Source organism: Nothoprocta perdicaria, unplaced genomic scaffold, assembly GCF_003342845.1.
Source record: "Nothoprocta perdicaria isolate Ctin4 unplaced genomic scaffold, notPer1 scaffold_353, whole genome shotgun sequence".
Taxonomy (NCBI): domain Eukaryota; kingdom Metazoa; phylum Chordata; class Aves; order Tinamiformes; family Tinamidae; genus Nothoprocta; species Nothoprocta perdicaria.
In genome coordinates this window covers 58,351-200,557 of record NW_020455592.1, presented here as the reverse complement: position 1 = coordinate 200,557, position 142,207 = coordinate 58,351, and the positions used below count along the sequence as shown (strand labels likewise).

The window sequence follows — 142,207 nt, the reverse complement described above, 5'->3', positions numbered from 1 at the left end:
TTGATGTTACATTGTCCCATTTGGTAGCTACATATGAAGGGTGCAATATGGACCCACAGCCTTCTACCCCCTTGCTTGGGATCCCTCAAAGATCTGAAAAAAATCAATGGCAGAATAGATACCTACAACTAAAAATAGATACCTATGACTATACCTTGTAGTTTCTCAAGTCTTGTCCCCTGCTACTACAAGAAAATGTAAATGTATGTTATATTTGTTAATCAAATTTTCACAACTAGTTGAGGAATAGTTCTTATGTCTTATCCTTTAACAAGACCCCATTCTCCTTCCCAGAAAGCCTTTTTGAAATACAGCTCTATAAATTCAGTGCTGCAACAGTTAGAAAGCAGCACTCATCATGAGTTTGTCTTCTACAGTCTTCCGCAATAGCTTATGTAACAGTGTAACAGGCTTTCCCATTATTTACCTCTTTATCTACTCTCCCATGGCAGTAGAAGAAATAGCTTGCTTTCTCCTCTTAAAGAGTTTTAGGGTTTGCTTGCTTATTTGTTTGTTTTAATTCCTCAAGTCATGGGAGAAGTAGATTAAGAGTCTCCACACCAGTGATACCGGTGCCAAACCAAATTGCTGGAGGAATAATCTTCCATATACCAGCTGACAAGTCTTCTCAGAACCAGTATCACGTAATTTGCCCAGCCAAAGAAAAGACAGCAAGGAAGCATGCTGCTGGAATGTATGTCATAATTGTTGAGCAATTTTAGACTGGACAACAGCATCCAGTTACTTGCTGGAGCTTGCTGGTTGGATACCCATGTCTGATAGGAAGTAACAGGCTCTCCCCACCTCACCTTAGAGAAAAGGTTGAAGCAGCCTAGATGGCTGACAATGCAGTATACTTCCGGAAGGCGTTTTCCTTTCCCTTCTGGCTGAAAGGCAACAGAACACTTACACTGAGAACCAGGATGCAATGAAGAACCTAACACCTACAGGTAGCTGGCTTACAGAATTCCTTCTGCTGTAGTTCCCTCTACACCTCTGACTTTAGAGATTCGTGAGAAATTCCAGGAGCTGCCTTTCGTGCCCAGAATCTACTTCGCTTTATTGCTGGGTATCACCATACTCCTGCCCTTATGCATTTAAGGTTGGTAATAGCAGTACTACACAGCCTACACGGGAAATCATTCCCCACTCCCATCCTCACTTGACTGTGAATGTTTCTCTTAATCAATGGATTCTTTACTCTCCCTCTAACAGAGATGCTTACCAGGAGCTTCTTGCAGTACCCAAACCAGCGGCTGCCATCCTCACCCGTCAACACAAAAGAAAATGTTTCACTGAGGGCCAAAGAACAGTCAGGGTCAAATTCACCATGCAGTTTAGATGAAGACAAGAGACTGATGGACAAAGCAAGATTCATGCACCACACAGACTAGAAGCCATTCTCTTTCTGGTCACAGTAGAGATGCCTGCTATGAGTAGCTGGGTTCTTCACCCTCCATTCTGTGGAAGTACAACTATCCTGTTGGTTCTGCCCTGAACCAACAGGGCAGTTGGTGTCCTGCCAGTTCTTCAGGGCACCAACCCTCATCTACCTGTAGCTCTCCTCCTTCCCAACTGCTTCAGCATTTTTCCAAGCAGTAACATAATTCCCAGGGGCTGTCTTGAACAGAAGTTACAGACTTCCTATTCTAAATGAAAAAGCTGTTGCTTGGGCAGAAGCAGCACTTCTGCCTCCACCTTATCCCATCTTCCCCTATCATAGCAGCCTTGGGCTTAGTCTCTTCCATTTTTCCCTGCACTAGCTACAGTTCCTTTTGTCCAGGGAACTGGCACATACCTAAGCCCCCAGCATGGCCCCCACAGCGCACGAGTACTCAAAAATAACTCTACCTTTTAAGGTCTGAGGTAGGAAACCAGTCTTTGGGATCTGGAAAGCAGAATTTGGGAATGACCTTTAGCCTCTCTTCAGTATCCTTTGACTGTCTCATGGGATGTTCAGGCTGGAGGGGTAACATAAGCATTTTAAAATCACTGAAGCATGGTGCCTGGCTGCAGCCATTATTGTTTAAATTATTAAGACAAATTATTGTTTATAGTGGCCAAGGTCCATAACCCATCTGTTGCCCAATTATTTCTGAACAGCAGCTTCATCCCTCCTACTGCCAAGACAGGAAAGGATTCAGTCAGTACTTGGGTAACAAGATCAATTCACACTTGCCTAGGACAGCTTGTCAGCTAAATGATTACTAGCAGGCACGCTGTAAGGAGAAAGGAAAGACTGCAGTACTTTTAACAGCAGGGTCACTCCTGGAAATGCACTGTCTCCTCAAAACACTTCTGACATTTTAAATTCATGTCCCTTAAGCAATGCACCTTTTATTTCTCAGTTACAAGCAAAGAATCAGGCACAGAAGCTTTTATCTGCTCTATCTTTTGATAGAAAAGTGTTTCTCGTGTGAAAAGTTGAGATTAGATATTCTTTCTGCTACAAATCCAATTTCCTTCCTCTGCAAGGACAGTGTTTCTGAAGGCACCAAGTTGTTGGGACTTCCTAAACCTTACAATATGGTTTCCCTATGGTATAAATACCTGTCAAGAAAAGCATCTAACAACTTGTCCAAGACTATGCATTAGATCTGTAACAGAGCAAAATGCTTCAAATTCCAAATCCAGTAGGCCAGTTCTATTAATACAGAGCTCAGGAAGGGAAAAGAAAATGAGCAGTTACTGAATGTGTCGTATGGGGAGGCTTCCATGCAACTCCTACCTTGCTGGGAAACTGCTGTATGATCTGTGGTGTGTATGTCATCTCTGATGCCTTCTTGTGCAGTGACACCACCACAAATAGCTCAAATAGCTGCTGCTCCTGGAGTTCTATCAAATCCCTCTCCAATGTTTGGTAGTGTGCGTTCTTCTTCCAACTTGACTGCACCTGCAGCAGGCACCTGTGTTGACCTGAAGGCAAGGACAAACCTAAAGCCAGATAGCATCTACTATTGCCATACAGCCACAACTCTCAGAAGAGGAACTGTCATTACTTTTGGAAGGAGCAAAAGAGATGGGTGCATTTGCCTAACCTCACAGCACTGTCCCACCTCATGGGAATGAGGCTTCCCAGTCAGCTCCTCAAGCACAGAGCTCTTACAGGCACAAGGGTGCTGCACTGCAGCAGTTCTGCAGCTCCTTTTGCCCGACAGCATTTTGCGGCTCTCCCAACATTCCTTCCATGGACCTCCAGCAATGCAGTGGTAACAACGAGGAAAGGCTAAGAGAAGGCAGCCAGCCTCATCAGCTCAGTAATGCTGCCAGGCTTCAGGCAGCTACTCCATAGTGCAGCATGGGCATTCAAGAGAGGCAGCTTCCTGGTCAGGAACCCTCTGAGTTCAGATGTCTTGACTCACTCACAAGCACAAGCAACACTCTGACTTAAGAAATCCTTGTGGCTCAGGCACCGTGACACATTCTGGAAACTACCATTAAAACCAGACAGTGGCTCAATTCCCTCTATTTTTGAATATTCATCCTTTATTAACACTAACATCCTTTTCTTAACACTTAAAAAATTAACTTAATCACCTCCAAGCTAAGGCATTTTGCATGCATCTTTATAATTATAATTATTATTATAAGAGAATATTATAATAATAAGAGAATATTATAATAATAAGAGAATATTATAATAATAATAAGAGAAGTAGCAGGGGCAGAGGGAATGACATCAAGTGTTAGCAGCAAAGGTAATCCTCGGAGAATTCATTGCAAGATATACTTTGGTAAGCATGACTCTACTAATTCAAAAATGCTTTAAAACATGCTTTAAAACATGCTTTAGCCACTAGCAGGTGAGTAGCATAAAACCTGAAGGGCTCAAAGTAAGTGGCAGAAATAAGTGGCCAGTTTGTCAAGCAACAGCTCCCAGCCCTGGTCTGTCAGGTTTTCCCTTCTTCTGTCACAGCAGAAGCCACAACTATTTAACGTGCTTATTCCAACTGTAGCCAAATAAATAGTGCTGTAAGGACAGGACCAGCCCCTGTGATTCACTCACCTTTTGGCCAATTTTCTGTATTGCTTTCATTCCCACTGGTTTCACCTGAAACGCACATAACGTTCACTTACTAGCCACGCAGAAGAAAGATGGGCAACACCCAAGTTGGGAAAGACAAAGAATGTCAGACTCATCAAGCCAACATCACACAGGGCGGCTGATCTATTCCACTCTTAAGTATCAGCAAAGAACAACTATTACTGGCAAACATGCTACAACATAAATTTCAAAAAGTGGAGTTGATTTGAAGTCACTGTTTGTAGTGATTCATCTTCCCAGTCAGCCAAACCCTGGCCAAGAACAGAAACCAAGTCGTTATTTGATGCTGTTAGGAAAGCCAACAGCATTGCTTAATGTAATATAATAACTATAGTAGAAAACCAGAACACAAAGATATCAGTTTAGAAGCACAGAAGAGATTAGTAGAGCATGCAGAGTGGTTTGCATGGAAATGGTTTTGGTGGGCTTGCTTTGTTTTGTTTTGGAAAAAAAAAAAAAAGGCACTTTTAACAACTACTCTTTTTCTCCAGATTCAGACAACAGTGGGATCTTCCACTTTTAAAAGCATTACGCAGGTATTCCCAATCCTAACAGTGCTGAAAGACTATTCCAGTCATGCAAGACATAAGGTTCAGCACTGCTAAGTCAGATCAGCATGAGGTGGTAGTACCTGGCATATCAGCAATACTCCAAGATACAGGGATATTGTGCTGTTCAACAAGTGGGTAACAGAGAGAATGGTGCAAGAGTCCTCTATACCTTTCATTGGAGGAACTTCTTTCCCACTGGGACTGAGCAACTTCACTCTCTTCTTTCCACACTTAGAATCAAAGATCTCCTGTATTTTCAGTACAAGCTGAAATGCAAACCAGAAGCACAGGTTAAAAGAGGGCCCAAAATGGGCACAAGAACCAACAGAAAAGCACAAACAAAGAGAAAATCCCTACAGCTATCATCCAGTACCACAGCACTTTGCAAAAAGGCAGATGAAGTCCTAGCTCAAAGGCTTCTGGCTGGAGTGCTTTTAGCACAGCTCACTGGATAATGAATAAGCACAGAACTTCTGCTACAAGAGAAACATTACTTTTAGCATAATTCAGAGCTGACACCAAACTACACATACATTCTGGAAGTTTATATATTTCACTTACCAAACAGATAGAAGTAATGGCAAAGTGCCTAGCATCAGATCTCAGTTTTCTGTTATGGAAGCCAAGTACAAGAGGACGTGTAAGAATATAAAATTTCCTCTGCAATGGATTCTGAACTGCACATACCCACAGGCATCTCAGTTCTTTCCAAGCCCAGAGAAATCAGAGTTCTTTCAGCATAGCCTGAAGCTTGTTTTTTCAAACTTGTTGCTGCAGATGGATGTCAGATAGCTACGGTAAGTTCTCCAAAGCACAATGCTAGGCACAGAACAAGGCTGCACTGAGCACAGTCCTTGATTCAAGCTAGTTTGCTAAAATGAACAGATCACACTCTCAGATTGTATGGGTGAGAAATGCCAGTAGGACACAGAAATGTTCCAACACTGCAGGAACGCCACAGAAAAAGCATGCAAAACAACATAGCCCAAAGCAGGCTAAGTTACAGACTTAGGAGAAGTGTCTGCATTTAGATACCTGAGGTGAATGCTGCTAACCCTCCTCCCACGTCCTGAAAGCCAAAGTCACCATTTTCCACTACTCCTGTTCCAGACCTCTCCAGACTCCCACTCTGAGCTGCCAAATATACAGACTGTGGCAGCTTCTTGATTCTACACGTCGAAGAATGCTATCACCTCACTTAGTGGAAGGATTTACTTTAAATGCAGTGAGCAGGTCAAGTTCATTCTTGTCTCAAGAATTCATTAATGATCCCACTGAATGTAGCAGGGTGGGGCCTAGTCATTTGTCACCACAAATAATGCACACAAAGATAGATATCCAACAAGAGAACCTGTTTTTCAGTTCAAGCATTTATCTCAAAGCTCAGCAAACCAGGCATAAGCTCTTCTCGTCACTTCTATTTCTCACAATATTCTGTCCAGACAGAACAGGCCACCACGAAGTTCTTTATTGCAAAACCAGCCATCCTCCTCCTCTGCTATCTACTTTTACCTACAGATTTTCAATTTCTGTTCTGATTTTTTGCACACTTGAGTCACCAGTAAAAGTATCATGTGTGTTCAAGGTAGTAAGATGCTTCTTGTGCGATAATTTTTTTTCTTTTAGGACTCCAAACTTTTTCTGAGTCTCTCTAACAATCTTGGCTCAGTTTATAAGCAGAGAGAATAATGTGTGCTTTCTGCTTGTAAATTGTTACCAGATTTTTGGAATAATTTGTTTTTTGGGGAATGTTTTGTTTTCCCCTCCCCAAAAGCAAGATATTCTGTCACAATATTTTTATAAAGTTGCCGCACCCTTCCTGATTCCTCACCTCTGCCATTTGTTTAAAATTACATATAAAAGATCTTTGTTGTTCTAAAATACTTAACATCTGAACTGTATTTTGCAGCTGTCCCATCCATGGGGCAGCCTGCTACTGGGAGGGGAAATGGTTTGACCAGGGTCATCTGTCTATATATGCAGCAGTGATGAGCAGCAATCACCTGCCAGACACTCAGCTCCAAGACCACTTACAAAGCTCTTGCAGGGTATCAGATAAAATAGCAAGAGTTTGAAATGCTATCAAGAAATAAGTTTTCATGCTTAAATCTCACCCAGGGCAAATTCTTTCTCCTGCTAGCAGCTTCTGCTACTCCAAACAGCTTCCACTCGTTCAGCGTGACAGGCAGTGTTATGTCCTTCAACATCTTCCTTTGTGAACGTGTCTGGGAAGGCTTTAGCTCCAGAGTCTTACGACTGAGAAAGGGAGGCTTGGAGAGCTGCTAAAAGCACAATCAGAATAGCTGGTCAAGCATAGAATTAAGTTTTGATCCCAGTTCACAAGTCAGAGGTGTGAGATTATAAGAGTTTCCTGTTACCTCCTGTTCTACCAAGCCAACCCTCCGACATTCAGACATCTTAGCAACACTTTCTTTTTCCCATCTGTTTGATTCTTAACAGCTTAATCAACTGCCACTGTCCTGGCTGTTCATTACCATTTACATTAATAGTAAATAATTCATATTAAGGAAAGACATGACATTGAGGCAAAAGAAAACACAGAATAACCCCTCTTGTGAGGATGACTTGCTGTGAAAACATGACAATTTAACCCTTCACCCTACCTTGGGAGCCCTAATGGTACTCTGGGAAGGTGGCAACCTCCAGACAGATGGGATCTTCCACAGAGGTAAAGGCAGCACTCTGATATTTTCATAGGGATTTTCTTTCACAGGACCTGGAAAAAAGCATTGGAGAGGGGACTTATGAAAGGAGATAAATCCTTGCATTCTTGCAAGGCATATGAGTATGGAGTGTCTGCATGGTTTGCTGGCAAGCTTGGACAGGTCTGGAGAGAAACCTGTAGTATGATGGATTAAGTTTCCACCAAAGATGCTTCTAAATCACTCTTATCATCTAGGAAAGCTGTACAGGGATTCACCACACCACTTCCAGCACTGCACGGAAAAAGTTCCATTGCAAAGCAGCAGATTTTGTCAGTGTTTCCACACAGCTTTATGCAGCACACCAGCAGAGCATGGAAAAAACAGTTTAATGCATGCCTGTTCTAGTGAGCTAAACCAATGTGTTCACACATACATAGCTGTTAATATTAACAAGTAACCCTAGATAGGAAGACCTTAGAGATGGACGGTCCTCAATGCATTGTCACTCTCACACCTATTTCCCCCAGAAGTTTGCTACCAAATAAAGTGAGTGCGTCCCCGAGAAGCACAGGTACATACAGATAATGTCCTCACAGATGTTGTCTTCTGACTGTGTATAGAAAAGCCTGGATCCTGTGGTGCCTTCTATCTCTTCCTGAAGTTTGTGGGAGCTGGTGGCTACCTTTCGCTTGCAGAATCCCTGGATGTCCTCGAACTCAAAAGATTTCCTGGAGGAAAACCAGCACAATGTCTTCTAAAGGCACCTGTATGTACCAGCGAGTTACTGTCTCTGGTCTGCACAGACTATGGCCCTCCTTGGGGCCACGGATGCACCACTCTGGACTCATTGATTTTCGGTCAGATTTTGCTCCCTTAACCTCGGGGGTCTTTCAATGAAAAAGAAATGGAGTTGGAGACTCAACGACCAAGCACATTTGCACAGGTAAGGCAATCCTCATCCTGTCACAGAGGCAGGAACCCACAATAGGTTTTGGCCTTCAATCCAAAACAATGCCATACAGGTCATAAAACACTTAGATGGAATTTAGCCCATCGTTATTTGTGCTTTTTTGCTGCACCCTTTGCCATCACTGAAGGTGGTGTAAGGATTCAGGAGTCCTAGCTCCACCTATAACATTCACACTCCTCTCCAGCACAGCTGCCCTAAACAGCTCATTTGCTTGTAGGACTAGCATCGAACTAGCTCAGACAGTTATTACTCTGTGACAGTGACCTACAGGCAAGAGGGAGAACAGCTAAACCTACTGCAGCAGTGGCCACCCACTACTGATAGCCCCAAACTATAAGCAACAAGCAAACAACCACAACACAGTCCCCAGAGGTCATTCTGAAATTCACAAGGAGGTGGCAGCCCTCTTCCCGGGGCCAGCAAGTTTCCTACTTAACTCCTTTTAATGTGTGGGACTAAGGCTTGTTTGAAAGACTTTTAACCTTCTTTGAAAGACTTTCAGCAGAAAAAGAAGAGCATTCACGGTGATGTAAAGGGGTCAGTTGCATCCAGAAATATCATCTTCCATCAACAGAGGTATCATCAGTACCAGCACCTCCACAAGGATATCATGGCAAGCAGGTTGTGTGGACTTATCTAGAAACTGATTTAAGGAAACATGTTTCATACCAGAGATCTAAATCAACATACCTCTGGGTTCTTCCTCTGATCCTTCTGCACACTCTTCTCTTCTCAGGACTGTGAGAGGATGGCACCAAGTCTCCTCCACAGATATTTTGCAGGGCAGTTTCCTTTCTACCACTGGCATGGCTGTGGCTGCTAAGGTGCTTTTCTGAAAGATAGCAGAAGGTTCTTCGGGGCTTGGGTGGTGGGACAGCTGCTGGCTCCACCTCTTGTCCCTCAGCCTCCAAGTGAAAGTTTTCCAAGCTCCTCTCTGCCCTGCAGCAAGAGGCCACCCTCGTGGCTTTAAGTGCTTTTTCCATGGAGTCACAGCTCTCTTGCATCCTCTGAAGATCCGAGGGCAGTGCCAGGACTCTGTCAGGTGGAAGGGGATCTACTCTCCTCCACAACTCTTGTGAGGTGCAGAAGTCATCTGGGGGCAGTGTCTCCTCTGACTGCAAGAGGCCTGCTTGACAGTTTCCATTCTCCTTCGCCTGCGAAACCAGGCTGCATGCACAGTGCCGAAGGTCACCACAGTCATCAGTTTGCAAGTGTCTCCTTGTATTTTCCCTGAAGTCCAAGCCCAGGCTTTTTGGATCTTCAGATCCAGTGTTTTTGCCCATCTCTGTATACTTGGGCTTCACTTTAGGTAGAGCATCACAGCCTGGATCATACTTTACCCCAAAGTCCTTCAGCTGTTGCTTCTCCCTGCTGGAGCGCCCTCCCAACCTCCCCTCCCACTGGGAGATCTTCTGCTTGATGTTGCGGCAGTGGCTCCGTGAGAGGGTCTGCACGGCAGAGCGGGAGAAACTGCTGTCCACGGTTCCTGCTGGGAACATGGCAAGTGCCAGTGCGCTTACAAACAGCCCATCTCCAGCTTTGCCCTGCACACATCAGGTTGGCATGAGATCCCAAAGCATCCAATGTTGTCCAAGAGCACTTGGATATCAGCCCAGCCCTGAAAGGACTGCCTCCTAGCACAGCCTGTGGACAGAGAAAACAACCATCAGCTCCACTCCTGAACAAATGCATCACCGAGAGGTCCTGGCTGCACTCAGGCAACTGCTGAAGAGCACTGCTCCCCACATCACACATTTAAGACCAAGTTCCAGAGTTTGCTCCCTACAAAGCCTCCTTCTATAGTACATATCTGGAAACAGAGCTGGCTAAAATACTATAAATAAAAAAATAATTTAAAAAATCAAAGAAAGAAAACACCACATTGGGAAGAAAGCACAAACACAGATTCCCAGGGCGCAAGATTAGGAAAGTCACTTAATGAGACAGGGACACTGCAACCCGGTATCCCAACAGCCCTTCTCCCACTAGTACTCCTCCCTCCAGAAACACTCTCCCTGCTATGGAACACAAGTAAAAACCTGTTTGATGTTATACCTGCCAAAACTTGACCCAAATTTGCCAACAGGAACACCTGAGTGCAGTGGAGCCCAGCCTGTGGTTGTAAGCCAGAAGAAGTATTAAAAGACATACAAGAGAGGCCAGCCAATGGAGGAAACTCTGTTAAGATCATTTGCTCAAGAGGAAAGCAGCCCTGTATCCAGGTCAGCAGGGCAGTAAGAGCTCTAAAGAAATGCTAAGACTTCTCCCACTCCAGGCAGAATGGGACCAAACCGAAGCCGTGTTGTTTGGAACTCCTCCAATGCATCAAGTAGGGGACAGAGCAAATAGTCATCCCAGTAGTCCTGCAGCAAGAAAGGCTTCCCCGCCAGCACAGCACCGCCAGCAGCACCTCTGGAGAAGCGAGGACAAGCTATCCCGCACACGTGACACTGCATCTGCGACACAGAGCCCTGCTCCACAGCAGCCAGGAACAGGATGCAGGTGAGGGACAAGCAAGCAGAACAGCACTGATGACATCCCCTGCGGGAGGCAGGAAGAGACCAAGGGTGAGAATGCGACATCACACACAGAACTGCAGCCCCACACAAAGGCCTCATGGGGCTGCAGTGCTCCTGCCCCACAGCGAGACCCCACTCCACACCACACAAGCACAGGGCCCCCTCCCCTCTGTTATTTATTAATAGCCTTGTTTCCAAACACGCCGGGCCAGGGCAGAGCCATCCTCCCTTAGCCCTTCTGTGCGGCCCTCATTAGCAGATAGGAAAGCAGCTCTCCGCGCTCCCAAAACTGTTGCAGCGGGTGTGCAGCAACAACAGCTGTTCCAGAGGGCCTGAAGCACAAGCTCACAAAGGGCAGCCTCTGCACAGGGAGGCAGCCTCCGTGAGCCGGCCCAAGACCAGGCATCTTCACTCCCTCACAGATCTTTTGAGGCACAAGACCTGCAGAAGTGACACATGGGCAGGCCCCAAAAGGACCTCGCAGCACGGGGTCAGCTAAGGCAGCCCAGGCTGGTCAGCAGCCTGGCATTGAGCCTGTGATAGGGCCACAGGCCAGCGCGGTGCTGCGAGGGAGCCAGGCTCCTGCCACAGCCGCAGTCCTGGCTCCGCCGATGCAGCCAGCGTGGTTCCTGCCCCACAGCCGCCTGCCTGCCAGCGTGGAGCTCTGCGTGCCGCCGGGCCCCTGCAGCACTCGCTGCTTTTCTGGGAGGCCTCCTGCATCCAGGGCTGCGCTGAAGGCCAGGCAGGCGCTCCAGGAGCTGGACCCTGACATCCTGGGCTGCGAGCAGGCCCCGAGAGCCACGCACTTCTCCCCTCCGCCCCCTCCCACGCGCAGGTCACAGTCGTCACCCCCCTCTGCTGCTGCAGTGGACGGGCTGCAGCCTCCTCGAGAGGCGCCGCTCCGGGGACTGCGATTCCTGCTGCCCGTCCCGTCCTGATCCCGCCCCCGTCGAGGCCGGCAGGGGGGCCGCCACCTCAGGCAGCAGCCGCTCTCAGCGCGGGCGGCGGGACGGACGAGAAGAAGAGAGCGGCCCCTCGCAGGCCACATCCGCGCAACCCGGGCACGGCAGCGCGGCCGCCCACGGCGCCGCGGGCTGCGGGGGAGCGCCTGCCGCGAAGGCCGGTGCGCAGCGGGACCCGAGGCCGCGACTCATCGAGGGGTCGGAGCAGCCGAGCGCTTCCTCCGCCTCGGCCCCTGCGGCCGGTCGGTCACAGCGGCCGGTCACAGCGGCAGGTTCCCCCGCCGCACAGCGCCGCTCCCGCCCCCGCAGCACCAAGCCCAGGCTAACGGGGCAGCGCTGGCCAGACGGACCCGCACCCGCCTACCTCACCCGCTGCCACCGCCCGACTCCAGCCCCAACAGCGGCGCCGCTCGTGGCGTCCTGCCCGACCGGAGACACCGCCCATTGGGCGACGCAGCCCTCACTCAGGCCACGGTCCCGCCCTTTCCCGCCGTGCTCGACCCCGCCCCTCCTCGAATCGCGGCCCCGCCCCCAGCAGAAAGTCCCTCCCAGACGCTAGGCCCCTCCCCCCAGCGCAGGGCCCCGCCCCAGTACTCCACCCCGCCCCCGGCACAGGGCCACGCCCCGACGCTCGGCCCCGCCCTCATCGCAGGGCCCCGCTCCAACACAGGGCCACGCCCCAACGCTCGGTCCCACCCCCCAGCACAGCGCCCCGTCCAGGTGCTCGGCGCCACCCCCTTAGCACAGGGCCACGCCCCAGCACAGGGCCACGCCCCAGCACAGGGCCACGCCCCGGCGCGGCAGCAGCAGCGGGCTGCTCAGGGTCAGGCTCAGGCTCAGGCTCAGGCTCAGGGTCCTGGTTTTACTGCGCGGTGGCTGCGGCCCAGGCAGCCCTGTCCGGCGCCGGCTCCCCATTCCCCGCCCCCCCCGGCCCTAGTCGCTCTTCAGGCCCTCGGCGATGAGGTTGAGCTCGTAGCACCAGGTCTCATAGCGATAGGCCATGCGGATCTGGGCCACGTTGGTCTTGCGAATGTCGTTGCCATGTGGTCCTTCCTCTTGGTAGTTCTCGCCCAGGAACCGTGCTTTTTCCTGGTGGAGATGGGAGCATGGCATGCCTTGTGCCGCAGAGCCTGCCCAGCGGCCCTGCCGCCCGAGCTGCCTCCCTACCTGGTGGGAGAGGCCGCACTGCAGGACACTGTTGCGGGCGATCTCGCACATGTCGCAGGTGGTCAGCTTGAAGACCTGGGCCGCAATGGCGTACTCCTCCATGAGTGGCTCCTGGAAGGACGCAGCATGCCGCCCCGCTGCCCGAGAGTTCCTGGCGCGCTGCACCCGCTGCAAATGCTGCCCGCCTACAAAGCCCCAGTGCTCCTGGCCCCCGGCCATGCCCTGAGCCATACCTTGGTGTAGTGGAACTGCATGGGGTCGTCGGTAGAAAGGGACACCATGAGACCTTTCTGGTGGAAGTCCAGCAAGGGGTTCTTTGCATACTCCAGAAAGAGGCTGTTATTGCTGAGCGGGGACATAGCAATGGGAATTTGGGCAAGGAAGTACAGATACTGCAACACCGGGCTCTGAAAGGAGAGCAGAGCTGTCAGGCTAGGCATAAAGCTGCTGTGCCCCCCACCATTCCTGGGGCCGAGACCAGCCCAGATCCCATCACTGGTGCATAGAGCTGCTATCTGGCAAGACTGGCAGGCTACTGGTCCCTCAGGGCCTATGTGGAGCAAAAGAGGCCGAGCAAGTTCAGATCTGTCTGATTCGGGACCTCAGCTGACTCCAGTGATCACAACCTAGCCAAAGGCTGTCAGGCTGAAGCAGTGGAAAATCCCGACACACTTCCTGGCTACAGCCCCAGACATGCCTAGGGAAACCCAGGGAGTTGCGTAACATCTGCCCGTCAAGTGTCAGTCTAAAGCAAGGCCCAAATAACTGTCAGCTCCAGTGGAGGCTGGATGTGGACAGTTCATCACCGCCACTCCTGGGCTGCTCCCTTGCAAGCTACTTCACTCACCTTCTTGAGGTTGAGGCCATGTGAGATATTATCTGCTGTCATGAAGGCTGCGAGCAGATGTGTGACAGCCCCAGCTTCCCCACAGTGTGGTCGGAAGAGGAAGGTGTTCATACCACGTTGCCTAGGCACATGGAAGAGCCGCTCAGAGCAGGCAGGCAACAGCGGTGCATGGCATGCAGTTCAAGACCTCCTGCCTCAAGCCCCAAGGTGTTCACTCCAGTCCAAGCCACCTTCGTGGCAGAGCAAGTAGGGCCTCAGTTCTTCCACACCAATCAAATAGCCAAGGCAACTTGTGAGGCAGCCCCCACTCCTACCAGCTGTAAGAGAGGTCTCTGAGAAAATCTTGGGCCTCACCTGCGTAGATTGTTAAGCACCAGAATGTTGGCATACATATAGTACACATAGTAGGTGTAGGATGGGTTCTTCTCACTGGTCCACTGCTCTGGCTTTGGACTTTTGGTGGAGAACATGTGTCCGCTGTGCTTGGATTCATCATCCACACTGTCAAAGCCAGTAATCTGCTTGGCACAACAACAGAAAAAAAATATAAAAGCTGTCTCCCAAAGTTCCCCACCTCAACATCCTCAGGTAGGGCGGCTCACCCTCACCAACACAGCTTCCATAGTTTGGCCATTGCCTGTGCCCCTGCCTCAGCCACAAGCACAGCAAGGGCCAAGCAGGTAGTCTTTACTCTATGGGAAACTCCAAGCAGGGCAAAAAATAGAGAGCAATAAATTCTGCACCAACTACCTCTCCAGGAGGCAAACGGATAGCATTTCTCACAAACCCACGGCAGCTGAGCTCGCAGAACCTGCCTCCTCTGGGCAGCTTCCTCCTCCCAGCACGTGGCAGCAGGGCCACAAGGCCACCTCTGGCATTTCCCGTGTCACAGCAACACTGTGGTCATGTGCAACAGGAACATCACTGCTCACCACACCCTGACTGCCTCATCAGGCGACACTCACGTGGCGTAGAAAGACACTCAGCTCTTTGTGGGTTTGAGGATTGACAGTTGCCTCAAACACAGGAACGAAGATGTTTTCCAGCATTTTCCCGAAGTGTGGGAGGAACTTTTTAGACCTGAAGACATCACTGTGGACAGAGACAGCAATTAGACCTAGTAGAGGAACAACATGGCCCACTTTCCCCATAACCACCGCAGAAAAAAGAATCAGCCAAAGCATGCTATAAGAGAGAGCGCTTTCCCAGATCCAGAGCACGTACTAAATTCTGGGTATCTGGATCATCCACTTCATGTTAGGGGAATAAACGCGATGTTTGTTGAACCAACTGGCCAGCTTGGACCACTCCTCAGCTGAGCGCCCATAAATTGAGAGTCGAGGCTCTGCGTGCTGGTACTTGGCATCCTCCAGATCAGAGCCAACTTCCTGCAAGATAAAGGAGCGGAGGGGAGCACAGAGACCCTCCAGCCCCTGGGGCACTACAGCTCCATAGCACAGCTGCTCCCCCTCCTCTGTACTTTCACCTTGATGATGGTAGCAAAGTACTCGCCATTGATAGCATTCTCTGTCTTCAGGTAGAGGTCACGCAGCTCACTGGCACCCACAGGGTTGTACTTGGCATTGAACTTGTCGAAGCGCTGAAACGTCTGCCGCCCCTGGAGGGCAGAGGTTCAGGGACAAACACTGCAAACCCACACTGGGTCCAAGGGTAGCAGCAGGGATGCAACACTCCAGAATGGGAAAGACAAGAATCGCTACAGTCTGACACACAAACTCCAACACAGGCAGTGTGCCCAGGAGGGGAAGCACCATGCTTAGACGGGGTGTGGGTAGGTCTCCTACCACTTACAGCATGGACATCCAGGGAATCCACTGTCAGATCATAGGGGTGCAGACTGAGCTGCTGGAAAAGCTGTTTCAGAGTGAGCTGCTTGCCCTTGGTATCATAAACAACCCTGTCAGCATCCACACGATAGGACTTTTTGATGAAGCGCAGAAGGTGCTTCTGGTTCATGCAAGCTGCAGCATGGATGTGCGTGTCTACCTGAAAACAAAAGGAATAATAATTCAGCTTTGAGATGGAATGATTTGGTGCCAAAGATATACCAGCAGCCCCCTGGGTGAGCCTGTGTGAATGGTGTGGGGATCACGTCTGAGTGTGGGCATAGGCCAAAAGCAGCCCAGATAGGCTCTTCCCATAAGCAGGAATGACGAAGGTGCCACGTTCTGCAGGGGGCAGGCGCAAAGACAGCCTGGCTCCAGAGTGTCAGAGCTGTGAGCCCTGACATTTACCTTCCGGCAGTTATAGAAGTCCCGGTGGGGATTGTTCTTCAGCTCTTTAATTTCCTCCATCTCATTCAGCATCTCATGTACCTGGAACTTGGATGAGAGGAACTTCAGGCGCCGGTGAGTGTAGGTCTTACTAGTAAAGGAAAGTATAGAGCTGTCACTAGGCATCTTACAGAGGCACAGGGACAGTCACATGTGGGAATGCAGCTTTCACACGAGTCACAGGTTCTCACTTTGCTGTGGCCTGGATGCCTGCTTCTGTGGGCTCCACCGTAAAGCTGAATAGGAAGACTTTGACCAGGTGGCAGCCTGCATGCATGGAGGGTCTCCAACCCCCCAAACTTCCTTTGCTCAGGCCAGATGGAATGGTTGACAACTGGGCTTCTCCCTCCCCCCAGAAAGAGAAGAGGGCAACCCTGACTTCCCCAGGTCTTCTCTCTGCCAGGTCATGCAGGCCTGTTCACCTGCGTCCAGCAGAACAGAGTTGGGCACTTACACGGGTCCCTGTGCAATCAAGGCCAAGAGAAAGTTCATGTCATCCACAAAGTGCTCGAGGTTAGGGTAGGGAAGGTCCTTTGGCTCATTTCTGTCAGCTGCTGCCTTGTCATTGTAGATATAAACTACTCCATCCTTCATGTGAACATGGTACCCCAGGTCTTCCTCCAGATCTTCAGTTGCAAAGGGATCCTGTCCCTCCTTCACTGGTGGGGTAAACACTGAACCAAAGGGTGAGTACCTTGAAGCACAGGCTGCTCGCTGTCCCACACAAGCTGGCTGTGCTTCTCCAGCCCAGGCAGAGCGCAGGGACAGCCCCACACTGATAGTGAAGAGGACGCCTGGCTAAGCGGCTCCCCTGCACAGCACCTCCACAATCCGTTTCTGACCCCTGCCTGCCCTATGATGAGACTGGAGAAAGACTCTCCAGGTGCCTGGACATACCTGGACCAGCATCACTCGCCTTCCAGACCTCGCCTTCAATAGCGCGCAGGTACTGAGATGGAGTCCTGGGGAATCTCTGCACAGACTTTTCCATGTATTTCTCCCGGATGCACAGGGCACGGTACAGACCCTTGCAGACAAGTTCGAAGTCTTCAACTGTCACCTGCAAGAGAGTTGTTGCTGAATGCAACCACACAAATGTATCCTAGCCACCTAAGAGAGACCTTGGCAGACCAGGATGCAGAGAGATGTAACTCTGCTTACAGGGAGACAGAAACCTCCCTATCACCTCCCTCCCACTGCTTGGACTGAGCAGGGCAAAGAGGGGATAATGAGCTGAGCCTTGGCCAAGGCAGAGGGAAGTTCCTGAAGTCAGAACAAATGGATCCCAGCTGTCATCTCCCCTTGCATTCCCCACCGTAGGCTGTAGTTGGCAGTGAAATGGAAGCCAGGCCAGAAGAGAACATGAGCAACTATTTCTGGAGTGCAGGCTGAAACTGAAGCAGGACCCACAGCATACATAGACCCAGTACATCAAGAATTTTTGATTTATTGCACAGACAGGTGCTGGGAGCTGCCCAGAAAGGTCAAACTGGGGCGGCATGGGAGAGTACCATGCAGCATTGCAGCTAGCTGAAGTCCCAACAGAAGCAAGGTGCCTGTGTATGGAGGGAATGCCAGTTTCTCCTAATTGCTCCTCTGCCATGCAGCGTCTCACAAGCCCATGAGCACTGCAGGCCATGGCGGAAGATGGGAGAGTGGGAGGAGTGGGCACGGCACGTGCAGGTCTCGGACACAAGGCGGTGTGCAGACAGAAGCAGGCGGTGACAGAATGAGCACAGCCCGCTCTGTCCTCTCCTCCTCTGCCCGATCCAGAGAATCCCTGGAAAGCACGCAGCTCCCCAGAGACTCCTACTAAGACATTCAGCTCACAGCCCTCCACGGATGCAACAGGGCACCACTAGGTGCAGCCTGGGCTGGGAGACGGAGCTTTCCCCACTGTGCCTTGTGGCCCACTTGTGCCGCGCTGTGCAGGTGCTGGTAACGCTGGGCCCTGGGGCAAGCAGGAGCTGGAGGAGGTGCATGCTTCCTCAGCGCTGGTAGGCCCACAGCCGCGCCGGGACCTACCCCGGAGGCGTAGTCGCCTGTGATCTGCACCCGCTGGAAGTCAGGCACAGCCTGGTATAGCGGGGAGGTGGAGATGACCTCGTCAATAGTGGACAGTCTGGTCGCTGTCTTGTGAGCCAGAGGGACAGCCAGGGCAATCGTCTTCAGACGGAGCAGGTGCTTCTTCCTGCGAGGCAGGAAAGCCTCAGGCAAACAGCCCTGCCTCCCCTGCCACGCTAAAACCAACCTATTACCCAAGCTACTCAGTGCCAGGCTACACTCAGCACCTACTCCGCTCTGTGCAGCATTGTACTCGCTGTCTGAACACTTCATACTCCTCACCTTGTTGTCCTGCCTCTGCAGGGCTAGACACAACCCCCTTTGTCCACACGGAGTCAGAACTTACCAAGGGAAACAACAAAGGCTAAAGGAACTGAATCCACCAGCACACTGGGCAGCTCTCTTCAACTATGGTTAACAAATGGTTTCAAGAGCTGTGGGGATCGGAACAGCCCAGAGCAGAGGCCACAGCAGAAAAAGTAGCCACAGACTTTCCAACATGGTCTTTGGAAGTCACATCTTTCCAGAGGAAGAGCTCTGTCTTTCTCACCAACAACCCTGCAGCCATTGTGCTGTTGATGCCCAGGTAGGTAAGGGCTATCTTTGCATGTGGGCTGCGGGAACAGCTGGAGAGGAACCCCTGAAGCACCCAGAAGATGTCCTGGGACTGCTGAAGATTTAATCCTTTTTTGTGTGTGTTGGGCTGTTTCCACAGGCCCTGAATTACATTCACTGTGCTTTCTCTAGATATGGCTGAGGAGGAGCATACACCGCTACTCTCTCTTCCCACTGCCGCCCTGGTTGTTGCTCACCGCTTTTCTGCTGTGGTGAGGCTCTCCTGATGCATCATGTGTGCTCTCATTTCCTGGCGTGAGATAGGGCAGACCTCTTCCACATCAAAAGGCGAGATCTCCTGCCTGATCTCCTCATCTTTTACCTCTGAGGCAAAGACTTTCTCTGCGAAAGACCGCATTGCCTCATCCATCTCTGCAAGGAAAGAGTGCAAGGTCACAATGGCACATAGTTTCCAGTCAAAGAGAAACATGTGCCTAATGCCCAGCTTAGAGCTCAGCTGTCTTTTCCTTGTGATATTTCCATCTCCACTCTGCATGAAAGTCCTGAGCACCCTCCAACCTTTGAAACAAGCTTACAGGGCCCGTGCTGCATGCAGCAGGCTGGGAACATGCTTCAATGTTCCAAGTACACCAAAGAAGTCGAGCACAGCCCATAGACCAAGAGAAGCACAGAGACTCACAAAAGGACAGGCACTTAGAAGAACATCAAAGGTACCAACTAAGATGGCTTCACAAAAGCCTCTGGGAACTCAAGGCTGCCTGGAGTTGCAGAGAGTAGAGAAAATGTGTTGTTAAAAGGCCATACAATGCCAGCAAAATACCACAAACCAAAAACCCAAGGGCTCTTTTGGGAACATCTTCTGGAAGCTTCTCTGTGTACAGCAGCTCATGGGCACTAACTGAGCAGGTAGGTAGCAGCTCAGTATGAAGCACAGAATTGATGCTGACAGACGGACACAGGGGACCATGCCATTGACATGTCAGGCAGGACCCGTCAGCAAATAAGGAACCAAGGGGAAACGATTGACGTGCATGACAGCAGCATGTTAGACCTGGAAGGCATTTGCAGCACTGCACACATGCAATTTACATTCCCACAGGGTCTTGCTGGAAAAAAACAACAGTCTGTCCCTGCAGCCTTGGACTTGCAGTTTCCAGGTCCTAGCAGCAAGTTACAGGGGAAGCATAGGGCTTCCTTCTCCCACAGTTGAAGCAAAGGGGATTGTGCTGAGCTGTAAATACATGTTAAAATTCTTGCAGCTCCATTTCTCAGCAGTGCAATGTCCCAAAATTAGAATTTCAGCAACACAAGTTGCCTGTTGTTGGAAAACTGCTGTATCATCAATAGGCTCCAAGCAATTCTTTTTAAAGAAAACACAACTCTCTGCATTATCCCATGATTGACCACTGTTAGGAACTTGGGATGACCGATGTCTGTGTAAAAATGTTTGCTGCTGACAGATAAGGCCTCAGCAAGCATGATAAATAATAAGATGTTAGGGGCATTATATTGGGAGCTCCAGCCTGAAAAAAGGAGATGCAAAATTGTACCTGTCCCTTCCTGGATCGAATCTACTAGGAATGGGATGTATCCAAAAGAAATTACTTTAGGGTGGACCTGAATTATTTAAAAATAAATAAGTGTGAAGGAAATTGCAAATGTTTTTCTCCCATCCTCAAGGGAAAGATCTTTCTAAACAAGGCTTATCCCTTAAACTTGCTCCAGACTGCTAGGACAGTATTTAAGAAATAACAACTTCATATATCAAAAGATCCAAAGGCTGGCACCACTGCATGAAACAGTGAGGGGCACAGATGGCACTGCTGAGAAATGCTCTGAAAATGCTCAGAAACAGTACAATCTTCTACTGGGATATCACCATAATCATGGAACTGTTGTCTGTTTCCAATGATCACGTTCACTCAGTAATGAAGCAGAGCATGTAATAAGTTCAAGTTCAACAATACTTACTTTTCTCTTCTGCTGTTTGAGAAAAAGCAGAAATAAAATAAAAACAGATGTGATCAGTCCTTCAAACTCTAAGTCCTTTTGCATATCATCTCATCATTTTTTTTTTTAAATAAAGGATTAGGAAAGTAAAAATTTAGCTAAAATCGTACATTACAAAAGGAAAAAAAAAAAAGCAATAGTCACTCTGTACAATGTAAAGATGAAAACTCAGTGCTGCCTGTTCTCTGACATCGCCTCAGCCAATCCAACCTGAGGTCTCTAAGGGTGCTCAGATAATCCAGCTTCTGCCGTACGGGAGGCTGGAGGCTCCCCTGCAGCTGCCCAGGAACAGCATTTTGGGGAAACCACATTCATCACCCCAGTCAACACTGCAGGCAACCACTGGCTAAGCAGTTATCTAATCAGACCCATTTGTTTTGGTAAGTTTCTTCCTATACCGATATCCAGTGGTAGGGACACAGGAAAGCCCATCAGAGAGCCCAGGAACAAAATTAAGATGGCAGAACAGCATTGTCCTGCCTGAGGAAAAAAGCAAGTATTTCAGTGACTCAGGGAACCAGGGCCATTCTGCCGTTTTGTCTATGACTTGCCATAATTCGTGTTTTAAGGATGGCCATTTGAAAGATGCCAAGTTTCTCTTTCATCTGCCTGCCAACTATTGGCACACCTCTAGTTATTTACTAATAGGAATGTATAGCTGACACAGTCCACAGCTCTTCACTGATGGTGATACAGGATGGCACCAACATCTGAGGCTGCTGCTCATCCTCTCTCCTCTGCCCCCCCATTCAGAGCAGAGCCATCAGTCCCCATCTGCTGACGTCCCACTGCCGAGCCTGCAGAGCAAGCTCTCCTGGCATTTGAATGCTCTTGTGCTTCAGAAGTGTCTGGTTTGACCTTTCGTTTTTGTAACAGATGAAAATTACGCTCATGAAAGTCAACAAATCCCACCTAACATTGCAGGGCTAGGCTTCAAGCTATCGCAACCCCTAGACATGCTCATATCAGCCCTATTAAGTGTTGATATTCTTCATAGCAGCCACGTGCCCATCTGTGAAGCCTGGCTGGCTTTTTTTTCCTGATGCCCAGCTTGTGTTCCCCATGTCCTGAGTTGCAGCACACTACAGCTTTGAGGAGTCCAGCCAGGTTATTCAGAGATGCCTGAAATCTCTCTCATCTCTTCTACAATCATTGAGTTATATTATCATACTACAAGAGGAACAACATTGTTTTTCAGTACAAGCAGAATATAAGATTTAAACAATACTGCCATTTCTTGCTGCACCCTCTAAAAACATCTATGAGCAGGAAGAGAAACCCTCAATGACCCAGTTAAGTCCCCTAGATTGCAAAGATCCTGCACCATCCAAGTCTCTGGTCAGGCTCGTTAGACTGCAGCCTCTGTGGTTCCTTGCTTCACTTCTGGTTTTTAGACCTACCTGAAATTTTCACTCGTGACATCTTTGCAGCAAGCTTGCAGAGCCACAGGTAACACCCTACCAAAATAGGGGACAAGCAGCCGACTGGCCACACAGCAGCCTACAAGCAGTTTCATTGCTTCCCCTTCCCTGTAACAAGACTCTACTGCTCTAAAAGGAAAAGGGAGCTCAACCGCAGGACTATTTAAAGTGCAGCCACAAGCACTTGCAGTGAAACAGGTGAGGCCAGGGCTCAAGTTTAACTTTTTTTTTCTCCCCAAGTTAGGCTTTCTTTTCATGGTCAAGGAGTTCCAACTGTTGTCTAGACAGATTTCTATGTCCAGAATCAAGTATTCTTCTAAGATGAGACTGTAGAAGTCAGTCTTTTAATAGACCCTAAAACTTATGTTTTGTGTGCCAAACCAATAATTCAAAGAAAATCTTGAGGCACGGGGCTGATGTTTTTATGAGAACAGCAGCTGTGGACCAAAAGGCTAAGCAGAAACAGTGAGTTCCCACCAACCACTGTCCTAATTGGAGAAAGCTTTAACTGAGAGAGAAGGATCTAACTAAAAAAATGGATTTAACTACAAGAGCTGCAGAGATGTCCTTGTATCCTCCTAGCAGAAAGAAACAAGAAAAGCGCAAAACTTGGGAAAGTACAGGGAGTTATAAGGTATGATTTTGTTCCTGAGCTTGTCAGAACTGCTTTCATTCCCCCTTAGTAGCGGCAAAGTGATTTTCAGTTGGCAGGCAAGCCCAGGTGTTGCTTTTACTCTGGTGTGGTAAACCATAAACAGCATCCAGAATTTAACACAGGCTAAGCTGTGGTAGGAAACTCACCTTTAAGTCCCACAAGGTGTCCTGGTTCTGTCAGGGCAGGGTATCACTTTGGAAATACCTCTCAACTCCTGGCATTAAGCAGATTCTCTCTAGCATAAAGGTGAAGAAGACTGTAAAGAGAATCTCTTCAACCCTTGTTCAGATCTCTCACAGAGAGCTGGAAAACCATTTCTGTCTGAAAAAAATAGTGAGCCTAAAGTGGTCAGGAGGACACAGTGGTTTTGATTTGAAAAGAATCTTTTCCTGTTTGTTTACTCCTCATTCCCTGAGAGAGTTAGGGATCAACTGTACCAAGATCAAGGAAAGCATTTGGGGTTATATGTCAGCACAGCCCTAGCTGCTGGTCTAAAAGGTGACTTTGGTCATGGCAGAAGGAAACGTAACATCCAGGACCCCTGAAAGAGGCCATATGGTTTGGGATTATACATGCACGTAAGGCCTTCCTGTGCTGTATTTATAGGAACAGCTAAGAAAAGAACTTGTCCTAGAATAAGACTGGAATAAGCGAAAGAATTAGTTGCCTAAGAGTTAGAAATGCAAATCACTGATTGATTTTCTCTATGGATGCACAGAAAGCCCGTGGCACAACTAAACGGTAAAGTCATGCGGGCTGGAATCTGGACTAGCCTCCTCAGCTGAGTCCATTTCCAAAGCACCCAGAAAGATCACTTTTGAACGTGCACAAGTTCAAGACACACTGGGTTACAACTAGGGCATTATTAAGAATTCAGGGAGTTTTACCTTCCCAGGTATTTACCAATAATATCAACTGGTTCACCAGCCCGGCAAGCAGAGGTGCAGCCTACAGGGCAACATGATGATGCCGCTGCAGTCTTGATCTATCTACAGTACCTAGTATCTCATGCTGGTCATCAGTCTTCAGTTTCTGAATTACTCTTGTTCTTACTCATTTGTTTGCAAGTTTCCAAACCACATTATGGTTCAACTATTTCATTAAATCTAAATCATTAAAATCTATTAAAGCTATTAAAGAACATAAACAAAACAAAATAACAAAAAAAAAAAAAAAAAAAAATCAGTTCACACAGAGATTATATATGCTCTAAACCTTCCGGGACACAGTATTAAGATCTTAAGAGTTACATATGAAACCAAAAATAACCTTTAGGGTACAGAAGACACCTTTTTAAACCAGAGGGTCAAATTTACTGGGTTCATGGTAGAAATATGAGTAAAGGTTGAGTATGCTGTGCTAAAGTTAGAGCTACAGCCTCTTTAAACTGAAGTACTGGATGCAAACATGTCACCTTCCCCGTGTTTTTCATCTGAAAACTGAGTAATTTACACTGAGAGCCTTCAGAGGGGCTCAAACAGTCCTACCTCAAAACTCTGAACCACGTTCATTCTGCATAGGCTAGTGAAAGGGGAAAAAGGAGGGAAAAAAAAAAAAAAAAGTCAAACACGCCAGAAATCTGGGTAGTTCAGAGTATTTAGCAGGATCTTCCTCTAGTCTCCTCAGCCATATTGGGTACTTGTCCAAATGGAAGCCTAGGGCAAGTTTTGCTACAAAGCAATTTCAGTTCTAGAAGAAAAGCATTAGCAGATAGCAGATAACTCGTGAGGGCTCTCCTTCACGTGCTCCAAAACAGCAATCTGCACTAAAGGGAGCCTTTACTGTACATCATCTGGTACATGATACAGCCATTCATGCTGCATTACAGAATTAAAAATTTGAGTAAATCCAAATCCTGTTGAGAAAACAAAGATAGCACTGATGAGCTTTCTGTATGTCAGTTGCAGATCCCTCCCTCAGATCACTACCACAAAAGAAAAAACTAAAGAATTCACAGAATTTATTTTTAAAAAAAGTTATGTAAGAAGCAAAATAATTTATTTAAATTCAAAAAAAAAAAAAAAAGATGCATTATTGAAAGCAAATCATTATACAAAGTAACAGCAACTTAGCCCTTGGATGCAAAGTCCAGATCCCAACAATTCCCCCAAATCCCGGACATTGTACACACACAGCCTTGGGGAGTAAAGAAAAATCAGAGTTAGAATACATTTCAAACTTTCCTTACTCTCCCTTCCCCCATAGACCTGAAATTCCTTGAAATCCAATTCTACGTAATTGAACTATACATAAAAGCAGTGATAGATTGAGCATTCTGGTTGCTCTCTGAAGCCCTACTGATGACCACAGAACAAAATCTGAGCACCATTGTTTAAACAAGATCATGGAGTGAGGACACTAACAGAAACAAGGTACAGTGTTACACTGTCTGATTAAATAGCTGTTCTCAGTCCATAAAAACAGAAACATTTTTCAGTTGCTTGCACAGATCATTTTTAAACAAGTGTTTTAACTTTTTAAATATTTTGCCTCAGTCGGGTTATTTATGCCTATTCTTCTTTAGTCAGAATAGTGAAACTAGCCTGGCACTTGCAAAGTATTGTGTTGATAGTTCTAAATACCAACATTCAGAATAAATATACAAAAACATCCTTTCCAGGAACCTTTCTTGTGCAAAAGTTTTTGTGCTTATGTTCTCCAAAACATAATCTCTCCAAAAACTCTTGGGGTTTGGTGCTCCCAGCGCTCAAGGAATTGCCAACAAAAAACAGGTTAGCATTTGGCCTGTCATCCACAAGCAAATGCAGTGTCAAGTATTTTTGAAGAAGCCAGTTGGATTTTATACCTGAAAATCACAGCTAACAAAGCCCTGATTAAGAAGTGCATCCAACTCACGTTGTTTCCAGTAAACGTGCTGCTTTCCCAAGTTCAACTTAATACCATTAAAAGACACTGAGTGACCTGTAAAACCGTTGTTACAATTCTAAGAGATGTGAAGAGCTCTCATCAGGCAACCTGAGATACAGCGCTCTGCTGCTGTTTTAAAAGAGTATCTTGTGTTGGAGAATCATTCAACAGAGAACAGTGAAGAAAAACACGGTACATGAGAATGCATGTCTTCCATTGCATCTCCTGGTGTCATCACTGACCTGAAGATGACTGAATCTGGAGCACATGCAGGTCAGGAACTCAACCTAATATGTGTATAATGAACCTGACTTACTCTGAAAGATATTAAGTCTTTTTAATGACCCCATTGACTCTGAGGTCAGACTTGATGAAATGGCCAAGAAGTGCCCAGCTGAATGGAATATGGAGGATCAGAGGCAGGAAACAACTACACAAGTTTTCCTCCGTCATCAGGCCCTGCCACAGACTATAGCTGCAAAACCAGATGTAGACTCTGAACACGAGACCATTTCTGTTGGCACTGAAACCTCTCTTCTGGAACAGCAAACTGCTCCATGCTCCTGCTCAAAGATGCTATCCTTTACTAAAACAGCTATATCAGATCCTGGAGAGGGAAAGAACATGGCTGCATAAACGTAGTTCTCTAGTAGCAGGTCGTGCAAATAAGCACCACACGTTTACACCTGACTTAGAACGTCTACCTACTGGGCTTCAATAAACATGAGGGTAGCACTAGTCCCTGTGGCACCACAGAACTTGGTAAAGCATTTGGAATTTTCTGTTGATAAATCCTGACAGCCAAATGCAAGAGAAGATGACTTGTAAGAACTGACTTCTGCCCTGATGTGTCATGCAGTGCATATATATTAAGTGCAGCCAGTGATCTTCGCTGACCATAATTACTCTTAAATTAACTTTCCACAGTGATGATTATGCTATCAAATGTTTAACCGGCAGGCATGGGATCATCTGCAAATGAACTCAGCTCAAGTCACAAGGCTCTCTATAATGTTGCCCACCACTGTGTATGCTACTAGTAAATAACAGTTTAGGTAAAAATATTTTAATTCATATCTGTGTCTTATCACTCAAGACGAAAATAGCTTCTGAAAATATGTAGTAGGAGTATCAAGGGTAAACAGGTGATATAGCTTGATATCCTGCACTCAAAGAAGAGAATTAAGAATGTAAATAGCGAAGGAAGCAATATTAAAAGGTACAAATCTCTCAGTATTTACTGATTTCTAATTTCCATTGGAAACTGGAAACGCCAGATTAAGATGTGTGAATCTGACACCAACAAACTGAAATTAAGCCTTTGGCAATTTCCACCCTCCTGCTGGGTTGGCAGACTGGCCCAGCACCTGCCCCATTGCCTCACAACTCATTACTCCCTCATAGCCAAGCATTGCTCCATCAAACAGTAACTTGCCTTTGCTGCAGCATGTGCTGTCTTGAGGCAACAGGACTGAATCCAGAATCAGTGGCACACAGACTAGGGAAAGACATTATCCAAGAAAGACCACACTGCAACAGTGACCATACTTGAATGTCCCTACTATATGAGGTGACAGTGTTTTGTTCTAGAAAGAACTCACAAGACTTGTGCAATATTTTTCTTATACTTTGAGGCTATTACAACAAGCCCCAAATACCCGTCAGTGTATCACACATCTATGCATTCATCACTGAACTCGCTTCTTCCTCATTTTGGAATGATACAGCAACCAGATCCAGCTCAGTTTTCTGTTACAGCTCATTGTTCATCTCCCCTCAGCCTGAACACACTAAGTCTGTGGTAACAATTACACCAGTTAAAATAAACCTGAAATCCTAGATTCCTTCCCTGACAAGGAGACCTTCCAACTATGTTTTACAGAGAACCATTTCAAAAGGATTATATTCAAGGTCAGTTGATATGACAAAATAATTCAGAAAAAAAAATGTAAGTTAAGGACAGAGTTGAACAACAGTTGTCCAAACGAACTAACCTCCAGTTACTAGATGAGCTATTGAGGAGCTGCCCAGAAACATTAGCAGTCTATGTTACAACGACTAGTTGGCTAATTTGGTCCAACCTGGAGGAGATTCAAATGTTGTAGAAAAACAATACAGAACATATACAATTCCACATACAAAGACAGTCAAAAATGGATGCAGTACATTGTGCTCTTTTGTTTAAGAGTCTTACAAACGGAATTTTCCAGCCTACAAATTCCTGCTGTGTCAGCCTGTTGTGCAAAGAGATCATCCACGTTCTTCTTAAGGCTTGACGACTTAAGACAATGAGCGTCCAAAAATGTCCCAGTCCTCGGAGTTTCCCTTAGCCCAACAAAACAGGGTACAACTCCAGATCTTCTTAGCAAACAGGCACTTAAATAGCAAAGATATTTCATTTTTATAATAGAGAGTTTTTAGGGCCACTTCTCCGACAGCACTGCAAGTCTGAATCCAACACAATGGGGACAAAAATCACGTTTATCTTTCACTCAAGAGGTAAAATGTCATCTTTTTCACAGCATTTAGTCTCTAAAATTCACTTTTCTCATGATTGGTTTTCTTCTTGAACAATCAGAAAAGAATCCCAGTGCGTCAAGAGATGTGACTGCTCTATTAACTGAGCAAAGAGGTATATGCCGGAGATGTTCTCTTCAGATGGAGCACAGAAAAAGACCTTGTATTAATGAACTGGTACCAAAATACTGCAGGGCATCATCCCAAGATGCAATACAGCAGCATCAAGACTCGCCCATCAGCTAGATCTGAACCAGGTGTTCTTGGCATCTGGAATAAAAAAAAGCATCTCTAATTAGCTTTTGTACAACTTTGTGTGTTATGTCTGTTATGACAATGTAGTGCAAGTTCTGGACTGGTCTATCTGTTCCTATAATGATGAGCAACACATTCTAGCTAACTTTTGAAAACCTGACTCAGTTGGGACATTCATAAATTTCACCACCAGCTTTATGTTACTGGGTTAATCTTTCAATACTGAATATACCAGAGTAATATAGTTCAAGATAAGCCGTGCAGAAGTCATTCAGTCATCAACAAATTGTGACTTCAGAATTGTGCACATTCTTTCTACTTCAGATGATGCTTGTGTCACTTCAAAAAGGCCAAAAGGTTGTTGGGAATAGACTTTGTTCTTCTTATGCTTTCCTCTCTACTGATTTAAAAAAGAGTAATTAAATGTAAAATCTAAGCATCTGGGCTATCAATAGGCTGTACAATCAGAAAAATAAAAAAGGTAGAGCAGTCAGTATTTCTAAGATGTGCTTATCAACAACTCAAAAGATATGCAGACAAGAAACCAAACACTTCATCATGGCTCACCTTATCACATCACGACACAAGACAATCCCATACAGCCTTGATTCCCATCTTCACTGCTGTTGAGCTTTTTCATCCGGTACTGCCGAATCTCTCTCACCAGTGTGTAAAAAGCATCTTCCACACCCTGAGTGCAAATGATCCAAGTAAAGTATTTCGTTTTCTGACTTCTTTGAGATCACTGTTCTTTCCATCACAGGATTGCTTGACATATTCGAAATACATACTTTCACAGGAAGAGTAGTAGCCACCTTATCCCACAGTTTATGAGAGCAGGGAGCTGTCACCTATGTCCAAACCTCTTCACTTAAATTGTTAACTCTCCCTCTAAGGTAAATATTCAGAGCAAGAGTCATGAAAAAGAGACAAAGCTAACTGTAACCATAGAGAAATCCTGTGCAGAAACAAACTCTAGTTGCCACATTTCCATTTCAGAATTCAATTTTTGGCTACTTAACAATTGCATCTTTCCTTCTTCATCCCACATTACTATAGGTAGGTAGCACTGGTTGACTGGTCGTGGCCATAGATTCAATATAGCTGAAGGATTTCTTCAGAATTAAGCTACAGAATCACAGAATGGTTGAGGTTGGAAGGGACCCCTAGAGAGCATCTAGTCCAATCCCTGCTCAAGCAGGGACACGCAGAGCACATGGCACAGGGTGGCATCCAGGCGGGTTTGGAAGATCTCCAGAGAAGGAGACTCCACAACCACTCTGGGCAGCCTGTTTCAGGGCTCTGTCACTCTCACAGGAAAGAAGTTCTTCCTCTCATGCAGATGAAACTTCCTGTGTTCCAACTTGTACCCATTACCCTTTGTCCTATCACTGGCCACCACTGAGAAGAGTTTGGTCCCCTCCTCCCTACATTCTCCCCTCAGATCCCCTCCCTCTCAGTCCTTTCTTCTCCAGGCTAAACAGGTCCAGCTCGCTCGGTCTCTCCTCATACAAGAGATGCTCCTGTCCCTTAATCATCTTTGTTGCTCTCTGCTGGACCCTATCTAGGTGCTCCACATCCCTCTTATACTGGGGAACCCAGAACAGCCCCCAGTGCTCCACGCGTGGCCTCCCCAGAGCTGAGCAGAGGGGCAGGATCCCCTCCTTGCTCTGCTGGCAATATCCTCCTCGTGCAGCCAGGATCCCATTGACCTCGTTGGCCACGAGGACCCTGCTGCCTCATGGTTAACTTGGTATCAACCAGAACTCCCAGGTTTCTCTGTGCAGAGCTGCTTTCCAGCAGCTCAACCCCTGATCCATACTGGTGGCTGGGGTTAGTCCTGCCCAGGTATTTTGAGGGTATTTTCTGTAAACAACCTCATAATTGGCCTTCAATAAAAAGCCAAGAAAACTGGATGGGGAAGAGTTAGATGATTCTGCATTTACAGTAGAAACAGACAAAGAATGGAAGCATTTTACCTGTCTTGTTTTAGCAGATGTCTCTATGAAGGGGATTCCATAGCTTTTTGCTAATTCTTGAGCCTGTTTTGTGTCTACTGTTCTTGTGGGTAAATCACACTTATTTCCCACTAGCACCATTGGCACATCATCTGAATCTTTCACTCTCTTTATCTGTTCTCTTTAAAAAGGAAAGGAAAAAAAGGAAAAAAAAAGGTTAGAAGCTAATTTTACATGTAAATGGTGGCTTAATTAAGTATCAAGATAACTGCACTACAGAAGATAGAAACTCCAAGGTCCTGCCCAACCCTGGTACTAACATAAAATAGTACTTTTAAAAGCCACCATAATTCCATCAAAATCAAGAATAAGCCCACTTTGATGTTCCTTCCATTTCCTACCCACTGTCTTATGTCTCCTTTTCCATTTGCTCTAAAGCATAAAAAGCATTTAATTAACACAGCAGCCTGGAAAGTTGTTCCATTCTTCACTAACTAATTATGTATAGACTCAGAATGTTTAAAAGCTTGGATTTTTTTTCCAGAAAGTGGGAGTTTTAACATTTTTCTAGCATTTATTCTTCACTAGATTTCAAAGCTAACATACCTCTTCAGACATTTCTCCCTAGTGGTAAAGAACTAGATCATACCTGTAAAGGTTAATATCAGCAAACGATTTACTGTTGTTAATGGCAAAAACACAGAGGAAACCTTCCCCAGTTCTCATGTACTGGTCACGCATGGCGCTATACTCTTCCTGTCCAGCAGTGTCCAGGATGTCTAACAAACACGTTTCTCCATCAATAACAACCTGCTTTCTATATGAATCCTGCAGAAAATATGAGAATTTTAAATTAAAAAAGGTTTCCACTACTTATTTCAAAATGAGGCAGCATTAAAATAATTAAGGAGATTATAATTCAGAAGAGCTTTTCTACAGTTTCCTACCAAAAAAAAAAAGATAACTAAAAACACTTAAGATTTTAATCTAACAAATGCACAAACTTTCTTGCAAAAAGCAAAGTTATTTTTTAGAAGTAATTTTTCAAGCAACACAGTCAATAATTTCTAAGTTATCTCACTATAACATTATGATCATAAACTAAAGTTTAGACAGTCCTGCAGTAAAGTAACTTTTTTTTTTTTTTTTTTTTTTAAATGTTTCTGCTTTTGGCTGCCTACATTCTGCTCTGGAAACCAAAGTAAATGCTTAGGAAATTTGAATTTTCTACAGTTCCTGGTCCTGCACACACTGATCCCATGTCTTTATTTCTAAGCACAAAGTCTGCTGCAGTATCTACCTTCTTCTTAAGTATTTAATATGCATAACATGGAAACAAGTATAGATTCTGTAACATCTGTTCAGCATTCTCCCACAAGTGTTTTTAAATGCCGTTCCTGAAAGCAATCAGATGCTTTAAAACGATATTGCTAAAATCTGCACGTTAATATATTTACCCCTCAAGGCGAGAAAAAAAGGCCAAAAGAAAAATAAATAAAATCGTTGCTTAAAACAGCAAACGCCCTCCTGCAGTTGGAGCACGCTGCCCAGCGCTCGCGCTAGGCTGCCGCGGCTGCGGCGCCGAGTGAAGATGCTCGGTGCCCGCCGGCCGGGCCGGGCTGGGCCCTCTCGCCGCCTCACCTCGATGGTGGGGTCGTACTCGTCCACGAAGTGGTTCTGGATGAGCTGGATGGTGAGCGCGCTCTTGCCCACGCCGCCGGCGCCCACCACCACCAGCTTGTACTCGGTCATGGCCGCGGGCGCGGCCGCCGCGCGCCTCGGGGCGGCCCCCGCCCCCGCCGCCCGCCAACGCGCTGCACCCCTCCGAGCTGCCGCCTTCCGGCTTCCGGCCGGAGCGTGACGTCACACCGGCTGCCGGAAATGTCGGTGGCGCTGCCGCTTCAGATCCGCGCCCCCTCGTGGCCCGGCGTCAACAACACAGGCGGCGAGAAGGGAGACTTTGTTCAAAATCAGTAAAACTTTATTCTATTTCCATTCTTTGCCATTAACAGAAAAAAAAAACTGGAGAAAGCAATGTTTGTTTTACAAAGATAATGCATCTCCCAGAGAAGAAAACCCTAAACTGAGAATAGAGGTAACATGGAAAAAAAAAAAAAAAAACCAAAAAACACAGTACTGCCCTCTATTCAAAGAAAATAACTCCTGATCTTTTTGGTTAAAGTAATACTTAGACCAATCATTCAGTTTTCTTGCTTGATAAAGTGTGACTGGGGAAATAGGGGGAAAGCAAGGGAGAGTGAAAGGGGTGGGGAAGGGGAAAAAAAAAATAAAGCACACAGACATCAACTATTTCACCTTGATGAAAGTCTCAATACAGCTATGGAAAGCCTAAGTATTTATTCTTTTACAGTACACTGGGTGCTGGCTGCAAAAAAAGAAAAAAAAGTATTCACTTCAGGCACAACTTTTTTTTTTTTTAAATTTAAATCAGTAAAAGAAACTGGGTTTAGAAGCTGCAGTGTTCAAAGCAGCAGCAGATTTGTGCATTTTTTAAATATATTTAAATTACCACACTGATGGCACACCTCAGCCTTATGTAATTCTGCACTGCATGCATTTAAGAATGCTACAAAAATGGGTCTATCCTGGAAAAAGATTTTCTTTGAGCTCTAATAGAAATTTGCTGGCTAAAGAACTCAAATGAACTCTGAAAACAGTGTAACATTTGGCCACCTACTTAGGTTATCTGAACGTTCATACAGATTTTGTATAAAGTTGAACATACTCTGCATTCACGTGGTCCTCAGAATTTGAGCAGAGCGAGCAGAAAGTGACCTTCTACTTGGAAGGCAGGAGATAAAACAACTGAAAACTAAGGCATAGTAAAACCTTGGCCAAAATAACAAAGAAAGCATATATAAGTGTAGTGCAGAATTCCATAAGGTCTACCAGAGTAGAGCATTCTATAATGTTTACTCACATAGGCAATGAAGATTTGCAGTTACCAGTTGCGTTAAATGCACCATTCAAAACAAGCTTCTAAAATGTGATACTATAAGGCGCCACCTTAAGTTCTCCAGGCTGCAACTGTGCATAATTTTAAAATGGTTTCATAAATTTATTTTAAACATAACATGAAAAGGTGTTAAAACTGATGTAATAGCTTCTTAGAATTTGGAAGGGATGAATTCAGTACCCTTCACCAGCCCCCATCACTCAGTCGTACTTCAGGTACGGGTTTTGTGAATCAGTCTATAACACCGGCCTGGCGAATCTTTCTCTCTGCACCAAATCCCTGAAAGTAAAGAAGCGGGAAAAGAAAAAAAAAAATTGAGAGAGAGAGAGAGAGAGGATTTTCAACTCCAGAATCATAATTTTAAGCACACTTTATAACTTGTAATAGCTTTAAGCAACCACAAGGATGCTGCGTTTACTCTTTGTGGTCTTAGATTTGCCACTGCTTACAGGCATAGTAATCTTTCTGCATTTCAAGTGGTGACGTGGTGACAGGACTTCATGTGAAAGACAGGTTTACATACAGTCATTTCTCTTATTTATGAATATGGAGAAGCATCCTTCTATAATTAGAAGGCTTATAGAAGGAAAAACAAAGATACTGGTTATAGGCACAATGCAACTAACTGGCCAATTCTATTAATTGTGCTTTTCTGAAACTGCAGAATATCTTATTATTATATGCTGAGTATATTATTATATACTGAGAGTATAGGTTCCTTGTCTTCTGATTAATCTAGCTTTACACTGCTGGGGATTAGCCCACTAAGAAACTGAATTGAACAAAAGATTTCAGTTTAAGACTTCCAACAGAGGAAGCAAGGCTACATTATCGAAGCAAAAACACAAACTGCAGTTCTGCAAGCTAGCCTTATCTTACACACCTTTGAGTTATCCGGCCCCTTGGGCTGACGAAGAACTGTTAGACGAGGAGCATTGGCATCATCCAGATTAATGCTCTTTAAACGATTGACAAGTCTGTCAGGACGTGGAGCAGCAACAGCCTTAGCGCCTTCACTGTAAGAGAGTCAACCATTCAGACCAGTGATGACTGAGATAATGTAAGCTATTTAATTCATGGTCATATTCTCTAAGACATCATCACAGTTTGGCTTGTTTGAAATTTTTCTGTTTAAAATGAAAGACGCTTTTTAGAAAACAAGTGGCACTATGTATAATGCATAAATTGCCATATGGTCCTGACTATCCACAGTGCTTCATTGAGTTTTCCTAACACTTCTTCATTTCCAAGTAAAAAAAAGTTCAAGTCTCTATTATGTAGAACTTAATAGACGAAAAATAAACAGACAAAACAAAGTCAACATTGTGCAATCAAGAAAAGCTGAGAGCCTTGCTGCTCTGCTCACCGTGCTCTCCTATGAGGTTCAGGTTCTCACTGAAGCCAGCTGAAATTTAGAGTTCCACTTCTAGGAAGAGCTATTTTAGAAACCATAGGCATGCTACACTAACTTCTCCATCAGTGCTATCAGACATTAAAAGTTTAATTCCAAGTCCTCACCAGACACGCCACACATTACAGGCACTGCATTTCCCTGTGCGCTGGTTCAGGATTACTGAGAACTCCACTTCATCCCCAGCCTGTAGTTCCACACCATCCTGAACTTCTTTGACATGGAAGAAGAGTTTTTTGCTGTCACCCACTTCATAGTTAATGAAGCCAAACTGAAAACAATACAACACATGGTTATTTCTTTCACTTTTATCTAAGAAAATATAATGACATACTTATTACTGCTATTAAAGAAATATCCCACCCACACCACTTTGAAAAGTAAATGGAGTTTCTATACTAAAGACATTTTGTCTGGAAATAATACTTTTTAGTGTTTAGCCACCTATTGGATATCTAACATCAAGTCTATAGACAAGTTCTGAAACCCGAGAAGCACTGGCAGCAGTATTAATAAAGACATGCAGCAGTGGTTTTCTCAGTTTTTTTTTTCTTCCCCCATCACTATCTCCAAAGTTAGAGGAAACCACTCTGTTCGGAGAAATTAATTCTAATCCTTTTACACTGCAAGTGACTAGGATAGTGATCACCCTTCATATCCCTTCATATTTTAGATTGACTACAATCACTGACTACTTAATGCTGTGAAGAAGCCTCTTCCAGTAGCACAGCATGCAAGCTTTTTTTTTCTCCCCTTATCTTCTTAAACACACTTTTATTTAAATTATTTTATTAAATACACAGCAGTAACTAGCTAGATGAATTCTTAGAAAAGCACAGAACAGGACAGAGTAGCTCTTCAGAAACAATCACAAAAGGAACCATTGCTCAGTAGCAATTTATCAGCACCAAAGCTGTAGTTCACCTTTTCTGAAATCAATTTACGCAGATTTACAGAAATCACTACGTGGGTTACACAAAGTCTTTCTCTAGAACAAGAGCATAAAATCATCATAGTTTGTGCACAAGCCGAAGCTTTATAGATCAGGCGCTGAACTGGATTCTCGCCTGCTCTATGCCAACTCAAACGGTTATCATATATCTTGTCCTCAGATTGGTATTCACTCACCTGATCTTTAACACACTCCACCGTGGCTCTGCGGAAAGGTGTAATGTTAACAGCCATTGTCTGCCCATTTTGACCAAGAACACAGAGCTGAAATTTTACTGTTTCTCCCTTTTGCAGACAGTCACCTTTGTTTGCCATTCCAACAATTCCAAATGGATAAACCTCTCCTTTCATCTCACCTGGAGGGGAGGAGGTGGAAAAACAAAAGTTTTTTAAACTGAGAACACTTAAAAGGTATTCTTAATACTAGTTGTGACAGTTTCATTGTTAACAATACAGTGTGAATATAACCGTTAGCATTTCCATTTACCACTCATTAAATTATTAATCTTATTCTGCATCTGAAAAGGGAATATGTAGATCTATCTTGAGTTCACAGCTGTATTTACTACCAAATTAAAGCAAGCATCAATTATAGGTGAGAAATCTTACCATCCTCCATAACTTCAATCATGCCCTGGTATTCAGTCTGTGTGGGATCTACACTCCGCAAAGGACGAATTACTTTACCAGAGTAAAGAGTTGGATCAGCTTCTTCAGTGATTCCATTCACTGATAAGGAACGAGAATGAAAGAACAGAATGTTCCAGACATGTTAAAACAGAGTATTCAGTAAATCAGTCTTAGCTAGAAGCCTACAGTTTACACTACAAAACATGTGGTATACTGCACTATCATAGAGTAAACTCGAAAGAGCCCTAATTCAGTAATATTTTGTGAGAGCTTTTCTAGTCAACAAAACACAACTAGGGAGTTGGGGGCCAGGAAATGGTAGCTTCCAATGGAACCAAAGGCACTGGAACATGAAAGGCAAATCAAAGGATTTTCATTCACTACCACTGCATTCCCCATTCCTCCATCATTTTAATGTTCCAGTAATCATTAACCATCATTTAAGCTTATAAATTCTTTCTTAAGGCCCCAATAGCAACAACTTGCCATTCCTCTTGAAGCCTTCCTTCTGTGAAGGAAGCAAAACAACTAGAATTATTAAATTAGGTAGTTTTATCACAACATATCTCCCTTAAATTAAAGGGGGCAAAGTATGACAAAAGCCCAGAGGGTTGCTACTGTCTACAAGATTGTTGTTCTGTCCAGATTTGTTCTTCAATAACACAGGAATCAGCTTTCAGGAAACCCGTTACTGAGATTAATACCCAGTGGGCTTAACTAGTGACCATATCAGGAATCCTCCTTTTGCTCTGAACTCCAACTGTAAGGAGATCACTAACAGACTTTACCATGAGGACCTTCAAAGACTATTTTAAGGAGAAATTGCAAGACACAGTCTTACCTGCATGTGTTTTGTTCACCTTTTCTGCACTAACTTTGTTTCCTTTGCCTTTTGATAAGCTGTATTCAACTGTATCTCCAAGTTCCAGGCTATCAATATCACCACAGTATTCACTACAGCAAACAAACAAGCAAACAAAAATTGTAAGCAACTTTTCTTTAGTTATATGACAACAGTAATATTTTAACAATTAAATAGGGTGATTAGAACCCACCTAACAGGCTCCCTACATTTTCAAGAAATTGTTATCCAAGAAAGGAACAGGCAGTTTTCAAACTGTATTTTTTAGCCTAGAACAAAGCCTTTATCCAGAAGCCCTAAACACTCTAATAGAAAAATATAAGCCATTCCAAAAGAGATAAATAACAGACTTGAGACAATTGATCCTTTAAATGTGTAAATCCTGAAAGGGTTACTACGCCTCTACCTAAGGGGGGAAAAAAAAAATCTCCCAAAAACACACACACAAAACACACACATACAAACACACCAGAAAGCAAGAGAGAAAGTGAGAGACACTGACTCACCTGTAATGAAAGAAGATCTCCTTATCATGATTGGCTGTTTCAATAAATCCAAAGTTATCTTTCAGGGCTGCCACGTATCCCAAAAGCCTCTTAGAGCTATAGTTGCGTCCAAGCATTCTAACAGAAACAGCTGTTTGCAGACCAGTTCTCTTCACTTCACAAACACTGAACTCAACCTGTTAGGAATGTAGATCAATATGAAGGGAGAGAGGAAGAGGAAATAAAAGGCCACCCCCTACACACTGAAACAACTCTCAACTACATCTCCAGGAAAATCTTACTCTAGCCACTAGTCTCCCAGAAACATGTTAGTCTTCACTTTCTTTGACCCATTAAACACAGCCTATACGCAATTAGCTTCTTTGTACATATTTCTCTAACACCATTAGCCCACAGTGAGCATGCACCTACGTTCAGGTCACCTGTTTTTTATTTTTATAACAGTAATCAGTGCTTCGATAGCATGGCTCTCAAACACTTACTTTCTTAGGTTGCCCTTCCAGATCCCTTAGTATCTTTGTCTACATTTGTCTCTCAAGCTGTTTTGCTAACAAGCGTATGTTCTCCATTCTTCAAAAGCTACCTCAAGGCACTACTTTCATACACGTCAACAGGTTTTAGGATATTTTCCATATAGCTAAAAAAATTGAAGCCACTAAACCTTAGGACAGAAGCAATAGGTTGCATTATGCAGATGCTTTATCCTTCATTTCTTATGAAGGAGAAAAAAAATGCAACAACAAAGCAAAAAAAAGCTCACATCTGGCAACACACAGAAATTCTTTTCTCAAAGGTAAACTTAAGTTATATTGCCTTATCTCCTATCTGGGGATTAGCAGATCCTTCCACATCCTTGGCCTGGTAAGGAATGGTCAATTTTACTCCGCAGTCGTCATAAACAATTATTCCATCCTCAGCTTCCTAAAGATAAAGCAACAGAATTCAACAATCGGCACTTTATTTGTCGGTAAATTTACTGCATACAATCCAAGTACAGCTCATTTCAGTCACAGAGGTTTTTCAGCAACAACTCAAAGCAAGCAGAGTAACAAACACGAAGCTTTAAGTGACACTCCTAAACATTTAACTTCTTCCTGGACGGTACTTTTAAAGTAAAAAAGTGTAACTATTTCAAGGGCTTATTAGAAGTTTAAATATTTGCCGAAGGTTAAGAGTACCAAACTTCCTCTAGCCCTCGGAACATCATTTCAGCCAATTAAAGCATGTGTTACAGCAAGACCAGGAAAGAAGCTTTCCATTAAGGTCCTGGAAAAGGAGCAGCATCATTCAAGAGCAGCATCACTGCAAAGAAGCCATAATTTTATAACTCCTGCAAAACAAAGTAAGTTTTAGCCAATCCTGTCACTAGGTATTCAGTCTATTCCACATTTATAATGACAAGCAGTACTTCACAAACAGAATTATATATTTTGAAAAAGCAGACTCAGCTTCCAAAATGAGAAATACACAACATGTACTTCACAAGAGCAGCAACATTACCTTCTCTTTGCCTTTATTTGGGCTACTGGCTTTGGCTGGAATGGCTTCTTTGTCTACAGTACCCACAAAACGGTGATCTGATTGAGTGTGGAAAGAAACTGTGCCCTTTGGAAGCTTTTTAATCCTTATGGCATGATTTCTTTGTGCAGAGAGCATATCCTGAAAAACAAGATTGATCAAGTTTCAAGGCAGATGCCAAGTGCTTGCTTTTGATTTTTGGGCTTTTTTTGTTGGTTTTTTTTTTTTTTTCTTTGTTTTTTAAATTAAAAGTTGAGTTTGCAAATAGATTATTTCACTTACAGGAACCACAGTAAACTCTACTTCATCAGAAATATGGAGTTGGTTTCCATCCATAATTTCACTGAAGTGAAAGAACATGCGGGCATCCCGATCAACACATTTAATGAAGCCAAAGCCATCTCTCATTGCTGCAATCACACCCTGGAAACAGACAGATGGAAACTTCATTAGAATTCAGGATTTGCTACTACTGTAGCACACTGCTTGAGGAAGATACCCGAAGACTTCATTGTATAAAATGTGAAAGATGCTACCATGTTATTTACATTAAATTATTGTTAAAGACAGTCTCAGTCTCCCATGTACCACCCACCTTTGTTTCACCTCAGAAATAACAACAGTAATAAGAAAAATAATAAAATAATAGAATTGTTTTTAAATCTAAAAATAGATACTTGCCATTTCTCTAGTTTCATTTGTAAACTGGAAAGTATTGGGTAGAACCTCAATATTTGTGGCTCGTTCCAATTTGTCACGTCTATCTGTCGAAATATTGAATCGAACGTGGTCACTTTCCAGCAAGGTCACCTTGGATTTTGTATCTTTGTCTCCAAATGGAAGCTCTTTAGGAATCACAAAGTCAACTTTGATGCGGCCAGGTAACGGGTCACTCTAGTAGCCAGGCAGAAACATGTAAAAAACAAACACACAAACACACACCAGTTAGTTCACTTAACAAGGCCCAAAAATTCAAAGCTTTAAACAAGTCTTTAGAAAAACACTTGCTTAGCAGCATGCCCTCACATATACACTCAGGAAAGGAAGGCGAGTTGAACAGATGCTCCTACACTATCATGTCATAGCTGAAAGTCAATTTGGTTTCTATCTATGTATCAAATTCAGAGGTTACCAAGATACCGGTTTCAACATCACCGCAGGCAAAACACTTCGAAAGACTAATGCTGGCCAAAGTAAATACTGAACAACAGCAAACGTCCACTGGACTCAAACCATTGGTTTTTTTTTTTTTTTTTTTTTTGTTGTTGCTGTTTTCTTCTTCTTCCTTCTCTCTTATCACTCCTGGTTTGTTAGTCAAAACAACTTAGTTTCTGTTCAAGGCCAAATGTGAAATATTTTAGCACCAAATGTGTATTTGCAGAGAAAGATAAAGAAATAAAAATCAGTTTCAAGGACTAAGCTTATAACCGTAACACGTCTAAAGGTAGAGTCTGTTTTGTAGTTAAAAAAAGAGACCACCACTTTCAAGTACCTTCTCCCCTTTCGTAATTCTGCATTAAAAAACAAAAAGCTCTAAACTCAAAAAAGTTAAAACAACTGACTGCAGAAGTATCTGAAAGATTAAAAACAAAAACCAATGTACCATTACCCTTCATTACCCTAATTCCTGCCTCTTCAACCTTTAGAAGAATATTGTGACTGCTAGCAATGGTTGTTAAAACTAAATTCAGTTTTATCCTTTGCTGTGAAGTGGTTCTTCCACACAGACTGTTAAAGAGATCGCTTTTACTACTTCTCTGGAATTCCTGTTAGTAAATAACATTATTCCAAGTCTCAGAAAATACTGAAATTCACCTGGTTTTTGCTGGGTACTTTTGGAATTACTTTGGTTACAGTTCCCTCAAAATGTTCAATGCTGATGTCTTCAAAAATGACTGTTCCTTGAGGCAGCAGTCTTACATCTGTTGCAACTTCTTTACCCTAGAAGCATAAACTCAGTCAAATACTCCAAAACAAGAGGCAAGTTAACATATACTTTCCAAAGACCTTCCCCCCTTTTTCACAAGTGACTTTGAAGAAAAAAAAATATATTTATAAAAATAGCTGTCCAGGTGTGCTCTAGAACCTTGTCTTCAGTTTTTACTGGATTTCGTCTTACATTTCTGTCTTTGATTGTAAACTCCACATCATCACCAGGCTGTAAGGCTTCTAGGTCACCTTTAAATTCACTATAGTGAAAGAATATCTCCTTCACGACATCACCCCTCTCAATAAATCCAAAGGCTTCCTAAGAACAGAACAAAGTGGTTAATATATCACCAGATAAGTTATTATACAGAATTACAGAGCTATAATTAAGCACAATAAAAGATACTGCAGCTTAGAGTACATGTGGCTACAATACAAAGACACTATGGAAATACTAAAATCCTGCTTAAAGGCAGCATTATGCATCAAAGATGAGGTCACGTAAACTTTTTCACCCAGTTTACACCCTCAGCACAAAACTCTTAACGGATCTTAACAACCTGAATTCACTGCTTGGAATATTAACTTTCTATAAAGTATTTCATCTTCAAATTAGATATTAAAGCTTAAGAATCACTTACTTTCATAGCACAGACTACTCCTTGACAGCGGGCTTGTTTCTTTTTTAACAGCATAATGTTACGAGCACTTACAGCACCAGTACTAGAGGGGAAAATAGAAGTATGGAAAAATGGATAAGCAGCTGCAAACTGAAGCCAAAAGATTAAAATCGTTTCATATTTCGCTTCTAAATAATTTCTGTTCTTGAACAGCTTCAGAATACTGCCCGATCACTGCCTGAACAAGTATACAGGTATATACAAAGTTAAGACAACAACAACAACTTACTGTTTATTTGTATCGATTACAAAGTTAATTTTATCTCCAGTTTCCAGCTGTACATTTCCTTCAACATCCTCCGGTGTGTATGTCAGGTAAAATACTTCCTGTAAATTAATGTTGACTAATATTACTCTACTTGCAAAATAAGCTCTTTTCAAAGATCAACAACATTTTTTTTAAAAACAGCATCAGCTATTAAAAAAATGATTTTAATCAGAAAATAGAAATTGATAGAACAGTGCATGCAAAAAACATTCTTTCATTGTGCAGTTTTGATGAGTCCCTAATAAGCACCTTAAATTGAAAGTTTTGTACATGGCCATCTTTAAATATCAATTTCTAAAGGTAACATTTTTGTTTTGAACTTTTCACATAACCTAGCTTCATTATTCTTTATAACAGAACAACTGTTTATCTCTGCATTAATTTCTCAATAGATGAGGGCAATTTTTCAAAGTAACATTTGTTTGTAGTAACTACTGCAGTTGGCATTTTTACATAAGAACTGTAACTTCTTTAACTTCTTAGTAAATTGTAATGTCATTTGTCTACATTAAATTGTGCTTTTTTTTTTTGTTTGTTTGTTTTTTGTTTATAGACCACACTGATGGATCAGTCAAGAGTTGAAGTAAAATGCATGAGCTTTACCCCATTACGTTCGTAGCATACACTCCCTGTTGGACTCTGACCCGGGGCAGCTGGAGATTTACTCTCTAAATTGTGAGGAACAGCGCACACAACCTACCAGTCACAAAAAAAAAAAAAAAGAAAAAAAAAGAAAAAAAAATCCATTGCTAGTCATTTCAGGAGCAGCATTGTGCCATACAAAAATTTCAGTATGCCCTACTATAGACTCAGGGATGCACTTTGCACTTCATATGTAACAAAATGGGATGGGATGCCATGCTGCAAAGTTTTTAACAAAGACTAACTCCTGACTCTGAGAACTGCTTAGAGTCAAATAAAAGCTTGAACTGAACCTCTGGATTTTTGCTAGAATGAGAAAGATATAGACTATTCAGTCATACTGAGATATGTATTGAATAGGCATGCTAAATGAATCTGCCTTTTTGTACTGAATATAGAAGTTTCACATAGAAATTAGACATCACAGCCACTAACTTGTCCATTTATCCGTTCTTCAGGTAGTATTTCTGGCTTTATCTTCACCAGTTTAACAGCAATTGGTTTTCCAGTTCGGCGGTCAGAAGACACTTCAAACTCAACATCGTCTACAAGACAATCAAACATGATAATGACATCAGTATAAGCTGCATTTCAAAACTAGTAACTAAAACAAAAAAAAACAACTCCAAACGCTCACATTTATTAATTTGCTGCTTATCTCCCAAAACAAAGAACAACTCAGATGCCTTTGTTAACGAAGAACATTTTGTATTATTTCTCTTGCTATTCTATTTCTTTGTTCCTTCTGCTCTATCACATTTAAGGGCATTTCCCTGTTAAGTTTCCTACCTCTCATCAAATAGTTTAGCACTTTCATCGTCAGATTCCCCTCCTCAGAGGAGGAGGGGGGAAAAAAAAAAAAAACCCACTACCCCCCACAGAGTTATCTCCAAACTATTTCTAAAAAATTAAGAGAAAATGCTGTGTTTGTGAGGTATGTTATGTCTATGAGTTACGTTTGAGCACCCCTATATATCTTAAACTATACAAATTTGATCTAACATTGCTACTTACGGCCATTTCCAAAAAAGTGCATTATGACAAGAGGCACAAAACTAAAGCTTTGGTAAGGCCCGTCATTGGGAGTGCTAGATTGCTAATTCAATCGGGTTTTTAGCCTCTCAGAAGGAAGTGTCTGCATTTGTCAATGCTAAAGGTGCAAGAATTTTCTACAGGTGAAACGATGGTTCTTGACTCAGCCAAGAAGTTCTCCATACCACCCAATTACCTCCTACTTTGAGCTCCTGTAAATTGCCATTATACTGTGAACAGTGGAAGAAGAGTCTAGCTTGTCGTTCTGAACACTGAATAAATCCATAAGAGGTCAGCAGTTTTTCTATAACCCCAGTCTCACGCAGCGCTGCCGAAGTACCATTGGGGTACCCGTTGTGTCCATTGTTGTGGAGAAGGTTTGGATCAAAGCTCATCTGTTAAAAAAGCAACAACAAAGTTCAATAATTGAAAACATTCAATAAAATAAACTTATTTTCATCTGACACACAGCAGGATGAAAGTAACAAATAACAAGACGTGAGGATGTTATTGTAGGAAATAAACTCTAGTGAATTCTGTAAGGAGAACAGCCAGGCTTTTATAAAACTGTGATCCTTTAAATTTAGGCAGACAACATATTTATAAATAGTTGACCACCCCCCCAACTCACAAAGGAAAAAGAACCAAACAAACTAAAAAAAAAAAAACCCACACAAAGACTGAAATAAAGCTTGCTTTGACCAATAAAAATTCTGACTTTGGATCCAACTGTTATGAAACAACAGTACTAAGCCTGCAAAATCTGTCTCCTGGTTTGACTCTTTAGTATTTCAAACATACAAGACAATTTTAAAGGATTTTCTTATTTCTGCACACTTATGGAATAATCAAAATGGAAACCTAAAGCTAATACTTCAGCAGTATAAGGTTCTGTGAGTCATACTACTACTCACTCAAACCCTATGCAATGTAAAGTTGCTAGAGTACCCTCTCTTAGGATAGTCCTATGCCATTGGAGAAACTTGATTGGAAAACAACACTGAACTTAGAAGTTAAAGCTAAAATCAACTGTAGATTAACTTCTATGTATAAAATCTGTTTTTCTTCTCAAGATGCAGAAAAAACATGAAGAGTTTTAGAGTTTCTTTTCAGACATATCAGCTTTTGATATGCAAAAGCATCATTTTTAAAAGCATCTATTTCCATTTACAGATTAGCAACTAAATCACTTGAAATTCATTATTCCACACCAGACACTGCAATGCAAGAAAGACTACTCAAAACAGTACACTGAAACAGCCAGCCTGCATCCTGAAATACACTTTCAGAGTTTTACTTGCTACAGTTTCCAGTGTATTATTGTGGCAGCCTCTTGAGATTATGTTTGCTCTGTTTCGTTGTCACACCAAACAGAAGAGATTCAAAACCAGTCAACAAGACATTTAATAGGGATAAAACGCTCCTGAACAACTTGTAAAAACAGTATGCTTTTTAATGCAACACAGGCATATAGCTCCTCAAATTACTGAAATGTATAATTAAAGCATGCCCTGTTAATGCTGATCAGTTCAACAATGATATCAAAGAGCAGAGCTACACATGTGCTGTCAATTTTTTTTAAAACATAAGAAATTGTAATTTTCCCACTAACAGAAACAATACAACACTCATAATAGAAAAATCTTCTTATATATATATAAGATATATATATATATAAGAAGTAAGGATAAACGGAGTTCTACCTCCATGAGAAACAAATGAGAAAAAGTAAAGCATCAGTTCTCACACCACTGTACACAATTTCAGTTAGCCTACAACCATTAATACCAGGTGGAATGTAGGGGGAAGGAAGAGAAGAGGATGGTTATGGGTAAAATATAGTGGTATTTGTTAGGGGTGAAATCGAACTATAGCACATACTATTTCCTTTTTTTTTTTTTCCCCTGGAACACTTCCACCTTCATGTTATGGCTTACATTTTGTTTCATTTGATTTTCAAGGAAATAGTTGTCTGTACCAAAGTACATTTAGCAACAAGCAGCACTGACATTCATTCCACAGGAGGACGTGATATTTTTAGCTAAGAATTTTAAAAACAGTTTCTGAATGGTTTCAGGGAGGAGGTACTTCAAAATTACTCAGGGAGGACTGAATGCTTCACATTTGTTGAAAAAAAGTGTAGATAATAAGAATGTTCAAGAATCAAATCATTTTTACAAGGTAACCAACTCTATGACTCCCCCATGCTGCTGAAACACGTGACAATGTGCAAATTGCAGCCCTGACTTACAGATCTCTGATACAGGGGAATCCTCTGCTGTTTTTTAGAGCCAGATGAGGTAGATGTAGATGAAGAGAAACGTAAAGGAAGAGAAGGTAGGGGAGCTGCAGGAGGGGGGAGAGGATCTGATGACACAGTAAAATAGTTCTCCATCTCATATAGCTGTGATAACATAGTACAGTGTCATAACTAATCAGTAGTTTCAAAGCACAATTTCAAGAACATCCTGCTAGCCATCCTAAATCTTTTAAGGAATTCAGTGGACTAGCAAATGTTATAATTTTTGCCTTAAGCACCAATGATTTTCTTGTTTTACATCCCATTTTTTTTCCATCTTTAAAATCAGTCACATTAATATAGCTAAGTACTGTACCAAAGTAAGTCTGTAAGACTTACAAAAACTGTAAGTCTTAATTGGAAGATGTAACAGTAGCAAAGATGCGCACCCATACACCTCTGATACAGAAACAGTTGCAGAGACTAAGCATGTTCTATTCATCTAAGCTATAAGAGAAACTACAGAAAGTCTAATTTAGAGTCTTTTTCACTACTATGCTTTCTTCCACATACTGCAAGCTTTTGAAAGAAAGGACTGCCTTACTACCCTTTCCTCCTCATACTTAAGAGGAAAGGCAGAAAAACGTTAAACAGAAACGTTAGTTATCAGCTCAGTAAGATTACATATCAGCACCCTCACAAAACCAACGTAGGTCTTGGATATATCTGCTGAATAAAAATACTTAGTGCATTGATTTGCACATATTATCAGCACCATTACATATGCATTTATCCGAAATTGTAAATCTCAAGTCCAGCAACATCAGTGCCATACAGTAGTCCTTGTATGTGAGTAGGTAAACTGAAAGAGTTATATACAGGATAACCTAACTGTCTATGAAGGCTTGAGGGTTTTGCTTCCTCTCAGATTTCAGTGTTATTTTTCCATGTCTAACAAGTTTTCCTGTGTCAAGAAGGGCAGAGTAAAGGTAAGATCCAACTCCAAAAACTTATTAACACCTGAAGATCCTCACAGAAAGTTATGGGTGATGACAACCTCTTTTCCTTGCATCTCTGTAGCAGCTTCCAGAGGACCTGCAACTTAAAGCCAATTTAATTTGCGATTATCGCAATCTTTAGCCCCTTTGCATAGCAAAGCACACAATAATTTTGTTACCAGCTAAAAAAAAAGCTTATTTTCAGCCACATTTGGCAGTGCTAAAAGCCTCTGCGGGAATGAAAATGTTCTATTTCAGCAGAGAATCATAGCACCAGTACAAAAACAAATGACAACAACAACAAAAAAAACACATGCACCAGCAGTTTACAAATACGTAAAATACGTATTTCCTACATGGACAGCTGCTTCACAGCTGAAGTTAACCTTTTTTTTTTTTTTTTTTTTTTTGTCATGACAGTGAAATTCATAGCCTCCACACTGTCACAGAATGAAAAAATGCACTGCATTACATAAGAACTTAATTTTCTAGAATAAGATAAATCAATAAACAGAAATGTTGTCTGCTTAGAGTGACATGAAAAGCTAAGCATATTCACCCTCTCTCTTACGTATTCCATATTCTTATTCTACAGCTACTAAGAATAAAGTTTTGGGATACCACACAAACCTGTGAAACAGGTATAAATCAATACTCTTATGTGTTATAAAATACTAACAAGTCAAAAAAATAAAGCAAACCATAAAGTCATGAGCTGCTTTAGATCCCTGAAGGACTCTAGCCTATAATTCTGCTCAAAGTAAAACTTTTGTTAATAGATCAACAACCAGAGGTTCCAGAGGTTCTGGGTAGCCTATTCCAGTGTCATGATATGGTCCCCAAAGGGTTTTTCATGATGTCCTGTCTCAACTGTTACAGAGTCAAAGGTCAGACACTGCAATTCTTTTAAGCAGTAGGTTATACTTAAAGGACACAAATATTTTCTTGGAATGTCTCACAAAAGTATCAATGCAAACAACCAGAAAGAGTTATAGATAATTTCTGTAAGCATAACAGTCTAAACATAAAGGGAGAGAAAAAGAAGGAAAAAAAACAGATGAAACGAAAGAAAAACATATGCTTTCAACAAGATAAATCCTACAATATTCCCTGAGACACTCTTGTGAGAAGGATGTCTTTGACTTTATGCCAATACAGAGCTTGCAACTCTCTTCAGAAACAAGGATGCAAACAGGATCTTTGCAAACAGGATTGCTGGGGAAAGGGATCATGATGCCTTACCTATTTCCAGATGAGTAAAAGGGAAAATGTTTAGCCCATTCTGAAAGTGTTTATCAGTGTGGCAAACCCATTCTGAAAGCATTTATCAGTGTGGCAAACCCATTTAGTGAATCACTAACAGCTGCCTCATGCCTCTGAAGCAAGAGAAACACACAAACACATACCTGCCATACTAGCAAAGAAATTAAGTAACAGCTACTAAAAGTACTTCACTTACAGAAAACAAGCAAACAAAAAAAATCCACAAAATAATTAAGTTCAGAACAGCCTATACTAAGGTTAGAAAAACACACTGCTATAATCTCTTGCTGAAATGCAAGAGATGCATTAAAAGCTCTCAGTGCACCACTGCATGTGCAGTCTGGGGCTAAAGAGCTATCATTCCTATACTTGTTCAAATTTAAAATCATAACAGAGCATAAAAAAAATAGTACTATCAATTTGTATGTCTCATTTGTCTCATTAAGAATATTGTACATGACTGTACTTAAAAAAAAAAATTTTCTCATAGAATGTTACAGCATAGCAACATTCACAAACCACAATCATTTGATTGGACCTACAGTGTAACAGCTATATACTGAAACACTATTACTACCTGTGTTGTCTACTGTACAAAGTCGACAAGCTTACAAGAGTAAAAGCAATGAAATCCATGAATGTGTAACAAATGTGAAATGACCAACTGAAATATAATCAGCTTTGGGGAAAAGAAAAAAAAAATACTACTGTTCATTACTAATAGAAACTTCAGTAATGACCACTACTCCAGGGAAACGAAACAATTACAGTTAAAAATGAGAATCATACCACAGTTGCTATTATCACCTTACAAACAAACTAATATAACAGTGGAGAACTTCTGTTAAGAATTTGGTTCCTGATCAGTTTGGGAACACATATAGCACTTTATACATTACACACACTAACCTCGCAGTGATAATCAATTATTGCACTTCCAGCAGTATTAGCCAATTCTCCTGTTTCAGCACACGTTTCAAAGGATGAAGACTGTGGGGTTTTTTTTGTTTGTTTTGTTTTTGTGTTTTTTTTTTTTTTTTTAAGAGGGGAAGAAAAAAAGGTAAAAAATAGCAAGAAAAAGTGATCTATCAAGCTAATAAAGAATACGAGTGCTGCTGCCTTGGGCAGTTTTTTACAGCACTGGAGAAAAAGACTACTAGCAGCGTTGGGACGTGCTCTTTTGAAGCTGTTGAGTAGGCACAAACTTCTTGTTTCAGATCAAGCGTTGTGTCTTCAGTGTAAGTTTCCTCTTCTTTGGTCTTCTGTTGTTGTTATGATATGGTATGTTCCTTTCCTGATCTGAACTTGAAGTAGCAGTTTCAGGTGGTAAATTCTGTTTTGTTACACTTCATACTGGAAGGAGAAAAAGTACACAAAATATAACTTTAAAAGAAAGTTTATTATATTTCTACCACCAGATATACTGCCTCCACCTTAGCATTTTAATGAATTTTTATTTAATGCAAATCCTACCCCTCCTCTTCATACTCTCAACAACTTTACACATCTATCTCAATTTCATCAACAAGTACTTGAACCACTCAAACACTTTTGGGTTGCCCTCATCCAGTTTCTCACTTAGTTTTATTTGATTCTATGTAATAGTCTAAGAAGAAAAAGTATTGCAGTCCCAAGGTTGAGGGTGATCTTTTGGTTTTCGCTTTGGAGTTGCAACCTTTCAACCTTTTTCATACATTAACATACAGGTTTAACAACAGTACCCTTCCTTATTATCATGCTGTATATCAGTAAAACAAATCCATAATTGATGCTACAAATTAATAAATACATAATAAAGAAAATCCTAAAATAATTCCATAAAACTGGAAATTTTCATTGTGAAAATTCTGATCAAAGAGTTTTTCTTGTCAGAATCAAATTAGAAAAGTATTAAAGTTAACAGGCAAGTCCATTATATATCCATTTTACCCACAGCTGGCTTAACAATTACCAACCTATCAACTCAGCCTAATAAGCATTAAAAGGTTACAACATGTCCCAGAAACATAACGTGTGAGTTCAGCTTGTTTGGGAAAGGATGTTTGGGAAAGAAAGCAATCTCATATGAGATATTCCAAATAAGACTCAATTAGGGAGGAAAAAAAAAAGCTATCATAAAAATGTAACCACTACATTTTTCACATACCTTTCTACAGGAGGAGACAACCCTTACCAGAATCTTTTTTAGAACAGTTATCACATTTGGTACAGCATTTCATATCACAAATGAACTGTTCTCTCATGAAGTTCAAGACAAATGATGTAGCCACAAACTGTATCGCAGGAATGGCTCAGATTCATTGCGAATATTTTATTCAAATATTTGCCTCATCTCATTAGTCTAAGATGATTACTGCAACATACATAATGTTAAATACCTTATTTTGACAGCTATGGGACACGTTCCATTTTCAAAGACATAATCGAGGCATCTCTTCTGCCCAAAGACGCCTAAAGCTAATTTAATTGGGTAATGGAATGAAGCACAAGTTTTCTCCTTAAAAGCTGTATGATCTGCCAACATCATTAGTTTACTACTCTTGACATTTAAAAAAAAAGAAGTGTCAAGTAAACATAACTCAAGTAAAATCTGTGTAAGTCTGCCCAAAATTCCTTACTCAGTTACTATAAATATCCCTCCAAATGGTAAACAGCCGAAGCAGGTGCGCAGCCCCCAAGTCAGACTGGTCTCGCTGCATTTGTATATTTACAGCTCAAAGGATTAATCAAAAGACAGTGAGCAGAAAAAGCTAAAAGTCCTCTTCCTGAAGTCCTACAGGGCTGAATTTTATTAAGCAATGACAGGTTGTCATATAAGCATGCATTTGCTGCTTGAAACCATCTATATAGTAGTCTAACAAGTTTTCCCAATAGCCTGCAAGTTTTCTGTTTCTCCTTCTCTTCAAAAGAGTAGGTACACAATTGTGAGAATGCGTATTTTACATAACTAATACATGTGTTTCTAGAAGTAGTCATCTTCTACATGACTAAGATCAAGTTCTGCAAAGATCAAACGCTATTTTCAGCACAGGCACCATGCTGATGAGATGGTATCTAGAGGTTAACATACTCCACGTCTTTTCAGAGGAACCTCTTGAATATCAGAAAGAATGCCAAATCCTGGACACCCGATCAAAGCATGACAGCAGCAATGCCAGCTGTCAACATGCACTATATTGGGTAGTCACTTTTAGATTAAAAGACACAGCTAGAGAAAATGGTTAAGCTGCCACAGACACCTGCCTAGTGCATATATGGGTCTCTGGCCAGCAATGGATGTAGACATTGCAAAAAGCTGTGCGTTTTCCCCTGGAAGGTCGGCAGTGCCCAGGAGCCCAGCGCCCAACGTCAATCCAGGCGGCGGAGCAGCAGGCCCGGGCCGCGGCCAGCCCGAGGCAGCGCAGCGCAGCCAAGGAGGCCCTGCGCACTGCGCTGCCGCAAGATGGTGGCTGCGGCGCGGGCGGCGCCGAGGGGCGGCGCCACGACCCCAACCCGGCGCAGGCCGCGCGCCGCCCGCGCTGCGACAGCGGAAAAGGGCCGCGCCGAGCTCGGCGGCTTGCCGGACGCTGGAAAGGCGGGTGCCGCCGCGGGAGGCGCCGCCCCGCACACAAAGGGGGCGATGGCGGGCGCCTCGCGCACACAAAGGGGAAGGGGACCTCGTCCTGCACCGGGTGGGGCTTCGCGCGTGGCATGTCGGGAACCGAGGGCCGTCCAGCGCCCCTCCTCCCCCCAAATGAAGCTCCGCGAGCCCCCCAGCGTCCCAGCCTCACACGGCGCCTGCCGGGACCCGTAGTCTCCTCTGCAAGGCCGCCGGCAAGGCCGGCACCCTCCCCGCCTACAGGCCCCAGCAAGCCCCGCGGCCGAACGCGCTGCGCGGAACGCCGGGAAAGCGAGTCCCGGCGCCGCCCTGACCTGCCAGCGCTGACTGTCGGGACTGCAGCTCCCGGGAGCCCCTGCGGCAGGGCACCTGCCCGCAGCACTCCGGGAAACGTAGTCCGCACGCCGCGACGGCCGAGAAACCCACAGCCACCAATATTCCCTCCCCGGGAGCAGCGGCCTACCAGGCCGGCGCCCTATGGTGCCCGCCCGCCGCCCCCCGCGCGGCCGGGGGAGCACAGAGGCAGGTTACCCCACCAGGCCCGCGAGGACAACGGGCACAGGGACGAGCGCTCGGAGACGACCGCTCCCTCCGCCGAAGGATCCTCAGGACTCCCTGGGGCGCCTCAGCGCCATGTCCACAGCAGCGGGCGCGCTCTTCGCCTGCCGCCAGCTGTACTCACCCCAACAGCTCAGCGCCCCCGCTCCAGCGCCGCCATGAGCAGCACGGCACAGCACGTAGGAATAAATCCCGGCCTCTCGCGAGAGCCTCGGGGTGGAGCCGCGCGTGCGCCGAGGAGCTGCCGCGGGCTGCACAGCGCGCATGCGTGCCTGGCCGTTGGTCAATAGAGCGGCACGCGCGGCCTCCTCCCTGCTCCTCCCCGCCGCGCACCACGTGCCCAACGGCGGCATCGCGTCGCTCCCCCGCCCGCGAGGCGGCGCCGCAGCCGCAGCCCGGCCCCGCCCGCCCTTGAACGGCCCGGCCCGGCCGCATCCCCTGCCCGCTGCGCACGGGAGCTGTACAGGCACAGGCAGCAGTGCCTGCAGCAACGTGCTCGTCCTGCAGCCGGGGACAACAGCCTTGAAACCCCTCAAATCACAGCCTGACTCCTCGCTACTGAGGCAGATGAGCGGGGGCAGACGACCACGCTTAAGAGCAGCTCCCTCTCATTCATAGTCTGCCCTCACTTGCTCTGTAATAACCTAGTTCCCTGGTTCCCATTTTTAGGTTTGCACCGTGACCATTTCAGAGGAAACTGAGCCTGCACAGCCGCAGTACACGGGCACAGAGTGAGGGGCTGTTGTTAACTGAAGAGAAATGCAATGACTGAGAGGGTTGCACGGAACAGACAAGTTCAGGGACTATAGCAAAATACAGAGCAGGTTACAAGGCCTGAATTACCGCCAGGATTCATAAAACTGAACACACTTCAGAAAATACTACCGAACTTCTTTTTATTCCCTATAAAAAAAATTATAAGGACATTCCTGTACAGAAAATCCTCTTCTCTACCAGAGCATGTTTTGTATGCCATCTTCCAAATGACGGCAAAGAAATGCCACTTCATTTTCTTTGTGTCTTAGGCCTGAGACCTAAATCACCTTCTGCAATCAAAATCGTCACTTGGGAAATGAATGGCTTAACAGTTTAATGCTGGAAATGAGAGAATTCCTCTTTTTGAAAGATCATCTTTTGATCACCATTAAGAAAGGCAGCAACAAATATTTATATATGAAATACCACACTATCGACAAATTCTTAAAAATTGCAAGTCTAAAGCTAACTCAGTATGAGATTTTAAAATAACTATGTAACATCTGTCATTAGACTTACCTGTGATATAATATTAAAAAAATATTTATGTGGTTGGTTTCAGTTTAACAGTTTTGAGCTGGACCTCAGCTCAGGACCCTTCCTGAGGCCCAAAGTCTAGAGGGGTGCCAGATAGCAGAGAACACAACCCTCTAAGATCAGAGCCAGTCTTTATTGCCTTGACAGCCTCTGATCAGAGCTATTCGATATCCATACACCCCACAGCACAGGTAAGAGCCAGAATAGGTTTACTCACTTAAAAAACACAACACTGGGCAAATACACTACACTGACATGTGGGGGTGTCAGAAAGGGCTAATCATTCTGATTTTTCCCTGCTAAATTAAGGCAAAATATGTCCCTTGTACAAGTTACTAATTGAATAATTGAAATCCACTATTAATTATCTGCTACTCTCTTGATTTGCTTCCTATAAACTGTGTATTTCACAATAGCTATGTTAACCCAGCCACATTATGATCACGTTAGGCATTCAGAGGAAAGCAAGGTCTGTGTCTGCCATTTACAATATGATTTTCAAATAATCTCCTATGGCTTTTATCAACTGAAATAATTAAAATGTTGCCTGCATAGATGGAATTCTTAAAAGTTAATCCAAAACAACATTTATGAGACAAAATAAACTGTTGCAAAGATCATCGCAAACACTTCATTAAACATTTATATGCTGCACTTACTGACTAGCAACACAAACATTTGTCATCACAGCATATATTTTCAGAAAAAAAAGAGAGAATATAGGCCACACATCTTTAAAGATAAGACATACATACAAGGAAACACCTAAAAGAACAAAACACAAACCATCCTTCCTTAGATCAATTCCTGGTATTCTTGGAAACTGAATTATTTTGAAACCTGAGCATCATCATCAGGCAGATCTTCTTTCCCCACCTCAATAGACTCTTTGCTGATTGACAAAAGTTCACGGAGTTCTTTGTTTTCAAGCTGCAAAAATCAGTATTTTTGCTGAAACAAAAAAGATCTAATTCACACTTAAAAGGATATAATCTTTAATAGCCACACTCAGTGACAAATTAATAGAACACTGTTATTGTATAAAAATAATTCAGCACTAGCAAGAGGGGACATACATAGCACATCTTTCAGTTCTAGTTGCAAATAATAATAATAAAAAAATCAGCTACTTAAAAGATAACAATTTTCCTTATTCCTTATCCACTATATTTGAATGTTGAATATCCTTGGCATATATTAAACCATAACCCTCTCTATTTCTCTCTCTCTTCTACAATGGAAAACAAAAAAGCATTTAAGGGTAACTCTAGAAAATGCAAAATCCTGGATGTAACCTTAGCAATTATACCACTTCTTACCTCCAACTGAGCTAGTTTCTCTTGAACTTTAAAGAACTGATTATCATCAACTTGAACAGCTTTTCTCATCACTTCTCCCATCTCAAATATTCTATTTATTTGGCTTTCCATTTTCTGAAAGACATGAAAAACAATATATTAAATATGTTTGCGCAAAAGCAATAGTACACACCCTACTTATCTTAAAAAAGACAGACAAAAAAATCACCCTTTCTTGACTTTCTTGACTTTAGACTAGTTTCCTATCTTGAATGGTAATCCTCTCATTCAAAACACTTTTCAATCCTTTCCAAATTATTTAAAGATGATAATATGCACTTGTACTTCAGCTATCATGAAACATCACTGAAAAGTATAACAGAATTGCACCAGTCAGCAAGATATAAGGCAATATTACATACTAAGAAGGAAACTGTTTCCACTCCAACAAGGACTAAACCAACAGATTCAAGTTCAGATGACACAGTCATCATGCAGATGGCATTCTAAGGCACAAGAAGTAAGACACTTATGCAGTACTAGGAAAAAAAAGTAACTTCTGAAGAACAAAGCAACCCACAGATGCAACGAGTTGTCACATTATCAGCATAAAGATTTAGGATGGTTGAAGATCCAACTGAAAAACAACAAACAGAATAAAAGATCTGATCACATCACACAAACTTGCTCTTCTTTAATTGCATATGAACATGTATTTCAGCAAAGTCCTAACTTTTACTGTAATACTAGAAATATGATTATCTTTTATTTTAGACTCTGAAATGTAAAACAGGCAGGGGTTATCTCAATGCACATCTCATAGAGAGCTGGTCACTGCACTTGACAAGGACAAAGGCAGGCTTTTGGGCACACTTTTATACTGATTGATTACTTTGAAGTGATGATTTCTTAAGAACTCAACACACTGCAGCTTAGAGATATTTAGGAGATTCTTCTCCCTTTGCTATAAATGATTACTGAATGGTAACAATAAGACCACTGATGCACATATCCTGTAAAGTGAGAATAAAGACATTAAGCTCTTCACAAAGAATTTAAGACCCAAGACACATACAGCAAACTATCACTTGGCCCTTGTAAGGTTTACGCTCTTCAGCACCCTTGTGATAATTGTCACAGCCCATATGTTGTCATAGGAATGAAAAGAAACAAAGAAACAAACAAAAAGCCCCTTCTGGCATCACCCACCCTGTGCATCCTTACCACACAGTTCTCCCGATGAACTTCCAAGACCGGCTCTGTCTCTTCGCCCTTCCTCCCCTGCAGCAGCTGCAGCATCTGCTTTCTGTACTTGCTCATGATGAGCTCCAGGGCGTCCTGGTGCTCCTCCAGGGAGATCCACAGCTCTGCGGGACGCAAAGCGGCTGTCACGAGGGGCGCCTGGCGCCGCGCTGCCCCTCAGGGCCGGCCGGCCGCGCTCACCGCTCACTCACCCCTGTTCTCCCGCCGCAGGTCGCGGATCTGCGTGTTCTCCTGCGGCAGCAGCACGTGTGGCCGCAGACGGGGCGCGCCGGCCCGCTCCGCCGCGCTGCTCGGGGCCTGCGAGACGGCGCTGTCAGGCCCGCTCCGGCCCGCTCCGGTCCCGCCCGGCCCGACCGCGCCGCGCTCACCTTCTCGGCCGGCACCGCGCCTGCCTCCCTCATGGCGGCCACGCGGCGCTGCAGCACGGCGGACTGGTCGATGAGCGACTCGGCCGCGGTGTCGTGCTCCTTCAGCCGCTCCAGCAACGTCCTGGCGTCCGCCAGCACCTTCTCGATGGTGCAGGCCATGGCGGGAACCGCGCCCTCACTCCCACCGTTCCCCCATGCCCGGCTGGCCACGGGCACGGCCACGCACGGCTCACCCCACACCCCGGCGGCTCGCGCAGCGCTCCCCACGCGCATGCGCAGGCAGCGGCGAAAGCCGGCGCGCTCCGTCTCCCTGCGCCTGCGTGCCGCTGCACGGGCGGAGCGGGGCTTGTCCGGCCATGGCGGCTTCGCCGCGGGCGGGAAGTCGCCACTGCAGCTCCTTTTTCGGCGAGGCCGAGCCCCCTGCGGAAATAACATTAAAAAGCGAATCTAAATCACACGAGAGTTTTGATCTCTCTTTTGTGTGTTTGTTTACAGAAGGCTAACGCCGGATGTTCCCCCTCCCCAGATCTTCAACACACCTGTGCATCCTGGGTGCGCCTTTCCAAACACAACAAGCCAGCGTGTTCCAGAAACCAGAGAATCCAGATGAAGAGGTCCCAGCTGCGGTCCTGTGCAAATGGGGTGTTGTTCTGTGCACAGGAGGGCGCATGTCCTTGACCCCAGGGAGTCCTGCTTATCTATTTAAATACTCCATTAAACAGTCTGTGATAAATTCCGGGCTGAGATCTGTGGAGCTGTCATCTTATCTAATATTCTTGTTTGTCTCTTTTAACAGTAAACATCCTCTACTCAAGTTAAAATAACAGAAGCTCTGTAATGCTGACTTGGTTCTTTGTTATTTATTTGCTAACTAGAACTACTGTTGGTGATCTGTGATGTCCTTGATGCTCAGCTCAACTTTGTGTCACAGTGCTTTCTTTTTATTACCAAATTTATTATTTTCAAAAATAGTGTTTTAACAGTAGGATGCATTCGACTTGAGTCACCACCAGTGCAGCACCTGCAATTTCATTTTACATGCCCTAGGAAACCAACTACAGGAACGTGTCTTCTTCAGTATGAAGGATCATTACACCTCAGTGACTTGAGAGCATGTGTGAATTTCTGGTTTTGGCCCATTCCGTTCCTTGCATTTATACTTCCCTTTGGGCAGTGTTTTTGTTTGTTTTGTTTTCTCTTCCTTGAGCAATGTGATGATACCCAAAGCTTTCATGCCAAGAGGGCACAAGCAAAGAGGGAGAATGAGAAGACAACAAAGTTTACTAAATCCACATAGCAGTCAGTATGCGTTGTCACTCAGGAACTGGGCTGATTCCCTCTCCAGCAGATCTTTTGACATAAAATCATTTGTTCAACTTTGAAAGGGCAGTAGAATGAGCTAGAGAGGCACCAGGGCCACAGATCAGATCCCAGGAGGACAAAGCTCCTTGGTTTAAATGCTGGGAATGCTTTTCACCAAACTTCTAGTATGTAGCAACAGAGCTTAAACAAATCAACAAATGCATTTTCTGTATATTGGTGTCTTTTAATTCCTTGCTTCTTATCATATCAGCTCTGTATAAACTGAATAGAATGTATAAATTTGGCCTCTTAAACTTCTTAGTGTTTAACTTCAATTCGATTAAACACTTATGTATGTGTACAAAGTAAAAAATGAGGTTACAAGAGGTTAATGCTTTAATGCTTTTAATAACTCTTAACCACATGGCTGTATTTTGTCAGACAGAGCACCAATTTGTTCTAGCAGGAAATGCTCATGATGGAGTATATTGGTGCTCTCTAAAACAGTAAAGCTGCTGCAGAACAAAAAACCTTCTGAGGCCACCTTGGAAAATTCATAAGCAGTATTTCTCTTACAGGTTTTCTGAGCAGGATTTCCTGAGTATAAGCTCACTACATGAATCTAGCACAGAGGAGGAAAATCTAAGAGGGAAGGATTCTTGAAAAAAACAGAAGTATAGGAGGAGTGTTAAAAAGGACTGGTAATAGTTTCTCAGTGTGGGTCAAAAAGGACAGGATAGCAGTTACGCAAAATGCTAGGTACAAGGTATTATATGTAGATTTGAGAAGAGTTCAGGGACTGCTGCTGTGGGTGTTGAGACTGTGTGCACCATGTAATGCTCTACATTTAAACAAAAACTGACAGTGGAGTAAATAGTGGTTAAAAATGTATGGAGAAAGTGACCATTAGAAATATCTGTGACAGAGACTGAAGGGCATGTATCTCTCTCTCTCTTCCTCCTCCTCTCACAAAACTGATTGTTTGCTTTTACAGTTAAGCGATGGGTTTAAGGTAATTATCAGTTTCTGTCACAATTTCACAGCTTTTACCTTTTACAAAATCTGGCCACCAAACCAGATTTTGCACACCAGAAGGTCACAGGAATCAACTTGTACTTCCAACTCGATGCTTCAAGGTAAAAAACTACTGCATAAAAGAGAGGGTCTGTGACAAACATTTTTATCAAGAAATTCAGTTTCATTATTCATCTTAACTATCCCGCTTTCACAAATCTGGAAGAGTCATCCATTGCAGCATGGCATTTACATTAATGAGCCTAATATTCTTTTTAATATCAAAACAAATGTCCGTAAGATGGAATCCAGGATGGAAGAAAAACATTATCATTGATAAAGCAATATATCCAGTTATTTTAGTCTCTCAGCAGCAACACCCAACTGCTGACAAAATGCTGAGAGATTCCACAATAATCATTTTATAATTCTTAATACAGAATGTCAAGACATTTTGTTTTATGAAAATTAGATCCACAACTTGTTTTTTCTTCTTACAGAATAGTAAGATTTAGGAATTTCAGTGCTTGAAGGTACATTACAAGTGTTTCTTATTAACTACCAATTTCAATACCATTGAAGCAAGGCGCAATAAAGCTTTGGTTACACCTTCATTTAATCCACATTGTGTCTTGCTGAATACTGATGCACTGGAGCATGTTATTGACAAATTTTGTTCTCCCTGGCAAGAGGAAACACATGAATTTGGCATAGGTGTTGATAGAGTACATGCTTAAAATCTATATAAGCAGCAAAGTACAGGGTTAATTACAAATAAAATCTCATTTTTTATGCTTTGTTTTATCATTGTATCATGTTGTATCTAAAGCAATCCAGTCAGGCTGAGGCTGACCTGCTACACTGATACTCTTAAGTCACAAGTGAAACCAGCAAACATGATCACTGTGTTGCAGGAGGAGGCAAATATTGACAATAAAACAAGCATATGTTTATCAAACATCTAGATTAATTACCTTTTAGATTCATCATAACATTAAACAAATCACCTTTGACAGACAGTCCTGCACTTCTTCCTTTTCTTGCAATCCTCTTCAGAGCTGATGCCTGTATAGAGCATAATGCTATTCCAGAAAAAGCTTTGACTGTCTTAAAAGTTTTGCATGCACAATGCCCAGAAAGTAACAAAAGACAATTTCCTACTACAGTAGCTCCTAGCCCTGAGACTACCTTTCAACACATGCTCCAACAGCTAAAACTACTACACACACAACAAATAAACATCCTATTCAAATTCAATCTTTCTCTCTGCTGAAAGTCAGAATTACAAGATAACATCAACATCCAAAAAATGTCAGTCATGAGGTTTTGTGCTGATTGAGCAAAATATCCTAACAGCGCCAGAACCACTGCACCATTTAAGATTAGTAAATAAACCAGGAGAAAGGGTGAAGAGAAAGCTTGCATGTTTTTCATGGGTTTCTCAATAAACTGTCAACTTAAGTAGTTTTCAGAACACATATTTGCTATGAATTAGTCCTTAGCTATACTTCTATGTCTATTTCTCTAAAACAAAAAATAGGTAAAGATATAGCTTAAACATTTATATAAGCTTTACTGTTAGTACTCAACCTTCTTTAATGTCGTTCAGAACAGTTTACTAACAAGAGAGCTGTAATCCTTTATTGAAGTAATCTATATTTGAATATAATCTTAAACTCACATATAACAATTACCATAATTAGCAATTGTTTTCCAAGGTTTCCCAACTGCTTAGTATTTGACTCTTGCTTTAATCATTTAATGATTTACAGTAATGAGCATGAACATGAGTATTTTGCACTAAAATGGCCAAAATACTTGGTCAGGAACCATTGCCCTTATGTGACAGATCTCAGATGCTTTTGCAGAGAGTTAGCCAAAAGCAATAGACAATGTCATCAGATGTCTTTTATTTTTACTGAAAAAAAACCAATGAAGTGACCAAAGTGACCAAGTGACCGTAATGACTTGTAGTTAGAGTCCCAGTAGCTTTTGAAGGACTGTTACTTTGCTGAGATTCTGCCCTTTGTTTAGTTTCTGTTTGACAAGTGCTTTATAAATGACCAGAAGAGGTGGTTTATGTTTCATTAATGAGGCTGATAGTGGTTAATTACTAAAGTTGCATAAACAATCCAATACCAGATCAAGCCGAATGGGTCAGTTATGTAGAAAAGACCCAGCTGGAGAAGATAGCATTTCCTTTAACTATTCAAATACCAAACAAGTTAGAGAGATCTTGAAACTATAGCTCAGATGAACAGAGAATTCTGCTGAGCTTGAAAATAATTTCTCTTGACATGCGTTGATCTATGGAAACTCTCTTTTGATCTGCAATTTTTAACTCTCTAGACAAATGCATGAAGGAAGCCATACTATGTAGCTGAGACTAGAGATGCCACAGTTTAATGGAAATGGCATTAGGCTTTTCCATTACATTATCCAGCCAATTTGAGGCTGCTAAAGTAGTATGACATAAAGTGTTCAGGCAATACTCATGCCATCATCAGAAGTGATTATTCTCTAGGAAGAACACGCATCCTTTATTTTGTACCTTAGTGACACTTCAAGATTCAGGCTCTTGACATACACATACCTGCTCTTATTTCTCTCATTTTCAGCCCATGATAGAGTCATAGTCACCTCTAGCAAAGCATGCTTGAAGCATGCAGTGATTTACTTTTCACATTAAAATGAAATTAGACATGTTGCTGATCAGACAGTTTATTAGCATTTTACAAGAATAACATATGCAAGAAAAAGTACAGAAAATAGAGCTAGAAGCTACCTCAGAAATCCCTTCTTCTTTCACATTAACTTTGAAAGAACAATTCATAAATTCTCTAAATTGGCCCAATCTAATCTACAAAAGCTCCAGTGACGAAGAATACAGTCAAATTATTATTGTTTATGAATATTTTGTAAAAATAACTGTTACTTTTACCATTATAGATGTTCTCTATTACCTAATTTAAATCCTCTTTGCTCCCAAATAAAATTTTTATTGTTTGCATTCTTTTCAAGTATGAAATACCTTTTTTTCCTCCTCTTTTCAGCAGTTCTTTATGTGTTTGAAGAAGACTCTGAGGTCTCCCATTTTTATTGTCAATCTAAGCTTTGAGAAGGGAACCAATCTGTAAAAATAGTGTTAATATATATATTTAACATGGACCAATACTCTGGTCTGAATTACCTAATGACTGTGCAAACACCACCGCATGTGAGTGGGAGTAACTGGCCATGGGCTACTTAAAGTAGCACTGCATCCATTCTCCTGGAACTAAGATTGAGTCTCTTACATACTTAAGTAGTTTTAGAAATTCAAATCACTAAATCCACTAGCCTTTTTGACACTGAACAGAATTAGGATTAGATACCTCCTAAAAACCTGGGCTTCAAGCTTAAGTCTCCCGAAGTCAATAAGCTTTAAATATCTAAGTCCTGTAAGTACATTTGAATAGTTTAGCAGCAATCTATTTTTTATCAAAAAAAAGCCTAAAAAAGAATCAACAATTTCACTTCCAAAGGCTCACTCAGATTCCCAAATGATATCAAACTTTACGGAAATAAGTAACATGCTCTTCTCTGAATCCTATGAAATATAGGTACAGCTGTCCTTTCAAGGGTAATGTCAGCTTGTTGAGTGTTGTGTGACAGATCTGTGAAAACCCATTGTCCTCAAAAGTCTATTTAAGTGATATTGCAGTAAGGTAACCAACAAGAATGGAGTTTTTCCCTTTGCTGTGTAATCCTGCTGCGTCTACAACTGAACAGTTTTCACGAGGTAATATCAAAAATTGCTCTCACACAGAAGAAAGATGATCCTTATTCTGGGATTAAGATATCTGCTGTCTTCTATGTAACATGTTAGACAGCAATTGTAATGACATGATGCTTAACTAGAAAATGCCTTTCTCCAAAAGATCCATCAAATCTCATATCTAGGAAGCAATAAAAGACGCAAGTTGCACTGATTGATTTGTAAGAAAACGTCCACAAAGAACAAACTTTTTAGTTTTTGTAAGAAGGAAATTTTACAAAATTAATAGCAACAAAAGTTACTAAAGAAGTTACTGTCTTTTCTGGAGGTACAGATTAATCCAACGTATGTCGTGCAGGTATTTGCAACTACCTGGGGGTAGTTTGGAGGCAGTATCTCCTTATTGGAGATACTGCCATAACCAAATGTTCCCACATTCAATTATCAGGTATTGTAGCTATATCAAAGTAATACTACTGTGTGATTTTCTCTGACCAAGCAATGAGCATTATCTGTTAACACTCAAATATGTTGATGTTAAGCAATCTAAATGGGAGTTTCAGATTCTACCAAGAAAGCAAAATATTTAGTAATCAAACTGGGAGAACTCTGGGAAACAGTGACGTGAGGGTCCTCATGGCCTCTGTCCCTGATGACCCAGTTATTATTTGATTTATGTGGACTTGCAGCTGCCCTTGCTTTGACCCCAGGAAAGGCTGTGTGGGAAGTTCGTGTCTCAGAGCCTGTAGCATTGCTCTGCAGAGTGTCTGCAGCCTAGTGTATGCAAAGAAACTGATAAATAGGGAAAAGGCCTGGCTTGCTACAGCTGGAATCGGAGCTGGAATCACTGCTGCATCCCAACAGATTTGCTGTGGAAAGAAGAGACTCTCTCTGGAGCTAGCGTAAGTGTTTCATTCATGGCTCTGAATGCTTTGGAATTGCAAAGTATTTTTCTAGCCATAAACTAATTTGTCATGTGAAAATATCTGAGGCTTTTGTTCATTTGTTTGCTTTTAAAATTTCTGCTTAAATTAGAATAGAAAACATACACTTTAAAACTAGGTTTCCAGCCGCCAAGAATTTTTTACAACAGTTCTGTAATTACATATGCTGCTCTGAAGTGCAAAATTATTTTGGAGGACGAAGGGATGTAATTTTCTTTACAGAACATAAGGTGAGACATCAAATCCCAACACCAAATAATACAATTTTGTTTTTTTTTGTGAAAGACTGTAAGACTGAACAGCTCTCATCACAATCAGAATGAGATTTATTACTAAGAATTACTCGAGTACTAAGAATTATTTTACAGAGTAAAATAATTTATCTGCCTTCTTCCCCAAGGTAATACAAAAACCGTAAGTTACAAAGAATCTCTAACCTCTGATTTTACTCTATATATTATATATATATGTATATATAAATTATACCTTTGAAAAAGGTATGAAAAATGCTTCCCAGAAAAAAAAGCACACGTTTAACACTGCCATAAAAATGTACTGCCTAGTGTCACTGTTTGTTCATTATGCTTCATGTAAGGTATGTTAAATCCATGCTGAAAACCTCCAGCTTGAGTTACTAACATTCTCTTTAAACAAACAAAAAAATCCCTGTGACACAACTGTCAAAGTATTTATGATAATCGTTGAAGTACTGTCAATACAGACATCTTAAAGAGCTGCTTGGAGAATCTTCTGTAAGAAATATACTTTGCATCATAATAAATTTGATGATAACACAAGTTGATGATATTTTACTTTCTGATACAATATTTTATAGCAATAAAAATTATAAAAACAGCTTATGCCATAAATAACAACAAACAGATTTACTATATGTATTATAGTCCAGACATGTATGTTCTGTTAAATTACTAACTGTTCTGTGGTCACATCTTATTTTCATTAACTGCTTTTGGGAAAAAAAGAAAGTGCTCTTTTTGATGAATTTAATAGTCTTTCCATTAGAATCAATAACTGAATGCTGCTGAATTTCTGTATTAGATGGATAACCAAATTCCTGAGTCAACACATATTCACTATAAATTGAATGTTATTTGTTGAGAAGACTGATCATTGACAAAAATAAACCTGTAAAAGAACAACTTTGTCAAAACTACTTAAGCAGCTCAGACCCTAAGTCATATCTTTCTCTGGGCAAAAATAAAGTCCCATGTCAGTTTGCTTTACAAAGGACTAAGAATTTCATCCTAACTGCATTAATGATTGTGATTCTACAAACAGGTTGCTGAAGATTTCTTATTTAGTTTTCAATTATTACAACTTTTTACAATTTAATTATTACAACTTTTTATCATCATAAAAAATTTTATCATCTCTGGGAAGAGATTGCTTTTTTATTTCTAAGGCACAGACAGACACACAAGTAAAACTGCATTACGAGTATTCAGAAAGGAGAAAAATGGATATAAAATATTATGTTTTGGGAATGGCATAACTATCACCAACAAAAACACCCAAAGCTCTTCCCCCAGTCTAATTTCAAATTTGTCCAAGTTATTGTTTTGAAAAATTAAATATTGGACATATATGCTACATTCTGTTAAGGTCTCCACCAAGTTCAGAGTCTGTAGCTAAGCTTTGTGCACATGCAAAATTTACTGTGTTGTGTGGCAAAAAGTTAATGAATATATGCGTGGACAGAAGAACTCCTTGAAGTCATCGTTCACTTCTAGTGAAGTGTGAGAGATGAGGCATGGTTGCTAATCTCTCAAGAGATCCCAAGAGATATGGCTGATCTCCCAACAGCCGTATGTGGATGATGTGACTCCTAAAATTTGTAGGAGGCTTCTGTCCTACTGTCTGATTCAGATAAAAAGAACAGAATATTTCAAAGGGGCAGATGTTGTAAGGCAGGATTACTGAGGTCAATCTTACATATCACAAAACTTTTCTTGGAGAATTGTGTTCCATTTCCCATAGTTTTGTTTTAAAGAAAGACCAATGCAATTTTATTTCAGAACAGTTCTCAAATGTTAGGAAACACGGCTATTAGAATTTTATGCATATATTTTGATCATTAAGTTTCATTTCAAGATGGTATAACATTCCTCAAATAAACATGGCTTTTAATGCTCTAATAATTTTCTAGTATTATTACTATTTAAAGAAACTACTGGAATCCAGAAATGTATTTCTTTAGCAAATACACACCTTCTTGATGGAAAAAAAATGTAGACTTTGCCCAGGCCAAATTGATTTTGCTGATAAGGCCATCATGATCCAATCAGTCATTTCTGTTTCAACCAAATATTTACTAGTAGAGATAATATAAAAGCAGCATTCCAGTCTTACTGTATCTTTTCAGCTTCTGCTGGCAACACGAAGGGAAAGTGTTCAGTTCCAAAGATATATCAATCTGGTGGGAAGAATATCTACATTTCAAGATATGACTTCAGATATGACTATATCATAGTGTCATAGATATGACTATATATCATAGTCATAGATATGACTATAGACAGTCAAAGCATCCAAATAGGAAATCCAGATTCCTTCAATAATAAAGGAACAGAGAAAGACAACTCGAGGCGGCAATACATCATACGCAGATCCTTTGATTTTTGACCCTTCAGACGAGACTGTCAGCTCTTGAAGGAAGATTAATTTTTAAACATGTAACCTAATCACCTAATCTAAATCAGATACTTGTTAAGCGAGGCAAAGGGGAAAAAAAATTAAGGGCACGAAGCAAAGTTATTACAAGCCAATCTTTGTGAAGAATCAGGAAGTTCACAAATTCCACACTTCTGCTAATGTCCTAACTCATTTTTCACCCCGCTTTTTTTTTTTTTTTTTCTCTCTATCCAGGGAATCTTTTTTTAACTTCTTCCCGGTGAAGATTCACCAAAGGTTAGGCTGATTTCCCAAAACTGTTCTGTGCAAAATCAATACCTGCAGAGTTCTAAACATAGTGCTAAATTCCGTCTAAATTCCATTCTAAATGCACTTTGAAGATGTATAAATGGACTCTATATCCAATCCTTATTAGTGAAATCCCTATTAGTAAAAGCCAACATTTTACAATGCTTGCAACACTGCAAGTATTGTGTGACTATCCACCTCCCTCTGATTTTCTTATGATATGCAAATAGTTCCATACACTGAAATTTCCTGTTTTCAGCTCCTTAGCTAATCCTATCCGTTCATTTTCCCCCCAAGTGATGTTCCTCTTACATTCCCATTTTTCTAGGTTTCCTTCTCAAAAGTCTATTGTACACCAAAGTGGATGAAACAGTGCAATTTGGAGCAGAACATGGCAAATACATTTGTCACAGTACCTGATGGGTACTGTCTTGCTGAGCCCATACAGTATTATGGTGAGTAAAGCAGAATTTTAGTACTAAGAAAAATCAGTATAGTAAAATGAAGGTCTGTGGAAATTATCACTCCCTTCCTCTTTTTAATTTATCTTTACAAAGCTTTTAGAAAGCCACACATTTGACGACCAAGCCCATATTGTTATGTTCAAATATATTAGAGTGTGCTTATACTGATTTTTGTACACAACTTAAATAGCTGACAGATGAATTCATATAAAGATTACAGTACCCTCTTTTGACTTGCACAAAGCTGCTATAGCTTTTATTACTATTTATGATTAATGTTCCATATGCATCACAAAGAGAAAACAGTTATTATTCTATAGCTTATATGAATATAATTGCAATCAGTAATTTGGATGAGTGAAAGCAAGACCTAATGTTTATTAAAAACAGAAAGACCTTCAATATGCTTAAAAAAAAAAACTCGCCAATTTATTTTTACAGAGATTCAAAGATTTGAACAAGCACAAAATTGAACATGATACATATGCTGCATGAACTTAGCAAACCTTTCACTATCACATTGAATTATTTACAGGAAAAATATTATTCTGTAGTGAGGAAAACAAAATAAATACAATATGAAAATATAAATCTGAGTGCAGGTACATACTTAATTGACATATGCTATTCAATCAGTTACTAACAGGAATTGAGTGGCATCCATAATTCCCAAACTGTTACCAAGCCACTATTACTACCGCTGAGATTTTACTTGAGAACATTATAGCCAACACATTTAAAAAGAATGACTCATTGAAAATGTATACTTCTAATACTTATCCTTAAATATTTAATTTATAAAACATTTTTAAAAGTCCATGAAGTAACTAACATCAAGATATTCTCCTTTATTTTTTATTTAATCTCATATTCTTTATCTAGATGTTTTACCAGAGCACATCAATTATCAGCTGCAAGACACAGATTTTCAGAGTGCTCCTTACTGCCAATATTCCACAGTTCAATATCCTCCTCAAGTACTACAGTCACAACCTTCACAATCTCAATACAGTACATATAGCCTGGACTCTCAATACAGTGATGGGCAGTATATAATCAGCAACTGTGAATTTAACAAGCCCCATTTCATGGCTTCCCGCATTGATGACAGTGGATATCAAGGACTAAAAAGGCCAAGATTAAATCATTCCTCCTTGCGAATGAAGGGACAGGAAGAACTCTGTGTGGTGTGTGGTGACAAGGCCTCAGGCTATCATTACAATGCACTTACCTGTGAAGGTTGTAAAGGTAAGAAGTAAATACGTTTATCTGTATCTTAACCAGGAATGTTGCCCCACAGTGCTCAACATAATATGGTAAGATTTCACACGTAAGATTTTAAGAAACAGATTTAATTAATTTTAAGTTGTCATTTCTGCAGAGGTTTGTAATATATCTTAGAAACCCTTTCTCTAAGAATCTGACTCCTAATTCACTTCATAATATCTTTTAAAATATTTTTAATATGAAGTATTTCATTTAAGAAGGATTTTCACAGTATATATTTAACACAATAATTTTCACAGTATATATTTAACACAATAATTTCATGCAACTGATTTTGATATCAGTTACTCTCTAGAATTGTATCTATTTAATTTGGTTTTGATATTCTCATAATGGTTTTAGAGTTATCTCAATATTATTAATTATACTTGCCATAAAATTTAAATAAAATACTGCATTATTTATTACCAATACTCTTTGCTTACTATATTGGAGTTTTCTTGACCAGGTAAGAAAAACAGCAATTAGTATTACTTAGAAAATACCAACAAGTCATTATTATTGTGCTGTTAAAGCCTAAATTAAAAATCAAGGTGATGCTTTAATTCTCAAAACAAAACAAACAAAAAGCTAGTAAACTTTAGTTCTTTAGATCTTTATGAGATAAGAGTCTTTGCATTTTTTTCAGTCATAAGCTGATTCTTGTCCGTAGGCTTCTTTCGACGTAGCATCACTAAAAATGCAGTGTATCGATGCAAGAATGGTGGTCACTGTGAAATGGACATGTACATGCGAAGAAAGTGTCAGGAATGTCGCTTGAAGAAGTGTAAGGCTGTGGGAATGCTAGCAGAATGTAAGTACTCTTCAACAGAGAGTAGCCAACTCTCTGTTGGATACTTTTAGAAACTGTGAGAGTTGATTATTTCTCAAAACCCCTTCTCCTCATTAGAACCAAAAGGCATGGATCTAAATTTAATTTTGTCGTGGGAAAAATTAACTATGGAGTCTACAGGATCTGCAACATTGACATCCATAAAAACCATCAGTATTTGGAAAGTATCTCCTGAAGAACGATGTTAAAGAATTCGCACACACAAACACACACACAAAAAATACTACCAAAAGGCAAATATCCCGAACCTTGACAAGACAGCCGTAAGTCTAACAACTGCAATTTCATGTTTGGAAGAAAAAAAAATTTTTTTTTCCCCATGATCATGCTTACATGCAACAAAGCCCCAACTAAAGTAACATGAAAAGGCTGCAAACACTCAGGCCTTTGATGGATAATGAACACAAATTCACCTAGTGAATAGCGTTTTGCCATATTCCCTAGAAAACAGTGTTCCTTAAAGGTGCATTGATACACACTTCTATGTCTCACAGGTTTGCTGACTGAAGTACAGTGCAAGTCAAAGCGACTCAGGAAAAATTTCAAACAGAAGAGCAGTTTTCATTGCAACATAAAACTAGAAGATGAGGGACTGAATAGTAAGCATGTATCATCTACAACAAGAGCTGGAAAAGTAAGATATTTCTCTATTTGAAATATCCATCATTTATTTTTGCCTTAACACATTGTCATTTGATTTTTTTTTTTTAAACAGATCACAGAGAGGATGGAACTCACGCCAGGGGAACATCAACTTCTTGACCACATTGTAGCAGCACATCAAAAATACACAATTCCCCTTGAGGAAACAAAGAAGTTTGTATGTATACAGAACAATCAGCCAACCTTACTGGGTTATTATTATTATCCTAAACACTGTATTTGCTTATATCAAAAGTCTAAACACTCTTTCATGCAGCTACAAGAAACTGCAAGTCCAGAGGAAAGTTTTCTGCGTCTCTCCGAGACAGCAGTTGTTCACGTACAAGTGTTAGTTGATTTCACAAAAAGACTCCCAGGTAAGTTCCTTCTTTTCAAAAATGGTACATTGCAAGTCTAAAACATTATTTTAAGGGGAAGATCTGAGGTGGTGGCATGCATCTGAAAAATACACCAATGATCAGGATAACCATTTGCCAGTGCTTGCTAGTAGTTTCCTACATTTTCTTTCATAAGGACATATCTGGACTCTCTCCAAACTTTTACTGTAATTACATTTCTTTTCAATGTGTGACATGGAAAAAAAATAAACATTTTCTGAAAAGTATACCTACTTCAAAACACTATCTTGGGCAAGTTGTTATTTTAACACATACTCTGAAATGCGATTAACATTGCAATTCATTATAGTCATCAAGGATAAGAAACATACCTTCAAAGAAAAGGCAGCCCAGGAGGGATGCGCTGGGTAATCCTACTCGTACTTACCTGTAATACAAGAACAAGGGAGCATGTGATTACATCCACTGCAATTCAGTTTAATATTGAGAAAATAACATTTGATGGAAATAATTGATAATTTATTACTCTAAATTGTAAAACTCTGACAAAAGTCAGACACGTCTAAAGGAGGCATTTGATGTAATTTATGTGTTTTTTTTTTTCCTGAAAGTTGTTTTATGCTTTGATCAGTATTAACAACATGATTTATTCCTGAATTATAAATATAGATGATGAATTAGTGAAAAGATTTATACAATTTAAAAGGATATCAGATTTCAATGGATAAGGAGAATATCCATATTCACTTAGCAATATAACAAATTTCCAAGTCATTAGGTCTGTGACGTATTAGGTAACAATGGCATGGTATGAAGAATTTTTTTTTATAAAGTCTTGCTTATTCCTATTTTGCCTTTTTTAATCATTTTCTGATTTTCCAACCCTGGACTCTGCCAAAAGTACAAAACCTTTTTGTCTGGTCTGCAAAGTAGCAAGAAAGAAAAATCAAGAGTTTGACCTTTGCTACATAGGTCTTTTAAATAGGGCTCCTGCTTTCCATTAGAGATATTCATTAAAATATTATTTTATTAACATGTATTAGGAGTTTAGAAGCAGCCACAATTTCAAGTCTTAATTATATGTTTCTCTGCAGGATTTACAAGTTTAGCTAGCGAAGATCAAGTTGCACTATTAAAGGGGTCAACAGTTGAAGCAATGTTTTTGTGTTCAGCCCAGATATACAACCAAAAAAACAGTGAATGCCCATCAACAAGTGACAGTAAGTTTAACTAATAAGCTTTCTGTAATTCAGCCATTTTGAAAGAACTTCTATTCATTTTTGTTTATTAAATCTCAATAATTGTACACTCAAACATAGCACAATTTATTTTGCAAACAAGGGCAACATTTGCAAGAATCTGCAGAACAAATCATGAGGTAAATAACATTAACTATCGTAATGACATAAACATGACACAAGAGATCATCTTTACTAGCAATAGTGCAACAAATAAACCTGTTGATATATGCCAGAAAGAACTCTTTCCAATTTATGTGCTCCCTCTGCATGGGATTCAGAACAATATATACAATTTCAGGCACATACCTGCAAAGCAGATACAGCCAAATGTATGAAGTAGCATTATGTTTAGCTATGAACTGTCACAGTTGCTGCAGGTCACAGAAGATTTGCTGATCATGTGACATGTTGCCACGCTCAAAACCTTGATAAGAACACCATTTATTCCATGGAAATGTCTCACAGCGAAGACAGCCCAACTTCCACGACGACCACAGGTAATGGTGACCTCTGAAAGGACATTTGGAAATGTGCAATTTGCTGAGCATGCTGCTCGCCACCCTGAGTGGTGCTGGCACTGTGGCGCGTACCCCGCTCCTCCGCTCCACTCCAAGCTGGTCTGGCACCATCCTGGCACTATTTCGTTATGGGAGGAGGAGGAGGTGGCTTTTGCCTTTCCTCATGTCCAAGGATAAAGAAGCCTTGAGTGATACTAAGCTTATTAACATTTTCATGAGATGAACAGCCTGAAACTTTGAAAGAATTGGCAGGGATGACTCAAAATGACTATTTCTGTATTAATATTCTGATTTTATTTCATTCCCAAGGTATAACTGAGGAGTTTATTACTGCGCTGTTTTACTTCTACAGAAGCATGGGAGAACTTAAAGTGACAGAGACAGAATATGCCCTACTCCTTGCAACGACCATCTTTTTTTCAGGTAAAGCCAGGAAATGAGCCACTTTTAACTCACTAGCGTGCTTTTAACCCATTTTAACCACCCGGTAACGCCACCTCTCGCAGACCGCCCGCTCCTGAGGGACAAGCGGCACGTGGAGGAGCTGCAGGAGCCGCTCCTGGACATCCTCTACAAGTACTCCAAAATCCACCACCCCGAAGACCCTCACCACTTCGCCCGCCTCATCGGACGCCTCACGGAACTACGCACGCTCAACCACAGCCACGCGGAGGTGCTGGTGACGTGGCGGATTAAGGACCCGCGCCTGACTTCCCTGCTCTGCGAGATCTGGGACCTGCACTAGGTGGCGCCGAGCCCTGCGGCTTCTCGCCAGCCGTTGCGGCCGCGCCCGGCCCGCCTTGCGCTGCGGCTTCTCGCCTTTCCGCGTCGCGAGGCGCTGGATAGCCCTGCTGCGCCTCAGGCGCCGCCTTTGCGGCTTGCCATTTCCGTCCCGTGCGCACCGCCGCGTCCCGCCTTTTCGCTCTCCCTCAGTGTGGCGAGCTGCGGTGTGGCCGCACCTGAGGCACTAACCTTCCCTCCAAGGCCATGGAGAAGGAAAAGCCGTTTAAGCTGTTTGTGCCACCGCGTCTGAGCGGTGGCCAAGTGTCTGCAGTTAAGCCGCAGGCCAGCGCTCGGGCTATAGGGCTTGGCCAGGTCAGGCTCCTGAGGCAGTGGTGTGTGATTGCGGTGGGTGGGGGAACTGAGGCAAGGTGCCCTGGCAAAGCCTGGGGCCTCTGTCCTGGGAAGGATTTACACAACGTTGTTTTAATGTAAACCATTAGGGCAGGCAGAGGGATGAGCGTTTTTAAGTTTGGTTGCCTTGGGTCCTGGGTATAATTAGAATGAAAGAATTCTGAATTGTCAAATCTGTGAGACCTTAGGAACTGGACCTACGTTTTCTGCTTTTATTTCTGTCACAACCCAAAAGACTCATTTTCTTGGCTGTTTGCTATGTATTTTAAATTTCAACTGCAAATGACAAGTAATGTATGCTTGATGTGGATAATTCCGAGCAGTAGGTTGGGAGTGAGTTCTGCCTCGCTTGGATTTATTGCACCTGCCACAATGAAAAGTAGAGTGAGTGTGCTACCACGAGGCTCTAAATGCTTTGAATTCTACAAGGTGTAGATTTTTTTTTTTCTTGGTGTTGAGGTTTCCTTTTGAATATACTTAAGATTCAAATATGACAGAAAATGATTATGCTGTATACAAGACAATTTTAGCTGCAAAAGTTCATTTGACAAGGTGTTCTAAAAGGCACAGAAATTTCTCAGGGCCATTTTAGAAAATACTGTTGAGGGAAAAACATAAATACTGGACTTAAGGAAAAAAATCACTTGGCTTTTTTTTTTTTTTTTTTTTTTTTTTTTTACCATGCGAATATGAACAAGCATGTAATAGCAAATACCTTTATAGCTAATGAAAAACATCCACGCCTGGGGTCACACATACTCAATAAAGCAAACTATGAAGGACAGACTATTCTAAAAACCACAGTGAATTAGAAAGCAATCAGGAGAGATGGAAAGCCTTTTCATTATCTTGTGCTTTTAAAATACTTTGCAGTTGACTTACTAATGAAAAGTTCTATTTTCAAATTATTTTTTTGTTTGTTTTTCTGGGATTTGTAATCTTGCTTTTCAAACACGACTATAAGAAGTTAATTTTTAACTTTATCCAGGGCTTTGGCAAATGCTCGGGTGATGATTTTAATTTGCCCTTTGTAATGACCAGTGCACCAAACCATGATGAAATCGCTGATTCAGGTAAGCCTAAAATGAACATTAATCTTGCACAACATGTATATTTTAGTTACTTGACTATCATCTTGAATGTTCATCATGATTAATTTCGCAATGTCATACCTGTTACTGTGTTATTGTTGCTCTTTTTAATAAATTTATCAAAATCTCTCCGTGCAGATGCAATTTCAAAGCAAGTAAAACTTTGGTCTGATGTAGATGAAGAGGTCAGTTAAGTACATGCTTTGCATATCTTGTTTTCTTAGGGCTTCCTAATATTTAATTTGTTCCTGAACAGTTCCATAAGCACCATCCCATGGGTAGTTTAGATAGAGGAGGAAGAATTATTTTCCGTATCACCTGTTTAATTCGGTATTATTTAGAAAACATATAGTAAAATGCCTAGATGTAAACTTCTGTATATCAAGACAGTTTTCTTTTTTCTTTTATTTTTTAAGTGTGTGGGGATTCTAGGAGTTTTAAGATTGATTAGAATACAATTTTGGTAATAAAGATATCTAAATATTTTTGTGAACTTGATTCTAAAATATCTGTTGAAAGGCAAAAGCATTGAAGTCAGAGAATTCTTAGAAAAATTATCCCAGTTGTCTTTTTTGACTTTACTACTTCTATAAATCAATTAATTTAGTGGCATGGCTTCCTCAAACATTTGTTTGTGTTGGCCTTTTTACTGAAATTGTTCTGCCTTATTGCAACTCTGTGTAAGCTAATTATTATTAGTAGCTGACTGTGCTTCCCAAATATGGAATACTGTTTGCTGCAATAAAATTGAACTTGTTTATAACTCTGTGTAATCATGTTCATCTCCCCAAGGACTGAACTACTTTTATCCCTAGCAGCTGTTAAATTACAGTCCTGATTGTAATGATATATTGATGCAGCCAGAAAAAAAGGATAGCCTTAAGCGGCATTATACCTAAAATTTATTTCAGACTGACCATGGGGGTATTTTTCAGTCATTTACGTTGCATTTGTGTTCCTTACATATTCTGTAATGTGTGTTGATACATGCCCAATGGATGCAGTAAATTTCTTTCTTGGTTATGTAGATGCTTGTACCACCATCTGTGGGGAAGAATACTCCTTTGCTGTTTCTGAGATAAGTGTGTGTCTAGAAATATTGATCAACTAGTATCTGAGATTAAATTCTGATTTTAAAATAGAGTATAGAAACAATGAATGAATTGTATTCAAAACTCTACAAAGAAGCAGAGAAGATTAAGAGATGGAAAGTAACTGTAGAATCAGAACTGAAGCAGAAAGAAAGAAAATTGCAAGAAAATAGAAAGATTATTGAAGCACAGCGTAAAGCCATTCAAGAACTGCAGGCCAGTATTATACTATTGAATATCTAAATTAGATAGATCTTAATGAGTTAGTTTGAATGCATTTAATAGCCCTTTGTCTTTGAGCTTAGCGTTTGTCTTGTGAAAATGTTTATTCTGAAAAGATGTGCAAGTGCACACCTACACCCCCCCATGCACACACACACATTTGAACGTACCTATGGTTAACATACCTCAAATATTTCAATGATAAATTACAAGGTTTTATTATCTTTGTACAAACTGTCAAAAGATTGCTCAGCATGTCATTTCAGATAAAATGGATTTCTGTTTTCTGATGCAGAAAAATATTTTAATGTGAGACTTGAAAAGTGAAAGAATACTTCTGGTATATTTTTTAATAACCATGTTCTTTTGTACTTATCCCTTATAAAATCAGTTTGAAAATGAAAAACTAAGTTTAAAACTTGAAGATGAAATATGTGAAAATAAGGATCTTATAAAAGAGTAAGTAGTACATTTAGATATTTTTGTAAAAAATAAAGTTTTCTTGCTAAAAACTATTAGTATGGTCAATTAAAAATAGCTATTAAATTGTGCAGTTCATCAAGCCTTTGCACTTTCACTATTTTATGTATGCAAAGTACCATTCATCCCTGAAAAAAACATATTAAGGTATTCTTCCCTTCTTTCAGAAACAGTGCTTCAAAGCATATGTGTAATCTGCTCAAGGAAACCTGTGCTCATTTCACAGAGAAGTCCACCAAATGTAAATGCTATTTAAATCTTTATTTATCAAGCTTTCTATAAATTTCTATACATTTTTTAAGGAAAATGCTATTATTTTGTTCTAAGTTTTAAAATATATTATTGACTTCAGATTTTAATCATATGAAATCCAAAATTGTTATTTTAATATTTAAGATCTTTTCCTGGCTTTGTCTTAGATATATCAGAAGTGACTACTTCTTTTTCTTCTTTTTTGCTTTGCTTCTGCAAACACGTATGGATAGATTTACTGTATTTCTTGGTTTAACTGTTTTTTACTGTTATGTTTTGAATTATCCTAAATTGTTTTCTTGATAAATAATAATAGCTTCATTATTATGATATAGCGTCAATAGCATTATGAAACTGAAGTTGTTCAAATAAAAAGATGGAAGTTGTGCATAGTCTTATGGGTGTCTGCTGATGTGTAGAAAGTAAATACAGAACCTTTATGACAGCTTTTCAAATGCAGGGCATTTTGGTGCAGTATTATTTAACAACATTAATTTTATTAATATTTACTTAAATTGATAAAGAATTACATTGTTCCGGGGTGGGGGGAAATATAAAAGCTGAGCTTGCTTAATATCTCAATGGAAAATACATTTTCTTTGGATTGTATAACCTTTGGTGTACTGTATGTTCACGCTGACTAGCTAAAATAAGAAAAGAATAGATAATTCTTTTGAATTTAGTATGCTATTTGAGCCGAATGGCTTGGAGAGATTAAGCTCTTTTTTCAAAGTAAAACGTAGCACATTGTTATTTTGATAGATGAACATGAAAGAGAAGAAACAAGACAACTATATATGGAACTTAACAACAACATTGAAGTAAGTGATGTATTTAAATATGTGCTCATTGCTCTTGTCCTTAAAGTCCATTCTGCATGTTGAGTCAGTTTCGGCAAGAAAGTTGAGGGGGTATTCACTGAGGCGTTTTCCTGGAGGTGGGAACTGAGTATTGGCACAGTTAGGTAGTGGGGAAACTGAATGCAGGTCTCGCATTGTAGTGAAATAATGTACTCAGCTGTCATCTCTGAAAAAACCAAGTCAGTCCTGCTTCCCCCCCGCCCCTCCCAGCCCCCCAGAGATCCCTATTTGTATAATGTGTAATTAAATGTGTACAGAATACACATATGTAAATATTTGTACATACATAGGTATGCACGTGTGTGTATGTGTAATAGAGTTGACTCAGCAGGATTGAAACATTCTTGGTATTTGCAGAAGTAGAGCTTTAGGGGGAAATGGGACATTTGGAGAAGAGACAGCATTTTGAAGAACTGTGCCTTTGGACTTAAAATCTAAAATAGGTGAAAATCAGGCACACAGTTCTTTTTTTTAATAATGGAGGTCAGATATATTACAGTTACTGTACTGGATGTTTTTCTTTGGTGAAAAGTACAGTATACTTGCATAAAGATGAACAAAAAAATTTTTAAAAGCTACAGCAATAACAAAATGATAGAAACTGATAATTATATGTAGAATAGGAAAAGTAAGGTGTGAGTGTTAAATCTTTCATTAATATGCTTCCTCAGCTTGAAGAGGATTTTATTAACTTTTCCCCTACAAAAATTGAGACCATTTTATATTTATACTGGAGAAATATGAGGCATGCTTCTAGTACTGTTTGTTTTCAAACCATAAACATCATTCTTTGTTATAGAAAGTATCTAGTTTTATATGAATATAATGTGTACATATAATATGAGTACATGTTTATAGTTTGTGTACATATTGAATGTTGCTTTTAGAGGATGATAATGGCATTTGAAGAACTTCGTGTGCAAGCAGAGAACACCAGACTGGAAATGTGTTTCAAATGTGAGAGTCCCGCTTAGTCTGTGCTGCAGGCATAACACTCTTGTAGTTTACATATTTTATTGCATGCGGTTTTGAGACAGAAGGGTAGACTGTTCTATAATTGTGCACTATTAGCACTGTGATACTTCTTTTGTGAAATGTGTCCTGGAACATCATTTCATGGTAATAAGTGACAAATGCTTTTTATTGCTGTTTGTTTCAAAGGAACAGTCACAGGATGTGGTCAGCAAAATTCAGTCTCTTTGAAAAAAGTATTTTAATTAGTGAGTCTCTTGTCTCATAGCTTATCTGAGTCTTAATCCTATTTAAATAAATTAGAAAATTTCCTAAAAAAGTTAAATTTTCTGGAATGATGTAGGTTTTCTCAGGAACAGTTTTGCATTTCTGAAACAAGTTTTATATCCAATGAATTGTGCCATTACTATGATAACTAATTTAACAAGTTTGCACCCCTGTCTTGCTTCATGCAGCCTGCCGTAAGAGGACTGGGGCATTGTATTATTTTTCCCTGATGTTCCTGGAACATTTTTTGGAATCTTGTTTTTCTAATTTTCACTTACTTTACAGACAGAATTAAAAGTTAATCTCTAAATCTAGATCTTGTTTTATTAAACTGATAATGTGCTTCTGTATAGCTGAAGAAATTTTCATTTTGTATTTATTTACTCTCTGAAGTGTTTGTTTCATTTCCATATGTGCATCTCTCAATCTGTTAAGAAATATATGCAGTAATGGTCTAATTCTGTGAATGTATTATAAAAGTATTCTGTCTGATACGGTAACAATTTCAAACATGACTTCCGGAGGTGATTTTTACGAAATGAATTGTGCAACTGTATAGTTACAACTAATCTTAAAATAGAAATTAAGCTTAACTTAAAGTATATTTTAATTAACTATTGATACTGCTATATCTCAAAAGTAAAAGAAGAATCAGAAAAACTGGACAAGTTTGAAAAAGAATACGAACTGGAAGTCAGTATGAAAGAAAAACAGGTTTGTTTTAATTCTTAAGAGAAAAAAGCTACAGATTCCTTAACTAATATTTGAACTCTTTTGCTTTCATGACTTACTGATACGTGAAAAGAAAATAATTATTCTAAAAGTGATTTGTTTGTAAAATATGATTTTGGAAGGATGGAAATTAATATTGCAAATGACTTTTAAAATGCGTGTTCCTTATGTGTTATTTGGGATAAAATATGAATTAGACTGCTGTATCCTCATGAGCGATATCTTCATAAGAGAATTTAAAAGCACCATGTTAATACTGAATCTTTATCCTGTGCTTTATACGTAGACTTGCCTCTCTAAAAATGCCTTGTGCAGAAGCTCAAAATTAGCAAAGCATTCATCAGCCCTTGTAGCTTATTATTATTATTATTATTTATTTATTTTAACAGCAACAAAGTTTGTATCTGGTCTGTGGGCTGATAAGAGAGCTTTTGAAATGGAGTTCGAAATAGGTTTTTGGCATTGATTATGAGATAGTCATGAAGGAAGACAGAGTTAGCAGAAGAAATTAATTATGATAAGAATTGATAATGTGTGATAATTTGTAAGCAGGAGACTGAAAATCAGGGCCTTAATCTGAGTCTGTGGCTCAGAGGGTCAAGAATTTTTGGTTTATCTGAAGGTGGTTGTGTCATTGGAAAGAGGCAAGGAGGGTTTCAGAGCATCGGTAAGGATAAAAGAAGTAACAGCGGGAACTGCATTTCTTGATTTGGGACTTCTAACTTTAGTTAGGCTCCAGCATCAATAATCTGTTGGAACTCATGTTCTAATTTTGAACTGAAGATTTTCTTGTATCTAAAAATAATATGACCAATGTTTGGCTAAAGCCACCTTATTTAAATAGAATGATACCAGCATGAATGCAAATTATATATAATGAATAAATGAAGATACAAATCCGTCATCTTTTCTAGACTTCATTATAATATAACTTTACTTTTGTTAGATATCAGACTTGACCATACAGAATGGTGAAAAAGATGAAATAATAAGAAATATCAAAACTCAGTTACAGGAATCCAAAAGCAAGATTGCTGACTTAGAAGAAACAACAAGTAAGTATTAACTCTATTATATTAAAATATTGTTGATTATAAGAAAAACTGGAAACAGACTCATGATAACATTAATTTGTTACTATTCAAAAGCACATCTTTGAGGTTTTGCAGGTTAGTTTATTGTTTGAATCAGAAGTTTGGGATGTAAGATCTGGATTTTTAGTATAATCTGTTTAGGCATAAAAATACAACCTTTATTTCCTTTCAGTGATTTTTCTCTTAGGGCTTAGACTACCGTCTATTTTCTTATTGACATGACAGTTTCCTGATGAGGGATTTTTTGTTCTCATTTTGCTTCTGAATAAACCTGATGTGAACATAGTTATACCGTTACAAAACTGCCATATAGCCCATCTTTCCTTTTCCATGAAAGATAACTTTTATCAGGACATTCTATAACAATGTCTATATTATGGGAATTCTTCCATTTCAGTTGTACTAGTACAATAAAAATAAGAGATATAGTACTGTTTTCTAGTTACTGGATTGAATCATTTCACATCAAAGTAGTGAGGGAACTTAATATCTAATAGCTATTTGCTAGTCCATAAATAGTTGCACTCTTTGTTCACCTAGACATACTTTCATATCTTTGCCAGATAACCCTTCACCAAACATTGCAGCTTTTCTATTTAAATAGAGTCCTATTAAGAAAAAGGCAAAGGAGTGACTGGGACAGGAAGTGCAAATTGCAGAGATGTTTCCTTTGGTTTTGCAAACTTATTGTCAGGAATCGCTGAGGAAACTTACTTTCAGCGCTAGCTTTTCAGTGCTTTTTAAGCCGTTTATATTAGGTACAATATACAGTACAAAATACTGTAGAATATGATTTCAGTACAAAATACTGTAGGATATGATTTAAATATCTTTGTTCTTTAGAACTGAATAAATTAATCATCATACAGATAAATAAACATGACTGGCACATGGGAAGGCAGGCATGGGTATCGAAATGGCTGCATTTCATTAAATTTCATAAATGTATATTGTTATATGTTTCAGTTTTTGTTATTAAAAAAGCTGAATAAGCACCTTTTTTTTTTTCTTCAACAGTATAGATAAGCACATTATGAAGCTTTAATAGGTTGTAGGAATGTATTTATTTGTAAAACAGAAATGCAAGTACTTTTATTAAGCAAGTTATTAAATATAAGCATGTATATTTCTGCATAGGATATGAAGGGAAGATGTTAAAAGAATCCCAGATCATTCAGGATCAGTTGAGAGCAGAACTGGAAGAAGCTAAAGTTTCGTTGCAAAAGACAGAGGTAGAGCTTGTTTATCATTTTCTAGTATAAATAGATTACATAAGTATTTGAATAAATTACTACTGATACTTCAGAAATGAAACTTTAATTGTAGGTAGTTGTTAAAGCACATATATGCAAGGTTTTTTTTTTTTTTTTTAAGAATATTCAGAAGAGCTTAGAAACTGAATTGCAGACTGCAGTGAAAACATTAATTCAGGTCACTGGAGAAAAAGAATCACAGATGGAAGAATGTAAAAAAACTAAGGCTCTGCATGCATCAATGGTAGATGAATTTGAAACTTCCGTTTCCAATTTCAAAAGTTTACTGGAAAAAGAACAAAATAGGTAAACTGAACAGTTTGCATTCATTGAATGATCTTATGGATAATGTGCTAGACTATGTGCTTGTGAATAAAATTAAATTATGTGTGTGATCTGGTGTAACTTTTTTTAAATACTCAGTAATAACTATAGAACTACAGTAGCTAAGTTTAACTCATAAAGATGATTGTACTTTCTGACTATATAGATACTAAGAGTTCTTAGCTAAGTAATCTCATTTGGTACCTGAAAGTCTTTCTTAAATACTAAAACATTTAGTGAGAATGATATTCTTCCTTACCTAATAACAGTACTGTTTAATACCATTGACTATAATTCCAGGTCTTCCGAAAGTTAAAAAACTATGTATTTGTCAAAGAGCTTGATAGGAACTAAAATCAACCTTTCTAAGTATAAGAACAGTACAGTGTATTTTTAGTAATTTATCAAACCGAGTATTTTAAGAATCAATATTTTGGGATACTTTAATGTCTTTTAGGTAGATGACTTTATGGTCTAAGTATGCATATATATGTATACATATATATTTGGGATTATCTTCGTTGATGAGAAAGTAAATTTTTTGTTCTCTAATTTTCATAATCCTTTTAACAACTATGTGTACACATATATGTATTTGTTTTTATGTCTGCTGTTCAGGAATTGTTTTTTCAGATGTTTTTTATTTATTTATTTTTTGATACTTGTTGCAGGTAGTTATATCACCTGCTTGTTGAAAGGCAGATGTATTTAAAATACTTGCAGTAGGACTTTGTCTTATTATCCTTAAGCTGTCAAATCTATTCCTGTGTACTATACAGAGGAAAAAAATCATATAATTTTCCTAGATTGAAGATATGTGAAGATGAGTCGAAACTGCTTACGTTGGAGCTCGAAAAGAAGTGTTCAGAACTAGGTAAGACTATAGGGGGGGAAAAAAAAGAAAAAGAACTAAGTTAAGGTAAATGCTACTGAAAATGGACCATCCCTGTGCAGTTACCATTTTAGTATCTTGTGTCCTAGCTTATGGTCCTCTGATACTGAGTATCATACTATATAATAACTACTGAGTGTTTTTTCCGCTCTTTTTTTTACCCCTTTTTAACAGTCCATCTCCAAATCATTCTTTACAATATTTGTATCACTTATTCTAGGAAATACAGGGCCTCTTTGGGATCTGCCCTCAGTTCTTTCATTGCTTTAAATAGTGTTTTGCTATCCTATGATTTCTAGATAGCCCCTCTTTAGCCTCCAGCTAAAGAAACCTACCTTTAGTATTGTTATCCCAGTGCAGCAGATGTTTCTAAATATCTCTAGTCTATAAATAAAAGATGGGAAGTAAGGTTTGATGTTTTCCGAAGCATTGAGAGCATTTTTAAGGTAAAATAACTGCTGTTGGTTTTCTGGAACAAGAAGAGATAAGACTGTGATACTTCCAGATGAAAAGTGAGTCTGGTGTCCTGTAGTTGTGAAAAATAATAGTTATGTGAAGATGCGTGTATAAGTACATTTCAAATATCTTTACTAATATATTTCTTTTTCAGCATATTCATATTAATATCTTCAGTTTTACTTGAAACCACATTTGCAGAAAATACAATAGGATCTGATTTTTTTCTTAAATGAACAGTTAGTTTCTCTTCAGATAAGTGTTCACTAAGGTCTTTTTGAATAAATTTTTTCAAATCTGCAATTAAATAAACTCATAGGTTAGGCTTGAGCTTTAAGATTTCTGAACTTAATGAAATGAGTCTTGCAAATTTGGTACTGTAAAGGGACCAATGCTTTATACTGTCTGCTAATTATATAAAATTATTTCTGCTTAATGAATTTTATATTGCATGTGCTGTAGAAGAGATGACTAAATTAAAATGTGACAAAGAAATGCAACTTGAAGAGCTATCAGTAACACTGGTAAATATTGTTCCTTTTACTATTCTCATGGCATTCATTTTTCATATGAAGTCTCTCCTGCATTATAAGTAGCTTTCATGCACTGTAAAACACTTTGATTCGCCATATTGTTGCCTGCCGTATCAAGTTTATTTGCCTTTTTTTCTTTTTTTTTCTTTTTTGAGTTTCTTTGCCTTAACTTGTCTTTTCAAGTATTTCAGTTTTCCTTTTTCAAGGACCTATTTTTTCCTCTGTTTTTCTTGTTTTGTTTGACTTGAGATTCTGGTCCTTTGCTCTTTCTTTCACATTTGTTCAAATACTGCTTCCTCTGGATAGAAGGATTACTTTTTTTTTTTTTCCAATTTTGCCTTGTACTCATTTTCTTATGTTGAATCATTCTGAAAAAATAGATCTCTTTTTTTGTGATGAACATAAGCTCAAATCTTGTGAATGTGATATTTAAGGCTAATTTTTCAATTTATTTTTTAACAGTAGAGGTAACTTCATGGCTGGATAGCTTTGTATTTCTCCTTTAAAAACTAGACCTTTCAAAGGCTTATTTTATAAAGACTATTTTGATGTTTAAAGAATAACCAAGCTTATGCCATTCTGGAAAGGCAGTGGAAGAAGGTTATGAAAAAGTTCGCAGCAAGATTATGTATTGACAAAATGTTGGGATTGTTTTATTCTTTGTTAGTTGCTGGTTATGGTGAGGTGACTTTACTGCAGTGTGTACTATGTGCAGAGAAATGCCCACTGAGTTGATATGCACTTCTTTAAAGAAAAGATATGCAAGGCTAAGTCTGCAGAAAGCTCTCCTGGGTTATAATATTCATGCTACCTGAACTCCCAGTGTAAGGGGTGTTCTTTTTTTTCCTTATCATAGAAATTTCCTGAAGTAAGCAGCCTTGATCTCTGTAAATTTTACTAAATCTTGTTAAAAGCCTTTTTTTCAGGTACAGCTGTCTGAATCATGAGATAGACTTTCATTGCGGCATAGTGTTAAGATCTTAAATTTGGTAGTTTAACAAGAAAGTAATCAGTTAAAGTAACAGGGTGTGAAACCATGTCTGCATTTTATATATTGCATATTGTATATATGCTGAACATGGAATTTTGTAAACTGAGTTTTATTAATGTTCTTAAATAGGAAAAAGTTCAAGGACTTCTAGTGGAGAAGAAGTATCTTGAGACTACTGTTGAACAACTGGAGGAGAGAGACAAGGAAATGAAAAAGAATCTCCAAGTTAGAGAGGTCTGAATAAAGGGTGATTCTAATTTGTTTTAAATTATTATATTACACATCATTGCTTGAATAAAAGAACATCAGAAATGTCTTACTGAGTGCAGTACTGCACTCCCAATAATGTGGTAGAAGATGCTATATAGAATTACATATATATATATAGTGTGTGTGTATATATGTGTGTATCTTGTCTCCGTGTGTATGTGTGTGTGTGTGTGTGTGTGTGTGTGTGTGTGTAGTCTACAAGCCTGACTATTGTCTATGGTCTATTCTACTTACATTCCTATGGTCACTGTATTCAGGATGTTAGAGGAAACATCGTGTTGCTCTTCTTTATTAAGAGTTTATGATCTTGTTCATGTGTCATCTGTTTGTGTCAACAAATTCCAGAAGTTTGCTACCTGTTGTGTTTAAAAATTAAACATACACACTGCATTCAAATGTGTGTGCCTACATGCACACGCTCACGCACGGAAACACATAACATAAACTCTCTGTCTGTTTTAAATCAGCTGCTTACATATGACGACATTGTATCATCAGTGATTCAGAGGAAATAGTATTCAAAACATTTACATATTATAAGTTATATTACATTCCCCATTTCTGAGGGAAGAGTTTTGCGTCACAGTTCAGCATGCATCCAAAATGTATGCTTATGCTAACATACAGTACTAGAATGCTCTTTTTTTGTTTTAATTTTAAGTAATAAAAACACTTATGATGTATAAGGCAACAATGTCTTTGTATGTTGTTATTTAAATGCTGAGAGAAAGGAAACTTTGTAGCATTTTTGCAGAGTTGTTAGTTGAATTATACAATGGGGGACACAGTATGCATATGAGAATTAGATATCTCACACATGCATTTACACTACAGAGATCTAAAGAGGCAGACTGGTTAATTTATGGCATGTCTGCAGTTTAATTTTAACTTGAAGTTTTATATTGTCTGTTAATTACTGGCAGTTTTAACGAATTGTGATTTTCATAAGTAAACACAAAACTTTCTTCTGCAGAAGGAAATATGTGATTTGAAAGTACAGCTGACTGACACAATGGAAAACAAAGAAGCTTGCTTTAAACAGGTTATGACACTGAATGCAGATCTTGAACAGAAGATGTATGATCTTTTCTGAAAAGTTTGCATTTGTATGATATTTTTGTTATACATAAGTAACTGTAATATACTGTGAAATAATCTTTACTTTTCTAAAAATTTTGAACTTGAGTACAGTACAACAGCCTTTAAATATTTACACTAATAAAATATATTGTTGACTATCTCAGTGACTTATATGTATTAACATGAAGAAAAAGTACTTCTGAATGTTGACTCTGCTTTGACCTTGATGTTGGGCTATATCTCTTCCAGCAACCATTATTTGAAAGTTGCTTTTTACTTTTTTTTCTTCCTTTGAGAACCTCTTCACATCACTATTACTCTATACCAAGTTTGTTGCAAAACTTGAATTTGCAGATATAGGCCTGAACTTTTTTATGATAGTTTTTATAATGGTTTTGTAACAGTTAAATTGAACTTAAAATGTATTTGCAAATTTCATTTTCTTTTTTTCTCTGACCTTGTATTTTAAATTAGGCTAAGGAATGAGCAACTAACAGTGGATTTCAATAAGCTTTTATTAGAAAAGGAGCAGATAGCACAGGAGAAAAGTTATATAGCTGCAGAACTCAAGAAACTACAAGTAGGTTGTGAGGCAAGTTGTAAACTTTTATCCGTTTTTGAAGGAGAACATATAAATCATAGGACATATTTGAAACCACCTTTTTTATTTAAAAACAAAAGTAAGTGCAGTTAACCCTTGTAATAAGGTGGACTGGGATCTGTGAAAGCTCTCACTTTGAGTTTTAGTCATTTTACTTGCATATGCCTTAGGATAACAGAAAACAAGAAGAAAATACAAGGAAGTTATTAGAAAACCTGGAAGAAGAAAACAGCCAGTTGAGGCAAGTAAAAATACTATCGAAGGATAATATTATTTAAAGAAGTAGTCTTGATTCCATCACTAATGTTAATAGTGTGTTCATATGCTATGTTCTGTGATTTCTAGTAATACTAGTAATTACTAATAATCTGGTAATAATGATTTTTTGGATTATCCTATTTGTGAAAGGAAAAAAAAAGTTATGGGTTAAATGTGGTAAAACATAAATGACTAAATGTTAAACTTTGACACAATCTTTGTCTCACCCAAGCTGCATTAATGAGCAGCCTTCCGTGTTTCATATGTACTTTACAGTCTTACAGATTAGAATATATTTCATTCAAGAAATAAGATTTTTTTTCCCATACCTGACATCTGATATGTATTTTTTAACCTACCATCCACTTTTGCATCTTTTCAGTGAAAAGCTTATCAAACTCTCATGAATACTAATTGTTCTAACAAAGCAAGTTCTTTTAGAAATATCTATTTTTCTTTTTAAGTAGTAGTGAAAGAACTCTGAAATTTTAACATATTTATTAATCCACACTTTTTTGTCATATAGAAATGAACTAAAGTCCTTGAAGGAGAAGATGGCAAAGAAGGGTGAAGAAATTAAAAATAAACTGGATGAAAGTGAAGAAAATGTATGAACGTCATGTGCTTTATCGTCTAAAAGTATAACATTACCTGTAGGAACCAATGTAAAACTTCTGTTTTTTTTCCTGCAGATCTTTATCTGAGATACAGTCTTTTGGAGAGATTGTTTTCCTTTTAGCACTATTGCAAATTAAATTAAGTATATATGCTTAATCCTTTATTCTTGAAAGACCAGGACTTCCACTAGTAAATTTAATCTGTACATGGAGGCTTATGAGCCTAGATTTATTTCAGGGATGCAAATAAGCCTTTTTTTTTTTTTTTTTTCTTCCATACCATTTAGTAAAGTTTAGCTGTTAATATGTAGTAAAACTTATACTATAGCACTATGCAAATATTTTTATTTTCTAACTATGTTTTCAAACAGATTTTTAACGTCATACTGACTTTCAATATTTAAATGTAAAAATAAATTTGAAGATAATCAGGGCATGGAATAGCTATCTTAGCTTGTGCAAAGAAATATAAAATAGAAATTGTCATTTTTGAGGGGAATTTGTGCTTTGAATTCATAATAATTAGTAACAGTTTTACTGTTACCCTACTTCTATTCTTTAAGAGAGTACCAAAATTCTGATATTTTGACCAGATTTGAAAACTATTATAATTTCAGACTAGAACTATTGAAAATGAAATTTCAAGAAAGGAAAAGCAGTTGAAGATTCTAGAAAATAAGGTATAAGCATTCATTTTTTCAGAGATAGTAGAGAATTTTGATATTTCAAATAAGATAATAATAAATATGATATTTATTATAATTATAATAATAAATAATGATAAATATAAGATATATATTTAAATATATTTTATTTTTTGTGGTGACGCTCCTAACAAACTGTTTCACTAGGATTAGTCTTATGTTGGGCTAGCTAAATTCTAACTGTATTTCGTATTTCTAAGTCTGTAAACTTAAAACTGAACTTTAAAAGTCTGAAAATTAAGTTGTCAATTTGTGCAAACCCCATTAGTTCTAATGGGACCAAAACACATGCTAAGCTTTTACAATTAATAAAGTTCAGTTTTAAGTTTACAAACACACAAATTAATTTAGCTCGTGCACTGTACGTGTTTAAGTGCTTTGACAGAAATATCTTATGTTGTTTGTTAACAAACTGACAAAAATGTTTGTTTCAATTTCAAATATTTGAAATATCTCTTTTAGTTGAATAATTTAAAGAAGCAGATGGAAAATAAAACCAAATATATAGAAGGCCTGCAACAGGAGGTAGGCACATTTTAAAGTCACAAATCCATAAAACAGTCAACCATTTGGTGATTACTGCTACTATTAAACAATTATAGTCTAACATAATGAATTTGATATCACTAGGTAATTTATAGCATTGTCTTTTTTTTTTTTTTTTTTTTTTTTTTTTTTTTTTTTTTTTTTTTTTTTTGTAATCTTACCTCTGAGCAAATTGAAGAATAACCTTTGGAGTTACTTGATTTGTAAAATTGTCTGGTGTTTTATTTGCTTCTGAGGTTTGTATTTATTTTTTTAATGCAGGTATAGAAAAATTATCTTGAACTTTTGTAATTTTAAGTTAGCACATAGTATCATCCATAGAAACTGTAAATAAATATAGAAATGTGTAGAAATATGTTTCCATTTTTTTTTGTAATAGCATCTGCATGTTTTCTGCAGTATTTTCTTCCTGATTTTGGAATGACTATATCATTATATCATCAATTCTTCCTTTATAATACAGCACAGGAGTAAATTTATGTTCTATATAAGCTGCATACCACTAGAGCTAGAGGTGCCATGCGTATTGGGTTTTTCTTCCTCATAAGGTCATAAAGTATAAGAGACAGTATTAGTAAAGAAGTTGAGCAGTCTTTTACTTGGAGAATTGATCTAGAAACTGAATTGCACAAATAGACAATAAATAGAGAGTTTTCAGCTTGCTGAGAACTGGAATTTTGAGGATTCCAGACTATGCAGTTATTGTGTGATTCTGTTAACTTATTAAACTTACTGAACATATTTATTTTATTTTAACAGAATAAGGTGCTGAAAAAGAAAATTACAGCAGAAATCAAGAAAACAAGTATTTATGAAGGGAAGGTAGGTTTAAATATCTTCTTGTAAAAGAAAAGGGTAAAATGAAAAGACAAGTTTTTTTTAAGTCTCAGTTATTATTGATAATAAGCATGTACTTAAACTTTTTTATGGAACTAGGACAGCATTCAACATTTGACAAGAACGTGATTGTAATTTCTGGAAGATGCTTACATTTTTAATCAATGGAAATTGGAGTATCAGACATCTATAAGAGATAGACATCAAATTTCAAGGAATTTGCTTCCTTCAAATACCTATTTTTTAGTTCCTACTATACTGAACATTTTTTGGTAGTGCTTTCCTGCTGGCAAAATAAAAGGGCCAAATAGAAAAAATATACATATATTATTCATTTTAGGTAATTTCTGCTCTGCCCTGATAAGTCTCTCATTAGAATAGTGCTCAGTTTTGGGTACCACACTTCAAGAGATATATATATATCTCTTGGGTATATTTTGGGTACCACACTTCAAGAGATACATATATATATATGTATAGACCGATGTGAGGGCAGTCAAATGATCTGCTGGCTAGAGTTCCCTCCTCATGAGAACTTGAATGTTAAATAAGAAAGGATGTAGTCATATATCTGAAAAGTACTGCATGATTCTATTCTGAAGTATTTTTTGAGGGCTTATTTAGTCTTTAACAACTAACAGGAATAATTTTACATTCTCAAAAGGTTACTAAATTACAATTAGAGATAGAAAATGTGAACAAGCAACATAAGGACACAGTTGACATTTATCAAAAAGAAATTGAAGCAAAAAAACTAACTGAAGATAAACTTCTTGAAGAGGTGAGAGTTGTTAAGTGTTACTGCAATTTTTTTAAGTGGGATAACTTGCCAAATGTGTGGTGTATTTTATGAAGCTATATAGGCTACACTTCTCAGACGTATGTAGAAATTTAATAGACACAAATGGAACTGCATGGCTGTAAACAAATCTTACAACACCATTGTGTTTTAAGTTGAAATATTCTTGTATGCCTTCTTAAGTTGAAATATTTTTGTATGTCTCCAAAAATAAGTAAGTACCTAACCAAAAGATCTTTTTGTCAGGATATTGTCCACAGAAAATCTAAACTTGGTGTAAATATACTTTAAGAAAATAAGACGATAACTTTCTTAATATTTATATTTTCATGCTTAAAATTTTGATAATAATGTCAAAAAATGTTAGGGCAAAGTGCTTGATTTGCTACGCAGTTACTTCTTACTGCTTGGAGTTCAACTTTGTGCTTATTTGACACAGGGAAATGGACTTACATTAGGTGTAGGTTTTACTTGCGCATCTTAAAAAAGTATGTAAAAGATGAAGGATTTAGGAAGAATCTTTAAAGAAAATAAGCACTGCATGAGAAAACTGTACATTGCACCCAGTGGGGAGGGAAGAAATGAAACTAAGATTTTTGTTAGCATGTTGTTCTTAATTGTTCATGAATTAGAAGAAACTTTCTACTAACAGGTAGAAAAGATGAGGTTGCTGGCTGATGAAGCAACAGTAATACAGAAAGAAACTGATATCCGATGTCAACACAAGATTGCTGAGATGGTTGCACTTATGGAGAAGCACAAGGTGGGAGATTTTAACAATTTCTGTGATGTATAGTGTGTAATACAGTGTTAAATAAAAACTCTTCCATTCCAGAATATTGCAAACTTAAAAAATGAAGCTTGATAATAATAATCTGATGCTTGGAAATGAATTTGAGCATGTGCTTGGGTTTCAATAACTAAAAATAAACTCATCTTCAGTTGAAAAACCAAAAAGTTTACTTGCAGATGAAATCTAAATTTTTAGGAATCATAAAGTGATGCAAACTAGTCAGTTCATAGATCCCTAAATACTTTACATAACGTGGTGATGGCAGCAGTCTTTTGAAGTTACTTTGTGTTTTTTGAGATGTTATATCTGGGCTTAATAAAGGAATATATATTTTTGTGTTTAGCAGGATTTTTATATTCAGGCTTCATGTGATATTCCTCCATCCTTTTGCAGTACATGTCAATTTGAGACAGTTTTATGAGAACTTAGTGACTTCAGATAGTTTAAAATAATGTATTTTAATTGACTTGTGCAGTATAGTTAGCAGATTAAGAAAAATAACATGGCTAACTTTTGTTTTCTTGCTTAAAAACGTCACTGTCTAGAGATAAGTCGTTTCTGTCACCTACAAAATAACACTACCTGTACATTTTCTATTGGGCTCTATATGCAGAGGTCTAAATGTTTTCTCTGCCTCCAAAGTAGCTTTATCTGGAAGAAAAAAACAAACAAACAAAACCCCCAGATTTTAAGGTTAGATATAGCTGTAATTATAACAATCAATCAAATAACTGTTTTGGGGTGTTTGTTTTTTATTCACAGCATCAATATGATAAAATGGTTGAAGAGAAAGACACAGAATTAAAACTTTTTAAGATAAAAGAGCATGAACAGTCATCAGAAAAAAGATCCATGGTAAGATCAACACTTCAGCAGTGAGTAATTTAATGGAAGGGCTGCTATCCTGCTCTAACAACACGTTCTGTTAGTATCTATCCTAATGTCTGCTTCCTTTTTTTGATTTTTTTTTTTCCTCCAAGTTAAGAATAGCTAATCTTTCTATTATCCATTTGCTTTCAGGAAAGTGAGTTATTGCATTTGAAAAGTGAACTGGCATGCCTTAAGGAACAGCTTAAAGCTGAAATTGAAGAAAAGGTATATTTTTTGTTAGTGTAGCACTGTGTGTGACATGCTTTTGAACTATAGTAATGACAGCTGTGACATGCATCTTGGATGAAGAATGTTTTTAATTATGCTGAGCATATGTACAACAACTAAACTCAAGTAAAATTATTACTTCCTATGACATAACTTTTTTATTTTCTCTTTAGAAGAATCTTGCCAAAGAACATCCCAAAAATACAATTCCCGAAAAAGAAAAGAAGCACAAGGTAGTTTTATTATTAATTAATGATAGAATTTGATGACATTTGTATGTATGCAATCTGATTGAAGCTTCGTGTTAAATAATATCACTGGACAAAAGATATCAATTTGCTTTTAATTTGAACTTTTTAGAAAATACAGACTCACCTCCCTGAGACTCCTAAACCTCACTTAGATCTGGATTCTGCATCTATCGAGTCAAAAAAAAGATCATCTCCAAATTATATTCCTATAAAAGTCAATGTAGTGGAAAATAAAGAAACTTCTCCTTCAGGACCTGCAAGAAGTACCTTGTGCAGTCCATCGTTAAAGGTTTGTGACTTACAGGATAGTAATGAATTGTTTGTATGGTGTAATTTGAGTGTATTTTTTAATGCTCTAAAAACACTATTTTTGTTTGTGATAAGTAGGGTTTGAAAAGGTGGACAGTCACAAGATTATACACATCAGATATTAAAAACAATTTGGGAAAGGGCTCCAGTTGTGTTTTATTTTTCTTGCTCTGTTACCTCATTTTTCTTCCCTTCTTGGCAAACTAAAACTGACTCAACTAATTACTATAACTAAACTAACTGACTAAAACTAACTGTTTTAGAGGGCCTGTGAATTTAATATCATCACTAGTATCTTTTGTTGTTGCTTTTCACTTACTAGTAAAAGGAAATATTGTCTATTTGTAAAGGGCGTTGTTTTCCCCTTATGAAACAGAAGATTGCTTGTCTAGATGTAAAAACTATCAGTGTATTCCTGACTGCTTTGTTATAACTGTAAAGCCTTATGATTCTACCCTGTCAGAAGCTCACATGAAATGTTTTTATCAGAACAAAAGAATGATTATCATTTTGGTTTTAACTTTTCTAAAGATTCAATACTGCAAACAAGCAGAAGTTTAACTTCTAAGAATGTGTATGTCTGTGTTTGTGCATGTATAGTCCTTGGTATCGCTATCAACGGCTTTCGAAAAGCTTCTTCCTGTAGGTTTGGGTTGTGTTGCTTGTGTAGTTCAGAATATGAACTGAATATATGCCCATGAGATAGAGAGTGAATATAGTGTGCTATAAAACTCTTTAGGGGCTTTCTGTTCTTTTTCCTGTTTGGCAATGCAAAACAATATATTTAATTTTTGCTTTTTGGATCTCTGACACAACCTTGGTTATATGTTTAGTTTTATATTCTAGAAGTACCACTGAAAATAGAATTTTAGATTTGATTTTTTTTTTTTTTTTTTTTAGAAATATGTTATAAAAACTCCTCCAGTGCATAAGCTGCAAAATGAAAGCACGAATTGGCTTTCAGAAGGATGTGTGAGGAAGAAGCAAAAAGTGCTTCTGCGATTGGATGCTCAGTCAGATAGCTCTGAACAAAGTGACCTCCTGGTAAAAATCTAAAACTAATACTGTGCTATAATGATTTGCTATGTACACTGCTACATCTAAGAATGTATGTAGGATGTGGGGTTCTATAAACAGGACAAAATGTATGTGTATCTTTTTATTTCATTGTCTTTTCTGGAGACAGTTCATGTGTACCAAATCGGTAACCATATCATAAATGAAATACTATGTAAAATAAAAAATTATTTTTATAATTAAATTTTAAATTGTTTTTGAACCTCTGAGATTTTATAATAATAATTTAACTTTTTTCCCATGCTCTCGTATTTCTAAGGTAAAAGAAAAGCAATTTCTGAATTAATTAACTTTTTTCTTTTTTAAGAGCATAGTTTCAGATGAAGAAATCTGTAAAAAATTATACCAAGATTATCATCAAACTTTGCAGTTATGTACTATGACACCGAAAAAGGTATCTTAGCATTTCTTTTTGCTAACTGTGTCTTTTAATTTAATTTAGTACAGAAATTAATGAATAGGTTTATTTGTCTTCTTAGAAACCATTAACATCAAACGTGAAAACTACAGGCTCTGCACTGAAAATGACAAGTATGAGGAAAATGCGAGAGGCTGGATGGACTGAAGTTTCTAAAATGGACAGGAAAAGAAAAATGAAAGAAGCTGAAAAACTCTTTGCTTGAAATTAATATTATTTAATTAGTACCCCACAATTATTATTCTTTCAGAGTTGGTACACTGTTGCATTTTTTCTGTCTTATTCAGTAGATATTCAGTATTCAGGATTTCCATTTATTTCCTACATATGAATAATCTTGATAGATATATAACTTCATCCACCTGTACAGCATTTCCTGTATTTCATTCTCTAAGCAATAAGAAGCCTTGAGACAAAAATTAGCTCATTTTTGAAATTTTGAAAATTTTGAAAAGCCTTTTTAAAGGCTTAAAAGTCTACCATTGAAAATATTGGTTTTGAAGAAATTCAGTTATTTTAAATTTACTCTTTTTAATAATAATTTTAAAAAGAATATTGTCCAGTTACTTAAATGCTGAAGGTTTTATGTGAGCTTTTACTGGAAGTTGTATTGCTTTTGGTTCATTTTACAGGTTCTTATCTTTAAAGACTGCTTTGTTTTCAATAGCCACTACTACAGTTCCGAAATGTTTAAAATTGTATTTTCAGTAAAAATTGCTTAGATTTAAAAATGACTCGTATTCATAAGGAACAGGATATGCATACTTATTATTTTCAAATAGTAAACTCAATTTGGAGATTTAATTAAATGAATTGTCTGAAATGTGGAGTGTAGAACTAAATGTTGTTACTTTATGTATTAGAACACAGATCTAAATGGCAAGACATTCCTTCCTAAGGACTAACAACTCTTTCTGTATAAGCATAAAAATAACTTAGAACAAAATAGATTCTGGTGTTAATCCTTGCTTAATCTTGGTTCCACAACAAGAACAAAAATTTACTTCAGTTCCTAAAGATAAAAAGAAGAGTGCAGATGCATCTATCTAAAAATCAAAATTTTGGCTTCTTCTGAAGTGGGTAGCAAAACTTGCATGTTTCATTGTTTCTGATTAGCAGTTGTGTGCAGAGGCTAATAGTTTGGATTCTTTGTCTTATGTGTTGAGCACTGGTATTGCTGCTGTTGTATGTAACTATAAATATTCTCTAAAGTCTTAAAGAATTTAGTGTTTTTCTTCTCCATATTTTCTGAATGGAATGTGTTATGTAAGTAAAGTTTCTGAGAAGTTAGAATGACTTTTCCTCCTGGAGAGGTGTTTGATATTTTAAGCAGCTATATTATAAAAACTTAACATTCCACATAATATATCAACATTATCTTAGCTCTCCCTTAAAATATTGTAATGTCAGCTTAGTATACTTTGTCCTTATAAATAATTTTGCCCGAAAGTGTGAAGGGAAGGTATTATAGGCTCCTTGGTTAAAAATAAATATATATTAAAAGAAAATCCTCAGAAATATGCAGTAATTATTGAAAAAGACAACTCTTCTGAAAGCACGAATGTTATTCTGTTAAATTTTTAAGTGCGAAGGATTAATGAAACAGTATCTTAATTACCTAGTAACAAAACAACAACAACAAAAAAAAACCTCACAGTATAAATAACAGTGTTACTGTCATCCTTAACTTCCTAGAGACTTTTTTTTCCCTTGATACTCAAGGTTTTAATGTAATTTGCCTTGCTTATGTCAGGAGTACTGTGTAGGGGAGGGCTAATGAAAAAAAAGTCTCTACTTTCTTTAAGCCAATTTAGTTTTTGTTTGGAGTTTCAGTGCTGTAGTTTGTCATATCCATGATGGATGCTTTTCAGGTGGTCGTGTGAGAGAGGCCTAAGGCAGGGATTTATTTGATGTAAAAGCAGCGTCTCAGGACTTCATACCCAAAGCTAGAGATGTGGGCAAAAGGGCTCACCAAGTTCAGCAAAGGGAAATGCAATCCCTCACCTGAATAAGAATAATCCCATGCAGCAGAATAGGCTGGGGCCCAGCTGCCTGGACAGCAGCCTTGCAGGAAAGGCCCTGGGATCCAGCTGGACAACAGTTTTGGAATATGAGGTAGGAATGTTCTGCTGTGCTGAGAAAGGCCAATAGCATCCTGGGCTGCGTTAGTAACTGCTGCGTGCAGGCTGAGGGAGCAGATCCTTCCTGCTACTCAGCTTTAGTCACACCTTGTATGCTATTTCCCTTCTGGATTGCCCCACACAAGTAAGACATGGACATAATTCAAGCAAGTCCAAAGAAGAGTTGCAAACATGAATAAGGAATTGAATCATATGATAAATGAGGAGAGAGGGAGGGTGCCTGGATTGTTCAGCCTGCAGAAATAAGGGCCCAGGGCTATCAGTATGTATAAATACTTGATGGGAAGGAGTGAAAAAAACAGAGCCAGGTTCTTCTTGATGGCCTGCAAGGAAAGGATGACAGGGAATGGTCGCAAACTGAAATACAAGAAATTTTGTTTAGATATCGTATATGGGTAATTAAACACAAGAGCATGTTGCCCAGAAAGATTGTGGAGTCTCCATCCTTGGAGATGGTAAAACCTGATGAGGCACAATCCTGAGCAACTGACTTTCACCAGTGGGATTGGATTAGATAATCTCCAGAGATCCATTACAACCTTAACTTTCTCTAAGATTCTTCCCATCTTCTTTAAGAAAGTAACATCACCTAAACTACTTGGAAAACTCTGTGTTGTCCACAGTCACATTCATCTATCAGTTGTTTTCTTCTCTTTTCCAGAGTCCTGCTGACGTTTGCAGTTCTGTGCTTCAGAAGAAACCAAAGGATGCGTTTATGTAAACCATGAACAGACAAAGGGAAAAGAATGTGCTTGTCCTAAAAATACTGTTTAAGCATAAAGGTCTTGAGACCAAAAGCTACATGTATTTGCAGTGTAACTATGCACCATGAATGATGTATCTTGAATAATGCAAATGACCTTTTCTTTTGGTTCACATTATCTAGATTACCAGTCACTCCACCGTTTCTTAATTTGTACTCCTTTGTGACCTAACCAGTGCCAAATGGAGTAGAGAGATTGTCTAGTATGTTCTACAGACAGTTTTTGCATTTATGCATTTGAGTATGATTACTTTCTTTATAACGACTCACATTTATCTCATGATTCACTGTAATCTCTAGATCCTTTTCTGCAGAACTAGTTCCCATTGCTGCCCTTACAGTTGTGCACATGATTACACAGATCTGTGGGATATTGTGTGAATATAATTTTCCATTCTTTATAAGACTGCAGAATGCTTGCATGTGTGTGTTTTATTCTTTTGTTTTTATTTGTAAATCGGATCCTCTCTGTATAAATTGTGATCTTAACAGGAACTGAAATATCTAGCACTTCCCAAAGAAATGTAATCAAATACAAAGCAGTTGGTCAAATGAGCCATGATAGCAAATAACGTTACGAAGTATTTTCACACTATAGAGATTGTTGGCATATGATATTCGAGAAAAAAAGTTGCTCTTTAAATCTGTGTTTAATAAGGAAATGCTACTGCTAATCCTGGAAAAGAAAGGAGAGCAGTCATCTGTGAATCTACAAATTTCAATCAATTACATAGACATGTGAAAAAGATTAACTTTGAAAATTCAGCAGACATGGTCTGCTTAAATGCAAAACTTGACAACAACAAAAAAACTTGTTTCTATGGCAACATGTCAGGATCTTGTTTCCTTTCATCACTGGAGTTCTATAGTTGGATGAAATTGGAAATAATTCTTCTGCTAGAATCCTAATCTTTTAGAAATATGATTGTTTTTGTTCACTTCCATTAACATATTTTCTAATTCCAGCATTGTCTGCACACATGGAGAGGTTTTCATTTTCATATCCAAAATGCTATATGCAGGAAACAAGACTTTGTCACACTGCTCTATGTGTTAGCCTGCTCATAAACTCTGCAAAATTTTCATTCTATTATCCTACTAACAGAAGAAGAGTGAGCAGTAGGTATTGATCAGATTTTTTTTTCTTTCTTTTTTTTTTTTTCATATTACTTCTGGCGTATACGAAATCTCTCTGACCCATTATATTTCCCGAGATTCCTGGTTAAAAAACCCAATAACTTTATGATTACTGTATTCTGTTTACAGATATCACTTAAAACACATCTTGTAGATCATCAGTATACTGCTTTTCACTTAATGAAAGTGTAAATAACTGATGTCAGTGAATGGATTGGCTTAGTGAATAGAAAGGTTAAAGATAAATAATTAAGAGTGTAGCTGGTGGTTCGAGCACACAGCTACAAAGCTGACAGCTGTAAAAGCACATTAAATATGTGTATTACTGAATAGCCTGTGGGTCAGCAGGAGGGTGAGCGAAGAAATGGATCAATAAACATCAGATGTTTAACTATGGATTTTAGGAAACTATATGAATGAAACCTTGTGCATTAACAGGGAGCCACATCAGACAGCCATCAGTCTTTTTCTTGCTGATCCCTGTATTACAGGGGTCTTGCTGCCATCAGGCATTTGGACAGTAGTGGAAGAATTCTGCCACTCACAGCCATGGCAAAGCTTTTCTAACAGATTGATGGTTTGTATAAATTTTTGGAGAAATTTGAATGTGGATACCACTTAGCGATGATTGGTGCGTTTCTGACATGGGCTGGCTAAGCTGATAGCAGCAAAGAGGTAGTAGCAAAGAAGTTCTTTCTGGGTCCATGCTAATGTGGAGCTACCTTGAGAAGTAGGAACAACACGCACATTAGTTTGCTGGTCCTCTTAGGCCAATTTATAATACTACCAGATAAATTAATTTTAATTATTAATAGTTGGTCAGATATCCATGTAAGGCACTGTTTTGTATTAAGAGGCTGGGTAAAAAGCCAACAGCAGGAAATTGAGCTGCATGCACTTCTGAAATTAAATTCCCAGGATTCATCATACTTCCAATTGGACTCTGCATAATAGTTCTGATTCTCCATTTCAATAGGGCTCTGGACAGATGGAACTAAGGACAGTGCATCTATGTAGTTGCCTTAACAACCAAATTTGCAATCACCTCGAAGAATGAAATCAGGTTTGTGTGACATGACCTATTTTATGTAACACCATCTTGACTGGCATTAATTACGTTCTCATCCTTTAATTCTTTATTGCTCCAGTCCTGTATCAACTTTCTGTTATTTTACCTGATTTATCAGGGATAGATGTCAGACTATCTGAGAGTTACATGGGTCAATTTTCTCTTTAAACATTGGCACAATATTAGCAATCTTCTTAATGTTTTGAAATTTCTTCACTTTTCCAAGACTTATTAAAATTATCATTAGCAAGCAAAATATCATTAGCTTTTGAGTGCTGACTTTAAAATATTATTCCTTATAGATTACTCATTTAAAATATTAAATAAATTGCATGTGACAATGCAAATTTATCTCCAAAAGCAGGATTATTTACTGAAGACTGCGCTTCCTCTCCATCAACAGCTTTGTCTTCATCAGTAATGTCCTTTGACATTACTACTGGCCTTTCTGAAACAAATTTCTCTTCCGTTTCTATTTCCTCAAACCAGTTACCTACATTTTCCCACTTCTAATAGTGATTGTTTACTCTTTATTCAGTGTTAGATGTAGCTTTTGCTGTTATAGTACCCTTTCTATCCACTATGCTCGTTTCAGTTAGCCCAAGACACAAAGCTGTGTGCAGCAGTCTAGAAAGTCAGAAAAATGGGGCCTAATATTATCCAAGAATTAGTTAAATACCAGTCAGGACTGACTGTATAAAGTCAGTCAGAAGTCTAAAGTGGCCTTGTTTATCAGCTAAAACTCAACTTTGTTATGTTTCTTGTACTCAGATAAATCAGGAATATGGAATTGCTTTGATTAAGATTTGTTATTTTATGTGTATACTAATGCATCTCTCAGTTATGTCTACTTCATAACAAGCAAACTGAGCCAGACTCAAATTTTCTGGAAACAAGAAAATAGAATTATTTATTTGTGATTCAAAATGACTCAATTTCCATGCTAGCCTCGCTGTCATGCTACTATGGTTCTTTGTAGCTATTAAACTCATCAATAGAACCTTTTTAAAAGCAGTGGTTAATTTAAAAGCCTGAGGAGAGAATGACTGTTAAAATAATTAGATTTCCAGATCCAGTTTCCAGGTTAGGATATTATGGACACATTTGTTCCTATCACGTTTGCTTTGTGGTTCAGTATGAATTTTCAATAGATGACTTTGCGATAAGAAAGCAGCAATTCAGATGCAATTATATAAACAATAAGATCAACCTGGAATTAGCCAGGAGGGTATAAAGCACAGACAGAGCTTTGCTGGGTCACTGCCTCTTCCAGCTCAAGGCAGAATCGAGTTCCTGTAATAGGGAAGAAATCAGCTGACAAGAGGTTGGTCTTTCCAGACTTGCACTGTTGTAGCTGCAGGGTGAACTGCACTGTGTAAAGGCTTTTGCTGTGGGAAACTAGCAGCTGGAAGCAACTAGAGGGTGACATGCAGGTGATTGCAGACACTGTCATTTACAGTTGTAGTTTAGAGGATATAGAGCAGACCCTGGAATTGTCTTGGAGCTAACAAAAACTTTGTTCTCAGGATGCCCCGGCAGCTCTGGAAAAAGAGTCAGCACACTGGAAAGACAAAGAAGGGATCCATTGATTTGAACTCTTTGCTGATGTACTTTACTGTCATTTGTTTGAATCTATGATTTAATATTTGGCAGTGCTCCCATGCTTCATACCTCTAAGACAGCTTAGAAGTAAAAAAATACAGTGATATATCTGATATGTGCCGTTTGTTCTTCTCTCTTGAACATTTCATGAGATGATTTCTGCAAAAAGTATTTTTAAACCATTGAGATTTTTTGCTTTTCTAGGTAATTCTGGAGATGATATTTTCTCATGTATGTTCCCTTTTACAGGGAAGGCAAGGAAAAACTCAGGTTATTTTTCTGTGGCAGCATTTTATCACTTATTAGTGAAAAGTTCTGCATAACATGCTATAGTGGGAACAAGTGAACATGCAGTGTTGACCTAATGTTATTGGCCTGTTCATTTTTTTTTTTTTCTTTTCAGCAGTTGGTACTGTTTCAATTCAATGTCTGAGATTAGAAAAATTTACCAGGCTTTAATTAAAAAAAAAAGTTAGGATTGTTTCTACTTTGTAGCTGCCATAACTGTTCTTGTGAAATTCTGGAGTGGGAAAAAAAAAAAAAAAAAAAAAAAAAAAAAAAAAAGTTCAGCTTAGGATTTGTTTGTTTTCTTTGTTTTTCCCTCCATCTAGCATGAGTCCCTTCTACCTGCTGTCTCTCCTCTTCGGGCTGGCTTTTGGTCAAACAGCATCACTTTGTGCTCCTTCTGAGTACATAATCCATGTGGAGAAAAGGGAGTGCACCTACTGCCTGGCCATCAACACCACCATCTGCGCTGGATTTTGCATGACACGGGTACAAGGTGTTACTCTTTTAGGCAGGTGTTTCTGTAATAGCTATCACTGCAAAGCAAATACCTATTCTCATGTGTTTGCACTAGAAAATTGTGTGAAAACTGTCCTAATCTAGTGGTATTTGTCATGGATAGAAAAATCATATTCTCATCATCTTTTTCACTTAGCTTACTGTGGAAGTAAGGATGAGAAATGCCAAGCTTCTTGGACCAAGGGGTTTATAACATCACTGGAGGGCCTTTGTAGTGAGGCTGTGGGGTCCAGATGGAGTGAAAAGTACATTTCTTAAAGAATACTCTTATTTAATGTAGATTACTTGTGTAATTTCTCCTCCCGCAAATTTTTCATGTGGTAAAACAATGAACCACTGTGGTGACAATTAGCAGTGTATCTCTCCTACAGGCATGTCAAAGACAGTGCTTGAATTTCTCTCACCATAGCATTTTAAATTCCATTTTGTCAGTAGGTAGCCAATACAGATTACAGAACAGTGGTAGCTATCAAGTCAAGTAGTGGGATGCTGTTAAAAACACAAAAGCAAGGTGAACATCTCTGCAAGGGTGGTGAGCTCCAGGGACATGCAGATTCTAGATTGCAGATTTGAATTGCAGTGCATTGACACAAGAACTAGTGTAAGAAGGAAGAGGTTTGCCTTCTGCATACTAGAGAAAATGCTAAAGGAAGGTTTTTGTCGTTCATGCATGCTTCAGTGAAATGATTCGTTTCTCTTTCCTTTGTAGGACAGCAATGGCAAGAAGCTGCTCCTCAAAAGTGCTCTGTCCCAGAATGTGTGCACATATAAAGAGATTTTGTATCAAACAGCACTGATTCCAGGTTGTCCTCTTCACACCATCCCGTATTATTCCTACCCTGTGGCTGTCAGCTGCAAGTGTGGTAAATGTAATACTGATTACAGTGACTGTGTTCATGAGAAGGTTAGGACAAACTATTGCACTAAACCACAAAAGCTCTGTAACATGTGAGCTTCCAACAGAATGTGGTGGAAATGTATGGCTCTCTACTTGCAACTAAACATAAATAAAGTCTTTCACAACAGGTTTGCAACTTGGTGTGCGCAAAGTTTTATTCTAAAGATGAGTCACTGGAGTTACTTTAATGTACTGGATAACCAGTAGCATGTGCAAAAAAAAAAAGCAGAGTTACAGGATCCCATGCTTGTACATAGAACCCACCTGTAATTTACCTGTCAGAGGGGAAATAATGATGCATATGTACAAAGCTTTGCTCATAAATATCAGAAATTATGTGAAGAGATGCTCAGAGACAAAACATTTGATATATTTAAGAATTAAATAAATAAAAGCCACATGTAGAATTTCATTGCTGAACATTTAAATTATATTTTGGCATATTATTACAGCCTTTACTGTATTTTTCTTTGTGTAATATTAGATTTTCTGAAGATCCTAGTTTCAGTGAAGTTCACATGGGCTAGCAGATTTACTCTGATGTCTACACTACAGTTCTGCATCATTGTTAGTATTATAGTATTGCTGGGAGCACTTTCCATGTTTCTCTGCATTAGCGGAATGCACCTCTTGCTTCGTCTATTGTAGTACATTGTTTAAAAAAGACTTGTTTCTTTCTCTAAGCATTGAAGGATATCAATGAAATTTCAGGTCTTAATGCCCTTGAAAGTAAGCCCATCAGAAACCAAGTGACACTCTAAAACTCTCTTCCCCCTCCTCCCCTGCATCCCGCAGATCACTGGTCCTTGCTGCAGGTGGAAGTGAGCTGAACTCCATCTTATGTGCTGAGCATGGACCTAAATGCTTACCTAAGAATAAGAAAATAAACGTAAGCCTGTCAAATGTTTGGTTTTTCCCTAAGTTTGCCAGCCCTCCTGTGAGTGCTACCCTTGCTTTAGAGCTGATGGCTCAGCAACAAGATATGAGGGCTAACCGCTGAGCATGAGAGCTGCTTTCCAACTAGTTCAATGGATTTCAATATAGAGCGGAAGTGCATGGAGAATGAAGTGCCAGAGCTGCAACAGAAGCAGTGAAAAGACAGTTCGGTTAAACTATCCCTACCCAAGGAAATGTAACCTTTGCTAAAAGCAAATACAATCAGAAAAAAAATCTGGTACGTAAATGAATTATATGCTAGTAAAAAGATTTTGATAACCTGAAACTAAACTATTTCAGCATTGAAAATTAGCAGCTCTATACACATGGTGTCCTGCCACCACCCTCTCTTTACATAGGGTACTCCCTTTCTAAAATAGGGGGAGCAAAGATAAGGTAATGGTAATATTTTTCTATTTTTGTAGCATAAATTGCAAGGACAAGATAATTTGGCTTGCCAAACTTGTCACATGTAACCTTATTCCCATGTACAGGTGCAAATTTTAAATGGTAATTTCTGACTACTGGCATAGGCAAAAATTAATAACTCAGCTCTAATCCTACACTGTACTGCAGTTGTTACATCCATGGCAGAACCTGTTTGTGCCACCACCATCTATTAAACTGGCTTATTAATTTTAGCTCCATTCAAAGCATGAGAAAGAACTGAATTTTAATAAGACTGTCTGGAAACATCTTTTCTGAACAACAAGATGAGTTTTTAAAATTGATAACTGAGCTTTACATGTTTTGCATTTCCATTAGCTGAAATTGCCCATGTGTTGAAAATTCATGGTGTTCATTTTACTAAAATTCTAGTTTCATTTTTCAATGTAAATATTGCATTCAAAAAGGCCAAATCAAAGTAATTAAACCAATTTAATGAATCAGAAAATCAAACTCTGACATATACAAAACATGAAAGATTTGGAATATTAAAAAAATGAATGTTCTGATCTCTGGCTAAGAAGTGTCTAAAGTAGTCATTTGCAGTCAGCTTGACTGCACGTTTATGAGTTACCAGAGTCAAGCTAATTGCAACATTTATACTTTGAAGCGCAGTAATACTTTTTTTCATTGACTTTTTTTTCCTTTAGAACTCTTACTGTAGCGCCCCAAGAACTAAGATATTCCAAGTTGTGAAATATTAAATAAACCAGAATGCTAGTATGTATGATAAATGTTAAATTTATCTAATTTTATTTTCTTATAAAAACTTGCTTTCGAGTTTACAGAGTCATGAAGGATTCTTGACTTTCTCAAGGGTTCATGAAGCTCTCATATTCTAATCCAAATGTTTTGACTGCAGCAAAGAGTAAGGGAATCTGCTAGGACGTAATAACCACATTTTTGTCAGGGACAAAGCGGATAGTATTCACATGTTTGTCACAGATTCCACATAAGAGATGAACTGCAGTCATTTTTCCCTTAGTTTGGTTGATACTGAAGTGCCTTTGCAGGCGCTGCTCGCAGAGAGCTCTTCCCCGAGCACTGCTGCGCAGCAGAGCTCAGTCCCGGAGAGGGCTGCCCGGGGCTCCCTCTTCCTCCAGCCCAGCCCGAAACCCGCGCAGCGGTGTTTCCTGCAGCTGCAGCCCCGTCATGCGGCAGTTCGTTTTACCGCTCGTATGTGAGAAGCAAGAGGACGGAGGAGGGCGAGGTGGCGGCGTCACCCCGCTGCAGGCAGCAGCGGTGTTACCGGGCCCGTGGAAGAGCAGCCCTCGGCTCCGGGAAGCAGGAGGTGCCGCAGCACGAACAGGCCTTTAGCGGAGCATTTCGTATGGAAAAAGCGAGGCGCCCTGCCCCGCGGCTGCGCGCCTCGAGCGGAGCGACAGGGATGGAGGGAAGGACGGACACAGGCGCTGCCAACGTCCCCGCGGCCGCGCGCCGCCTCGGCCCGCCCTGTCGCGCGCCCCGGGCCCCCACTCCCGCCGCGGTGCGGTGGCTGCCTGGGGGCGGCAGCTCTGCCCGGGGGCGCCCCCGCCCCGCCCCGCGGGCCGCCCAGGCGCGGCGCGGCTCTGCGCCGCCGCGGGCGATGTTTCCGCAGCAGCCCCGCGCGCTCCCGCCCGTCTCTGCGCCCAAGGCAGAGCACCGCCCGTCCCGCCAATAGCCAATGGGGTGCGAGCGCAGGCTCGCCCAGGGCCACCTCCGCCCGAGTAGCCAATGGGGAGCGAGCATGGCCCCTCGCCACGCCCCGTGGCGGGCTCTGCGGCGCGCGGGCGCTGCGGCGGCTCCGGGCCGGGGCTGGTGCTCCTTCCGGGGTCCTTCCCGCGGCCACCCCTGTGGTCACTCCTGTCACCGAGGCGGGCGGGCTCCGCGAGGGACGGTGGCGGCGGCGCCGGCAGGGAGCTAAGCGGTGAGCCCGGCTCCCAGCACCGGCCGCCGCGGGATCCCACGCAGGGCAGCGCGAGCGGGAGGAGCTGAGGTGAAGCTGAGGCGAGGCGAAGGGGCAGCCGAGGCGGGGAACTGGTGCGGGTGGGAGACAAGGCCCCTCTGCCGACCTTCTATTCCAGGTTATTTTTATTAGAATGTTGTTTGAAATTCACCACAGAAAAGCTGATAAACGCCCCTCCAGAACACACCATGCTAAAGAGAAGTAAAAAGTAATTTCAGCATCAGAACAAGTATCATCCTTTCCTTTCCTTTCCTTTCCTTTCCTTTCCTTTCCTTTCCTTTCCTTTCCTTTCCTTTCCTTTCCTTTCCTTTCCTTTCCTTTCCTTTCCTTNTTTCCTTTCCTTTCCTTTCCTTTCCTTTCCTTTCCTTTCCTTTCCTTTCCTTTCCTTTCCTTTCCTTTCCTTTCCTTTCCTTTCCTTTCCTTTCCCTCACAACTGCCATAGAGATAGTGCTGCTATATCAGTCATAAACTGATATCCCAGATGTGTCTGAAATCAGAACTCATGCTATAGCAGCAAACATGCTGTAATGGAAGTGGTCTGTGTAGTGCAGAAGATTGGCTTGGGCAGAGCACCAGCAGAGAGAAGGAAGCAAGATTGACAAGCTCAGCTTAGGTACATTTTCTGTTAACAGCAGCTGACGCTGTTAATTATTGGTTTCCAAAGGCTGAAAAGGTAATGTTTGAACTCCTTTCTTTTTCATTACATATGAGTTATATTTTGTAACTGTCAGGCTGAATAAACTTATATGGAATTACTGTATATCTAGAGCATGCATGTATAGGAGGACTTTTTCGGAGTTTGCTAATTAAATACTGGTATCTGGATGAAATCCATCATCTGGAGCATGAGCTGTATTTGAAGGAAGCTTACATTCTCAATGAGTAATACATTACTCAATGCCCATGGAATAGTTTATTGGAAATGGTTCTGTATTGCTGGCAAAAAACAGGCAAACAAACAAGCAAACAAAAAGTACCCTAAGATTTTTGCTGTATCAGAGTTGAAACAAAAGACTAGCAACACAATAAACTGTGAGCACTTTGTATCTACTTTTGATAGCCATAACTCAGCCTGTGACCTGACCATTAAATTGGGCTGCTTAGCCTAGTTAATGAAAATTTGAATGAGTCATTAACTATCTATGATCTTAAAGTAAGAGGGAAGAATTCCTTCAGTTATAACAGCGAAAAATTTTCTGGCCCTGGGTGAATTCCTGGCCCTGCTGAACTTCAAAGATTGCATAGAGAGAAGTGCTAAACAGTACTGCCAGCACCTTATGTGTCTTAAAACAGCTTATAATGGAACAATGGGCTATATTTCTAGCTTCTGTTCAAGGTACTAGTAGATGCCTAATGTATTCGTTTTCAATTTAATATATACCAGTAATCCAGAGAACTAAACAAGTAACTGATAGGCAGTGAGGGTACCCCTATACCCCAGCAGCAGAGTTGCTCTAGTGCATAAGCATCAGTTATGCTCTGAAAAGCAAATGCAGTGTTCAGGAAAAAAAATCCTAGAAAGTATAGAAAGTAGGCTGTTCAAGTTTGAATTTATAATACAATCCTTTTTTACTACCACTTTTCCCAGTTTTCAAAAGGCACTTAGATGTGTATTTTTTGTTTGTTTGCTTGTTTGTTTGTTCATCAGTGCATCTCATAAGCAGGAATGGGCATATTCCAGCTTGCTTGTGAAACAGTAAGCAAGTAAAGAAGCAATCTTTGGTCATCTCATTACTTTCTGATGCTGCAAGCTTGAGGAGTTAAAACCTAGTTGTATGCATAGACGTGTTTCAAAAAATACTAACCCTATTACATGTGGGTTCTGTGTGTTTGTGAGAAGGAGATAACATTAGTTCAAAAAATTCTGTCCTTTTAGGGCTATTATCTTGCAACCTGAACCAAGAGAAATTGGGAGAAAGCCCAATTGAAAACTACCCCATTTATTGTTTAGGGCAGGATCAGTTTTAGGGACGGTCTCAGGTGTCTCTTGAACCCAGGAAATTGCTTTGGCTAAGTCAGTAGATATCTGCTGTGAGAAATTATGTCTTAGTGTCCTTGGATTTGCTGCTAATGTCATTCTTCCACCTAAGACTGTCATAGGAGCAGACATTTGATCAAATGATCAACAGAGGGGGTTACATTTCCTGACCTGATGCTTGCAGAATCCCAGGCCCTACCTTTACATGACATCTGTAGCTCATCATCTGTGAACGGAGGGATGCAAATCTAACTCTTCTTTTGTGTACAGTATTCTGTCTCCCTTTCAGCTGGGGACCTGAAGCTAAACCAGGCAATTGTGCACTTGGCAGTTTCTCCTACATACCCAGCTGCTCTTGCATTTAGTGCACAGTTGTCTCACTGTTGTCGGATAGTCCAAGTTTGTGGTTGAAAAATTTACAAAGAGAAAGGACAGCCAAGTAAAAGAAAGCAAGAAGTGTCAATTAAATAGGAAACATGAAACAGCAGCACACTTTCCAATGCTGAAGTAATAGAAAAGTGATGTGAGTTTGAGTTTCTTTGGGAACAAGGAGAGAGGAACAATTCAATGGATGTATATTCCATACAAACAATGTGCACTGGAATGGACACATTTTCTGAAGTACCATTTCCTTCTTGGAAGATTCCATGACTTTAAAATGCACGGTCCTGTTAGAAGTCATGGACTATTTCACTGAAATGTATAATTTAGTTAAATTCTTCCACAGCATGCACACTTAATATGGAACATAAGAGAATATAATCACAACTGCATCAGAAATCTGATTTAGTAATAATAAGAGACATAGCTACTGTGTGGACATTACTAGCATGGCCTTTCTTTGTGAAAACATCTACTTGGGAAAAATGATTCCCTGAAAAAGCGAATTACTTGGAAAAAGCAAAAAAAAAAAAAAAAAAAAAAAAGCTCTTGATGTAATTAACTTATTAGCTTTCTCCATCCTTTCAGGCTATTTTAAAAAGATAACATTTTCTTATTAATAAATACGAAAAATAGAAAAATAAAAATATTTTAAAAAACAAACTATGTAAACACAAGCCCTGAGGTATTTCAGGAATACAGTGTATTGTTTATATCCCTCATACAATATATATCTGCCAGTACAAAATTTTACTTTATGGCTCTCTAAAAATGCCCTATGTACCTTTTCTGCCTTATGTCCACAATAAAGGGTGAGAGGCTGAGGTAAGAGCCCATGGAAGCTGTGATAGTCATAGAAGCAGAAACAGAGGATATTAACCCTCTGTTTTCACTCTTTAGCTGGCTGCCATGGACCAGTTAGTCAGATTCCATGGGATATCTGACAAAGCTGCTGCTTTTCTGGACACAGGCCCACTCCTGCACTAGCATATTTACCATACAGAACTCCTGCACTCGCACATTTACCATATAGAGAACACTGCAGGATAAAGGCACGTCTGAAAAAAATTATTGGCCCCATTTAACTCACTTATTCTCTCAGGTTAGCTTGAGAAGCTTAAACTTATTCTGCATGGTGATTAACTCATAAATGACTGTGCATCTTGCCAATTTTTCTCCTCTTCCCTGCTCTTCATTTAGGCTGGAGACCTTTGGGCATTTTTTTTCTCTCCCAGAGCTTTCTGCATCTGCATGAAGGTTACAGTCAAAAAAACAAACAAACAAACAAACAAACAACAACAAAAAAAAAAAATCCAGGCTGTACATGACAGTCAAGTCAACAGGACTACTTAAATGAATACAGGATCACAGGAGCAGGCCCTTAGAGTTTTTTTTTTTTTTTTTTCTCTGGGCTTTGGTAAAAATAGTTACAAGATGGATCATGGGTTTTATTTTTGGCAAAAGGGTTCAATATTGAAGAGTTTCAAGCTGTATAAGCTTGTGGATGTGTGCACTCTTGCACAATGAGACCCTGGAGGAATATTCATACATATATGTGCACACACCATGTATTTCATTTGCACATATTTACCTAAAAAGGTATTGAATAGACAGATAACTGCTTATGTGCATATCTATCTATAAGGAGAGATATATAGCTGTTTACACAGTATTTATGGATGTGTAAACTCCTAATTGCACATATATAAACATTAATAATGAAATTAGTTTTAGATGCCATTTTTTCATTAAAAAGGACATTTAAACACCCTCTCCCTTTTTTTGGTTCATTTCAGTTTTCCTTTAACTAATGGATTTTTTTGGCTCACCTAATGGGATGTTTTCTTTTCAGTATGTTAAAACACTAAATAAAATGTATTACAATTATTAAGTTGGGTAGGAAGAGCGCTTCTTGTAAAGTTTAGTGTGGGATCCCTGGGACATAGTTGTGCAGCGAGAATTTTAGATCATGTCTCTTGTATTACGGATGGCACAGCAGAGAACCATGCTGAATATCATGCCAAAGATCTAGAAGAGAAGGAATGCAATTTAGGAAGCCACTTACAAAAGAATTACAAAGCAATATCTGTATCAGAACAATCTGAAGGCTCTCATCACTAGATAGCAGGCAACTGCTTCTGTCTACATGCCTCACATGTAGACAGACACCTGACAGACACCTGACAATTAACATGAAACAGGCTTCGCAGATACTCAAAAGCCAAAATTTTATCTGCCCACACTGGTTTACTTATATTCTAAATGTTGTGGCTGGTGGAACAGCTCCCAAATATTAATATTCTTAACATGAGTTGTATTGCCAAGAATAATTGTGACTGTTGGCTTTACACCTAGTACTGTACCAAGAAGTTCTATGTTCCAGAATGGTTATATCTGGAGTAGCATAAACATTTCTGAGTAAGAGCAGAGAATCATTCCAGAGGAATCAAGTCTATGGAGTTGGTGTTGAGCATTGCAGTTTTGCAGAGAAGCCTAAGTTCTTAACAGTTGCTATGCAAGATCATACCTTAAATACCGAAGTGTATTCATTGTATTCATGTTAGGGAACAGTTAACTGGATGTTAAAAAATGATTAACTAATGTTAAAAACAGAGAACAGTGGCTGTTGCCAGAGTCTCCAAAAATTTCTTTTTGCCACGGGTTTATTCTCCAAAGCAGAGTTAGCAGTTACTTCTAGAGGCCTCACTGCTGATGATGGGAGATGGTCAAGACTAACATGCAGTTAAGTTAATGAGTCACCCCCCTTCACACATACCCTCCTAAAAAAGAAAACAGATAGCTGACCAGCCATACTCCATTTGTTAGAAACTCACGGAAAAATGTAGGGACATGTTTCTGCTGTTAAAAGAGGGTATAATTTCACAACTTTTACTGTAAGGTGGGAAGGCATAGATCAGATGCTCGTATTTCCAGTGTATCCTTGAGGAGTGACCAGACTATCAGAAATTTTTCACTTGTGTTCCTTTGTAATTTTGAGTACAGAACCACATTAAAAAATCACACCTGAAGTGATCTAGACTTGTTTAAATCCTCTTTACCCACTCTATGTATCAACCCTTCATCTGCTTTGAAATGTCCACCCAATGTTCAGGTCAGCTAGAAGTGTATTACTTTACAGTTCTTCAAGGTCTCCATGCTCTTGCTGATTTCTGAATCTTCAGGCTCTCCATGCTCCTGCTGATTCCTGAATCTGAATGAAGTCATGGCAAACTCTTTGGAAAATGCTTTCTCTTAAATACTACATTTGATATAGGCTTTCCACTCCTGCCACATCCCTGCAGCAGGGTGATATCTATTGGTCACAGCTTCAACACAAAGGAGCAAACCATCGGGAAACTGGCAATAAGAACTTGCAGCAGAAGGGGCAGTGCAAGGAAGATAGATGCTTTGGTGATATCAATAGATAAATGAGCTACTTTTAACCTGGTGCTGTAAATCTAGATGAGAAACTTCAAAGTTTAAATTCCATTCCTTTAGCAAGATCCATACGAAACTGATAATTGGAGAGGGAATTATGAAATTTAAGGAATGGATATCTCAAAGAGCCAAAAGAATTAATGCTTGTAATTGTTTTGGAATAGATAAAGTGCCACTATAGCATTTTGCTTTTCAATTCACTCCAGGTATCCACATCTATCCAACAATAACAAAATGAAATTACCATTAGGTATTCTGGAGTGAACCTAAGGACACAAAATGAAACAGTAAACTGGAATTCACTCAGATTTGTTTGCACAATTGTAAGCAATTCTCAGAGAGAGGACACACTGAAAGTGATAAAAATAGCTTTAGTTTTGAGGAGTCTCACCATCTGATGCAAAACATAAATTGGACAAAATATCTTTGAATGAAGGAGAGATTTCTGTGCTCAAATTTAGATAAAGAGAGTGACAGCATGGATATACTCACTGTGATGCCAGCAATTGCAATTCCAATAATTCCAACTAAGTGCAGATGAGCATCAATTACATTCTGGATTTCAACCAGGCAGTTCTATTAAAAACAAAATTAAAATATTTTTATTCCTGGAAAGATATGCTGCAAGCTACTCTGTCAACTCTTTTCACTAAGCAACAGATGAACATGAAAAGGCTATTGGAGTCACTATCCTAAGTTTTGTTTCTATGCCTTATGTTTTGTTGGACAATTTTCATAGCATATTCTTTTTTCTATTTTCATGTATTTTTGTTTACTCCTTGCCTGTACAGGTCAATATGCTCAAGTCATCTTTCAATCAGTTTTCCCTAAATTTAAAACTCTTTCACTATCAAGGTTTGCCAAATCAAGAAGTTTTCCCCTTCGGATTAATGTTGAGCCTACAAGCAGATTCCAAAAAGATAGAAACAACAGTATCCTTTTGCACAACAAGAAAGCTTTCAGTTAGGAGTCCCTAAGCATGGGACAGGCATTTGCCAAATTTCAGTTTTCATGGGGCCTTTCCTTCAGGACTTATATTCTGCTTCAGGACTTTATACATCCCATTTTGTTTTTCAGATAATATAATACGGTCACTCCTACCACAGGATACCACAGGAGCCTTCAGAAATGAGGACTGGACATGCTTAATACGACCTCCAACTTGCCTTTTACCTCCACTGTGCTCCATATGGAAATTCCGTGCCAGAATTTGCAAGGTACAAAATATGCAAGGCCACAAAACTCATGTGATCCGGATGCCACTATCTGTGGTATCTTGTTCCCTATCATCAGGGGAATTATTTTTCAAAATATGACATGTCTATAGGAAAGGCTTTAGAAAAAAATGGATCAGAGGACACTTGCCTTTGGCATCTGGATGGTTTCTGGACAGGGTAATCCCTTTTCTTGTTCCATACTACCTTTACCACAACATTGTAGCTATGTAAGAGAGAGCAGGAGGGGGAGAAGAGTCAAAAGAAGGGAGAAACCATAGTTTTGTTTCATACTGAAAAGCAACAATGTAGATCAAGTTGAAACTTAACCTCTATATCACTGGCTACCTTTGGCACAGTTCCAACCGCAGAACAAAATTCTCAGAAATTAATTTCAAATGTCAGAAGTCACAATGAACAAATATGTATGGGGGAAAACTTCCAGAAGGATCATGAAGGATGATCATAATATCTCAACAAAGCACTTGAAAGTGCAGATTTTTGGCTTCCAAGAAAATAGAAGTTCTTAAATAGAGAAAGCAGAAAGTTCAAAAAGCACACGCAGTAGAATGGGCAATATATGAGATCAGCAGCAGAGTATGCTTTCTTTCAGATAGAATGCTGGTTTTGCCAGGTTTGGAGATGGTGAGAAATCAGGGCATTTTAGAGGGTTTGTTTGTCATGTTTGCATATCTCCTACAAAATGCTTGTAATTCCTTTTGCAACAACCATGGGAGAAGGACCATGGGAGAAGTGTCCAAAATTGTGAAATATTTGTTATAAAGAATGTGGGAATGCTGTAAAGAGCAACAAAGGAGCTTGATCTGTGTGGGAGGCAATGTTAACAGATAAGGAACTCAAGTGGGATTCAGGAAGTTACAGATTGATGTTAGACATTAACTTTCTGGGTGGCCCCAGCTGAGTCTTATTATTATTATGTGCTTTTTGTTCTTTCTCTGTGTAGTGCCGTTAACAACAGGATTTGCCATTATTATTGTAGGGTCTGGGACACCGGACACAGCTTTTTCTCTGACAAAGGCAGAGATGGACACTGATGTTTCTACTTCTCTCCGTGTTTGAGTATTTATTCTGGGGCTTCAAAATCCAAAAGAGCGTTAGTAGTCACATCTTTTGTACAAAGACTAGAAGGACTAGCTCAAATTTAAAAGCTTGGCCATTTTCACTTTCAAAGGTAGAGATTGCCTGAGATCTGAAGCCCAGTTATAGCTATCAGGAAACACAGTTATAAGACTCTGGATTCAGTTTAAGCACCTCTGTGTTCTATTCTTTTATTTCTCAGTTGGTGACATTCTGAATTTTAAAAAATACTATGAAGCAGAAAATAGGACAAAATATTTAAGCTCAGGAGGAACTTAAATCATTACTCACAGCTGAATGGTAGCGATAGATAGTTCCATTCACCTTTTCTGGATTTTTCATATAGTCATCATAAATGTCTTCATATAATTTCTGGGCTTCCTGTATTACCTGCAGATATCAGACTTTTCAAGTGAGAGGCAAGCAAGTCTTAACAGAAATCCAGTGCAAACTTTCAGTTTGTCATCAACTTCCAGTGCAGGAAATTATTTCTGGTAAACTGAGGCAGACCTGATGGGAAAGATTGGGCTTTGGGGGCCCAATGGCATTCAGAGGGACTTCAACTAATGAGTTTCTAGCAATTTTACCAAAATGTAGAATACAGTGTCTGTTGATTCTGCCTTGTGAAGTTCACTGCTGGGTCTAGCTGCACTTTTCCCAAGTTATACCCCCTTATATAGTTCTGCTTGATGTTTCTTTTGGACATAATGCTTAATGCACCTATAGATTTCCTTTAAAATAAGGAGTGGAAACTGCATCTTGTTTTGAAATGGGACTTGTGAGAACGCAAACTTTTTGTTGACTACAGATAAGAAGGTCATAGGATCTTCCTGGGAACAGTCTCCTGGAAAGCTTTCCAGTGCATGGTCCACACTGTAGACCAGTTGTTCATGGGAATCTGGTACTTACAGTAGAAGTAGATTGTTACTCACCCCTTGTTTGCCTATAAAGGTAAATACTCCAGCAGTGACCTCAGCAGCAAATATCACCAATAAGCAAGCAAAAAACTGCAGAGGGAAAAGAGAGCCTTATGTTAATTTACTTAGCACAGTGTGCTTTATGTGGACTACCAGTCAATCCCTCATCCTTGTCCAGGCCTGAACAGCAGACTCGGTAACTGATAGGGCAAACTGGTAAGCAGAATCAACGAGAAGGATGTCAAGTGAGAATTCTTGTAATATGGAAGCAGATTTGAAAAAGAAGTGGCTTAGATGGTAGTTTCAAATGTTAAATTAGCCATTAAAAGGACATGAGACTTCTCAGATCATTGTGAGCAAAGATCTTTCCACTAATAACACAAAATATAGGTTTATGCATGATCTTCCAGCACAGATGAGGCCCTTGAAACCTTTTACTTACTGCTCCAAGTAAGCATTGAGACTCCCGCGCTGCTCCACAGCATCCAAAAAATCCAACTGTAGTCATCAGAGCGCCTGCTCCCACCAGTACATAGAGTCCTATGGAAAATCAGATTCAGACAGGAGTTTAAGCAGATTTCTCTTTCCAATGCCTGCTCTCTATCTTGTCAAATCCACACATTTGCATTCAAAACAAGTGAGTCTACCTCTAATGAAGACTATCGCAGATGCACAGAAATGTTGCTCTCACCAAAAAAGGAGCCAGTGATTTCTTCAGAATTCTTGGGAAACCTCATAAAGACAAATTAGAAGGCTTCCACCTCTCAGGTTTCCTGTCCCAAGAGCAGCTCAGTCCAGGAGGCACATACTCCAAACCGTTCAAAATTACTTAACTCCTCAGTGAGGCATAAAGGCGAGAAAATCCAACACTACTGTTAGAGGACTTGGTTATATTTTGAAACCAGAGCTGAAAATGTGCTGCAATGCTATACAGGGACAGTTTAGTAAGCTGCATGGCAGTGGTACATAACAGACCTTAGCCAGCTTCTTCCTGGGACTATGTTGCTGAAAGGATTTGAGGATTCTGACCAAGTGGGTTGTATGCATGTAGAGAAATGTACTGAGACAAAGTCCAACAATCATCAGATTAAATGCATTAGGAGTATAATGAAGCTATCTGGGAAGCAAAGGCCAGGCCTGAAACAAATATAGATCATGAAAGTTAGCAGTATGCCCCTGCACACCGGAGACCCTCATTTTGTTCCAAACTAGGCAGAACAGAGACTATAGAGGGTAAGGGAAATAGCACTCATCTCTGGCACTCTACTGCTGCTGCAAATACACAAGCCAATATTATTTTAGTATTGTCTCTTTTCAGGACAAAAGGAAACTTGAGCATGAAATTCTTATTTCCTGACTTGGGAATGTAAATTGCTTCATCTATTCTTATACAGTACACACCTTTGCATGTGGCATCAGCCTCTGTCAGACCACAAGAACTGTTTGTGCATTCTCAGTGCAGTGCCAGACAAAAGGTTCTGTGCAATGTCTTTTAATTTTGATCTTCATCTTTTGTGGGCAATAAAAAGGACACACAGAGACTTGCCATGCCTGTCTACTGCTAGAAAAATGCACTGCGTTTCCCTCCCAAGCCATGAGAGGACAGTGGCGCCACAGACTGTGCATGCTAGCATGCACAGCACATCCTACTCTCAAATTTGACCATGCAAATTTCTCATGAGAATGTTTAGTATTTTCGAATACATTGTTTTAAATATTATTTTTTTACTCTAACCCAAAGATTTAGAGTTAACAGAGCAGCTAACAGGTCATGTCCAATCTTGACTAGAAAACCCCCAAATTATAATTTGCAATGATTGCTAAGAAAATAGAAAAAAACCCAGCAAATTATAAATATGTGAGTGTAGGGGATCTAACTACCTATATGCACAGAAAATTATATTAACTTGCCCACCGTTTATCATGAATTTGGACTTCCTCACAGCTGCAGCTTGCTTGAAGAAGGCAAGTTTCTTCCTGGCCTCTCATTGTGTAGTCACTGTCCAGTCACGGGATATCACTCAGACGTCTATTCCACCTCTTGTGATTCTTCCCCCTCCTCTTCCTCCTTAAACTGTACCTTCCTTGTAGCAAGGATTGCTAGTGAGGAGTAATATCTTTATACCAATCAGCTAATAATACTGATCAAATAATTTTAATTCATATGGCTTTGGCAGACCTATGATGACCAGTTATTGGGATTTGCTGCTGAATGTGCTGATGCATCATATTCCCTATTTTCCAGAATCTTAATATTCAGCACCTCATGATCTGAGCATTCTTCAAACTAATGCTTGTACACATAGCACAATGTAGTTGCTTTTGCAGAGGGAGGCCTGCACAAAGATGTATGTGGGTCAGGATAAAGGTTAGACCCTGTGGAGGATGAACTGGAAAACACGCTAGTTGCAGCTTCTCTCAGAAGCAGCACCTCCTGTTCATTTGGCATATGCCAGAACTGTCATTTTGAAATTTTAATTGTGACAAGCACTATGTAATTATGAAGATGTTTCTTGCGACTTTTTTTGAATGTCTCTTCCTACTCTGTCCCTGTAGTTACATATTATGCAACGTAAGAGACTTTTCTGTTAAAAAGATTTTTTTTCTGAAGAAATCTTTCCATTTATTTTTTTTCTCCTAGCCAGAGAAGACAAAGTTCTTTGAGGCTCAGGGCAAGACCACTTTCAGGAATTCGAATTTGCTTCTCTGAGAAACAGACTTAGCATTTCACTTGCATGACTCATTGTTAAACCTCTACTTCAATCAGAACTTCCCTTTTAAGGCGTGTCACAGGAAGATCTTCTCACTCTACTCACTAAACAAAGCAGAATTTGCTGCGTATCCTTGACCCATAGTTTGTCAGCCAAAAGTTTAAAAACCACCTCCTTCCATTTTCTATTTGTGAGAGTTCATTGCAGAGTTTGCCCTTTCTCAGCCTAGGACTAGTAATTCCTCATACTCTCACAGAGCTATTTCTAACTGCAAAATACTGAGGACGCTTTAAAAAAATGCACAAAGCTAAGGGTGTTTATAAATAACCTCTACATATGTATACACACACACACACACACACACACACACACACACACATACACGAAGGAGGCACTTTAAGAACTGCTTGAAAAAAATTAAAGGGAGCAGTTTACTTCTCACTTTGCACTGAGGATTGCTAGTCCCGAAATCCAGATGTGATCAGATGTGATCAGCTAGAACATGCTTTTCTGGAAAGATATCTGAAGAAAAGATTCACAGAGATGAAAAACCATTCACAGAGAAGGTTTTCTCCAAAATCTCACTGAGAGCTCTGAAATACAAGTTCACATCCAGTCTATTGAAACAAGCAGGAGGAGACAAAGGCACAGTGTCCCTCGGTCTGGCTTTATTTGACATAGATTCCATGTTTACCTGGCTGTTAAAGTCACATTTTCCATTTTAAATAGTTCTGCTCTTTCTTTTTTTGGGCTGAGCAACCAATACTGAACAAACCGCCGACTGTTCATACTCCACCAAGGAAACAAGCAGCTCTGTTCCTGGCATAAGGGACCCAGAAACAGTGATGATAAGTCCTAGAATCCAGACATGAGTTGAGGAGATTTTCCTGAGGTTGTGTATGAATTACAATCTCTGAGGCAATTGTGCACCTCCCTAGAAGAACTTAGGCTCTGAAACCCTCAGTTGAATACCAAGAAACAAGTAGTGCAAAAGCATGGATGAGACACACATGTAGGAACTGAAAATAACAGGCCAGACAGGATGCTAGGGCGATCTGCAGCTGCCTAGAGAAAAGGGTGAATCTGAAGTGAAACTAGGAAATGGCAGAACTGCCAGTTCAACTGCCGTTGCTCTGTGCAACAGGCTAGGTTTAATAGCTGAAAAGGAAGGGAGTGAGATGGGAGAAAGGTGAAGACAATTTAGCAGGCAAAAAGGATAAACACATTATCATGTTTTAAGTGACTCATTATCATGTTTAAGTGACTCATTAAAAATTAAATGCCTCCTGATTCTCAGCATATTGCAATCAAAAAGCACACAATCCAAGACAGTTGGACAGATTTTTCTGCTTGGCTGGTCTTGTTAGAACCAAGCTACATTGTGGTAGCTTTAGCTTATACACTTTCAGTGAGAATACTGGCTTTTAGGAGCTACTTCCTAGGTCATGGGATCCAGCACAGAAACTGAGGACTTTGATCAACATTAACAGCTTTTGATGAGGCGTGTTTGGTTGGTTGGTGGGTTTTTTGTTTGTTTGTTTGTTATTTGTTTAAAACAATTACCAGTGCAGCAGCTTTTTTATATTTTTTATTGTTTTCCAGTACAGAAATTAATGTCAGTCTCTTCTATGCCTCCCTTCCTTAACTGCAGAAGAAAGGATCTGCACACAAGATGAGAGGAAGAAAGACAGATTATTTCATTACTTAACTCTCAAGTGCAGACTAAAAGTGTCTGCAAGGTACCCCATATGATGGCAGGATTGCTTGATGTGCTACTTCTGGTATTGCACGTCTGCACAGAGGCTATTTTGCAAAGTTGATAGAATTTATAGGGCTACGGATCTTGGAAAGAGAATATTACTGACTGAGAGTGTAGTCCTTGAACCCTATGTTCAAGATACCTATAACAGATCCAGGCACAGGAACAGAAAAATGTAGAGAATTCATATGGACTTAACTGCTGGCAAATTCCTGTTTATGTGGGTACCTATTACTATGGAGAAAAAAATACTAATATCTTTCAGGTCCAGACATGATTTCATATCCTGAGGCATTCACCATCTAAATGCACCTTTCAAAGCCAGAAGGATGACTCATGCTCCCAGAGTCTCAAGGAAAACGTCACAGCCATCCTGAAAATTCTGCCCACAATTGGTCTGTCCCTGATGAATGCCTGGGCCACAACTTGTATCAGGGAACCAGAGCAAAGACAGTGTAACATAGGAGAAAGATTGTGAGCTCTGGAGGTGCAGGAAAAACAGTTCTTCAGTGCTGACAGCTATGAGTAAGATCAGGACTAGTAAAGGAACTGATTAAAAATCAATTAGCTTTGAGAGAGTAATGCTGACATCTTGGGTTCATACAAACACCTCTTTTTCCCTCCTCACTGCTGTATGCTTTTCCTACCCAGTAGAAACTCACTAGAGTCTTGGCACAAGAGTCTTAGGAAAGAGGAAGAATCTAAGAGTATTCCCTTTTTTCTCTACAGATCTTTGCTATATGTGGTCAGCGCAGTGTCACAGATAACTCAGGTGAAACAGGAGACTGCCCAGCTAATGACTTTTACTGTAGTTATCTTTTTTTTTTTTCCGAAGACCGATTGTGAGAGAAATATATATAAAAATATAAAATCTATTGGAGCTGAAGTGCAAGACAGGAAAGTTGCCATTTTGCCTCATCACTTTGAAGCACAGGCACGAAACATACAAATATTGTTATATCACCCACTACACTGGGATCTTCAAAAGCTGGGGGGCTACAGGGAGAAAATTACAGGAAGCCGCTCCTTGCATGCTGTTAGAAACTCAACTTCAGCTCCAGCGTGGGATACACTTAGTGGAACAGTGGAAGACTGCATGGGACAAAAGTTTCCTGTTCCACACTTACTTGTTTTAAAACTGCTAACTACCCTGAGGAGTATAGATCACTGAACACAGAACCATAGTCGACAGAATGCTAACGACACGTGTGTGCTTGACTTTGGCACTGCTGCACGCAAGTTGTTCTCAAGAAGACATTTCAGCGGCTGGAAAATATGAACAGGCTTTGTTGGTAAATTTTAGTAAACTATTTCAGGGGGCAGACAGACAGATGCACTGCTGGTACGAGACAAGGCTGTTTGGGGAAAATTATTCTGGCTCGGTGGAAAATGCAAGGATGTAATTATCGATTATTTTTAACTAAAACAAATTTTCAGGTCCAGAGGAAGGAAAAAGCACAAGTAAGCTCAAGAAAGAAATTAGTTGTATATAGTGGGCAGGTCGATTGAGGTAGGAAAAGAGCAGAATGTGCTGTTCTTTGAAATTGGGAAAAGGAGATATTATCTGCAAGATGGTAATCCTACACAGTGCTTCTGCCTACAAATCAAACTCTGAATGTAGCTGAAGGTTTCTCCAGACACTGCATTTGAGCTGATCTCATCAGGGGCATGAGATATCATAAAGCAGCTACAGAGTTCAGTGAAACAGAACTACAGAATTATTTTGAAATGTATGGACATGAGTTTGTATCTCCAAGTAATATGGACGATCTGCTTTCTCTCTCAACCCTCTAGGCAGCTGTTGCTTGTGTATTGCAGACTTACTCTATATTAAGCATTGCTATGCAAAATCCTGGCTGTCACCCAGAATGCCTGGTACAGAAAAAAACACACTGCTGAATAAACAAGATTCCTAGAAGCTCCTTGAGAAGGGCCCAATGTACAAATGTCAAGGGAGACTCACACCTGGATTCTACAGAGAATCCATACAGAAGAATTTGAGCATGACTGTGAAGTGTAGCTTTGTCTGCTGCAAAAAGGCACACTGGCACTGAACTTGTCACAGTTGTTGTACCACAGCTGTAGTCAGAGATCATGAACAGCCTCAAATTTCTGACAGCACTGGCTGCCCCATCACACACTCAGAAGTCACAGCAGCATTTAGTGTGATTAGTTCTGATGAAGTGGAGCAGACCTTTATTTTGTTTTGTTTTTCTTTAGCAGGCATACTCCACTCAGAGCACATTGTCTATTATGAGAGAGAGACAATATTTGCTGCAGAGTTTAGCCAAGAGTGCAAATTCAAAAAAAATTCATCATATTTATGTCCTATTCCTCAGCACTTCCTCTGCTGGTGGTGACACATTACAGCGTACAGCTCTGTAAACACCTGTGAGAACTAAAATCAGATGTGACCAATACCACCAACTCTCTGGACTTGGGGAGCTGGTCAATTCCTGCCTAGGCTGGATGAACAGTTCCTGAGAGGACCGAGCAGTGCAGTTTTTCTTTTCAACCATGAAAGGGTTTGCTCTGATTCTCAAACCCACACCAAGGGCCTCTGTGTGCAGACACAGGGAGAACTGATGAGCAAAAGTCTTGCTGTGGTGCTGGTAGTGGAAGCATTCAGAAGGGACACTGCACCATTGTTCTGCTGGCTAACAGCTGCACAGGAGCTCTGGAAGAGTACGTTGGTGAACCCTATCTCACACCACTCTCAACTTCTATTCCAACAGTATCTAAACAATTCACTTGTGAAATCTTATGTAAGGAGTGGCTGAGAGAAGAGTTCAACTAGGTCTAAGGAAGCTGATGCCAAGTAGAGAAATTGTGGTACAGGGGGCCACAATGCCCATTTCTGTGCTGTTCAAGTCAGGATTTGTTTGCCTTCATTTAACTTAATATATGGTGTGTGTTGCATGCTCTAGAATGAAAGCAAGCCTGGCAGCTGTTGCCAACACAGGCACTGTAACTTACCCATGAAGAAATACTCTGGAGATCTTTTGTCCGAAGCAAACTCTGCCATAACCCCACCAAACCGCAGCCATAGACCAAAGGCAATGACAGCCAATCCTGCCATCTGGAAAATAAATAGACCAGTTATACTTTAATGCCAGCTGGCTGGAGGGCATCGAGGAAGGGCCACTGGAGCTTTACATTCTTGAAACCCTGCAGCTAACGACTGTGCTAACAGAAAATTCAGCAACCTCTCGCTAGTATTTGAAATAACAGAATTCATATTACAGAGCAATGTGCATCCTTCTTTCAGCTCAATTCTCTGGTGATTTTCAAACCTTATAAATAAGCTCTTCTAGTCATGAAAACTTGGCCTTGAGTTGAGGTTGGGAGTTGGAACAGGGTGGGAGGTGGGGAGTAAATGAACATGAGAAGAACAGAGAAGCTGCAAAATCAGGTGGATGCACTCTGCCCTCCTTCCTAACCCCCAGCACTGCATTGTGGCCATCCAGGGTGCAGAAGGCAAGGGCCTGGATTGAAGACAATGTTCTGTAGTAAAACCCCTGTCCGGTGAAATGCTGCCTGCCCAGCAGCTGAGCCCTGTTGGCTTGACACACAAAAATTTTAGGACAGGAGTAATTTCACTGACTTTTTCCAACTCCCATTGTTTTTCTAGGGCTATATAGCAGCCTTTTGGGCCAAGTCATACCTTCTCCCCTGAATGCATTACTGTTTCAGCTCCATGAAAGTCATGAAATGGGTAATGTTGTGGAGGCACCAGCTGGACCTCTTAACTCATCACCATACTAAACTGTAGGTGACAGTCGGGCCATTTCAAAATTGATGCTGCTGTTGGATTGTGAGAAGGGTTCTGATTACAGGCTTATCCAGAAAGAAAGGAGAAGTCTGTATTGCTCTTAGAGAAGTTAGGCATGTTTGACAAATTATGACAGGATATTTCTTTCTATAAAACACTGTTGGAATCCCTATCAGAAATAGGATGTAAGAGGATTGTAATATAGAGTACCTTGGGTCACAGAAATGTCTGACAAAGAAGTGACCGATGCTGTAAAATGCAAGGAAGAATTCCCTTAAATGCAAACAAGTCTAGAACAAAAAGGAGTGTCAAGACATGTCAGATGAGGGGATGTAGGCAATGATCTCCAACCCGTCATGTGCTAGGCACATTTATCAATCTACCAGGCAATGGTGTGCGTGCTGGCAGACAGTTTAGGCATCTTACAGGCCAGGTGCGATGCTCTCCAGCTCTGCTGCTGGGGGCCTAGAGCCTAATTCTGCAGCTACTGTCCGACTGGTATGAGCTTCACAAAATACTTGCTTATCACATCCTTAGCAGCTTGCTGTTTTGTTGTTGTTATCTTGAGTCTGTTTTGTACTTCCCTGCACTTGATTTAGCTAGCATAGGCACAGCAGACAAAGAAGGCAGGAAGGCATATAGCCAAACAGTTCAGGATCACAGCTTTCTTCACTGGAAGTGAAAAACTAATTGAGCTGTGGCTCAGAGAATCGGAGTCTCTCCGAGCCTGGTCATGGCTCTGGGAAATCGCCTACTGCAAACAGGGTCTCAGCCTTGGGACTGTCAGAGCACATTAGCCAGACTTCTTGGTGACTCTAGTAGCTTTGACATGTTTGAAATCAGTGCTTGAATCTGACTGAGGGGATGGTTTCTTCCTTCTCAGTGTAAATAGAGATAACAAAACACAGTAATTGGCACTTCTGTGAAGCAACATAACACAAAGCTTTGTCCTTCTTCAGCTGCAGCTGAGCAATACCACTCTGCTCACAGAGCTTGAACAAGCACAGCAGCGCTCTGTCCTTGGAGCTTGCAGTGCTGTCACGAAAAGGGAAAAGCATTTGTTTTAACTGGGTTTAAACCATAAAGGATACAAAGTCCCCAAACTGCTTGCTCCAAAGAGGCCAAACAGGAATATGTTACAACTTTTGGGTTTTTTTTTTTCGTTTCTTTTAGACAGATCATCAGATGGAAAGGGGAAAAAAAAAAGGCATTAATCTCCTCCACACCACATTTCTGATTATTTTCTAATGTGAAACTGAAAAGTTTACAGTTTCTAGTGTGAAATGGGCAGTATGGGGAAAAATGAAAGAAAGAAGTAAGGTAGAATGAACTAAATTGTGCTATGGCACTGTGACTGTTAAGAAGGTGTTATAAATGGGCATAACATTCTCTGATCTCCTGAGATCTTGCAGTATATAGAACCACAGAATAGTTGGGGTTTGAAGTGACTGGAATCCTCTGATCCAGCCCTCCTACCTAAGCAGCATCAGCTGGAGCAATAGAGCACTGTTTCTGTGGCACATTAGAGTAGTGCTCAGCACAGTTCAGCATTATGCAAGGACTTTGTCTCTTGATGCAAGTTTGTAAAAGTAGAAGCTGTTGGCTCACTGTTTGAAACTGCATTTTTAAAAGGAACTTGGTGGTGTGAAATAGTGTTCACTGCAACATGCTGCTTGAGATGCTGGGAGTCCTTTAAGGGCCTCCTGTTGTTTGAAAATTTATACTTTTGGGAAAGCAGTCACCGCTTTAAACTGTTTTAAGAAAGAGGTTAACTCTGCTTAGCACTGTCTTCTTGTATCAAGTGTGTACTCTCCTAGAGATGCATCTCTATGAAAGGGAGTGGATGCCGACAGTGCTGGCAGGGCGCTTCTGCAGTGCGAGCCTGGGCAGCCTGCTGCGCCACGCTGCCCTGCGGCTCCCGCAGAGCCCCGCGNNNNCACAGCCGCGGCGCCAGGCCCAGCTCGCCGGGGCCCGCGTGCCGGTAGCGCTCCATGCTGCGGGCCAGCGCCGCCTCGCGGGGACGGAGCACGCGCCTGCGGGAGCCGGCACGCGCCGTCACACACCGCGCCGTGCCATGACGTGACACACCGTGCCATGACGCACCACGACACACCACGCCGTGACACGGCACAACGCGACACACCATGCCGTGCCCCGCGCGGTACCTGTAGAGCGCGAGCAGCGGCGGCCAGAGCGGGGGGAAGAAGGCCTCCTCGATGCACGCCTGGCTCTGCTCGCGGCACGGCGCCGCGCACAGCCCCTCGAACGCCAGCAGCGCCAGCGCCAGCAGCCTGTCTGGGAACGCAGGCGTTTGGCAGCGCGCTTGGAGGGGGGCGCACACGGGAGCCCCACTGCAGCACTGCCCCATGTCCCTGCCCCACAGCCCTGCCCCTTCCCCAACCACCCTGCATCCCTGCTCCAGGCACCTCCCAACCCTGCCTGTGTCCGGGCCCCTTCTCTGTCCCATGTCCGTGCTCCGGCCATCCTCATTCCCGGCCCCTTGTCCCCTCAGTCCCATGTTCCTACTCCCTGTCCCCACCCCTGCCTGTCACCCCCACAGTTCGGCACGGCCGGGGCCCCCCTGCACCCCCTGCACCCTGGGTGACAGAACCACGGTGTCCCGGCCAGGACGTGGCAGTGACCAGACGGCGCATGGGGCTCCCGCGGCAGGGACGGAGCCCCCRCGTGTCCCGCGGCAGCCGCTCACCGATGGCGTCGTGGATGTCCCGCACGATGCCCTTGAGCTGCTCCTGCAGCGCGGGGGGCCCGGGCGGCGGCGGCGGCGCGGGGCAGCCCTCGGGCGACGCCAGGAACCGCTCGAGGTCCTCGAAGGAGCCGTCGCGGGGCGGCGCGGGGCCGGGCCGGGCGCCGGGAGGCAGGTGCGGGGCGGGGCGCGAGGGCTGCAGGCGGGGGCAGGGGCGGGCGCAGGCGCAGACCTTGCCGGCCTGGCCCCCTCCTGAGCCAGCTGCCTCGCTCCCTGTGCCTTGGCCGCGCCGCTTCCAGGCCGAGACTTTCGGTAAGGCGCCTGTGTTTTACACATGCTGGAATTAAACATCATAAGCAAGATGGAAAATTCAGTGTGAGAAGTCCCAGGATAGTAGGAAAAGGGTCTTCCTCTTTAAAATTATTTTCTGCCCTTCAGTTAAGGGATGGGCATCTTGTCAAGAGTAGATGGAAGAATGCTGAAGGTACTCTGTACACTCAAAACCTTAGATCTCATTCCTCTTACAAATTTTTCAGCTGCTGTTTCCTTTCACAGAGTCTTTAGAAAGTCAGAGACTGAAGCTGCCTGCAAGTCTCTTCCAGGAAGCACAGTGTGAGGTCAAATCTCTTGAGAAGTGGGTTTTCTACGTTAAAACATTTCCTCTCGATATTTAACAAGTGAATGTCATTTCTGGTTCAATATACCAAAGTATATTGCCATCTCCACTGGCAGAGGTCTGAACCTTGGAGCACGGCACAGTGTCTTGCCCCTAAAACTCCAGCTACCATCTGCCCAAGACAAAACCTAGAACAAAAAACAACTATGAAGTTAAACTGGAATTAGGGAAGTAACTGTACTCAATATTGACTTCTATTTGCCTTTTCCTGCAGCTTTCTTCTCAGAAGTGATGCTAGGAACAAAACAGAAATCATTATTCAGGCCTTAGTAGGACCACATACCTTCCTTACTCTGTCCTCAAGCAGCTCTCAGCTTAGATACAGATAGATCGGGCACATCCCCTGTGTAGTCTCAGGTTTGACACAGGGCCCTTTTGCACGCGGCAGCACCCTCTGCCGGCAGCTGCCCAGTGCTCCGAGCAGCAGATCTGTGCCGAGTCCGGCAAACCGCACAAGTGTGTCACAGCATCCCCAGCTCTTTACAAAGCAAGGAACAAAACCAAAGTTAGGGAGTTATAGGTAAAAGCCATGGCAGAAGAGAGAAAAAGAGTATCTGATATGAAACACATTGCCATATCAGTGTTTTTGTTACAAGTACTAGTACTGCAACAATGACATGTTCAGTGGATTTGCTCCAGGTTTCTACTCCAAATCCAGTAACGTTGTTCAAAAAGTAGCAGTATCTATCATTCTATTTCATGCTGTTTGCTTAGCTCTGGTAATCAGTGACTGTGCAACCCTGGCATTTATTATAATCATGTTTGCGATGAAAAAGTTTCTGAGAAAACTTGTAAAGTGATTACTACATATATTTCTTAGGATGTTAGAGAACAAAACATTTTAAGGAAAAAAGAGGTTCCCTAATATTTTTGTGAATAGAGTTATCCATTTACGAAGTAAACAGTGAAGTAAACATGCACAAGTTACTTCATGAATTGCACTAGTTATATCCTTTGCAAAGACTCACATTTTATTTCTGCGTGGAACATGTCCAGACCTGAAATCCATTCATTGTATCTCACGCAGCCTTTGCTGTATATGTTAAACAGCTTTCTAAAATGAAATGTCTTCTCCCACAGGGAGTTCTTGCATGTGCTATTTTGACTTTTTATATATATATATATATACACACACATATATACATATATATAAAAACATGTACCCACATTTATATATACATATATGTATATATATGTACACACATCTTTATAAATTTTAAGTTTCTTAAAAGTTAAATTTACATACAGTTATGCAGTTTGTGGAGCAAAGACCATTTCTGTTGTCTCATTTTCTCATTACAGAGCATTCTGGGAAGCTTGTGAAAGAAGAATGCTATCTTACTGTATTGTTAGATATTTAGATACTATGTTTAGAAACATTTTAAACCCTTAAAGGCCTTATTTGTATCATTCTCCTTCCAGGTATGACCTACTCTTACTCAGTTTTTCATTGTCTTCCAAATTGTTCTCTGCTAATCCATTGTCCATTGTTTCTTTCTGTTGTTAAACACTTTCCTAAATGCTTTACAAGCATATGCCTGCATTATTCCAACTTTGCACTCTATGAACAACAAAATTCTTCATATACATGATTCTTAGCTGTGCATAAAACTCTTCAGATTTCCTGTTTTCCTGCTTTTGTTAGGCATGAAAAGCTCAAATTGTCTTTTCAAGTCCAAAATAAACCTTTAGAGAAGTGCAGGCTGGAGAACAAGGAGGAACTGCCCTAAAACAAACAAGCAAGCAACAAACAGCAAACTTCCTGACTTTAAAAGTGTAATTTGCATGGAACTACATTTAACTTTAAATTCCAAGCAAACGGCCTAGAAACCTTAACGGATTCCTGTTCTGGCAGAGATACTTGAACTTGCACCACTCAGTTGGCATCTGTATTGCTGTTTCCATTTCCACTGAGTAATTGTCTGAATGGCTAGGTCTGGCAATACTAAGTTTCTTCCAGAATGCGCCCCAGGAATTGCCTGCAACACTGCAGTGGAGGTCAGAAGGGACTGTGTGACAAACAGTCTCTCCCTCTGTTTCCTTCTCCATTTTCTTCTTATTATTTGTTTTACATCAGGAACTTTCATGACACATCAATCTGCAAAGTTTATTCCAAGATTTTGAGGATAATGTCCAGCTATTCGTACATTTGAACCAGCTGAGGATAATGTCCAGCTATTCATACATTTGAACCAGCCTGATTTTCTTTATCTAGGAATGTACAAAATTGGTTGTGCCTAAAATCCTGGCCTATCTTTGAAAACTGGTTTTCAGAAAAAAGCACTGAAGATTGTACAATCGCAGAACTTTGTAAAACGTTTCATGTCTTTAGTAAGAATGATCCAAATGTTACTTCTCACATCTCCGTGGCCATATAGGAAATTACGAAAGAGGAATATCTTTCCTGTTTTCTCTGAGTGGGTTAGTCTGAAAGGTGCAGGTTAATGTTCCATACTTTGCACCCTAATGACCAACCCATGTGTGAGTTCAGTGACCAGGGCATGTCTAGCTCAAGACTGTTCATGTCATAGTTTGCAGGTTCATGTAAACATTCTTGGCATGCAAAGACACTTTTGCATGACCACATGTGATCCTGTGGAAACATATCCACTATTTTTTGCCTAGCCAAAGGAAAAACAGAAACAAGGTCCTGACAGATCAACTGTCAAGAATGTGCTCCATTCCAGAAAACCAAAGGAGGCAAAAAGATATTTAACAGAATCTATACCTGGCTTGCAAGTTTGTGATGTTCTCCCTTCATACACTTTCACCCTAACAACATCCTGTTCTCAAGTGTGGAGAGCTTCCTAAACTTGGGAGAAAATAAAACACGGTCCGGAAAGGAAGCTTTATCACCAGTTAGTGTTGCGCCTCAACAAAAAGTGGCTGCTGAAAAAAAACGAGTCTAGCTATTTCTGTTCTGTTATTCTTTTAAGTACTTGTCCTAGCTTTGCTTTGTGGTTTGCACTCATGTAAATCTATTCCTTTCTCTAGGGAATCAAATCTAATACATAAAAAAGGACCAAAGTTATAGCAACTTATTTTTCTGTGGTCTGGGATTGTTTGTTAGAGAAAGCCTGTGAAAAGTTGGGCTAAAAATGTCAACTATGTGCTATATGTTATGATCTAGAGGAAGGTGTGCAGCTGTGCTCTGTACCTGGAGGGTAAAAGGGTTCTCATGCATAGATGCAATGGCAGAAGTGTTGGGCACTTTGCATTACTGCAGGCATCTCCAGCTGTTCCCAGGAAGGGTATTTTTGTGGCAAAACTTGGGAGCCTGTGTAATTTCATCCTGTCAGCACAAAGGTCCAGAAGGCCCCAGCTCCCAAGCTGCACCACAGGATGGAACATGCTATTGATGCTGTCTTGATTTGAAAACTATCTATTTGAGCCAAGTAGAAGAAGAAACTGTTCCAAAGGGCAGTCAAAAAGAGAAAGTTACTTAAATTCAAAGCATATGCCACAGGATTAAGGAAGTTTACTAGACAGGTTTTAAACTACTCATTTATGTGGTCTTTCAAGAATGTATCAAGATTGGAATGTGAAATAGGAGAACTAAGTGGTGAAATGTGCCACATATTTTCTGCATTTCATTCTGTTGACATAAAGAACAGTGGTGATGTGTAACATGGTAAGAAATAACACTTTCACCAGGCAATTCTGCAAGCTGGGCCAGCTCCTGGGGAAACACCAAGGGAGTATTGCCTGGCTTGCTCCCATCCACAGGCTCAGGCTGCACCTCACACTTGTCTTCAGCTGGCACGATCCTTCCAGCAGTGGAAGATGAGGACAATAAGCAAAGGGGTTTGGGTAGCACTTGCAAGGTGCCTTTTTTTTTATGGTGGAGCCAAGTAAACATCAGAAATGTCTGCTTCTTGGGAATTACTTTAAACTAGGAACTGATGTAGAAAATTAGAACAGGGCAAGATAATTTATGAACTGTAGCTAACACTAAGTATCCCAGAGAAATACTTCCTAAAACACAAGACAGATGGGTATCTCAATGTGTTTCACTTACGCTTTGAAAGAATGTAAAATTGTTCTTTCCTTTGGTTAAATGGGAGAAAACAATGGAATTGAAAGTCAGCATGTCTAGTAAAAACTTTTTTTTTTTATGTTACATCATTAATAACACTTCGTTAGTGTTATATCTGAGAGACCACTGATCTACCTGCTTATTACCGAAAAGTGATTTTTCTTCTAGGACAGCAAATCTCTGTCTGTGTTGCTCTTTTACCTGTTCGGGGCTAAAACAGATTATATGACTGTGAAAGTAACTGCTGTAACTATAATATAATGATTTTACAAAAAAAAAAAAAAATCAATTTTTCAGTCAGAGTAATTGTGGTTTGTTAGACTTGTTAGTGGCTTATGTTGTAAAATTCTGTGGCACTGTGAGAAACCTTTCAAGCCACATAGAAGCTTAAAGCAAAATCTCTTCAGTAGATCTCACATAAGCGGCAAAAGCCTAGACGAGCTATGCTGAAGCTGCACTAGAGGGCACTTCAGCGGTATCTTCTAGAGTAGTTCAGGATCAGAACAGGATGTTTTCTCAGGAGAAGCAGTGGACAGAATCTCATGTGGGAATTAATGCAATTTGAAGGCAGGAGGCTGACAGAACAATCAATGAATCTCCTCCATGCCTTCCAGGTGTAAATTTTACTGATTATTAACGTGAGTGATTAGGAGAAAGAAACTAAAAATTTCTAGACAGATTGCAATAGTTTTTGTCCTTGTACACAGATCAACCACAGAAACGTGGAATATTTTTAAGAGTTAAAAAAAACCCTCTATTTTCAACTAGAATTAGTTGCCCAAGAGTTGAGCTGCCCATTCAAACCTGCCCCCACTGGATTGCTGTCATGCCAAGTGATGCGTGCCACCCTCAAAGCATCACAAGGGCCTCACCTCAGAGGTTATCATGAAAATGGAATATACAGCACTTGACAACCTTTCTCTCAAGGATTTGAAATAATAACCTGCAAAAGGGTAGAAGTAGTAAGCCTGAAGGTATTCCAGGCTCTTTGGTGGAACCCAATACTTGGTCACATTTCAGAATTTTAGTGTCTTGCATAAAAGGAACTTTGATATTGATCTGACCCCCCATTTGCAAAACACATAGAAGTTTTGGGAAGTAAGAATTTCAGCTTTTGTTTGTATCCTGCCACAAACATATTTTTTTTCAGAAATATGCAACAAAGACAAGATCCTAAGATAAATTTTAATTGAGAGACCACAGTTCCAGTCCTAAGTGTTCTAAATTAATGAGTGAGGTCTTAACTTAGAAAGGTGACTGGTTTGTTATAAATGCTTTTGGAATATTTGATATTTATATGCATATGTACAATTCCATGAATTGGTTCTAATAGAAAACATAATGCATGACTCCATGTGCATCAGTTCCATCTGTGGGATTGTGGGCAATGGCTTCTAACTTGCAAGGAACATGTGTAAGGGCTGCTAAAGAGAGAGGAGTTCATGATTTCTTATTTTTACTTACCCCTTCTTTTTCATCCCCTTTTCCCTCCCAAGTTAAGGTCATCACTTTATCCATTTCATCTACTTAGCAATTATAGGGAATGAATTTAGATCTGAGATCAAGGCCTCCCTATTCCTACTGAGTGTTGGCATTCCTGCCCCACGCCCTTGGGCTGGAGCCCATTGCAGGCTGGCGCAGAGTGGCCCCTGGCATTTCCTGCCTGTGTGTTCGAAGGATGCCTTGTTAATGGATTGATCTTGCTGCTTCCACATGTGGCTGCACAGCACAACTGAAAATTCATTTCTAACAGATGATGGTGGAGTGTTTGCAAAATAAACATTGCTTGAGAATTGGCAGCTGCCTTCAGAGCGGGAAATACTTGACTGGCGAGGTTTCAAACAGTGCCCCTTTTGCCCTTGCAGCGAGCAGAACTGTAGTTCACAGCATCTTTGCTCACAGTTTTCAGTTGATGAAAACTCTACAAACTGAAGCTAGAAGCTGTAATGAATGATTGAACTTCTGAGCAATTTATAGGCCCGCTGAGGAGCCAAGTTTCATACAAAGGACCAAGGCCAGTATACTAAGGACCTTTTTTCTTTCAGTCACCACTCCTTTATTGCATTTATCTTTTGTAAAATACCCAGTTTTTCCTTTCCCCGTTCACCCAGTAGTAGGACAACTGGTGGATCTAGCAATCTTTTAGTTTGCCTGCTGCCTCTCAAAGTGTCTCTATTCTTCACCCTTCTGGGCTCCTTTCATCCCGTCTTCCTCTTTCTCATTTTAGCAGTTTGTTCTGCTTCTGTCATCACCATTTTGGAACCCTGTGTAGCAGGAGCTTTTTTAGACCTACATCCCTTTATTCCTTATGCTTTTCCCCTGGTGTTGCCGATGGGGGTCGGCAAGCCTTGTTTGCTAGCTGGACTGACCTGGGGTTGTCCTCACCCCAGGGCCCTGGAGCACAGATATCACTATGGGGGATGCGGCAAAATGGCGATTATTGCGCAGTTCAGTCTGCCTATATACTCTAGCTGAATGCAGAAACTCACCTACTGCCCAATCGGGAGACTAATTTCTACTTTTTGCCTTGTATGGCATGGGGTTATCAGTAAACTGCATAAATTAATTATGCTCCTAACTCCCGTGACATCACGAGATCTTCCGAGCGCCATGCCCTAAGCTCTATGCCCTGTACTATACTATATCATCTACTTTCGCTAAGCTCTCTACCTTATTAAGCCCTAAAACCACAAGAACTCCTACACCCTGGGCAACTTCCTTTGTTCTTCAGAACATGGAAATATTTAATCTTCCTCCTCAGATAGGCTACCATTTCCTGCCATCATAAGTACCTCTCCATAGCACTGATGAGGAGCTTTATACAGGCTCCCATTAGAACTGTGTTTCTCTGCACCTGCTGGCAGGGCGAGCAGCTGCCTTGGAGCTGCTGCAGCATCTCTTTGTGAGCGCTGCCCAGCCCGCGGACACTTCAGACAGTTTGCTTTTTTGCCATGAGCAAATAGCCTGCAGTCATCAGCTGCTTCCACGTGAGTTCTGCCCGCCGTGGCCTGGGCTGCCCTGCTGCCTGACCTCTCCGGCTCGCTGCAAGTCTGAATGTCCGTGTGGCCGGTGAAGCAGCGGCCAGGCCCAGAGGCTAGTGCAGGTAAATGGTGATGACTGATCATCGTTGGTGGCCTGTGGCATGAAGCAGTAGCATGTGCCGAGACTCTCCAGGCTCCATGGAAGACCTCTCACAGTCCAGCAAGCTCTGAGCCAGTGTGGCAGTTGTCTTCCAGAAAGTTCAGTGCTTGCTGGCATGTCTGTGTGACATCTCTGCTGCCTTACCTTGCTGCTGGACCTGGCTACTTTCCTGATGATTTGCATTCCACTTTTAGCTCATTTTCATCTTTCATCAGATCAGCCAAATCTGTTCCTTAACTCTTAAGTACTGTTGCTCTTAGATTCTCTTTTGGACTGCACTTATTTCCTAATGAATTTCAAGTCACAGCAGGAATTTCTCCTGTTCCCAGTAGCTTGAGATAGGGTGCCTTACTTGACAGTCTGACATTCATGGCAGCTTTCTGTAGCTAGGAAGGTTGTGAGCAGAGAGAACTTTGCCAGTTCTGGTTGAACAAGCCTTCACAGGATCTGTGAACCACCTTAGATCTCATTGCATTCCATTCAAATGCAAGGTGTGCTCTTTTGATCTGACTCCAGTCACAAACTAGGTAGAAAGTGAAAGATGAGGAATTTCATCAGTTTTCCCTGGGATGCCAAAAGAGGGAGAACATCTTGTGGCAGGTGCTAGTTTTGTAATTTAGAGCACTACTGGGGTATACTAGAACACTCTTGCTGTAGAACAGAGCTAATATAGATGATGAGATGCTCTTGATAAAGAACGGAGTGAACTCTGATACAAGCCTACTTTTTTCACTACAGGCACATTGATGTAATCTGTTGCTTTCTGTGTCTCACATCCCAAAGTCATAAGAACACACCAGTAGAAACCCCAAGTACTTGAATCCTCCATGTTTTTATTAGCTTTTGTAAAGCCTCTCTGCGGTATCTTGTAGTTTCTTTGCATGCTAGCTGTAATCTGTTTAGAGTAGATCGATAATAAAAGTGTCAAACTGTAGTAAACTCACGGATAATTGTGGAGCTGTATACGTGGGAACCTGTCTGTTTACATGCATAACTTTTTGGGTGCTTAACCTTTTGGGTGCTAAGAATTACTCTAGGTGTATAGGTGTATAGGGGCTTGGGAGTAACTGGAATAGAGATGAAAGAAGTAGAGCAAAAGCTTGATAAGAAGAGACATAAAAATTACTTTCTTGAGCTCTTATGAAAAAGAGGTAAGATGAGTCGTTCCAGTTTTGCAGGATAAACATGGGGAACACTGACTATCTGGAACAGGAGTCTTAGGATGTCTGGAGTGTTCACGTTCTAATTAAATTACAACAGAGTGTTTTACCATTTGAGCATGGAACAACAGCCAGCAAGAAAGTCTAATAACAACATCATGAGACAGCACATGACCTGACCTGAACAGGAGGTAGGGAATTGTGCTTGGAAGGATTAGCAGCAGGTCTGCTTACAAATTTGTAACCCAAATGAAATTTTTTTTTTGTAATGAAAAAAGCATTTTGCATTCACGTATGGCATGATTGCTTGAACATACATAGCTAAAGAAAATGAGACAAATGTGAGAAAAAATCCATGACATTACTAAAAATACATTTTTTTTTCTTAAATTCCTTTCAGCATAACATTCCATATCAGTTAGTCATGCTTCTTACCATGTACAGGAATATATCATGTGCAGTTATTTAGGAGGATGGGTTCAAATCTTATGTTAGCCAATATTTTCTTCAGCAAGATAGATAGATATCTTCTGCTAGATAATGTAGCAGAGATTTTATAATCAGTTTATGGATGACATCAAGCTGGAAAAAGCTGCCAGAATGGTGGAAAACAGAACTAGAACTCTAAATTACCCCGATAAATCAAAGAAATCCTCTGAAAGAATGGATGTTTAATCATATATATCATTATTAAATTACATTTAAACAGAAATAAGCAACTTGACGTATGTGAGTTGGGAAGTTAAAGAATCTGGGAGCTGCTACAAACTGCGAGTTGAGCAGAGATTGCTGTAATGGAGGAGACAAACACTGCTTTGCGTGGTGATAATCTGTATTCATACCGCTGCTTCTGAGTGTTGCTCCCCAGGAAAGAATGGGGACCACTAGGGGACAATCCAGACCAACTTTCAGCTTTTACCCCTTTTTATGAACTGTAAAGATTAGATAACTTGAATATATTTCCTGTATGTGCCCTACACATCCCTCAAATCTTCACACTGTGAACTCTGCAAATAAACCTTGCAAGAAACACTGTTCAGGTGCATGGCAGATGGGCAGTGTCTGTCTCTCAGACTGTACACATGGAGTAGATGAGTGACAAAACTGAGATGAAGGAGACTTTTCCTTTCTTTAGCAATCTTGTTTCAGTTACACAGAAATGTTGGAAGTTGGAACTTCCAAAAATGTTGGAACTTATCACTTTATATTTCAAATGCTTTTTAGGGACTCTGTGGTGAATTCTAAGATGAATTCTGGTATCTGAGGTGCTCTCTGGCCTGTAACGATCAATAAAACCATGTGTATCATATCCTGCATGATGAATCTGACAACTTGCCGCTTCGTTATGATGACACCTTGTGTAGCATCTATTTTAAAAGCACAATGTCCTCTGTTTTGTTTCTTTCATGAAAGCAAAATTCTCCTTTGTGTAAAGATTAGGGGGTTTTGTGCTTTGTAAGAGTTGTAGACAGTTTTCTAAGGATGTAGTCTCTAATATAGACAAAACTACAGTAAAAATAATTCTATTTTGTTAAAATTCTCAGTAAAAAGAAAATGGCCAGAATCACCTCAGTTTTTTGTGCTGAGTGTTAAACTTGAACTTGCAAGTATCTAATCAAAAGTTGAAACCAGATGGAAGTAAAATGCCAGAAATAATACAAAAAGAATGTTTCAGAGAAGATCAAATGGAAGGAAGAAAAAAAAAAAAGCTCTCAATTGACTGCAGAACTCCTTCAAAAACAGCATTCCAGAAAAGTAACCTTATTCACACTCTAGCTTTATTTGGCCTTGAGGTGCACACAGGTGAAACAAACCACAGCTAAGCTGAGGGGTTTGCATTTTGCCATTGCTTATATCAGCATTAAACAGCCCAGGTTTTCTGTGCTACTAAACTAGATTCAGCTGTGTTACTAAATTAGATTCAGGTAATTAACAGGCTTGCTGTGATTTCTGGGGCTTTCTCTGCAGTATTCTGCTGAGGGCACAGGAATTGTAAGTAAATATCTTTTTTTGTTGGTAAAATTTTATCCTAATTTATTTTAAGACAATGCAATGACTTACGTGGTCTCTTGTGGAAGAGCAAGTGTTTTGAGGATTTGAAACCGCTGGATCCAAATATCCAACAGTTCAAGAAGGAAAAAGAAAACAATTAATGAAATCTCTCTAACGAGCAAGACGTGTCCTTATTCAGAGAACAGGAATATCATTCTTTCCTTCTTTGGGGAATACATGAGCAGAAAAATGAACCAAGAGACAATAACATAAGGATGTTGTCAAAGTATTCCAAAAAATAACTCAGATTTGTACTGATGCCAAGGCTAAGTTTGGCTGATTCTCTTTTAGGAATTTTGTAGAACAATTTTCTGAAATCTATTAATACAACATACAAATATACCTCGGGGACTCTGAGCCTACGTTGTGGGAGTAGAGATTTTGTCAGTTACTTTCAGAGGCTGTGAACGAGTGTGCTTTTGAGATAGAAACATTAAGTTTACAGACAAATTGAGGAAAAGATGCTGAAATATTAAAGGGGAATGAAAAGAGCAGACAGTATAAGTAGAGGCAAGTGTAAGAGTAATATAATTATGATATTTGGTGCTTTTGTGGAATATGTCTTATCACAAACAATAGTAAGTAACTTTGCTACTTTCATATCCAGCATTCTTTGAGCTACTATCCTGCCACTACTGGTATCATAACAACGCATAAAAACATGGTCTGTGCTGCAAGCAGAGCGAGGGGGGGTGGAGGGGAAGAAGAGTACACAGTTTATTTAAAATAGGAAAAAAAGATTGCCCTATCATTTGAGCAAACACCCTTGTTAATTTTGTTAGCATTATGTATGTTAACAGCACTAACATACAAAGTGCTATAGTGTGAGTGTCAAAGGTGTGATGGGGTCTAAGGCATGCGGTAATAGTGCAGCCTATTCCTGACAAGCAACGTGACTAGAAGTGTTGTGTACTTTCCTCATAGTTGATTATTTTCTGCAGCACTTCTGCATCCTATTGCAGTAGCTTTGTGTCCTGCTACTGAGAATACTTGGCTGTGTTCTTCTGCATCATCCTAATGAACTCTTTCTGCTGTCAAATGTAACTCCTTCCTGGACTCCTGATAGCATTAGTGTATCCTCAAATCCTTGTTTGATTATGAAACTGTGACATTTTGGGACATAGTGCAGTGAATAATATTGCATTTAAGTTGTTTTCTCTGTCTGTCTTTTGCAGAAGACAAAGATTTGGTTAGACATCCACGACCTATGAATTCAGGAGACTAATCAAATTTGTTACTCTGAAATTCACCCTTTAAGTTAATAGAGAAATAATCTGCAAATGTCATTCCTCAGTGACCTTAAAGCTAGTCTGATCAATATCACTTGATAAGGATAACTTAATAATGCAGCAGCTGGCTAGAGTCTTCTTTTCCTGCTGACTTCCTCCTCCTTTTTCACAGATTCTGAGATTTAGTAGTCATTTTTATTTTCCTGTAAAAGCATAAGAAGTATTTCTTTATTAAGTAGCAAGATATTTCTTGTTGATTAGATTCTTCAGCTCTCACAAATCTTAGACCCATACTGATTTTACTATGTACATTTTCTGCTATGCATGTCACAACATCAAGCAATTGTATTTGTCTCAGAAAAATGTCATGTAATTGAATCTCCCCTCTTTAAAGAGTGTGTGCGTTTGGACCTTACAGTGGTCTGCCAATTTAAATTTAGGGCCTCAGTTGTGCAGTCCTGAAATATGTTTGTGTGGATTTATAAGATTACTTTTTGCTGGGTTTTCTTTATTTGTTTTGTGAAGAGACTGCTATATTGAAGCATACCTTTTGGGAGGTCTTTAAGGAAAAAATCTTTAGGATGTTTTTTGACTTTTTTTCAAATAGATTTATATTTATGTTCCTTTGTGCTCAAGTAGAATAATGAGATGCATTGGGTGACCACCACCAGAACAGCCTTGATTTGAGAAAATGCTCCTGAAGTAACCATTGAGCTTTCTGTTTTGACATGTTACTCCTTTTCTAGGGGTATAAAAATAGCCCGTGGCAGTATTGTTGAGTCATGCTAACTGGACTTTTGTGCAAGAATTTTGTACACTTTCCCTTCTTGCTATCTTTCTGAATATAACAACGTTTTTGGCTACATGAAGGTACTTTCTGCATTGTTGGAGCTGGCATGTTATGCTGAGAGAATTTTCCTTCCAGCATAGTTTATCTAAACTGCCAACTCTAGAACAGTGTGTGGATCCAACAGCTGAGAATGTTTGATTCCATACTCTTTCCCCTCTCTTGGGAAAGGACTCCTCAATATCTTAAACATTTATACAGAAAGAGGACGTTAAACCAGTGAGTTAGATATTTTCATAGTAACATCAAAATCCTTTTTAGGTTCAAAAAGCTGAAGAAAGGTTCTTGTCATGTTTTCCTTTCTTCATCTCCATCTCAGGCAGCCTTTTGCCCATTGGCTTCCAAGTTCAGCACTTCTTTCTTGAGCCATGCTGTCCATGAAGCTTTCAAGTCTTTATGAGAAAAGAATCCTCAGCTTTATGCTGTTACTGCTTCAAAATACACCTCAGATAAAGTCTAAGCCATTGTTTGTAATGTAAGTTAACATGATTTGTCATATAGAAACACAATGACATTCTGCTTATTCAATCACACTGGGAAAATAAATACAAGAAATTTGTTTGACCTCTGACTCAGAAATGAATTTAAACATCTGAGATAAACATAAAATGAAACATACACATTTTAAGAATTAATAAGTCATTCCTAAATTTTCTGGTTGTTTATCTCTCACTATTGATTAGCCTCTGATTAACAGAGGATTTTTTGTTAATTCACAGCAAAGGTATCAAAGTAACTAGCATTGCCTTTAACACAGTAATTCAGTGGTAACAGTGAGTTAGATTTTGTTATGGGACCTGTGATTAGTGACAGATAAAGTGTTTTCATTTGCTTGAAAATCTGGGATGTTTCAGTTAACATGGAAACATATAACTGAAGGTTTCAACCAGAGAATGAGAAAAGCTCAGTCGTGGTGCCTGCTGAGACAGAAAAGACTTTCCTAAGTGTGTTATCACAAGGTGATCGTAGAAATATAGTTAGTGAAATTTTAACGTAAGTGCCAAACTTCCATACATAATGAATTATTTCTGTCATACAGACATATTTACTGTATGACTGCGTTCATACAGTAGCACTTTGCTATTTAGAGCAATCTGCACAAGTGATAAGTACAACAAATATTTGTAAAACTCAGGGAAAAGGATTAAAAGTAAAATTTATACAACCTGTTTTCCAAAGAATCTTTAAGCAAACAGAAGACCAAGACCTCTCTGAGAGCAAGAATACTTTGAGGGAAAAATTTAATGCTATTAATTTCACTAATGTGAAATCTGCATAAGTAGAACCATGCAAACAACTGCAGTCCAGGGAAAAGGAGAAACCAACGGGGAGACAGAGGTGGTTCTATACTAATTGTCTTACTGGTTCTTGTTGCCAAAAATATTTTAGAAAAGATGTTTTACTGCTTTATTTTCCGTGTACAGATTAGAACATCTTGTGGTCTAAACTGAATATCAGATCTAAGTCTGTCTGAAGTATTTGAGACACTAAGAAAGCTATTGGTATCATTACGGAATTTTTCAGTTGTGGACTGTCAGGACATTTGAGTTATCCGGAGCTGAATCACGTTGTTGGGGTCCGAGGCAGGACTGCACATGTGCCTCATGCTCAGTTTCTGTTGCCTAAGATTTTACCGGCCTGTCCCTTCCTGTGAGCAGGCTGTTCACTCTGTAACACACAATGATAGCATGAGGTATGTTTTTAATGCCTTTGTATAAGCTTGCTTTCTACTGCAGATGTACCAGAGGTGCATCGCTTAGCAGGGTTGTGTGCTGCAGTACTACTAAACGTTTTCCCACTGGATTTAGTCCAGTCTGGGATCGCAACTGTCATGAGAATGCAACAAATCACTTTGAGAAATATCCCAGTTTGCCCCTATTGGTCAGTGCAGTGTTTATGTACAGCCTGAAACAGACTCTGTGATAGAGGATAGGGTGTTCTTGAACTCTGTTAATAAGATGTGCTTACAAAAATTTGAGAGCTCTGCTTCTTTTTATGTAGCATGCTAAACCACAGAACTACTGTTTGCTAGTTTGAACAACTCCTGATTTGAACCTCATTGGAAAAAAGCCAGGAAAGCAACTGGAGTCAGTTCAGAAACAGACGTTCTTGATTCTTACAGTAACTTTCTTTAAAACAAACAAACAAAACAAACAATTTTCAGAAATGCACATGATTTTTTGAAAGAGTATTTTAGGTCTTCACAGTCATTTCTTGAGACTCATTATCCATGTGAAGAAAACGCTGTCAGTAGCAAACCACAAGGCATAAAACAAATGCCCTAAATCTACAAATCTTTGCTCGTTTTTAATCTTATTTCAACAAATTAATGTACATCATTGTTTACTTCTTATCTGGCCACTTTCTTATCTTAAAGCAGTAAGATACCTAAAAATGTATAGCCTTGCAAAGAGATATATTTAGAAGCTTTCCAATGTAGTTCATGGCAGAGCTGCCATACAAAAGAAGCCTCCTATTGTTTAGGTTACTCTGGACATGATGGAGTAGTGCTTTTGTCTGTTACTGATGCCCAGATTAAAAAAATGCAGCATTTAATACAAACCAGATAGAAAAGTGACTTGGATGACAGAAGCTCTGTGAGATAAGAATATAAGCATGCTGGTGGTAATATCTCAACCTCTTCTGTAGGAGCTTTTGAGGGGGAGAGCGGGGAGAGTAAAATGTGCATGCGTAGCCTCATCTACTGCTTTGTCATTAATAGCTAAAACTGGATGTCATGATTTCCCCTTCCTTAAAATGACATTTCAGTTTAGTGCAGAACAATGCTATTTTTGAAGGCCCGGATTGATCGACTGGGCCCTGCTGACTGTTATGTGTGAATTATGGCAGTTTCTGAGCTTATTAATCAGGGGGATGGTTTAAAAAACCAACAGGCAGCAAACTACAAAATGAAGATATAATGGATGAGATTTACAGAAAGTAAATATTGTGAAAAGTGTGCAGAAATAGAATGAGAGCTGTTGCTGAGAAACATCTTGCAAAACTATCCAGCTAGATGCTGAGCACAAAAAGATAGTGTGTGAAAATAGAAGAAATAATAATGGGATGGAGAGAATCCCATCCCATTAGATGTTTAGAATGTTTCTAAAACGTTGCAGTG

At 40.0% G+C, this 142,207-nt stretch overlaps 8 protein-coding genes and 1 long non-coding RNA gene across 13 annotated transcripts in view; 2 read left to right on the top strand and 7 right to left on the bottom strand.

The window, feature by feature from the left end:
• Positions 1-10,692, bottom strand: part of DENND2C (DENN domain containing 2C) — a 14,185-nt gene extending 3,493 nt beyond the window's left edge. Inside the window, 12 exon segments of the mRNA XM_026044204.1 lie at positions 810-887; positions 1,226-1,295; positions 1,852-1,961; positions 2,729-2,916; positions 4,007-4,051; positions 4,766-4,862; positions 6,711-6,878; positions 7,221-7,333; positions 7,842-7,990; positions 8,923-9,775; positions 9,778-9,876; positions 10,288-10,692. Coding sequence (XP_025899989.1) covers positions 810-887; positions 1,226-1,295; positions 1,852-1,961; positions 2,729-2,916; positions 4,007-4,051; positions 4,766-4,862; positions 6,711-6,878; positions 7,221-7,333; positions 7,842-7,990; positions 8,923-9,775; positions 9,778-9,876; positions 10,288-10,423 — 2,106 coding nt within the window. The 5' untranslated portion in view covers positions 10,424-10,692.
• Positions 10,693-12,646: 1,954 nt separating this feature from the next.
• Positions 12,647-22,093, bottom strand: AMPD1 (adenosine monophosphate deaminase 1). 2 transcript variants are annotated; one of them, XM_026044186.1, is made up of 15 exons: positions 22,072-22,093; positions 18,898-19,072; positions 18,047-18,212; positions 16,919-17,081; positions 16,476-16,695; positions 15,983-16,112; positions 15,540-15,734; positions 15,214-15,345; positions 14,952-15,115; positions 14,693-14,819; positions 14,082-14,245; positions 13,728-13,848; positions 13,114-13,287; positions 12,881-12,991; positions 12,647-12,802 (listed from the first exon to the last, which is right to left on the bottom strand). In XM_026044186.1, exons 1-15 carry the CDS (start codon positions 22,091-22,093, stop codon positions 12,647-12,649), a joined length of 2,220 nt encoding a protein of 739 aa, XP_025899971.1. The 2 variants fall into 2 exon arrangements, with proteins under 2 accessions (XP_025899971.1, XP_025899970.1); XM_026044185.1 differs by lacking the exon at positions 22,072-22,093 and having other exon boundaries at positions 18,047-18,229; positions 18,909-19,070.
• Positions 22,094-28,268: 6,175 nt separating this feature from the next.
• NRAS (NRAS proto-oncogene, GTPase) lies at positions 28,269-32,112 on the bottom strand. Its single transcript, XM_026044187.1, has 5 exons — positions 31,987-32,112; positions 30,995-31,173; positions 30,367-30,526; positions 28,955-29,078; positions 28,269-28,402 (listed from the first exon to the last, which is right to left on the bottom strand). The coding sequence occupies exons 1-4, from the start codon at positions 32,095-32,097 to the stop codon at positions 28,959-28,961; spliced, it is 570 nt and encodes a 189-aa protein (XP_025899972.1). The 5' UTR covers positions 32,098-32,112; the 3' UTR covers positions 28,269-28,402; positions 28,955-28,958.
• A 192-nt stretch (positions 32,113-32,304) lies between these two features.
• Positions 32,305-49,463, bottom strand: CSDE1 (cold shock domain containing E1). 2 transcript variants are annotated; one of them, XM_026044184.1, is made up of 19 exons: positions 49,161-49,463; positions 43,948-44,146; positions 43,155-43,264; positions 42,681-42,773; positions 42,039-42,136; positions 41,771-41,852; positions 41,320-41,448; positions 41,016-41,141; positions 39,882-40,094; positions 39,483-39,623; positions 39,183-39,341; positions 38,496-38,603; positions 37,683-37,858; positions 37,156-37,268; positions 36,294-36,413; positions 35,862-36,040; positions 34,841-35,004; positions 34,206-34,338; positions 32,305-33,601 (listed from the first exon to the last, which is right to left on the bottom strand). In XM_026044184.1, the coding sequence occupies exons 2-19, from the start codon at positions 44,144-44,146 to the stop codon at positions 33,554-33,556; spliced, it is 2,391 nt and encodes a 796-aa protein (XP_025899969.1). In that variant the 5' UTR covers positions 49,161-49,463; the 3' UTR covers positions 32,305-33,553. The 2 variants fall into 2 exon arrangements, with proteins under 2 accessions (XP_025899969.1, XP_025899967.1); XM_026044182.1 differs by lacking the exon at positions 42,681-42,773 and having other exon boundaries at positions 49,161-49,286.
• Positions 49,464-53,626: 4,163 nt separating this feature from the next.
• On the bottom strand, positions 53,627-56,835 carry SIKE1 (suppressor of IKBKE 1). 2 transcript variants are annotated; one of them, XM_026044217.1, is made up of 5 exons: positions 56,630-56,829; positions 56,453-56,558; positions 56,223-56,365; positions 55,020-55,133; positions 53,627-54,630 (listed from the first exon to the last, which is right to left on the bottom strand). In XM_026044217.1, exons 1-5 carry the CDS (start codon positions 56,786-56,788, stop codon positions 54,529-54,531), a joined length of 624 nt encoding a protein of 207 aa, XP_025900002.1. In that variant the 5' UTR covers positions 56,789-56,829; the 3' UTR covers positions 53,627-54,528. The 2 variants fall into 2 exon arrangements, with proteins under 2 accessions (XP_025900002.1, XP_025900003.1); XM_026044218.1 differs by having other exon boundaries at positions 54,603-54,651; positions 56,630-56,835.
• A 6,664-nt stretch (positions 56,836-63,499) lies between these two features.
• On the top strand, positions 63,500-94,665 carry SYCP1 (synaptonemal complex protein 1). The gene is given in 41 exon segments (XM_026044202.1): positions 63,500-63,604; positions 66,915-67,041; positions 67,933-68,298; positions 68,990-69,130; positions 69,664-69,803; positions 69,885-69,989; positions 70,089-70,188; positions 71,265-71,390; positions 71,789-71,908; positions 72,239-72,352; positions 72,436-72,674; positions 74,052-74,136; positions 74,293-74,339; positions 75,297-75,461; positions 75,859-75,926; positions 76,115-76,188; positions 76,962-77,020; positions 77,947-78,016; positions 78,939-79,012; positions 79,977-80,085; positions 81,262-81,356; positions 81,499-81,683; positions 82,508-82,575; positions 83,512-83,573; positions 84,703-84,807; positions 85,817-85,920; positions 86,398-86,515; positions 86,695-86,765; positions 87,309-87,390; positions 88,017-88,079; positions 88,566-88,628; positions 89,409-89,471; positions 90,151-90,267; positions 90,938-91,048; positions 91,841-91,933; positions 92,099-92,173; positions 92,350-92,409; positions 92,537-92,716; positions 93,637-93,780; positions 94,121-94,207; positions 94,293-94,665. Coding segments are annotated over 40 exon segments (4,383 nt in total). The 5' UTR covers positions 63,500-63,604; positions 66,915-66,950; the 3' UTR covers positions 94,437-94,665.
• LOC112951498 lies at positions 68,725-71,914 on the bottom strand. Of its 2 annotated transcripts, XR_003250226.1 has the most exons (3): positions 71,718-71,914; positions 70,542-70,597; positions 68,725-69,047 (listed from the first exon to the last, which is right to left on the bottom strand). It is a non-coding gene; the product is annotated as an uncharacterized LOC112951498 (long non-coding RNA). The 2 variants fall into 2 exon arrangements; XR_003250227.1 differs by lacking the exon at positions 70,542-70,597.
• Positions 94,666-100,577: 5,912 nt separating the features above from the next.
• Positions 100,578-102,781, top strand: TSHB (thyroid stimulating hormone beta). Its single transcript, XM_026044215.1, has 3 exons — positions 100,578-100,665; positions 101,555-101,717; positions 102,457-102,781. The coding sequence occupies exons 2-3, from the start codon at positions 101,556-101,558 to the stop codon at positions 102,697-102,699; spliced, it is 405 nt and encodes a 134-aa protein (XP_025900000.1). The 5' UTR covers positions 100,578-100,665; position 101,555; the 3' UTR covers positions 102,700-102,781.
• A 7,391-nt stretch (positions 102,782-110,172) lies between these two features.
• Positions 110,173-125,387, bottom strand: TSPAN2 (tetraspanin 2). The gene is made up of 8 exons (XM_026044197.1): positions 125,089-125,387; positions 122,446-122,573; positions 115,442-115,539; positions 115,015-115,089; positions 114,374-114,472; positions 113,136-113,210; positions 112,263-112,346; positions 110,173-110,360 (listed from the first exon to the last, which is right to left on the bottom strand). Exons 1-8 carry the CDS (start codon positions 125,385-125,387, stop codon positions 110,295-110,297), a joined length of 924 nt encoding a protein of 307 aa, XP_025899982.1. The 3' UTR covers positions 110,173-110,294.
• Positions 125,388-142,207: the final 16,820 nt, after the last annotated feature.

What these genes read in the sequence shown, in the direction of transcription:
- AMPD1 (XM_026044186.1), bottom strand. Translation starts at nt 22,093, where the DNA reads ATGTCACGAGTGAAAATTTCAG. An exon ending in ATTCCCTGGATGTCCATGCT is followed by an intron (nt 15,346 to 15,539) that starts GTAAGTGGTAGG and finishes TCTGCCCTCCAG; the next exon opens with GGGCGGCAGACGTTTCAGCG. An exon ending in ACTTTGCTACCATCATCAAG is followed by an intron (nt 15,116 to 15,213) that starts GTGAAAGTACAG and finishes TTTATCTTGCAG; the next exon opens with GAAGTTGGCTCTGATCTGGA.
- NRAS (XM_026044187.1), bottom strand. Translation starts at nt 32,097, where the DNA reads ATGACCGAGTACAAGCTGGTGGTGGTGGGCGCCGGCGGCGTGGGCAAG. An exon ending in GCTGATATTAACCTTTACAG is followed by an intron (nt 30,527 to 30,994) that starts GTATGATCTAGT and finishes TCCTTTTTAAAG; the next exon opens with AGAACAGATAAAGAGAGTGA. An exon ending in CATCTGCTAAAACAAGACAG is followed by an intron (nt 29,079 to 30,366) that starts GTAAAATGCTTC and finishes ATTTGCACTCAG; the next exon opens with GGTGTGGAAGATGCTTTTTA.
- CSDE1 (XM_026044184.1), bottom strand. Translation starts at nt 44,146, where the DNA reads ATGAGCTTTGATCCAAACCTTCTCCACAACAATGGACACAACGGGTAC. An exon ending in CAAATGAAACTAGAGAAATG is followed by an intron (nt 39,624 to 39,881) that starts GCAAGTATCTAT and finishes GTCTGTTTCCAG; the next exon opens with GGTGTGATTGCAGCAATGAG. An exon ending in GAGATCTTCTTTCATTACAG is followed by an intron (nt 37,269 to 37,682) that starts GTGAGTCAGTGT and finishes TGTTTGCTGTAG; the next exon opens with TGAATACTGTGGTGATATTG.
- SIKE1 (XM_026044217.1), bottom strand. Translation starts at nt 56,788, where the DNA reads ATGGCCTGCACCATCGAGAAGGTGCTGGCGGACGCCAGGACGTTGCTG. An exon ending in GCGCGGTGCCGGCCGAGAAG is followed by an intron (nt 56,559 to 56,629) that starts GTGAGCGCGGCG and finishes GCCGTCTCGCAG; the next exon opens with GCCCCGAGCAGCGCGGCGGA. An exon ending in CCTGCGGCGGGAGAACAGGG is followed by an intron (nt 56,366 to 56,452) that starts GTGAGTGAGCGG and finishes TGCGTCCCGCAG; the next exon opens with AGCTGTGGATCTCCCTGGAG.
- TSHB (XM_026044215.1), top strand. Translation starts at nt 101,556, where the DNA reads ATGAGTCCCTTCTACCTGCTGTCTCTCCTCTTCGGGCTGGCTTTTGGT. An exon ending in CTGGATTTTGCATGACACGG is followed by an intron (nt 101,718 to 102,456) that starts GTACAAGGTGTT and finishes TTTCCTTTGTAG; the next exon opens with GACAGCAATGGCAAGAAGCT.